Here is a 144,179-nt window from a genome sequence, read left to right on the forward strand (position 1 = left end):
ATAGCCATTCCTTTTGGCTAATTTATGAGGAAATCCTACTACTGAATAGCTTGAACAATATAGCAGCCAGATGGTTTTTGATAAAACAGTAATGAGACCAGATGGTTTGTAATAAACTATTATGGAAAAAGACTTTTGAGACATGCAAGAAATGTTATCCATTCCTATGTCTTCATTTATCATTATTGTAAAAGAAATAAAGTTCTGTGGCTGCCATCTAATCTACAATTTAAAGTTAGAAGCACTTAGTTCATGCAGCTTCATGCAAACTGTCCTCCATGTTATTGTTAGAGACATTGCTAGATGACTCTTAGGTAACCACAATCTATTAGACATGATCCTAGCCTACCCTTTCTGACAATTTTCTTAAAATCATGGGAAGATCATCAAATAATCACGAAGTTTTCATAGGTAGATCTTTAGAAAGTTACAGCTACCCTAAAACACAGTCACCGCGGGGATAAGAGAGCTTTTACAGCGACAGAGGGGAGCCCTGTGCCACCACACATGTACTACAGAAAGGCAGATACAGCAGCATTTCCCCCCATGCCAACATCAATACTTGAGACACCAAGACCTGACTGAGTTACAGCAAACAGGCTATACCGAGTTATACTGAACACATCTGCCTCCTTCTGCATCGCAGTGTGGCACTCTCCAGTTGTCCTACCAAGGGGCTAAAAGATCCAGAAGTGAATTCTTTTTTCCTCATATTGGTCCCTAAAGGTAGCAGAGATGAACCTGACAATAAAACAGATAGCCTCTAAACAGTGGCCAAACTCATCTCACAGGCAAAATCTTCAGATGGTTGAAGACGCCACCTTCCCACCGCTGCCGTCAAGAGCCGAATGGACAGAAGCTCACGTAAGCAGGTAGGGAAATGCAGCAGAATGGCTTTCTGGCTGCTTTGAACTCATACGGTCCCTCCTGGCTTCCTACACCCCCCCAACTGGCCTCCCCTAAGCAGGACACAGTAAGTTGCTGTTTGCTAAGCCTGTCACTAGCTGCTGGCTCTGTGGCAGGCCTGGTGACAGCCGTACCAGCAGGAGAGCGAGAAAGCTGTTGTTTGCAACAGGAAATGTTTTGCAGGACTGAATGGTATGGGCGAAAACTACAGAGTATCCCACCAAAACAGGAGATGAATTTTAATGTGAAATACAAATAAGGCTGGTTAGTTGATTTGAAAGAAAGAAAGAAACAAAAAACCTGCTCAGATCTTTTATTCTTGCAAAAGGAAATGCGGGAAGAAAGAAGTTCATTCTTTTGCTGGTGATTTGGCTTATGTCGCTGGACACCTTTAAAAAGATTTGCTACCCCAAGTATCCTTCTTTTCTAAGTAGAAGCCCAAAATAGTTTCACACTTTCTTCTCATTTCCTCCACAGAACTGAAGCCAGCAGACCCTCCTCCAGCCAGTGTGAGGGTTTTTTTAAACCCTCCAGCCAGTGTGAGGGTTTAAAAAAAGCCTAGCATGCACCAACAGAGAGCTTTGGACAACCTCCTGACACATCAATATACAGGCTGAATTTCAGTGAGTGCTTTCTAGCCAGGCTGGATGCAGCCTGAAACAACTGGCTACCAGGCATTATATATCATTAGTACTGCTGTTAATACTGACCCCGTGAAAGCATTTAGAAAACTTTTGAGAAAGAGACCAAAAAAAAATAGCCATTTAAGAAATTTCCCTTTGCAGCCAATTTTGGACTTACATCCTAGTGTCAATGGTTGAAAAAAAAAAAGGCCAGATTATGCTGTCATACAAAAAAAAAAAATCTAATGCCAAACACTTATAGGATGTAAAGACCTTTTCTGTACCTGTTAGGAATAATCATTCTGCAATGCTGACATCTTGTGGTGGCCTGCTCAATGATTTCTTATCTTAATATATCATGCCTGAGGAATTTCACGCAGAGGTGTTCAAAGAGAATACAACTATTGTGTTGGGTTTTTTTCCTTTCAGCCTGCTATCTTTTGTGTTACTCACTTATTATGTGTATTACTCATTTTTTAACTTGTGGCTGTGAAGTTCTTGTGTCGATTGTCTCATTTACTTAAATGAGGTAGCCAAATCCTGCCTGTACCAAAAGCAGTTTGTCCCAGAGGCAAAAGTTTCTGGTTTTCTCCTTCTGCTCTTTCTGCAAGAGGATCTTCTCTTGCAGGAGTAATGCAGAAGGATCTTCTAATGCAGAAGTGATGCACTTCATGCTTCAGCTCAGGAGATGGAGTGTGTGACAGACAGATCCCAATGCAGACCACACAATGTGTATTTCTCCGATACGATGTTCTCCTGCTGGCATCCTAGTCAGTCATGAAGTAACCACATGCTGTGAGTTTTGACTGTGCAGTACACTTGAAAAGCATTTCCATGAAGAGTGAAGGCTTAAGGTGGGTGTTCAATCCTAAACGTCTCCTGTTTGCAGCCAGTTTTGGTAACAGTCTTTGAAGCCTCTAAGTTAATTGCCACATAGCCCCAAAACTGTTTGCTAACACACAGACCTATGTTTCTGTCTCTTCTAATTAGTGAGAAGCATCTAAAAACTATCCTACGTTGGCTTGTGTCTTTCAAGGGGATAGAAGATTTCTGCTCAAAGTTTTTTCTTGAAAAGATGGAAATATTCCTGGTGTGGGCACCCTTTATTTGGTGCAACCGCTGGTAATGTCCTTAAAATGACTAGCAAGCTTTACTGTTTTTATTTGTGTCCTCCCTCCCCAGTGAATATTTCCATGGTAATGTGGTTCAGTGCAACTTCCTGGCTTATTTCTCAAAATATGCTTTAGCAGACACTTGCATTTGAAATGAATCACACATTGCCACTCCCTGGAAAAACACATGATAGCTGATGAAATGTGTGCTATTACTGGCCACTGTGGGAGATTATTACTGGAGCTAGCGATTCTGCAGCTCAGTGCTGGTCCTAAAAAGAGATCTCCTGAGGATGTGTGGGTGCTTTTTCTCAGGATGAGGCTCTAAGAATGGAGCTTTATATGTTACTTTTTTTATTACTCCATAAAAAGTAAATTATCACAAATGCAGATACTTACTTACTTAGTTCCATTCAGGCTATTTGTTCAAATTTCTGTAAGCAGGTGCAATCCCAGAAGGGAAATCTATTTATCATTGATTCACTAAGGATGTTGCTGGGGGCAATCAGAAAGGGGTGATGGATTAAAATCTGCTGAAATTAATTGGAAGTTTTGGATAATGTACATAGTTAAACAGAATGGAAGAAATGGATGCTAATTTAGCTATATGCATTAACTGTTACTTCTCACCCAGGACTGTTCATTTAAGGACATACAACTTTCAACTTCCCTTTGTTCCAAAGCCAGGGTGTTACTCCATTAAGATCTGGTGATGTGACACTTGTGACTATATCCCGCAGCCTCAAACGCTCTCTCTTCAAACCACAAGGGAAGTACCTGGCCTGTGGCATGGTTCACTTGAAAAATATTTCTTTGATGTTTATTATCTTGAAAAACTACTCCTTGGGTTTCGGCAGATTCATCTATTTCTCACCGGATCAGTCCTTTGGTATCATAAACAACCAAGCTGTTTTGTTCCGGTGTTGCATTCTTTTCAAAGGGCTGAGATACGGTGACGGAGCTCAGTATTTCATGCTGCGGTTCATGAACCTGCCCCCTGTGCTCCATTGACCACATTTCTCATTTTCGAAGTGCTGCTGTTCAAGGCCCCTGGACTGGCGACCTTGGCCTGGAAGCTCCCATTTGGACCACCGTGACTTTGCAAGGCCAACAGTGCCAACCCTAAAGCTGCAAACCCACAGCCAAAACCATGGCAGGGCTGTCGCTTGCAGCAGATTTTGCACGCAGGCCATTGACCCTCTGCATTTCTGACCATGGGTGATCCAAGCCAGATTTGAGAGGATGTCACAAAAATTTCCTTTTTAATTGTGTCATAAAATATCACTGTCAGGGAAAAGAAGCTCCCTCTGTTATTTGATGGGAAGTAACCATGCACAACCAGCTGTCCCATCCCCCGGCTGAGCTGATGGGAACAGTCAAGCCCTCCCTCCCAGCCCCTCGCAGGGCCACACTACCACGCAAGGCAGCCCCACGCAGAGCCCTCCACCCGGGCATCTGTGCCAGACAGCTGCCCCCAGCATTGCGGCATGCCCACCGTGGCCAGCAGCCCAGGCCACCCACCAGCTGCGCGCAGCCGCCTCATGGCAGGATTTTCAGCTCCCGGGGAAGATGAGGCAGGCCCTGTGCAGGCAGGCGGGAGGGGTGGCGAGGGAGGTAGAAACTGCCCCGGGGTTTCGCAGGCGGACACGGGCACCGCCCCGCTCTCTGCCAGGCGCTGCCCGGCCCAGCTGGCATGTGCTGGGGCGGCGGTCCTGCGCCGCAACATGGCGGCGGCGCCTCCTCCCGCCGCGGCCCGCGCCCCGGGGCGCCGGCACCGCGCCCTCCCCGCACGGCCGGAGCACCCGGGCGGGGCTTGCGCTCCCCCTGCCTCGCCCCTCGCCGCGCCATAATGCCGGCAAGAAACCCCCTGTCCGTTCAGGGCTTCCCCCCGGCTCCTCGCTGAGCTTCGCCCTCGGCACCTCGCCTCGGGGCGCGGCGCGGCGCGGCACACCCCGCGGGCGGAGCTCGCCGCATCCTCGGGGCCCGGCGGCGGGGATCGCCGGGAAAACCGTGAGTACGGGAGCGGGCCCGGGGAGGCGGTGCGGGCTGCCCGCCGCCGCTCTTCCCTTCCCGGCGGGCTGAGCCCCCCGCGTCCCGCCGGCTGGCCGGGGCAGGCGGAGCGGGGCCTCGGCGCGCCCTGTGCCCCCCGCCCGACCCTGTCACACGCTCAGGAGGAGCCGCTGCGGCCGCCTGGCTGCCTACCTGCCGGAGTCCTGCTCTCCTTCCCTGCCTGCGCCCTCCGGCTTCACGAGGGGGAGGACGAGGCTGAGTGGCTGCAGTTCACGTATGGTGGTTCCGAGAGGAGGTTAAGCGTGGCGCGGCGGGGCCGCAGGAGCATTTGAGGGGGATCCCCGTGCTCGGACGCCGGCCTGAGCCGCCTCAGCGCGGGTCTTGGAGGAGGTGGCCTGTGTTGTCCAACAAGGACAAGGGCAGCTTGTCTCCTCACACACCTCGGGCCCGTTCCTGAAGTGTGCGGCTCCTGCCATGGGCCCTTGTGCCTCTGCCTCGCAGGACGGCACCCACCAGCCCCCGGGTAAGGGCACGAGGTCCCTGTTGGGTGCATCGAGCCGCTGTAGTTTTGTGCGGCGTCAAGTCTTTGGAGGCACATTCTGTAAAGCCCTCGAGGCCCAGAAGAGGGCTACATCCAGGGCTAAAATTTATTGGATGTGTTGTTGGGGACCACATCCGTTCAAGGACTGAAATTCATTGTGTGAACATCCCTGCTAGGCTTTGCATATTAGCTTTTATGGCTGTTTTTTAATTTAAATTATCTAGAAAGGAGATGAAAATAACTATAAGGTTTTGTAATAAAGCACATGTCCTGCTTGTCCTCACTTCTACGCTTTAGTTGCCTTTCAGCGTAAACTCTGACTTCATTAGGATTCAAAGGCCATTACCGCTGCTGCACAGCAGAGTTAACACCTGGCAGCTCTTCTGATGCCGTGGCTCCTGCATGGTCATCTTTGGCCCTCAGGGGTTGTATTTCCTTACAACTTGGATTGGCAAGGGATGTGCTGACATTTGGCGATCCAGTTGTCACCCTCTTCCCAAATTCCCTGTTTACTGTGCTGGTGTGCTGGGTAATCTTATGTTAAATGGAAGAAAGTGCTTTTTTGTGTTTTTTGTAAAGGTCAGTGTATGTGTATACAGAATGTAAGAAATACTGGGCAACTGTTGAGAACTTGCTTTTGTGCTGACAAAGGTAAAAGCTGATTATTCATAAAATGTTTCTTTGGATCTAATGTCCCACTATATTGACTTAAGGAGCTGTGGTAAAGGAAAGAAGCAGGGTAAGATTTGTTTGTTTAAGTAAACAATGAAGTCGCTGTAAATAACTTCATTTGATCTCATCCCCTTTGTTCAATAATCCTCCTGTAGCCCAGGTTTAGGCTAATTTTAAATTTCTTGGTAGGCAAGAAGGTACTTCTCCTTCCTTTCCTGCTTTCATGCCTAGCTGTCAATCTGCAAGAGTGAATTCACTGTGATGGGCTTTTCCTACTGGCTTTGACACTGTCCCTTTTAATTCTACCAAACCAAGCACAGCTCTAACAAAATTTCCAGAAGAAGATACTCCAAAGGCAGAGTTTTCTTAATGCTGTGTCTGTAACCGCTCCATGTCCATTCAGTCAGGATGCCGTTGATCCTGGTAGCTATATTAACTCCCTGATGTTGGCTAAGGGCATATTCAATTGCTCTATGTCTTTGTTTTGTGAACTAGTGAAACAAGATATTTGGGTGCATTGTAGAATTTGTGTTAAAGGCACTATATCCAAAGAGGCATAAATAGGAGTTTGGATAGAATATTTTTGCTTTGCAGGTACAGCTGCACCAGCAAATATGCTCCCTGCAAAGACATTCTCAGCACAGCAAAGTGTTGTCACCCTGGGCTGAAGACAGTCCCATCTCTCCTGCCTGGTGAGTCTCAGCAGTCCTCATAAGCACTCTGTGGTCTTTCCTGGATGTCCTTTTTGCTAGTCAAAAGCGTGGTGAGTGGTATTGAAGACAAACCACCATGAATCGGAAGTTTTATAGAATAGTGTTTATGGTTCTTCTCATGAGATTTAGTGAGTGTGTAACAATGCCAAATCATAGGAACTGGTTTCTGCAATTTGTCTTTATCATAAACTCCTCAGAAGTTGGTGGTCCTTTTTCTTTTCAGAATCTATATGCCCATGTGAGTTGGTTATGTAGGAATGGGATCATAATGAGTGAACAGTCATATAAAGCACAGAAATGTTTGAAGAAGGTTATGCTGGGGAAGAGCAGCTAATGCAGGCAATGAGAATTTTCTTGATGGTCCCCTCCATTACAAATCAGTCATCTGGTTGGTTGTGAAATACACTGTCATGCAAAAGAAGTCCCAGGGAAAAAGAAAATTAGTTTTTTGGGCTGTTGGGAGGTTGGTTTTGGTGGGTTGTTTTTTTTTTTTTCTGCATTGGAGCTGCATTGCTTATTTTGTTAAAGTGTTCTCACTGAGATTAAAAGGAGGAGAAATTTAAGAATGCAAAAAATCAGTCTCAGTTCAGAGTTTAGGAAAAGGTCAGAGAACAAGAAAGTCAGTGGAAATATTCCCAGTGCATATAGTTGGGGCTGTGCTGCAGGTTTGTTGCAGTCCCAATTACAATGAAAGTCCCAGAAGACTCTTCAGTAAAATGTTATGCAACTTTCACATTGTTCAAATCCTTTCCATGCAGGTGGTGTTGGGAAACACCCTTTACTTCCTTACATAGAGAACTAAAGAGTAGGCCATAGGGGTTTCGTGAGGAGATAGATACCTCAACATGAATTGGTAAATACTGTGTGAAATATTATATGAAATGGGATTTGGGAAAAGCTAGTGGAAAGGTAAGTTCCCATCTGCAAAAAGGCTTTTTTTTTCTCTGTCCTCCAGCTGATACTAAAACAGGGAGCCTGTGGTCCAACCACTAATATCTTTATTCAGTTTTCCATTTTCTCTCAATAATCCTGAGTGCCCACTGCAGTATCAATTTTTGTTTGAAGTCTGTTCTAACTTATTCTGGCCTGTATTTGTAAATGACAAATCTAACATTCTGCTGAGCAAGACAGGTAATTAGTCGTGAACATGTGGATACCCAGCTGAGACATCTTATGATCTTAGTTGAACTTTCCAGTCAGTGTCAGCTGGAGGATTCAAAGGAGTGCTGCCAACTTTAAGAAACTGATTTAATTCTGGAAATATCATTAGATCAAGTAACACACGGTTGAGAAACTAAAAAAGATTAGATTTTTTTTAAAAGATCAAAAATTAGAATTCTGTGTTTAGTGTTTGTGAATGGTCATTTTTACCATTTCTCCTGTGAGTTTAGCCAGTTACCCTTATTGAAAAAGTTCCTTGTAAATACAGCAAAGTGCATTGACTGGGATAAAGGAAACCTTACACAATAAGAGATGCCAATATTTTTTAACTTAAGACATTTAAAAGCTAGAATAAGATAATGTATGGAGCTGTTTAGCAGATACGAATAACAGTTGCAAATAACATGTTCAGTTTAGCTGTAGTTATGCTAATGGGAAATAGAAAATTTGAAAACATTGGAGGTAAAAAGGTTCAGAAAGAAAAAAATTAATTGGGACTTTTCAGGGGCGTAGTTCAGAAACAAAACTTAGTCACAAAGATGCCAGCACAAATATTTGTTGCTTTTTATAGAATAATTTTTATTATCCCTGTATGTGTTTACTCACTATTAAAAAGATCAAGATAATTTGTGTGAATCATATCCAATTACCTTCTATGGAGTAAGATAATTTTATGTTAGGTAATAAAAGAAGGATTCTGCGGGAAGGCAGAAACCCTCTGCCATTGCACCAGTGCTCTTGTCATCCCAGCTGGTCTCTGCGGGGTGCTTATTAGTAGATGCTTTTTCTTAGAATTTCAGGTAAGCCGTGTAAGTTTTTTCCTCCCTAACAGATTAATTACCTATGAGCATTCCTTGAAGGAACTTTTCAGCTGTAAATTGGAATATTTTTCTCACACATTTATTTTCTTTCTTCATTATCTGCATGATCATAAATTTCATGCATTATTATTGTAATGTTTAAGCCTTGCATATTGTGTTTGCAGTGCATTGTTCTTTGCTTATTCACTGTTGCTTATTTAAAATTTTAACTAAAATTCTTTCGTCTTTTACTGTGAGAACCTTTTTACTTTGGGATAAGTGGTTTAAACTGTCATGATTCCCAGCTCGGAGTGGAGAAGGCAGGGTGAAAACACTACCTGTTCCTGCATTAATACCAATACTGTGAAGAACTTCTTAAAGTAACAATGTAAATATTTATACTTTCTAACTGTAGTTATTGAAAAATGAATGTATTCTTTCAGACTTTAATTGATTCCCCAAGATGTTTGCAAAAGCAACAAAGAATTTTGTGAGAGAAACTGACAGTGGAGGTGACTTGATCCCTGTCTCCCACTTGAACGCCTCCGACAAGCTGCAGCTTCTGAGCTTAGTTACAAAGAGGAAGAAATTCTGGTGTTGGCAGAAGCCCAAGTATCATTTCTTGACAGTCAGCCTGAGTGATGTGCTTACTGAAGACAAACCAATAAAACCAGGTAAAGCCATAGTCGGGCAGCGCTATTATTGCAGATAAAAAGAATGCAAAGCCTAATATTTTTTGTTATTATTCTCAATCGTGTTACTAGAGGGCTCCTTTCAGAGGAATGCTCTGCAGTATCCTCCATCTGTGGAAATTAAGATGACTGGATCTTTTCTTACTTGACTATTCATTTAACTAAAACCAGTAATAATAAATGTTTGTTTAAAAAAACCAATGTTTTGCCTAGATAGACTGCTGAAATTGAGTGCTGAAGGTTGTCAAGCTGTACAGTCCTACTGTTTAATAACAGTGCTGTCTGCAGCCACAGGAGCTCCCCTAGAATATTTTTGGGGGATTCCAGTATGTAATAGTAGCGTGAAACTATACTGTGCTCCAGGTCAAAAAACACTGGATAAAAAGCGTCTTGTTGGTGACAGTAGCCCAGGGAATACTTGCACAGGCAAGGCCAAGCAAGTTTTACCACTGCTTCCTTTCTTCTTGCACAGACTGTTAAAAATGGTTTGACCGTTGTACTTCTTTCTTCATCCAGCTGCAGCAGTCCTAACAAGGTTTTAGGATTAACGATGTGGAATCCCATATTTCTGGGCATGTCACAATTCCATACAGGAAAAGAGTTAAGTCCCTAAGTTTAGATCTTAATTGCAGCTGGCTTGGAAGATTAGCTGATTCTGAGTCAGTTCTTTGGTTTATAGGCGTATAAGATTCAGAATTGGTTTAAGCCAATTAGATCTTCCATTGGTTTTCAGTGAGCTTTGAGACAGCCCTATAATGAGATATGTCAAGATAATGGCAAAATATTAACCTTATTGTACAAGCAGGTCTGCTTTATAGTTTTGCTTTGTAGCTGAAATAAGTTTCTATCATTCTTTATAAATCTTCCATAGCATCTGAGCTCAGTGTTTCAATCACCTTATGTTTTCCTAAAATGGCAAAATATAAAAGATAGCGAAGCGAAGATGATTAAAATATTGAGGAAGCAGAAGTAAGAGTTGCAGAGCTATAAATTTCATTATTTACCTGCTCGATACTGTTCCTTGCTTTCACTAACTTGTCATATTTTCTGTAAGTTTCTGTTTTTCCAATCACTTCAGGACTGCTTCAGCACTTCTCTTCACAGGTACAAATTACTTTTATTGCTTTCCTAGTAATAGTGGAGTCTGACTTTGCAAAATATATGGTGAAGTTTGAAGATTTTGTTCAAGGAAGTATTGAAGCCTCATTTGGAAAGATCAGCCTGGGAGCTGGAGGGAAGGGCTTTGTGGAAAACCAGTCCTCATTTGGAAACCTGAGGAAGCAGGAGATTGACTTGCAGCAGCTTATGAAAGACGTCAAGGACAGGTATGTTTTTAATGTGGGCATTGTAATGGCCAGGTAATATTACTGAGCTGAAAAGACTTGGACCAGCTGCAATCACTGAACAACTGATTCTGTAGTGTTGCCATAGTGTGAGAATTATTTTTATTGTAAGCTCTCATTTTCAGGTGATAAATCATATATACTAAAATGAAAATTTCCAGATTTTGAGAGCGTGGTCAAACCTTTCCTTTTCATTTTAAAAACATCTCTCTGCATTTTCATCTTGCGTATTTGCATGAATTACCACGTGGAACAAGGGTCAAATCCTTCTTTGGGGGACTTTACTGAGGTAAGTCTGGAAAAAAAATGGATAGGTTTCTCCGTGTTGCTGGGGCAAATGCTATGGAAACTGAATTCAGAAGTACCAATATTCTTGTAAGCATGCTTTATAATTTTTGTGTGTGTGTGAGCGACTGGGATAGAAAATTGGATTATTTGCAGCTGAAGGAGTAGTGAAGGTGAGGAAGGATGGTCAATGCATATTCTAGTAGTTGAACAAAATAAAGTTTATAGATCTATTGCTCCTGTTATATACACTGTACTAACTGAGGGGAAAGCCCCAGATTTTCCAAACTATAATCTTAATTTTACAAGATATGCAACACTTCCTGTCCTACTCTGAAATGAGATTGATTTAATCTTGCAATAAGACAGTCATGGACCAAAGCCTACTTGTCAACCAGCTGACAAGTCAGGGGTCTACTCTGTATTGCAGGTCCTGACTTGTGGGAGACGAGGGTGGTTCATTTGTGACAGCATTGTACCCTAGATCTGTAGGAGGTGGTGTAATACATTTTAATAGCCCTGGCTGATGCTCTGAAGATAAAGATGATAGGTTTTTGTTATCAGTGCAAAACTTGTCAGAAGCAGTGTAAATTTTCTTTAGATACGCTGATGTTCCAGAAATAATCAATTCTCCATTTTCACAGGAACAAATGGCTGCTGTTCTTTTTGTCATGAGCATTCACAAGTCAACAAATTTATTCTAATAATGCACCTTGCTATCTTTGTACTAAATGCCTTATTAAAAGCAGAAAATACTGGCCTAAATGTGTGTACCAGGCCTGTAAAATTAGTATGCATCTAGTATCAGAAAAATAGTGTCAGTCAAGATTTAGAATCTTGTTTCTAACACCAGATAGAGTCCTATAGAAAACCAAACTAGAGTAACTTATATTTAGATCAGTAAGCTTTTACTCTAGTTTTCTGCAGTAAGTTATCTACTCGATTCAAATAAATAATGCTCCCATAGCAAATCAAATTTACTTCAGCACAGGTTATAATCCTGAATGTAACTAAATACTTACAAATATATTCTCTTCTTTTGAGTGTGGAAAATCAGTAGCTCTACACTGATCTGAATATAACTGTAAATGAGGTTAATGTGTGTGCCCCTTTATACAAAGAGCTAGTTCTTAGATGCTCATAGCTTATTAAGGCTTATGGTGCAAAGTGTATAATTGATATCCAGTCAGTCTGGCTTCTGGCAGGTCACTGAAAACGATGAGGATAGCATAATTTTTATTTTCTTCTTCAGCATAACACCAAGGCTCACTGGAAATTGTGGCAATGCCTTACAAATGAAATTCCAGTTACTCATTCATAAATATTCTATGATTTATGATGGTTTGCGTCCAAGCGTCTGGCTTTCATCTTGTTCATGGAGCATTGTGTGGAATTCAGGAATTCAGCATTCGGGAGTGGAGGTGCCTAGAAGTTAGTGATTTTTGGATGCAAAGCATTATGGTACTAAGAGAATGTTTACCCATCAGGCCTTGTGAGATGAGAGTCAGCTAAGTGTTCTTGATTTCATCTAATGACATACGTTGCTTGTGCTTGTTAGAGCAATTGTTGTTTCCTTTATTATTTCTCTATATATAGCCTAATTAATTTGCATTTTAAAATGTTTTTGTGTTAGGCTGTTTAAGTCAAAGTTGCAGATAAATAGCAGAAAACTCTAAAAAAATAGTCAAAGCTAATATGGCTTCTAAACTAAGTCTTCAAGGTTCAGCAAGCTGGAAGTGCTGAGTGGCAGCAAATAGGTTTCCTGTCACTTCTTATGTGAACCTTCTGAAGGAGAATCCTACTGATCTTTTAATTAGATTCTAGATGCCACATTGGCTCTCCTTTTCTGAAAAGGGAAGACAGCTGAAGGATGTGGGATGAGATCCTTCCTGATTTGCAGAAGCAATGACATTTTAAATGCAGAACACACTTCTTAACGTAATATGCAATATAAAAATAAAGTTAAATGGTACTTTTAGGTATATAAACTCGGCATATTTTATTTTACATTTTTCTTGCTTTTTGTATTACATTGTGCTTGCTAATTCACAGAGTACTGTAACATACAGATTTTAGGTCAGAGTCCTGTGCCTTTAACTCAGTGAGATTGCTATGGATTTAAGAGTATATTCCATCTTCTATTTTAAGGCTTTCAATACTGTCTGCCATAAGATCCTCATAGAGAAGCTGATGAAGTATGGGCTGGATGAGAAGACAGTGAGGTGGATTGAAAACTGGCTGAATGGCTGGACCCAGAGGGTGGTGATCAGTGGTACAGAGTCTAGTTGGAGGCCAGTGACTAATGATGTACCCCAGGGAACAATACTGGGTCCAGTCCTGTCTAACATCATCATTAGTCATCTGTGTGATGGGGTCGATGAGCGTATCCTCAGCAAGTTTGCTGATGACACAAAACTGGGAGGAGTGGCTGGTACACCCAGAAGGTCGTGCTGCCATCCAGAGGGGCCTCAACAGGCTGGGCTGGTGGGAACCTCATGCAGTTCAGCAAGGGGAGGTGCAAAGTTCTGCACATGGAATAATCCCAGGCACCAGTACATGCTGTGGGTTGGCCAACTGGAAAGCAGCTTTGCAGAAAAGGACCTGGGGACACCAAGTTGAACATGAGCCAACAACGTGCCCTCACTGCAAAGAAGGCCAGTGGTATCCTGGACTGCATGAGGAGTATTGCCAGCAGGCTGGGGGAGGTGATCCTTCCCCTCTCTGCAGCACTGGTGAGGCCACACCTGGAGTACTGTGTCCAGTTCTGGGCTCCCCAGTACAAGGGAGAGGTGGGCATACTGGAGAACGTCCAGTGAAGGGCCACAAAGATGATGAAGGGACTGGAGCACCTCACATTTGAGGAAAGGCTGAGAGATATGGGGCTGTTCAGCCTGGAGAAGGGGAGGCTCAGGGGGGATCTTATTAATGTATTGTCCTGGTTTCGGCTGGGATAGAGTTAATTTTCATCCTAGTAGCTGGTATGGTGCTGTGTTTTGGATTTAGGATGAGAATAATGTTGATAACACACTGATGTTTTAGTTGTTGCTAAGTAGTGCTTATACTAGTCAAGGACTTTTCAGCTTCCCATGCTCTGCCAGGTGCACAAGAAGCTGGGAGGGGGCACAGCCAAGACGGCTGTCCCAAACTGGCCAAAGGGCTACTCCATACCATATGATGTCATGCTCGATGTCATGCTCAGTATAAACTGGGGGGAGTTGGCCGGGGGGCAGCGATCACTGCTCGGGGACTGGCTGGGTGTCGGTCGGCGGGTGGTGAGCAGTTGCATGACTTGCTTTTTTCCGTTTTCCCCTGGGTTTTGTTCCTCTCTCTCTCCCTCTCCCTCTCTTGTTATTTTCCTTTTCATTACTATTATTATTATTATTATTATTATATTTCAATTATTAAACTGTTTTTATCTCAGCCCATGAGTTTTCTTACTTTTTGCTCTTCCGATTCTCTCCCCCATCCCACCAGGGAGGGCGGGGGGAGGGTGAGCGAGTGGGTGCCTGGTGCTTAGTTGCCGACTGAAGCTAAACCACGACGTGTATAAATACCTGAAGGACGGATGCAAAGAGGATGGAGCCAGGCTCTTTTCAGTGGTGCCCAGTGTCAGAACAGGAGGCAGTGTGCACAAGCTGAAACACAGGAGGCTCTGCCTGAACATCAGGAAACCCTTTTTCACTGTGAGGGTGACCGAGGACTGGTACAGGTTGCCCAGAGAGGTTGTGGAGTCTCCCTCTTTGGAGACACGATCCTAGGCAGCCTGCTCTAGGCAGCCCTACTTGAGCAGGGGGGTTGGACCAGATGACCTTCCAACCTCAGCCATTCTGTATTCTCCCCTCCAGTGAAAAGGATTATGAGGAGGTTATAATCTCTGTAGTTCTCATGGATTAACAAATTCACTTGTTTGTTTTTACCATTTCACTAAGTTGTGTTGGGTGATTGAAATAGAAGTTCTGAGAGGACAGTGACAGCAGAGAGAAAGAAACAGGACCATGTGGCAGCAGTCAGTCCACATCGGGTGCAGAAATGTTTGCCTGTCACTTCCATCATTTCATGTGAGTGATTCCTAACTATGGTTAGCATATTAGAAAAACAGGGTAAGTGTTACATAGTAGTATACTCTGGCATGATTGAAACATATTTTTACAGTATTGCATATTGCACTTTAATATGCACTTTCATTGATTCAGTTACTGTCCACACAGACAAAAATAGGCGCCTATTCCTAATCTGAGTACAGAAGAAATTCTGCCCATTTTGTTACTTATTCTTTAAAACTCCTTGAGCATTTATGTGTATGATGAGAAAACCATTCAGTTTTCTACCAAAGGCCCTACATGGGTAATATGAAGTCACAGAATGTTATGAGACAGGATTGAATAAATTAATTGTGCATGTCTATGATTTAAAAGATAAGGAGGGTGCCGAATAGAAAATAGAGGAACTGTCTGTCACTTGCACTCTCAGAAGTCTTTGGCATTCTTGGGGAAGATGTTCTATGAAGTAATTGTCAGGTTATTCTGTAGGGAAAATTGTGAAATGTTATCAATAAGCTGACTATAGCAGATACTGTGTTCCGGTATGACTGTAAGAAGTAGGTCAGAGAGGTTATATTTGAAATGGATTAACAAAAGAAATATGATGTGTCTGTGCTTAGTGGAAGGTGGCAGAGTGAGGTCTGGTGGATTTTACTCTGTGGCACTCATCTAGAGGTCTCTATTAGAGAGGGAACAAAGCTGGGTGAAGGCTCTCACTGTGCAGCAAGCAGCATTTGCATGGAAGACATCAGACTATTGTGCATTATAAATGGAGAAGAATGAACAAGCTGAGGAATTCTGACCGAGCAGTGAGAGAGGTTTTTACGGGGACCAGAATGGAGCCCCCATAATCCAGGGGGAAATGGTTAGTGACCTGCTGCACCACTTAGACACACACGAGTCTATGGGGCCTGATGAGATCCACTTGAGAGTACTGAAGGAACTGGCAGATGTGCTCACCAAGCCCCTTTCCATCATTTACCAGCAGTCCTGGCTAACTGGGGAGGTCCCAATTGACTGGAGATTAGCATATGTGACTCCCATCTACAAGAAGGGCCGGAAGGAGGATCCAGGGAACTACAGGCCTGTCAGCCTGACCTCAGTACCGGGAAAGCTGATGGAGCAGATCATCCTGAGTGCCATCACATGGCATGTAGAGAATAATCAAGGGATCAAGCCCAGCCAGCATGGGTTTAGGAAAGGCAGGTCCTGCTTGACCAACCTGATCTCCTTATACGACCAGGTGACCCACCTAGTGGATGAGGGAAAGGCTGTGGATGTTGTCTACCTAGACTTTAGTAAAGCCTTTGACGCTGTTTCCCACAGCATTCTCCTGGAGAAACTGGCTGCTCATGGCTTGGACGGGTGTGTTCTTTGCTGGGTAAAAAACTGGCTGGGTGGCCGGGCCCAAAGAGTGGTGGTGAATGGAGTTTACTCCAGTTGGCAGCCGGTCACAAGCGGTGTTCCCCAGGGCTCTGTGTTGGGGCCAGTTCTGTTTAATATCTTTATCAGTGACCTGGATGAGGGGATCGAGTGCACCCTCAGTAAGTTTACAGACGACACCAAGTTGGGTGGGAGTGTTGATCTGCTTGAGGGTACGAAGGCTCTACAGAGGGACCTGGACAGGCTGGATCGATGGGCTGAGGTCAATTGTATGAGGTTCAACAAGGACAAGTGCAAGGTCCTGTACGTGGGCCACAGCAACCCCATGCAATGCTACAGGCTTGGGGAAGAGTGGCTGGAAAGCTGCCTGGTGGAAAAGGACCTGGGGGTGTTGGTTGACAGCCAGCTGAGTATGAGCCAGCAGTGTGCCCAGGTGGCCAAGAAAGCCAATGGCATCCTGGCTTGTATCAGAAATAGCGTGGCCAGCAGGACTAGGGAAGTGATTGTCCCCCTGTACTCAGCACTGGTGAGGCCGCACCTTGAATCCTGTGTTCAGTTTTGGGCCCCTCACTACAAGAGAGACATTGAGGTGCTGGAGCGTGTCCAGAGAAGGGCAACGAAGCTGGTGAAGGGTCTGGAGCACAAGTCTGATGAGGAGCGGCTGAGGGACCTGGGGTTGTTTAGCCTGGAGAAAAGGAGGCTGAGGGGAGACCTTACCGCTCTCTACAACTGCCTGAAAGGAGGTTGTAGTGAGGTGGGGGTCGGTCTCTTCTCCCAGGTAACAAGTGATAGGACAAGAGGAAATGGCCTCAAGTTGTGCCAGGGGAGGTTTAGACTGGATATTAGGAAATTTTACTTCACTGAAAGGGTTATCAAGTATTGGAAGAGGCTGCCCAGGGAAGTGGTTGAGTCACCATCCCTGGAGGTATTTAAAAGACGTTTGGATGAGGTGCTTAGGGACATGGTTTAGTGGTGGTCGTGGTAGTGTTAGGCTTACGGTTGGACTCGATCTTAAAGGTCTTTTCCAACCTATACAATTCTGTGATTCTGTGAAGTTAGTCATGCGGATGTTATGGAAGAAGTTGCATTTGGACAAGGCTGTGAGAGTGGGCCACCCATGTCTCCGCAGCTGGGTGAGGAGGTGTGTTGAGCTGACATCGCCCAGTGCAGGTCTGAAAAGGTTTTTCACTCATGTGGGTAGTTTGGACTAGTGAAAATTTGTGCAGGCGGGCAACACTGCTGACTTCAATGTGAGGATGGAGAGTACTCAAAGCAGTAACCATTCTTTTTGGTATTCGTAGTAAATTGGCAAGGACCTTGCTTTGAGGATTTGTGGGGTGGGTCACTGAGAAGACTAGACAGGATTTGATGGAAAAATTGTCCTAGCCCCCCTCCTTTGTGGACGATCTGGTCAGAGAATCTGTGCCTGAAGGAAAGACCCTCAGTCTCAGCTGTGGGGTTTAGAGCAGGCTCCTGCTCTCTCCTTGAACTGTGAGAGCCTGCTCTGTGGCCAGGTGTTGTCTGTTTTCTCTTGCCTTCCATTAGTTTCTGCCTTTCTCCCTTCTTTTCTGCTTCCAGTCTGCAGCAAATTGCCTTTGTGCCTCTCTATTCTCCACTGCTTTCCTCATGCAAGAAGAAGGTTGAATAAAAGTGAAGGAAGCCATTGCATTATAGGAGAGTGGAAGTGTTTAATCCAATTAGATGTGGAGAGAGTGAGACCAAAACTTAAAGAAATTCTTTTCTGTTCATGTTTGACCTATAGAGCTTCCAGCTTAGTAAATCATTGACCTCAGGAAGGTTATTTAAGCAGAACAATCAATCAAACAGAAAGCCATAATCCTTATCTTTTAAATGATCTGTATTTATACAGGCTTATACCCTGTATGTTGATAACGGGACTTAGCAAACCAACATCTCATTGTATTTTATATGGTGTTACTTTTGAGTACTTCGGCTCAGACTTTTAAGGTGGGAAGGAGTACAGTTGGTGTAGTACAGGTCACACAAGATCAGTGAGGGCTCCTGTACAATAGATGGTGAAAGAGATGGTAAGAGTGATGATTGTAGAACAGAAATAATAGCTCTGAAATGTGACCTGTAAAATAAAAAAATGCAATGCAATTCGTGTGCCTGCCTGCATTCTCAGGGGTTTAACTCACCCATCTCTTGTTACTCAGATATCTTCTTGATATTCAGTGTTATGCTCACAAATTAGTTCAGCTCTTGCAAAAATAGACTCATAGATTCAGCAGCCATTGCCCTGTAATACTTTAAGCCCTGCTCTGATTGTGAAACTTTAACCTTGTTGCATTTTGCTCTTGATAGCTATTTTCAATGATAACTTAGATAAGCTGGGTATTTGCTTACCACATGTTGTCTCCCGTCTGAGTCACTGAGAAGAGCAGAATGTTTTGCCTTCCACAGGCTGTGCCTCAGTGATAACCTGTGATGTGCCCACACACAATCCTAGAGTCTAAGGGGTTTTATGATAGAAAGTTCAGTGCCAGAAGTCTAGAGGAGAGCATTGAACTGTGCCGTCCTAAAAAGAAAAGGTATTTGTAGCTGTTGGTAAGGGTTATGTGTTTTAAAGCTCTAAATCTGGTACTCACTAAACTTAGTGGGAAGAGGAAAGCATTTCCGCTGGCTTTACAGTTGAACACATCCCACTGAAGTCACCTGAATCTTGGGGCTGAGGCGGTGGCCGTGTCTCTGCCACACAGTGCAGCTCTGTGCAGAGGACCCCAAGTTACCTGTGAGACACAGCGCCTGCAGCAGTGCTGCATCAGGGACTGAAGCAGGTAGCTCTGTGCCCCTGTGGTGTTAGGGTCGCTGCGTAGCCTCCCGTGCTGTGGCAGCTCATCCAGTGCCGCTTCAGAAATGTCTTCACTGTGCCTCGTTGCAAGTTGACCTATGTCTTCTGACTCTTTCGCTCTGCCACTCTGCTGTTAGTTCTGCATCTGAATCTCAAAGCCAGGAGCATGAGGGGATCTGAGCTAGTCCCACCTCAGGCAGAATACTGTAGAGGTAGATGGAAGAAAAAGTCTCTTGAATTATTTTGGTCATTCATTTGTATAGAGTTAAATCATATTCTATATGCTTCTTATGTTAACATTCCGAAACAGCAAATCTCTATTCAATCTGTGTTTTTCTACCTTTGATTGTTTTGTTTCCTTTGCTTTAACTTTTGGGGATATCTGGTGAGTTTGTCATCCTCTAAAGGCAAAAAATATATCATACGAAAGCAAACGACAAATTGCTTTTGTGCTTCTTCATTGTATTTCTTCCCTTGTGGCTTCGTAGGTCGAATGTTAAAATTGCAAGTTCTTAGTGCCTTAATTTGTCATTTCAAGATGCTTAGGACACCTCTTCAGAATCATAAATAATTATTGTGAAGTATATGATAGGCTTGATGGTCTGTTATTGTGATAAGTAATAGCTCTGGTTTGGCAGACACTTCTAAAAGCAGCGGTGTTTGTGATTGCTTGACATTTCTTCAATTTTTGCTTAATCCAAAGATTCATTACATTCCAAGCATAAAGCATGGCTTTGCACTAAAAGAAAAAAAGTTATTATTAATAATCTCAGGAATGTTTGGGGGTGCTTTTCTACTGGCTGCCGCATTGCTTCAGAGGTATTTTCTTTCCCTTGTTTAAACAATCAACCTTAAGGTTTTCAGACAGTTCATTCCAACTGATGGAGCTTTCATATAAGCATGTAACTCTCCAAAGATCAAAAATTGCCTCAGGATATTTTTAATTTAATAAAGAACCAAGCTGACTCCAGACTTACACAGACTGCATAAATCCAAAACTCCAGAATCTAATAAATCTAAAACTTTTTAATTAAAAGTGGAAATATCTCGATTTAAATAAAGTGGAGTCAGACATGTCTTTCTGTCATATTTTTTGGGAATTGCCATTTAGCCCCACGAATAGCCATTTACAGTAAAAGGAAGGAGAAAAGACTGTATAAGTTGAGCCAGGGATAGTAATCTTTTAATCTTCCAACTGTCTTGCTAGAGTTATCTGTTCATAGAAAATACGATGTCTCATTTGAGGACCTCCAATGGGTATTTTGCAAAAGTGTAATATAATTGACACATTTTAATCAATCAAATACAGTTAAGAAGTTGCTTTAACTGTTACCAGAAAGACTGTTAACACCCCAGAAGACAGGGTAGTGAATTTTGTCATCTTTTCTTAGGAAATAATCCTCTCTTGTTGTTTCTGGGCATTCACTTTCTTACTTCTGCTCATTCTAAGAAGTACCTAACTATAGATATAACTCCCATAGCATTTAAACACACACTGAATTATGTGGTGGAGTAGGGGTGAGTTGTTAAGTTGGAGGCATGGGCTAGAGATTTGAGGTCCGTCCCACAGCTAATTATTCTTTCGACTGTAACAGTCCTGGTCATTAATTGTAAATTGTGAGGTTATACAGATGAGTAATATAGGAGATTTAGTAATCTTTTCCAATCCCCAAATCCATGATACCTTTTCTGTCTTTTCTCATCCAGCCCTTTAAAGTACTTGGTTGGTGCTGATCCCACTCAGCCAGTTCAGGGTTTAAGTGAACACTGAAACAGACCCATAGCAAGCTATGAGGGTTGACAGTGAGGTGTCGCTCTCTTTGCGTGCCGTTCATCTCTCGAGAAATTCTGGTGACTCAGAATTTGGAGTAAGAACTTAAAAATTTGGCAGCAGCACGTCAGGACACTAGTTTGCCTGCACGTGGGCCTTCAGAGGCCAAGCCAGCATTCGTAGTGATGGTTGCCTCAAGCTGTCCTAGTCCAGGGTGAGTCTGGACATCAGCACTTGGGTGCAAAGGAGCCCATGTCACCTCCCCTGTTGAGAAGCAACTGATGGCACTTCTGCAGCAGGTAGAAGGACATACAAAGACAGGGGTGACAGGACTGAATGATGACAAGGAGATAAACGAGACTGAGTTTGGCCAGACAGGACTGGAAAGCAGTAACAATGAACTGTGAGAAGGAGGGGAGACTAAGGCTGGGAGCCATGGGCAGCTGGCATCATCTGAGGGCAGAAGATAGCAGAGAAATGAAATGGGATGGGTGAGCTGTCTGGCTGTGGGACAAAGCTGAGAAGAAGGAGAAGCGGGGGGGAGAAATGGGACTTGATCTGGTCAGGTAAGAGAGGGAAAAACCAAGAACTATTCTAAGGAAAAGTGGGGCTTGATTACAAAGGGAGAAACTAACCAGACTGGAAGATTGCTTGCTTTGTATTTCCTAACTTCCACTAACTTTACGGCAACTTCACTTCACTCTTTCTAAGCAGAGCTTTATGATGTGTGGATAATACTATTATATTACATGCTTATTATGTATTATGCTATTATATATATTTTTATTGTGTGTGTGCATGCATAATGTATGCAGTAGTGTGCTAGGCTGCAGGGAGTTCATCATATGGACCATGAGCACGGGTCTTTTGTTTGTGCTCCCTGGCAACTTTTTTGGTTGAAATAATTCTTTTGAGTAAAGACTGCAGGATGTGACCCATTGACTTACTGAGACTGTTTGTGCTAACATGAGACTCTGAAGAGAATGGGTAGTCGGCATCCCCTGCCATGGCCAAGTTCATGTCAGTGTGAATTCACAGTAACAGAGGATTCAGTCCAGTGTCCACAAGCCTGGATGGTTGTTTTCATATTACTCTGGAAGCGTAAAGTTGTCTTTAGTTCTCCCTTGCTTTTTTCCTTAGAAAGTAGCCAGACAACTGCCATTTTTGCTCAGAGTAAGGATCCAAGAATTCAATATCTGTGTTGGGACTTACTGTGCAATACAGGTATTTACTGCTACCAAATAACAAAAGAGGACATAATAATTTTGAGGAGACTGCTCATACAGAAACCATTGTTGTTTTTACAATAAAAGCTTCTTCAAGCAATTAAGAAAATGTTTTTTCTCGGTTCTAGTATTTATGTTGTTAATGGCGTCTTTTCTTTTTCAGAACAATAAATCTAAACAGTAATTTACTGCAACAAGTAATAGAAAGAAAACGTGAAGTGCTATGCATCTTGAGAGAAAAGATAATAACAACTCAGAAGTGTACGATATCTGAACATATTCAGACAGAAGAAAAAGTCAGTGGTGTGATGGGATGCAGTACAAAAATAGTAAAGGTAAAAGTTATTAAGAATCTGCAAAGAATAGAACATTTGCAGATTGTCTGAGAAGAAATTATGATTTCTCCAAATGGACTTCAGAGTATTTTTCATGCTTCCTTAAGATGTTGAACTCACTGCACTACTTAGTTGTGAAACTTCAGACAGGTAAAATGCTTTTTCCATTGCCTTGCTGGCAAAAGATGCCATCTTTTAGTGTGAGCCTGGAACATGGTTTCCATCAATACTGTCAAATTGTGATTCAGTTTCTATGTAGATTCCTGCCTACAGCAGAACATAAAACAAACATACAACAATTCAGTGAAAGCTGAAGAGCAAAAAGCATTGCTGAAGCAAATTTATTTGAAAAGCCAAGTAATCATTCATCAAAAATATTTGTAGTGTCTACTGATTTTTAATATTTATTGAGAAGCTATTAGTTTTCTATCATGGGAGTAGAGATTAACTGCATTATGAGGATATCTGAAAAATTGCCTATGAACTGAGAAGGAATTACCAAAGTCAAAACATATGCTCATTCATTGTAAGTTTGTTTTTTTTTTTAAAGCTGCAGATGAATCACTTCCGTGCACAGGGTGTCTCCAGTAGCAGAAATCTGGGAGTTGCAGTTCAACAATGCTCTGTGCAAGTGCTGCCTTCCTGGTACTGGTCTCCAGCTGGGCAAAAAGGGGTGTCAGGATAGAAGAGGGCAGGGCAGGATACTGAAGTGGTTGCCCATTTCTTAGTGACACAGTGTTTCACATGTGGCAAAAGGTGCACCTGGAGCTCAACTTTGCAGGAGGACAGGGTAGCTAAGAGTTTGAGAGCCACTCTTGGCATTGTGCTTCTACCTCATTGCTCATCTTCTTCCTTTCATGGATGTCAAATGTAACATATGCTTTAGTTAGACATCGTGGCACATTCTTTCTCTGTATTTTTTCCCCTTAATTGATTCTATGTTTAAGCTACACAATAGCTGAATCAGATAAACAGTGAATAAATCTGTCCTCTAGGTTTCAGTGAGTGAAAATGGAAGTATGATGAAGGATTCTAGTGTGATCCTTGAAATTCCTCCTGCAACCACTATTGCCTACGGTGTAATTGAACTGTTTATAAAGCAAAGTGGCCGGTTTGGTAAGTATAAAGCTCGTTTTCTGTGGCATGCAGTTCAGCTGCGGACAGAGCTGCCTGTTGGGCAATGATTTTTGCATTTCCCTGTGTATGAAGGTGGTCTCCTTCATACAATATTGTATGGTCTCCATTGCCTTGATAGTTATTTGTGCTGTGAAATGCTGCTCTTCTGATTTAGTAATGCTTTTTCACTTGTTTGCATAAATCATAAACTCAGAATGATTTAGGTTTCAGGGGACTGCAGGAGGTCATCTAGCTCAAGCCCCAGCTCAAGGCAGGGCCAACATTTGAAGTTTGATCTAAATTCGAAGTCAGATCAGATTGCTCATATCCTTGTCTGTTCAAATTTTTAATATCTCCAGAGATGGAGATTCCATCACCCCTCTGGGCAGCCTGTTCTCATGTTTGACCACCATCATGGTGAACTTTTCTTTCTGTCTTAATATCTAATGAGAATTTCCCTTTCTTTAACTTCTGTCTCTTGCCTTTTGTCCTGTTGTCATACAGATGAATCTGGCTGTCTCCTCTCCATGCTTCCTTTGGGTGGCTGTAAATAGCAGTAAGGTTCTCCCTTAGCAATATTTTCTCCAAGCTGGACAAACCCAGTCTCTCAGCCTCTTCTCATACATGATGTTCTCCAGCCCTCAGCAATCTTGGTGGCTGTTTGCTAGATTGCTCCAGTATGTGAGTGTCTGTCTTGTACTGGGGAGTCCAAAACTGGACACAGCACTCTGAATGCAGTGTTGCAAATTGAAAAATCACTTTCATCGATCTGCTAGCTACACTCTTGCCAGTACAGGCCAGTATGCAGCAAACTTCAATAGCTGCAAGGGCACACTGCTGATCCTCTCAAATTTGTTGTCCAGGTCTTTTTCTGCAATTTTGCTTCTGGCTAGCTGGCCCTCAGCCTGTGCTGTTGCTTTCACCTATTGGCAGGGAGAGTGAACTGAATATAAATCGATGGTCAACGAACAATGTTTAGACAACAGTCATGCTAAGAAAATAATTATTCATAAGTATAGGACTGGAATTTAAACTTTTCTGTCTATTTTACACTTTAATATATAGATTGTTCTCAGAATGGTTGCAGAAATGGCCTTGTCATGTTTTCTGGTCATGCTTTACGTATTTCAGGTCGAATACTTCCAGGTGTCAAGATTTAAAAAATGTTGAAATTGGCTTTGGGGGGAGTAGTAACTCTGCTCTGCAGAATTACCTGGGTTTTTCTTTCTTGTCTATCCTCAAACTTCCTGATCTAAAGGAGGTTTCAGGGGATGATATGCAAGAAAGAAGGAATTCAGATGGACTGTGTAGGCTGGAAGCTGGAAAGGACTGATGTGGCGAGAAACAGGAGATCCATTGAAGAAATAATGGAAGTGTAGTTGAGATTTGAATCCAGGATACGCTTTCTTTGGATAAGAAATGGAGAAGATACTCTCCATCATTCTTTTTCAACTGGCTTCTGATATTAAGGAATTCTGTAGGTTGAGGAATATAAGTAAATATCATGTAACCTGTAAAAAAATTTCTGAAATGTGGAATTGCTCTGCCATAGAGTGAACACAGAGATATACCAGAGGGCATTGACTTCAGGGTCATAATATAACTGTAATTCAGAGTAATCAGGTGCAATTAAGGCTATCTGACTACATAGGTGTATAGCTGATAGAGTGCTTATGTGATTCCTAGATGGAAATTCCTGTGTCCTGTTAGCTGAAAATACATGGGTCTTGTTAATGAGCTGTATTTCTCTGCTCTTTTTCTATTTCTGCTTCTTTTTCCACTTTTTTTTCATATTTAATGTTATGTCTTTTAAGCTTCAAAACCAGCACAGCTTGTTTCATGTTTGATCTCAAACAACCTATGTCTTACCTCTTTTTTTTAATTTGTGCTGTCTTCCCTTGCGTGACTGTCATTGAGAAGGTAAAGTGGAGGAATTAAACAAAATTAGGGAATTAGGGGTTTGCCAGCAAGAATAAGTATGGTGGAGCCTAACCTTCAGCTTCTTAATGTCTGAGCAGTGATCGGTGTCTGTTTATGGAAATAAAAATAGCCTTTGAAGTTAAATCCAGAGACTAATGTAGTCCTTCACATGAGACTGAAAGTGACCAGTAGCAGGTGTAACATAATGGGATTGTCTTCACAGATAATTACGGAATAAGGTGCATGTAAGGGTTTTGTTGTTGTTTCTTTTTCTGTGCCACTGATAGTGCTTGAGTTATTCTATAAGGAAGAATGGTATATAAACTTCCTTTAAAATTATCTGGCTAATGTGACTGGACATGCTTGGACATTTTTTATAAATAAATAAAAAAAGAAAGGAGAAAAGGTCTAATCCTTTTCTGATCCCTTTATCCTAATGTTTTCATGTAATCATTCTGTTTGATTTCTACAGACTAATTTTCCACTACACGTAAAAGCTATTCCTGTTAAAGGCTTTGTAGTTTTGTGTCCCTAAAGTTTCACTGCAAGTCCTCTTGTTCTTGCTTTACAAAACAGGAGGTATAGTAGCACCCAGCTGATTTGCTTTGTTCTGTTCATTGCTATATTTGTGTGACTTGCTTCCTCTTAAACGTCTGTAAATTAAACAGTCCTAATCTTTTCAGCTTCTCCCTGCAAAGGAGTCTCTGTGCCTTTGATTGTTTTCATTGATGATCTCTGGTTTTCTTCCATTGTTGTTAATGTTTCTGAATAACTAACAAGATCTAACTACACTAGTGGAGGTTTGTCATTGATGGGTGTAATAGAATTCAATAGAGAAAATATCATAGTATTATGTATATTCTTTCATTCACTTATTTTCCCTTCTCTGTTTTTTTTAAAGAGTATGACAAAATTAATAAGATATAAAATTAATTGACGGTCCTATTAATACTAAATTTTCAGAGTCCTGTATTTTCCTCTGAATCGAGTCCTGTTACAAGATTTAACAGCAGGATCTGTATCTCTTAAAACTTTTCACACGACGCTCTGTATTGATTTCCCTTATTAGCATCATTCTGCCTGGGAAGGGCAGGTAGTTTATTAGCACTGTCTTCCTCTTTCGGGGTTTGTGTGAAAGCCTCTCTATTATCAATGAATGTAACACGAGCACATTGGCCTTGTGGTGCCTTTGCTGTCCGGAGTCTTGTTGCTTTGGGAAGTTCTTTAATTTGTGTTAATCGCTTTCTGCTCCTCTGTAGCTTGCTCTTCTCTGTGAAGGGTTATGCAGGCATAAAGGTCTCTTGTCGTCTTTCTTTCTCTGTGGCAGAGATTTCTTTGTCTGCTCTCCCTTTTGAAAAAGCTCTTTGCCGATGGAGTGCTCTCTGTGCTTTCTCATCTGCTTTGAATGTCCTTAATTTGGTGAGACAGACTCTTACAACTGGAGGAAGGTTATATTTAGGTTTTGGCCTGGTACATGTGAGCACTGTGCTTGATTAGTTACATTTTTTTTTTTCCCTTTGCTGTCAGGTATTGCTTTAAAATTGAGTTCCTCTTGCTAGGCTGCCTGCATTCTCTTCAGACCTGCTGCAGAGTGCCAGGGGTACAGTTTCAAATCTTGCATTTGAGCAAATAAAAGATGATCAAAATAATACATAGGGCTTTGATTATATTCTCCATCTTTGGGGCACAATATTGGACACGTGAGCACAGAACTTGATTTTCCAGATTTCTCAGCATAACTCTTACAAAGGCTCCCTGTGCTTCCCAGGAGTCCCTTAGCTTCATCAAGTTGGGGGCATTAGGGTGGCAGGAAGTCTGCAGTCCTCTTTGGGTGAGGTAGGCCAGTGCTCATCATGAAGACGAGATGGTAAGGGTAATCCAGCCAGGGTGTGTTATTTTCTTCGTGAAGTTATTTCAAAGAGACTGTATGTTGCAGAGTGATTCTGTTAGTGAACATGCCTGGGTGAAGTCCTTTAGAGGCTCTGAGAAGCCCCCTGTTTTTCACTCACTTGGAGAACTTGAGGATGGACCTGTGGCTTGGCTCAGAAAGAGGAGTCTATCAGTGCCGTGACCAGAAGAAGTTCTGTGAGTGACTCTCAGAGTTCTTATGAATCTCAGAAAGTGCTTTCATGCGTCTCCATCATGAGTGGATCCTGTAGCCTGCATTACAGCACATCTCTTGATTGGTAGAAAATGTGAAGTTCATACCTGCATCTTTTGTGTGCAGCATTTGGGTTTATGGTGTTGGTGAGACGTTTTCATGTTATTTGCTGTCTGCGTTACTTTAATTCACAGGAGCTGTTGTGACATTTTGTAGTTGGTAGCTGCATCATAGGAGCTTTGTGCACGCTGTACCAAACATCAGGGCTGCAGTAATGCTCAAGAATTCACATACATAGCAACCATTGGCATTCTTTCCGTCTAGAAGAGATGAGACATGGAGAAATCACATGCAAGAATGCTAGATAATTGTCCTGGTTTTGGCTGGGATAGAGTTAATTTTCTTCCTAGTAGCTGGTATAGTGCTGTGTTTTGGATTTAGGATGAGAATAATGTTGATAACACACTGATGTTTTAGTTGTTGCTAAGTAGTGCTTACACTGGTCAAGGACTTTTCAGCTTCCCATGCTCTGCCAGGTGCACAAGAAGCTGGGAGGGGGCACAGCCAAACTGGCCAAAGGGCTATTCCATACCATACGACGTCATGCTCAGTATAAACTGGGGGGAGTTGGCTGGGGGGCAGCGATCGCTGTTCAGGGACTGGCTGGGCATCGGTCGGTGGGTGGTGAGCGGTTGCATCACTTGGGGGTTTTTTTTTGTTTTTCCCTGGGTTTTGTTCCTCTCTATCTTGTTATTTTCCTTTTCATTACAATTTATTGATTATTATTATTATTGTTGTTGTTGTTATTATTATTATAATATTTCAATTATTAAGCTGTTTTTATCTCAGCCCATGAGTTTTCTTACTTGTGCTCTTCAGATTTGTCTCCCCCATCCCCCTGGGAGGGGGGACGGGGAATGAGCAGCTGTGTGGTGCTTAGTTGCTGACTGGGGCTAAACCACAACAATAATATAAGCTAGCGTCTCTTTCGGTAATTGCTTGTGTATTTTATTAATTATTTTTTAAAATTTAATTTCTAATTACAGAATTCTGCCTGCTAGATGAACAGCAAGGAGGTTTTGAAAAAGAAAGCACAGAAGGCTCAACTTATCCCCATTCAGCACTATTCAGAGATGCTTTGTTTCTCTATCAGCCAGATGCTGTTGATAATGAGATGTACTCTGGGGCTAAAAACTTCATTCCCAGTGATGCTTCTTTAAGTGTATTGAGACAAGGTATTACCAGAAATGCTTTACATGATTACATTACAGTGAGTTAAGCAACATGATAGGAGGAAATAATCTGGTACAACAGTACATAAGAAATTATGTTAGTTCATTCTAATAGCCCTTATCAGGAACTCTTGGGGGAATGCACTGAAAGAAGAGAAGAATTTACTTCTGCCATAGGTATATGCAGTGGACTGTTCCCTAGGAACATCCTGAATCCCTTTGTCATAAATATGATCTTAAAAAATCAGGTTTTTATGCCAGTTCTGTTACATTCCAGATAAGCTCTATGATATTAATGATGATTTATGCTTTCATTCAGAAAGGGTCACTGAAAATATTTTTTCATTATTTGGAAAATACTCTCAGTAAAGCTTCTCAGTTAAAGGTTATTTTAAGTCTCAAAAATTACAAAGACATCTCCCCCGCCTTCACTTAGACTCATTATTTTCTGAGAAGCTTTATAGAAATCTTCGGTATCAACTAAGGCTGATGAAATTAAAATGTGATTTAAATGGAAGTTTGCAAATTGGTATAATGAGCCAGGCACAACCTGCTTATTGTAGGGATGTGGAAGGAAGGGGCAGGTTTGTCACCAGAGGAATGAAAAAGGGGAAAACAAGCAAGGCCTCAGAACACACTTTACTTTTCATCAGTTCTTGGTAGAGTTCCTACAGCTGGTTCTGATGATGAACATCAGTTTTGTTATCTCTAAATTTCACCCTTTGTTCATGGCTGTTCAGTAGACTGTGACCAAAATAGTTATTTGTTGTCCTGAAATAAATTCTGTCATTCTCCAGTGTAGGCTTGTTTGAAGGAATAACTGTGTCTCCATGTGTATATAAAAAGCACTTATTTGTGAAAGAATGATATGCCACTGTTTTGTTTTTTGTTTTAGTTTGACATACCTTTGTGCCTTTCTTGCTTTAAAGGCCTGGAGGTTTCTTTTCATTAATTAACCTGAACTGTCTCTTGGAAAAAAACTAAAACAATTCTTTCTACTAAAGCAATTTAAAGTAGGTTTCCTCTTCTGTTATTTGTATAGAGAGTCATACGATTGCATCAGGTACAAAAAATATCTGCCTGTGGCTGGGCTTTTTTTTTTCCCTATGAAGTAATTTTTAGATATAAAAGGCATCTTTAAAGACAGCGTGTTTCTTGACCGGAGTGACATGAAGGGAAATTTGTTTTAAACAAGGTTAAGAACGCTTGCATGCCCATATTTTTTGGAATGTGGAAAAACACATTCCAACCTTGCAGTTGGCATTATTGACTTGAAAATTTACTTTCTTTTAGCAAAGTGGTAATCTGATGTCATAAAACATTTTGTTTAAGTGTCATAGTTCAATTGTGGGGAAAGAAGTGCAGTGAACTCTCTTGTGCTTCTGTTGTATGTGTTGTAATGGATTAAATAGTTCAATCAAGAAGAGATTGTTGTCCTGATTTTTGTAATAATAATTAGGTCAGGGGTGAAGGGTTGTAATTCTTTGATGCACCTGATGAAATATGAGGACAATAACAATTTAGGATCGCAATAGGAACTTTCAATTCTGTATGTGGACTCATATCATTGACTTTGTAATTCACATTAACCCACAGATTAAGAAGTAAAGTTATGAGCAGAACTCTTCATTCTGCCTTATAAATGAACATTCTCTGGAGATGAACTTTCAAGTGAGAAATTTAATATATGGTTAGTTCAGTTAACATTAAAAAACTGACTTCTAAAATATTAAAAATACCAAACACGGAATGTTGATCCTTGGTAGCTGTTCTTCTTTCTTAGAATTTTCATTGATGCTTCATTGGCTCATTAGGGAAATATAATCAGATGTGTTTCAGCCTTGCATTATAACTTGTGCTAATGGAAATCAGGATGTCAAGATGTGGTGATAAATGAGCTTATGAAACACGTAGCAAAAATATTAACTGTTTTTACTGGCATTTGTGTAGAAATACTTAGTTTTACTTTTTACTGCTTTCTTGGGAAAGATCTGTCACGATTGAAGACTCAGTTCCAGCCCTTTCTGAAGCTGCCGGAAGACAAGCAAAGAGCTATATATAAAACCCTTTGTGAGTTCTTGCTCCATGAAGAAATGGTAACTGCCCTGGAGGACATGGTAAGATGAAACTTTTGCTTGATTCCTAAAAGTAATTTCAGAATAGAGCTAGCATTCTCTTTTGCTTGAACTTTTCTCTTTTCAAGAAGTTTTACTTATTCTTTTGCTTCCAGTTAGATGATATCTGCACAGGAGACAAGCCAGATTTGAAGGAGTTAAAACCTGCACAAGAACGAGACCTTGTTGACTTCTTGCAGCTCTTAGGATGCAGTTTACAGAGTGAGCTGTTGTTGCAGAAATATCAGCCTCAGGATGAAGAACTCTTCTCAGCTGCTCACCTCCTCATCAGTGCTATCTCTGGTATGTTGTGAATGAAAAGAAGAGCCCTTTTTTTTTTTTAATTTTCATTTTAGAAGCTCCCTCTGTGTTAAAGTGTTTATGGCTCTTTTTGAGCAGTTGGTGAGCTGAGTGAACATAATTTGTTCTGTTCCTTTTTATGAGTTTAGTATACCATGCTTAGCATTCCTGGCTGTGGATTAAATTCAGCCCTCAGTCACTGACAAGTTTTGCTTGTAAAATACACATTCACCCAGATTGCTGAACTCTACTTTCTGCTGAGTGTGGGCATTTCCAGTTTGGCAAGCTAATATCTGTTCTTATTGCATACCAGAGTTCTTGCCGCCTAAATGCTGAGACTTACAAATTAGGTGTTGTCTTCTGTGTAACAGCGTATATTGTTGAGGTTGCAAACTATATTTAGCAAAAGTGAATTTAACATAGAGACACTGCAATTAGAGGGTTGTTTTGCAGCTGCTGAAAAAGGAGATTAAACATAAATGTCAAACAAATGCCATCATCACAATCTAGTTGGCACGACTGTGTTAATTTAAAGCTACCTGCAAAGTCCAAGACAGACTTTCCTGGCTTTTTCTCCTCTCTCGTATATAAAGAATTTCCTGACATTAAGATAATGAAGGGAAGTTCAGTGTGGTATTAGTTAGATGCGGCACTGTGCAGCAAAATGTCAGTGTGCATCCATATATGCACAGTACCCAGGTAGGAAAGCTTAACTCATTTGTGGAGACAGAAAAGAAATAGAAAACAGAAACGTGCTGATGTGGTAACACTTGTCAGATGCTATTAACAGCAGGGTGCAGTTAATCAGTTAATGTTGCATTATCACCTGGCTTTGGACATAATGTCTGCTGCTAATGTCCAGGCGTTACTGTAGCTGGATCAAGAATCAAAAGCTGTTTTATGCCTGTTGCTTCTATTAGGAATTGCAGCCTTTGAGTTAGAGTTGAAGGGCACCACAGGGATCATTTAGTCCGTCTCTGTGCCCCAAGGCAGTCTCAGCTATGTCTTTCCTCTAAAATTGTGTTTTTGCTGAAGTCAGCATCTCATATAGATTTTGAGAGCGGGGGTTCTTGTTTTATTCAAGGCCTAAATCATTCATCCAGCCTGCAGACTCGAGTGAAACACTAGGGAGATACTTAGGGAGGAGACAAGAATGATGGGGAGGAAATCCCCTTTCCTACAAGCTGCCTTTTCTCAAGGGCAGGGATAGTCAGTGTGGGGCTTGTACCCATCGCCCATCCCGTTTTATTCTGCACTCTGGGAAGCAGGCAGGAAAGGGCTGGATCAGCCTCTTCCAAACATCCAACAGAGCACTTGTGACAACTGTCCTCAGCATTTAATCGCTTTGGTCTCCAGCATCCATTTCACGAGGATGGATGTAGGTGGGCCTCAAAAATGCAGTCTTTGCTCAGCAGGAGAACCCCATAACAGAGCTCACGGTTAAGAAAGTCCCCTTTCCAGCAGCCAGCCTTGTGCAGTGTACCCTGGAAACAATCTTTCCCTTTTGATGTTTCCTTTGCAGAGCTGTCTGATTACACTCTTGTCCTGCTGCATGCCTGCTGTGATCTTCAGGTTGTTCCGGCATTGTGTTGTTTGGTGAGTAATCAAAATGTGACTGTGTAGCATGTGGGCCCCAGCAGCAGTAATGACACTGTTCTCTGCTTTAGTATGTTTCTCACCCAATAAAGAAGATGTCAAGCTCCAGTGCGAATTTCAGCTGTAGGTATCGCTTAGGCAAGGTCAGAGTCTGACAGTGGCAAACGATGCAGGTAATTTACTGCAGGTGGATACCTAACTTCTAAAATGTTTCTGTATTTGGGAGATTCCATGGACTGTGAGCAAAAGAAAATTGTAACTTAAGCTTGGATTTTAATTTACTAATAGTCTCACTAGCCCATTTTAAAGTCTCAGTAACAGAAATCACCTGCCCTTGGGAAACAGAAGTTTCACTTTGATAGCAGCAGTGCTTGGGCCTTGGCAAATTCTGAAGTTCCAAAGCTCTGCGGCCGTTCATTAAAACTGCTGAAGGAATGGGGCAGGGCTGCCCTTCCCTATGAACTTCTTTGAAGCTCACTGACAAAAATAATAGTAAAAACCTTTAAATATGTAGGGGCAAGGGGAATGCTACTGTTTGCTCAGAGTAAGAGTGAGAGTTAAGTGTGATCTGCAGTGAGAGAAGTTGGACTAGGCAAAAGGATGCGGTAGGAGAGATGTTTCTTCTTAAAGGGTGCTGTAGAGCTTTGGTTCTGGATGAGCACGTCGTGCTTGTCAAGGCTGATAGTAAAGGGAATCTTGCCCTTTTGCCGCTGCCTTGTAAGCTCTCTGGTGGTTTTGTAAGAAGGAACTGAGCTATGCGATGGCAGGAACAGCACTGCTTGGAAAACCTGTTTAATGTCTCTGTCTTCTGCTGTCTCTCATAAATACAGCCTAACATCGCTTCGGCTGATGGCACCTTGGCGCTGAGCAGTCCTTTGGTGGTTACTCTCACTGACAGAGGAAGATTTGACGTCGTGCAAAGGCTGTTTGCTTCATCAAACATTAATTTGGAAATGACAGAGTCTTCTGTAAAAGCTGTAACCATGAAAGAACCTAGATTCTTCCCACTTGTTCTTTATGTTGCATTGTATGGATTTTATGCTTTAGGTGGGAATATGTAGGAGCTTTGCTGAGTATCCAGTTATTGCTCTAGCCTGTTCTTTCTTCTGTAGCTCTGCAGTGTGGTGTTGCTGTGTTTGAGCTAGCAGTAGAGCCACTCAGTTGAGTACTTACTGCAGTCCAGCCAGGGGTGAGGGAGGTCAGGGTGGACTTGGCATGCCTGGGGTGAGCACTCTGCACTGCCATCAGGTGTGCTACTGCTCTGCAGTTTCACTTAGGTGTGCTTGCAGTGGAACATACATAAATAAGGGATGAAGGGGAGGAAGGAAAAAAGGCAAGCCTGGAACAGAAATTAACATAGCTGTTCTGGTAGCTGTCAGATCTGTAGGGCAGTAAGAAGCCTGATTGCTTGCATTAATATGCGTGGGAGAAAACTGCAAAGTACAAACTGCTTTTTGTAAACAAGCAGGCTGTGGAAATCCAGGGTTCTGCAACGCAGTAAATGTTTTGCTCATTTAAGACTTGATGTGCAGAATGCTTTCACTCTGGAGCAATTGGAATAGAGGGCTTTCAAAGAGGTACTTGATAGGTTTTCATTTATTAAGTGTAGCTGGGCTTTATGGATGTGAACTGCACACTGCAGGAAATAAAAACTCTTTTTCAAAAACTAAGACCACCTGAAGGATTTATGCCTCTGTACAGCGTTTCTGTTTTCTAATAAGTTTTTACTCACCTTCGCAAGTTTCAGCTGTTTAAATGGCATTCTGAACTTTCTCTTCGAGGTATGGTGATGCCTTTTGGTGTGTGCACATGAAGTGTTCCTGCTGCACTCCGCAAAAATGATTATTTTACCCATATGATGTTTTGAGTGCCGATGTTTTTGCTTGTTTCCTTGACTAACGGCAAAGTGTTAGTAAAGCACTTTGTGCTTTGAACTGCTTTGCCTTTTTTTATTGTAATTTTTTGTAATCATGTGGATGGGACAGAAATGCAGCAGAGATCACTGTAAATATGGGCTTGGGAAGATGATGTTCCAGGTAAGTGGAATATCAGTGCTTTCAGCTAAGATTGTGAGATGGCTGACAGACAAACAAGCAGGCACCTGTGTATGAGGGGGGTGATCAGTAACCAGGCTCTGCAGCTTAGCTAGTGGGTAGGAGTCCTAGGTTCAGTTTTCTGCTCTGTTCCCGCATGGTCTAAGAGGTCTCTAAAAACTCTTGTCAGTTAAGCACTCCCTGAGGAGGTGGACTTTGCAGAAAAGCACCGTGGTACCTTTCCATACCCTGAGCGTGCAGGATAGCCTTGCACACTGAGCTCTTGGCGTTTCTGTGTCTCATCTGTTAGTTGAAGCTGATGGTGTTGCCTGAACCTTGCACTGGTGTGTATGGAAATGTCCTTAAGGAGGATGGAAGCATGTTACTCTGCTTCTGGGTGTGATGTGTGTGTGTGTAAATGGGAAAGTCTTCTTTTGCCAATCACTACTCAAAAGTTGCCTCTGTAACCACCTGATTTATCAAAACTTGCTATGAAATGTTATGCTAAAACAATAGAATAACTTATAACCTCATGCATGTAATTTCCGTTGTTCTTTTTTTGGGGGATTCCAGTCATTCCCTTGGCCTTGAAAGATGCTGCACACAGATGGCAAGGGGATATGTGGGCATCCACGTAGTGCCGCTGTCCATGTGCTCTGATCTTCCTTACAGAGTTTTGGTGTAAGCCTTATGTGCACTGCATTGTGTAACTGCTTTCAGGGTGTGCATGCTGTGTCATATATATATAGGAGAGGGGATTTGTTTAAAGAGGGGGGAAAAAAACCCCAACAAACCCTAGGTGTTCTACAGAAACATCATTAAAAAAGGAAGAGGTTTTGTTTGTTTCCTGCTATTTTGCTTTCAGCTGTAGATCCGTCTTTTGCTTCAGTTAAATCCCCTGAACAGGTTCAGGCTGAGGAGTGTAAAGGTTGCTGACAAAGCCAAGGTGAGGGCACCTGAGGGGCTGGCAGTGTTTATGGTACTGGGGAGCCCGAGCAGCTTCACAACTTGACTGCCAGTAACTACAGCCAAGGGGGATGAAGGCACTGTACTCTCTTACAGAGTCCTGCTGCTTGTAACCCTTAGACCGGTGGGAACTCAGGGAAATGGTACATGAGGCACCACCGTTGTGGGCTGTGTTTATGTGCGATACCGCACCTCCTGTGCAGGCCTAGCACCCGTGCTCTGCGCCCGAGGTGGGAGCAGGGGAGGGGGCAGACGCCCAGAAAGGAGGGGTCACGGGGGCAGCAGCACCGGGGCCTCTGCTCAGGGGGACAGAGGCAGGAGTCAGGGCAGCCTCGGACTCACACAACGTGAGAAACACTTGGGCAAACAGTGGTGTGCCCCAGGGACCCCAGACTTACTGCCGCTTCCTGCTAGTCATGAAGATTGCTTGAGTCTCTTGGCTCCTCGCGGCCATACTTGGCTCATCTGCGGCCATACTTTTAGGATTGATGAGTGTGTCTGCAGCAGCCATTGGGTGCACTTCAGTCTTGGCTTTGTCCTTTTATGTGCTCTTTGTGGACGGGTGTCCCAGCTTTCCTCCACTTGGCAGCACGTCTAAACCAGCAGGTAGCCTAGGATGGCCTTTTTAGAACTGAGCGAGCAGCGCTGCTGCAGAAAAAAAGAAACACTGAGGCAGTTTATATGTTCATCGTTTTCCCTCCAGTTCCTTCTTCCGTGCTCTTGAAAGCAGGATCCTTATGCGCATTAAGCAGGATTTTATGCGCATAAAAATAGTTCAGACTGGGGATATGAAGATCCAAGGGAACAGCAGAAGCAATATGTCTCTCTCCAAGTAACTCCTGTCCAGCCCATCCCTAAGCTAAATGAGGATAGCCTCTCCAGGGACCCAGCCTAAGCTGCACTGATCCAAATTAATTCAGAATCCACTTTAGAAGAGCTGGATGTGTATCCACTACGTCTTAGATAAAGCAGTGATTTCTTGTGACAGGCTGGCCTCATACAGAAAATGCTTTTTCAAGGTTAGATGGGGTCTTCCCTAGAAAACAGGGGTAGTAAAAGGGCTGTAGGGTCCTTCAGAGAAGGTTGGAGCTTGTCTCATCAAAGGTTTGATTTCACACCCTGACTTCCCTCCCCAGAATGTTGCTTCCCTTTGCTATACTTCCACATTCCCCAGGAGGAAGCGGGAAGAAACCACACCTTTGCAATCCAGAATCAGGTCAGGACCAGGGAAGATGAGGTGAGCAGCCTCTTCTCACAGAGCATGCGCTATCTCCAGAGGCCAGCAGGCTCAGCCTTGCTGTCAGTAACCAGCACTCACCTCATACAAGCTGCAGTCCTGAGTCCCTGGGGCTTTTGTACACTGGCTCGTTACAGCGTGGGCCCAGAATGACTCCCTTAATGCTGCAGTGCTCAGAAAATAAGGAGCCCCAATTCAGCAGTGACATACACAGGATGGTTGAAGAGGCCCCAAGAGCTCTATACACTGAACGGGGATTCAGCGCATTCAAGAACATCACACTGAACAAGACCAACTGAAACGTTCCTTTTCTGAACTCTGAGCGCTAAACGAGGCCCAAACATGCTACACCAGCAGTGCACGTGTACCTGCAAAGCCTGCTACGCTTAACAAACCAAAGCAGCACCCAGAGCGCAAAGCCCAACGTGTGCAGACAAGTTGGTCCCTGTCCTATTTGGTACTAGCACACTAACACATTGGTGTACCAACAGGAAATCCTTAGTGTGTTAACGTGGAGCCCATTTTCAGCAGTAAAGGATTAGGTAAAGGTAGAAGGCAGATGTGCACAGATTGCTTCTTGATAGCTTCCTTATTTGGCTAAAATGCAGAGTAAGACCCAAAAAAATCAGAAAAAAGCTAATTACATTTTTTCAATATTAAATCTTTATTATATACAAAAATATTTTGTTGGGAATTAACAGAATTTCACAATTTGTACATTAACATTTTTATGTTTGGCTGTTTATTGTGAAAATATTAGCTGTGAAAAAGACAATGGGCGTTTTAGAAAACAAGTCACAATTTTAAAATGTCCTATGTATTATCTGACTTTATCAGGATGAAGTCAGAATGCTAACAAGTCCCATCTCCTAGGCCTGCTCTACAGCATTGTATTCAAACAACAACTGGGTACTAAATCATCTTCAGGTTTACATTAGAAAGTTTAGCTAGTAGTTAAGATTTTTTTTTGTAGGATGTTTTCAGCTAAAGAAAGATTATTTTTTTACAGGAGAGCAGTTTTAAAAGTTTTACAAATATCAAATCCAGTTTAATTTAATATGCTGTAGAAGAAAAAAAAAAGCCACAAGAGCTTCCAACGGGCAAAAACAGTTGTGAGAACACGCAAGGTAAGGAAACACACGGTGACAGACTTCTAATGCACATTTAAATCCAAACACTTCACCAAGATTTTACAGTTCTTAGCCCGGTTTGGGGTGGGAGAGCAGCAAACTTTCTTGTATTTTAAAACCTAAGGAAGTGGCCCCCCTTCTTACACCACAGTACACAAATGTTGCACACAGGCAAATATAAGATGAGCGAGTGGAGGAAGGGAAGGAATGCTCAACATGCATTTTTTTAAAGGGGGAAAATACATTTCAACAGTTATCTCCATATATAATTGTGTACAAGACCTAAACCAACAAAAATCAGTCCAAAAAACTGTTTTTTGCAGCGAACAGTTTTGCTGCCACCCCAGAACTGTACAACGCAGTGCCATTCATTTTGCTCTACACTACGATTCTATGTGAGAGGTCAATAACAGAGAAGCTACTTGGGTTTTTGGAAGAGGTTTTATTGTGTTCTAGGTAAATGTTGGCTACTTATGGAATAATACTTGGATCAGCTGCGAGGACAGCCAAACGTGCGTGGATGAGCATTAGCGTGGAGCTAATGGCATTAAAAGGAAAAGGATAAATGGGAGAAAGTGTTTCCAGGACTACTTTAACTATGTTAGCCTGGCAGGTTGGTCAGTAAGTATTCCACATCCAACCACTGCCTTGGCAGCAAAAGGAACTCCATACCCAACCAGCATGAGAAAGGGTTAAAAATATTGAGACAAAATTCACATTTACTTTAAGTGTAGTTTATTCTATAAAACACAAATATTGCTGAGACCCTGCTTAAAAAAAAAATTCTATTTGGAGGTGAAACTGCTTAACAGCCTTCACCAAGCTGCAGTTTGTTTTTAAGCCTGTACAGGTAAATTCCAGCTGCAGTACCAGCAACTGAATGGAGAATTCAGCAGCTGACAGTTTGTGGAAGAGTATCCCACCATGGAGAGTTCAGGTAAATTAGCAGATACTGTCTGAATTACTTGTGGTACTTAGGGGTAAGTTTTATTTATATATTTATATGTGTGTGTGTGTGTGCGCGCAGATGAGCGCACTTTGAATATGTTTAGAAGCCAAAGCTGGCTCTGAAAATTGGTTATTTTACAAGTGTTTTCACTCTTTTTTTTTCTTTTTTTTAGTACTTGTCTTTGGGACTGAAAACACTAAGTTATACCAGTCTTAAAGACTGATTCTTATATTGACCACTAGTTCCTCAACAAGACACAAGTTGAGAATCCCAGACAATTCCTACCAGTTGTTTGTTAAAAATACACGAAAACCAAGAAGGGTAGGCCAAAGAAAGAAACACAGGGGAAAAAAAAAAAAAATTGGGCTAGGACTTCACCGCCTTCAGTAATGACAGTCCACCAGAGAAAGCAACTGAAAGTACCTTTAGCTACAGCAGTCCTTTTAATGGCCCAGGAGGGGTTTTGTGTAGGGACTGACAGCTGGAGGGGTATTTAAGGCAAGAGGCCTAGCAGACCACAAGTCTTTGTATCCAATAACCACTAGCTAGACATTGATAAATTGATTTCTCACCACTTCTGCAAAAATAGTATCATGAAGTTTGGCAATAACAATATGGTACTTTCACTCTTCAAAATTTGGGTGAGGCAGGAAACCCTACATGAAGCAAACAGTCCATATACATTTGTGTGACAGATGCAACAGACCTCCACCTGTAGTTTGTCTTAAAGCTGTACTTACAGGCACAATAAGTGAAGGGGAATCAATCTACTGCAGTAGGCACTATAGATTTATTGAGAAACAGCATCTGCCTCAAAGTTCAGTCTGAATGAAGAAGGAAGATCGATGAAAACTGGATGAGAAACCAAGGAATAGGTAAAGGAAGCTTGAAGTTGTTTGCGTTCACAATAATAGCTCGTGTAAAGACAGGTAATAACCCACACCTCCCGATTTCTGGAGTGGTGCTCTACTTGATCATTCTCCACTGGTCCTTAAGCATTACAGAGAGGCAAGCTTGGCTCCAAAGGGCACCTAGCCAGGAATTTTCTGTGTTTAAAAGAGAAAAAAGTTTCCTATTTCTTGTCTGAATCACCCTCTTCAAAACAAACAAAAAGCAGATGACTTCCTGAACACTGAGCTGCAGGCAGTTTGTACTGCAAGTCATTTAGGTAGATTTTAGAAGATGCAGTGAGTTACAATTGTGCAGAGGACTGGGAAGAAAGTGTCACATTTTGAGCCTATCCAAGATGTGACAGTTTATATAAACACAAATTCAAAAGTGATGAACTGATCTGCCATCCTGCTCCACAAAGCTCTGTACGGCTAAGTCTGCAGAGCCGCACTGATGTGAGAACACAGCACAAGTTAAGGATACTGCATTGGTTATAAATCCCATTTCCTTTGCCTATGTCAGTCTGTGATTCTGCTCCAATTTTACCTTCATCTTATATTTGCAGAACATTTTGAAAGACCTTTATAAATCTACGCAAGATGGCACATCCCATTATAATTATCCCACTAAACTTTAATTGACTGCATCTTGTCACATGATGTAGAACCTAAAGGAGAGCTGCTAGTGTAACATTTAGAGACAGCAAGGTAATCACTTGGGTACACATGCACCAAAGTATTTACATTAAAGTTGAGACTGGTGCACACTTAAGGGAATTTTTGGTGCTTTTAAGGAAATAACTTAATGGTCTTGGCATACTGACTGTACTTTTATGTATAACTTTGCATTCACAGGGCAACTACAGTCTTTCTTCTATAAGTCTCCATATGTACAGAATTTTACAGCACCTCATGCACTGTCCAAAACAGATAGAAATTACAGATAAATATAGAATTTTTAGATTGAAATATCTGTATATTTAGAAAAATATACATTAGTAAACACAATAAACCAGGTAGAGAAGTGTACCAGTTCTAAAGTCTCACATGCAGGTACATTTCTGGATTAAGTCATGGTAGCTTAGTAATGTGATAGCAGACGTGAGCATTTTTTGTTTTACCATCCACATACATACATATACACAGACAACTATTTGATAATTTACTTTTCTAAACTACTTAAATATTTATCTTGTGATACATACCACATATCTTAAACATTTAGCAGCATCTTCACCTCGCTCAGACACACCTATTGTTATCGTTAATGGTCAACATAAAAAGTTTTCCTGTTAGTATCTGGAAAATGAGCGTTTAGTACAGAATGAGATACATGAAATCCTAGTTGTTTTAACTCCTTCAAAATACTTCAAACAGCTGTCGTATGAAATACTTTCACTTGCTCAAAACTAGCCTTTCATAATGCCTTTCTCCCCTAATTGCACAATGTCATGTCTCTAATCTAACATCGGATCTAGCGTACCCTGACAGGTAGAGACTATCACCACTGCGTATATGACTGAAATGGCACCATCATTCTAAGAACCTCCAAGAATGCTCTTTTTAAGAAAACGTAACTGTCATTCTCATTCTAGTCATCCTACCAGGTAGTGACAAACTAAGCAGAGTATCTGATGAAAACCTGATTTTGCTAAAAAACAAAACAAACCCCACCACCACAAAAAGAAACCAACCCCTCTCCCCCCCTCAACATTTTTTACCTGCCAATCTGAACTCCCAATGTTCAAGATTTAATGAATTGATGCAAGGAGCATGGTGTTTGGGTTTGGGTTTTTTTTTCCCCTTACAGCTTGCATGTAGACATCCAATTAAAACCTGCAGACACTTTGATACGATCTTTGCATGCAACCTCAGCAAGCCATTTTCTCTTATTGCTTCAGAATTGTACTTCTCACTAGCATCTATGTTAACGCCACCAAATGGTCACCCACTAGGCTTCACTGTGCTAACTGTTTGCTTTAAAAACACTATGTGAACCTGTAGCGAAAGCTAAAGCTTTAGGCTTTAGCAAATACGTGGCTCTTTGGAGATTGCTAACTAGGGAGGCTCTTTTGACAGTATTCTCTCTGGGATGGAAATAGAAGGAGCAGAGAGGTTTTCCTGACTAAACCTTGGAGCCCATGTTTCACGTGTTTGATTTGGTTAAGTAAATTTATGGGAAAAAAAGATGAAAATAAGTGATATTTGCAATATAAAGTACTGTGGTGGGGAAACTGAAGAATCTTCTCATTCCATTCATTAGGGAAGAGTGAGCTCAGCCCACTTTTGGCATCACAGATAGAGTATTTTCTAACTCATAATGAAAAGGCATCATATCTGTCCAGACAGCACATCTTATTTACAGCATATGTATGTCTCCTATTACACAGTATACAAACACAGTTTAGTCACGTTCAGCATATAGTGCCAATAGCAAATCATTAAAATAGTCAAGCAATGGCTCTGCTATCATTGCTGCTACATACAACGCTCGATCCATTTCTCAAAGCAGCCTGTGAGTGATAGGACCACAGAACATGTCTCCTGGGAAAGGAAAATAAAAGTCTCATGCTGGTGCCACGTTTAAAAGCTCTGCCAAACTTAAAACCAGAGAAAACACATCCTGAAAAGTATAACAATAAAACAAAGTAGTGGTACAAATCTTCCTTAGCGAATTTCAGATTCCCTCTAAAAGACTGAAATCTCAAAGAGCCGCAAAGATCACCTGTGCTATACACAGTTTCGACTAACATTTTCCACATACACTGGGATCTCAAGCCCCCCCCGCCCCTTTTCCCCCCACAACGACCAACTGTATAGGCTTTGTAAAACTCATCTGTAGTACACAGGTGTTTTGAGGGGTTTTTTGAGACTTACACTTTTCCTATACTGCATCAACTCCATTTTTCTTTTCCTTGTGCACATAAGAGTGTTTAAGAGCCCCAGGAAGCAATACTGTTTTACAGCCTCTTTTCCTTCAGAAATAGTTCTGAGGAAGTTGCCTTTTGATAGCATTCCATGTCACACTTTGGCGTTGAAAAGGAATTCAGAAGCCAGGTGCCTGTCACCAGATGGAAGAGAAATTAAACAAATAGATGACTTCAGTTTAGACACCTAACCTGGTAAGTGATGGTGAATGTTACTATATACAACAGCTGACACTGTAATATAAAATACAGTCACAAAAAGAGCGAGTCTTAGTGACAAGCTGTATTTTCATTTTGTTCTTGTTAAGCAGAAATTTACATCAGCATAAGTTTTGATCGATGAACTTGAACCTAATACGAGTTATATCAATGGGCCTACTAAGGGGAGAACTGTCACTAAACAAAAGGAAATATGTTGTAAAACAAAAAGGTATAAACAACATTGCTTTTTAGCAGTAAGCTTCCAATTCACAAGCTATCTTATGAAAAATGCAATTAAAAACAATGTAACAAAAAGCACAAAAATTCCATTACATCACACTCATAAAAATACAGCAGTTGATCACACACAAATATTAAAAAAGATAATATAGAACCCAGCTAGATATCACAGGAAATTAAGCCACAGATCACTATACAAATACCAAACGATGTCCTAAGAAAAGAAAATGCCTTTTTTTTTTTTTTTTTTTTTAAAGCAGTGTGTTTTCACAAGTGTGAATAAATAGTCCTAAACATTAAGCGTCACTCTGCAAGGCTCCACATTATCAGGTTCTCTCTCTGGCTACTTCACCATTATTCAAATTGCACTGAATTACTTTAAATACAAGCTTTCTAACATCAGTACTTCAACCATAATGGGCTAGCAGGCTGGCTCCCAAGAACAGCCTAATAAGCAGCTTGCAAGGTATTGCTTTACATTATTTCAAGAGACACGTATAAGGAAACCTACACAACAGTTGTCTAAATCAAGAGACATCAAGAATTTGTGAAACATCAAGAATGCACCAACATTAAGCTGAAAGAAGCTGGAGCAATGGAGCTGTGTGTTGGCTGTTGCTTTTAATATTTAAAATTCTGCTCCCATGAAATTATTATTTTTTTAAGGAAGAAAAAAAAAAACCCAAAGACATTGGTGTTCTTTCCTAGTGAGAGCTATAGACTTTTGACCAGTTAAACACTGACGTTAAGAAGTTTTACAAAAATTGTTTCAAGTATCCTTTTTTTAATCACAGTGAAAATGTAAGACCAAGATGTAAATGTTGAAGTGAATGACTGAAAGTTTCTTAGATGAAAAAGGCAAAGGTACTAAATCAAAACATATAAAAATGCTTAAACGCATTTCCTTCATGTGATATGAATAGAAAGGTTATCTGTAAAAAGTTAGAAAAATTAAAATAAATTACATATTTAAGTACACTTTCCCTTCAACATTTTTATAAAAATTCAGAATAGTGTACTTTTGAATATACACAGAGTAAAAATGCACAGGTGCCATAGGTTATCGTTGGTATCTACACAACGTCACATTAGCATATTTGCTGCAGTTGATTTTGTTACTTAAGCTCCTCTTGAGAAATCTCAATATACCCAGCTAATTGGGACCCACTGTGGTTCCAGCCTCAGTCTCTCGATAGCAGTCTGGAGCTTCTCAAAGGCTTTGTCTAGGTTGTCATTTACAATGGTCAGATCAAAATAGTGGTTGTATGCTCTCTGGATCCGTGCACTTTCATCCACTGTTTTTTTCAAATCGGTGTCCTGTTGAAGAGATTGTAAAGATTACTAAGTACATAAGACTTGGCAAATCCTTATAAATACAGAAGAAGTATCCCTTCTTTACATACTGCAACTGACTATTTAAAGCTATATACTGAATATATTTTAAAAATAACAAAAGTTTTCATTTATAGTAAATCCACACAGAACTTAAGCTAAAATGCATTGAAAGGGCTGAAAATGTTATGAGCTGTGCCAATAATGTTAAATATGGCAAACAAATGTTTGCAAATCTTGCAATTTTTAAGAAAGTCAGTAGAAGCACATGAACTTGGGCTAGTATGCACAACGGGCAATTAATCATTTTGTATGTGCAACTCACAATCCAATCAGAATAAAATTAATGCTTTAGGAACGACTGAGTCAATCAGTTATGTAAATATATTTGTGCCCTTTTTTATTTCCACAGAAAGCACCAAAAAATACAAGAATTTAAATTAGTATGAAATGAAAGACAATGACAGATACACTTCTAGTAGAATAAAGCTCTAGAATATCTTATTGCTTTTAGAAGCTACATTTCAGCCTTGCTTACCTGACATCAGTTCCTAATTTGTAAACTACTGCTGCATTATTTTAGTTCTGACATGAGCAGCAAAATATGCAGGAAATTTATATTCCTACATTATGAAGCCTTCATGAAGTGCTGCCACTGAGCATTTTTTAATGATCCATTAGTCCCACATTCTTGGAAAATTCCTCTCCACTTTTGCACAAAAGCAATTTTTTTGTATATGCAGTTATGAGATTTGTCCCCTTGACAATATTTATTTTAATATTTTCAAGTCCTGATACAGTTGTAAGTACAAAAGACAAAATGAGAAAGTAAGTTTGTGAATAGCCTTTCCTTCACAGTCAGTGAAGGAGACAAGCAAATGTAGCACCACAAGAGCCATAATTTTTGCAATGGAATGGCTTAGGATGCTAGAAATAATGTAGACAGACACACTAGCAAGCAGAACATAATACTTTAAATGATATTTGTTTTTCATTTGTTCAGGAAGTACGAGAATATGAAATGGGAAATCATACTCTTTAAATAATATCTGTGCACAGGTATATAGAATCTGTAAAGATATATAAATGTATATTTTAAATGTAACTATCCTCTTTATTATTCATAACGACAAGTAAAACAAAGGCAAGGATGTCCCTTAGGGAATCAATTATTAGCAAGTGCAGGGAATTATTTTTATACTTGTCTGGACAGTTTTAACCTTGCCTTCTTGTATATGCATCACAAAATTCAGGGTTCATTTGGGGCAGGGAGGAGGAAAGGCAGAGCACCCACAGAGATACTAGAATTTATAATAACCAGAATCCATGACTAGGACTGGACAGTCTCTCATGTGGTTAAGAGAATGGGACCTCACAGGTTGGAAAAGAAAAAAAAAAAAAAAAAAGGACTAAAAGTCCTATATTCATTTAATGGAAATTAACCCATCTCCCATTTTATTGCTTTGAATGCCCTGTCAGCATTATACAAGATATTGCTACTATCTAAGCTGCAGCACTGTCGTTGTGAGTTGTCAGCAAATTGTAGCTTTTCTCAGATGGGGAAGTTGTACTGCTGAACACAGAGGACAGTTTTCTTAACTGCTCAATCTGGCTTTTTACTTTGGTCCTGCAGCTGGGAAAGTTCGCGCCCATATAGACTATTTATAATTTGCTGCGCTGAAGGAAGCATGTCTCGTTTCCCTCTGCTACACACTGCGTCTCAGAAAAGGAGAGAAGATCTAATGAATAAAATGTGCCACTTTGCTTTACATGACAAATCCAAGGAACTTAAGGGGAAGAGAAGCTATTTGACACTTCCTATTCTGGCAGCTCCCAGCCATTCTCGGTGCAGCATGTGCTGCTGTAGCACTGGAAACGAGGCCCAGTTGCATTCTGTTGTTGGTTTGGGTTTTTTACGCAGGCTGCAGTATCTTGCCTAAGGATTACAGATTCCATTTTAAAGGCACACCTATATTATCAGACAAACCTGAACAAAACTTTTTTGGGGAGAGAGAAGGTGGAAGTGAAGGAAAGACATTTACATAAAAGAACAATTCCCACCATCAGGTATCTACCATTTGCTGCCAATAATCAAAGGTGACACTTCCCAAAGAACACATTACAAGTAATTTTTGTAATCAACACTTCTCTGTAAGAGGTCTATTTTTAAGAAAGAAGCAATCTGCCTTACACATAGTATTTGATTAACTTCTGCTAAGTAATCAGCAAAAGTCTTGCCTAACTTTTCTTGGAGACATTACTTTCAGAACAAATTCCATCTAAAATGAAAGGTAAAAAAAAAAAAAAAAAAAAGAAAATCGAAGAACATCCTGTTCAAAGTAAATGAAATATGAAATAATCTGCTTACCGTGAGAAGTTTGGTTGTAATTCCAGCATCTACCACAGCCTTGTGCATAGCACGCAAAGTCTCCAACTCCGGAGCAGCAATAAACACTACATAGGGCATGAATTCTGAAGTCCTCAGTATTTTCAGGGCCTAGAAGCAAAGAAAAAGGAAAAAAACACCCTAAGTTTGAGAATGACTCACCACATGTCCCCATTACTTAAGGGGCGCTGCAAAACTAGTCTGTTACAATGGGCAGAAACACATAAGTGAAGATTCTTATTTCTATTTTAGAAACTCCTACACTGCCTTTTGAAACGCTCAACATCATTCTTTCCTTGGCTAAGAAGATTATTTACTACTCTGCAAGACTCCTCTTCCATGCAGAATCTAAGTTGCTTTTTTTCCATCTTTCTAACTCATTCCAACTACGTGCCACAAATGCAGGAATCCAGTTGATATTATAATCGTTGAACCAGATAAGAAGCCTTCAAATTTAAAGGCATATCTCTTCAACATTATACTCCTACACTTGTGGTTTAACATTATAAATTATATACCTGTGGATTCACGTCCAAGATGCAAGTCCTTCCTGTCTGAACAACTTCCAGGATGGAATCAATTTTGGTGCCATAAAGATTTCCTTCATATTCTCCATGCTCTAAATATCTGCCAGCTTTAATATCCATCTCCATCTCAGCTCGTGACACAAATCTGTATGCCTGCCCATCCTTTTCATCATCCCTTGGCTTTCGTGAAGTAACTAAACAAAAAATATAAAATATAAATTGAATGTTTTCTTTTTATGTTTGAAATACAAATATAAGACTGGACTGCCTATTAAGTTAGGGAGAGTATAATACACGTTAATATACAATTATAATTGTTCCATATACAGATTAGTTACTTATTCTAGTGTAAGTTTCAAAACTGAGCACAGCCCCTCCTGTTCCCTTTATTTCTAGTCTTTGCTGTATGTTGCTTACCCATCCATTTGCTTATTTCCTTTGTATTACTCCTTCACACCATATACAATACTCATTCATGTCATCTTTTTAATTATTCACTTAGTAAAATAATTATTTAAGTGACTTGGAAATCAAAGGGAAATTTAACTCTCAAATGCCAAATGTACTTCTGAAAATAACTGAGCACAAATCAAGATCCGCCCTGCCCCCCAAACCTGAGCACATACTTTGCTCACTGTATTTGCCCTGTTATTCAGGGTAGAACTACCTGAGCTAGCTATAAAGAAAATTAGCTTAAGTATCAGAAGAAGCCCAGCCACCATAGCAGAATGTTAGTGGAGGCCAGCTAATGCTGCTTTCCAGGACAACTTACCCTTTAAAGCAAAGTAAATTCACTGCAGAGAGATTAAAGCCAATATTTAAGTAAAACATGAGCAGCCATCTTGGATATTGGCTACACTGTGCAGTACAGACATTATTTAAGCAAGAAAGGGAAAACAAAATAAAACAAAATAAAACAAAACAAAATAACAGATTATTACTGACTTTGCTGTCCTATCACCATATTACCTGCCCACTACTTGCATTTAATTAGGTTTGAACTCTAGAATATATTAAACATAACAGTGAATGGATCCCTTTGGTAATACTTGTATCACCACTTGGTGCCATATCACCACTTGGTGAGGAGAATAATAATGTAGCTAGGGTGGACTTCTCTGGTCAGCAGTCAAACAGGAGGGCACAGTTAAAAAAAAAAAAAAAAAGACCTTGTGAATGAGCAAAGTAACCATCTTGAAGGAAGGCACGAAAACAGTACTTCAGTAAGGGAGGGTTTTTTCTGAAGTTGATAGGGAGAAAAAAGGAAAGATCATGGGCTTGAGGCTAGATGTAGTGAAACATCAGACTATCATACAAATCTTGGAGATCACAAACACTTCCGTTTTATTGGAAGTTTGTTGCTTTTCCCTATATTTCTAATACTAAAGTAACAATTTATGATGCCTACGGTGCTTCTACAGATGGAAAAATAAACGGCAGACCTGAGAAACTCCACTAGCTATTCATTACAAAAGACTACTAGGAACTTCTACAATCCCCTCAGTAACTGATGGTGATTGACACTGAAGAAACCTAACAGCCTGAAATACTGCACATACAAAAATTGTTTTTCTGCAGCATCAGTAACATTTAACTGTTAGTTACAAATATTTTCACTGTCATCGTATGTTAGTCTAGTTGTCTGGGAAGATGAAGAACCTTTTGTTTTCCCACTCTATACAATTTTTATACTCTGACAAAATTACTCCTACCCTGAATCACTGGGATAAACATCAGGTATTTGCCAGGTAATCAGAGACTCAAAGTATGATATTACAATAGGAATGCTGACAACTTACATGGCACCGTAGTTCCAAACCTAGTAGGATTCAGTACTATAAACCTGTTCTTCAAACTTCTTCGCCCCACTCCTTGGGCCCCAATTAAGACCAGTGTTTTCCTCTGAAAAGGAGGCATTTTGGCTACTTCCTCATAGATCTGGATTTCATGACGATCAAATTCTACATTGAGAAGTGTACAAAAAATAGTTAATGCACAGTCAGTACTGTAAGAAAAAAAATTAAGCAGTCCTGCTATATATCAACAGACCACATATGAATATAAATAGTACTCAAAGGGCATTGAAGTCTGATACAAGCTTTCTTGCTTTAAATTGGTATGGGAATAAAACAGTTACCCCTTCATGGACAGCATAAGGTCAGATTATTACCTTTACTTCCAAGGAGAAAATTCGAGATTGATCAGAATGGGAAAACTGTGATTAACAATTAGTGAGTTTTCACAGAATCCCAGAATGGTTGAGGTTGGAAGGTACCTCTGGAGGTCATCTGATCCAACCCCCCTGCTCAACCAGGGTCACCTGGAGATGATTGCTCAGGACCATGTCCAGATGGCTGTTGAATATCTTCAAGGAGAGATACTCCACAACCTCTCTGGGCAAACTGCACCAGTGCTCAGTCACGCTCACAGTGGAAAAAGTGTTTCCTGATGTTCAGAGGGAACCTCCTCTGTTGTTGCTTGTTGCCTCTGCTCCTGTCACTGGGGTCCTCTGAAAAGAGCCTGGCTCCATCCTCTTTGCACCCTCCCTTCAAGTATTTATACACATTGATGAGATCCCCCCTGAGTCTTCTCTTCTCGGGGGTGAACTGTCCCAGCTCTCTCAGCCTTTCCTCACAGGAGAGATGCTCCAGTCCCTTCATCATCTTCATATGTTCGTATCTCTCTTGCACTGGGGAGGAGCCCAGGACACCTCAGGTTTGGCCCCACCAGTGCTGAGTAGAGGGGAAGAATCACATTCCTCAACCTGCTGGCCACAAAGCTTTCACTTTTTTTTCCTCTTTTAACACAAAGTTCTTCTCTGACTTCCACCTACCAAAAGACGTACTCAGCACAACCATATCTTCACTGGTCACTATTGCTTTTAAACCACAAAAACTATCTGATCTATCAAATTTATAATCCAATATTTTACTGCAAATCTTTCACCTTTGGATACACTAGACTCTCCAAGTTTAGAAGCCTAGAGAACTTTGATTCATATGTAATTTTAAGAGATACCTGCATTTCTTGTAGTGAGATACATCATCTTTTTCTTTTTTTTGCTGCTTATTGTTCCGCAGAAAGGCCCTAGAAATAAAAATTGAAACAAACTCATCATTTTTGTTAAAAGTGTTTTTCCAAAGCTTATTTACATGAACATATGCAAGTTTAGATTAATTACATTTACAAGGACTATTTTAGAACTTTATATATTCTAGGGCAGGAAATGACATCTATTTTCATACACATCAAATGGTATAGTAAGAACCGAACATAGAGAAAAAATTAATTTTTCTAGACAGCTTTGTATAAAGCAGCAGAAAAATCCATCAAACATGTTTAATTTATTAACTTTCAGTGCATACTATAAAAACATAATTAAAAAAAAAAGAGCTAATTCTTATGCCTTTCCCACCTCATTTAGCTTTTCCTGAGCAGGTAGCAAAACTAATTCCTGTGTCTATGAAGACTAAAGATAGACTTTTGGCTTTGTCCTTCAGTCAAAGCCAAAATATAATAATTAGCATTCACAATTTTCTGTGTATTCTCACACAGCGGTCTTCTAGTATCTATGAAGGCAGGAAAAGCAAAACAAATGGAGTCAGAGCAAAATCTATTCCTGAAATTCATTAAATCTCACCTGAGTTGTCCCAGTCCCTCCTAACAAAGGCCTTTCTCTTCTCTTCCAGGAACTGGCTAGGAATAAGCCCTGCACTTCCTCCTTCTTTGACATGACTAGCCTGGAAAAATAAAAAATAAAAATCATAGGTAACTTGTGAGAAGCATTTTTCTCATCGACATGGTATTGACTGACTTTCACACTGCCAGAGTTCCTCAATGGTGAGTATTGACACATTTACTACTGAGACTTGGAAATTCAAACTCAGATGTGGATATTAAAACTCTGTCTTACAATAACAGTGTCTTGCCATTGAGTATTAAAATCAGGAAACTTAAATAAAAGATACAAGTTTCATTACTGGTTCCCATGAAGTTAGTAAGCTCCTATAGCTATAAACTTTTGGCATCAAAATCCTAAATGGAATTCTGTGGCTCCATACATTGAACTCTCAAGTGACAAAACTCAAGACTTTCTAGTACACAAGTACCCTTATTTTGTATGCTTGAGCTGCTCCAAACAGGTTCCAGTGCAGCTTATTAACTCCCATTTCACAAACAGTGAATACCTAATCATTCCTTCAAGCTTTTTGCACTAAGTAACTACAGATTTAAAATCTCAGTAACTTAAGTATTTCTGGTAATGAACGTTTGGCTAAGATTCTCCATAAAATAATTTCATGGCAAGCTCAAATCTCAGCAAGCTTAACACATACAAACACATAGTTAGAAAATGTTACACTTTTCTTCTCCATAACTGGTTGGCCTGTCTCTTGCTAACAGGAACTGTTTGTTTTTCAACTTGTATGCTTTTACCTATGACTAACTGATTTTTTACAGTTAGCAAGTTTTCAGTAGCAGTCTAGCATTTCTAGAAAGCACACGGAAAAACTAACTTTATTTCCCAGTGCCGTGATCTGCATAGCAATACTTGCAACACACTATGCTGGTTTAATGCATTTCATTTTTGCCACTGATCGAGTGTATAAGATTTAAGATTTATTAATCCTGGACTCCCACAAGTTACAAGCTGGAGAATTTGAAAAGCAATACAGAAGACAGCATGTAAGCTAAATGTCAAACTACTCCAGGGTTTTGGAGTGTCTAACTTCTGAAACTAATTAACTTGGCAGTAATAAATTTTCTGCCTTCCCTCACACTTTTTATTCACCTTCTTTCTGTTATTACTGTCACTGACAAGCAACAGAATTCAGCAACAGATGTTGATGTATATTCAAATATTTTTGTTGCTTTTAAAGAAGTCATACATATATTGCTCTTAAGTAACGTTTGGCTCACTATTGCTTGTTACTTAGCAAAGGGTTAGCAATTTAGGGGTGGAAAGGGAAATTAATAATGCTAAACTCTTTGCCTAGATTGCCACTGCCACTTGCAATTTTGAGTATCTCCGTTGAGAAAAGTGTCTTAAAGGTTCATTCGTCCCATTTTCAAAGGCACTGATGATGTTTAATTGTGTGTATAGTGTCTTGAAAAAATAAAAATAGTATAAACACTGGATTACGTTTCTACTGAAGGACTGAATGTAGAAATACAACCTTAAAGCAGGATGAACTGTTAATATTTGAAATAGCGCCAAACACTTTGATTATGAACATGCATGTAACAGCTCACAAGACACTGACCACCACTGTGGAAATAAAAGATACAGCTTCTCCAAATAGCTATTCTCACCCCTCTTCAAATCCACAGGGTTAATTTCCCTCTCTCTCCTCAACTCTGAGCACTCAGGAAGGGGTCCACTTCTTCCACAGTCGCTGTCAGGGAAGGCTTACCACAGTTAACATAGTCAACCTAAGACTTTCTGCTAGAAATTATCCGCTTAAACTTATTTTGGAATGTCTAGGCTTACGATACAAGAACAAAGACAAATAAATAGTAGTAATAGCAAAATGAGTGTTACATATACAATTTATACCATTGAATTTTTTCTAGTTCAATTTCAATTACTAATATCTTGATATTAGCTTGAAATTGGATTGCAGTATAAATATTTTTTCTTTTATCTACTGTTAAATGGAAGTAGATCATAATTTAAAGAGTTTGTTATTAAGGCAACTAGTGAAGCTTTTCAGTTTTTATTTTATTTTTTAAATCTTTTTACCAACCTGCCACCAATTTGGATCTTCCCGGTTTACAATCTGAAGAATTTCTCCTTTAGAAAATTTCAAACCTGCTTCTTTGCATGGGATGAGGTTGTCATTATATGGATTATAATCAAAATGACACTTCACAAAAACCTGAAATGTATAAAAATTTACAAAGCTTAAACATTATGAAATACATTCTTACTAATTTATCTGTCAAACTGAAGTAATGTCTTTACTTACAGCATAAAAAGTTTGACATGAAAAGTTTGACAAGTTGCATTTGGCAAGTGAAATACGATCTATGGAAAAAACTTACATATACCAGTTGAGAGAGTACAAATAATCAGCAGTGCAAACCTTGGCTGAAGGAGCTTCATGATAAAAATAAAAAAACAGCTGTTCTTTTGGACAATGTATTACAAAACACTCATTTTTGCATTTCAGTATATACAACTCAATTAGTATTCTGACTTTAAATTACTTAAAAATATAAAAAATTCTCAGAATGTGAGCACTGTATTCAAGGCTGGTGGAATCTTAAGAATTAATTTTGCCATGAACTCGATGTTTTAAAACAAACAAGATATGCAACTGCTTAAGATTCAGATATGCGACTGCTTAAGATTCAAATTTGATGCAGGGGAAGAAACAGTAAGTTGCATCAGTAGACTGGAAACATCTTTGACTTTTTCTACCAGGTTGGGGAGCAAAGGAAGCAGTGCGCCTGCCTCAAAATCAGCACATTCCCTCAGCATCTATTCAATGTAAGCACAGTCTATTACAGTCACAAGCATTAAGATCCACTGCCTGAAGGAGTGTTTTACAAGATGTTTCAAATGCACTGATTTAGAGCAACAAGTTACTTCTGGAGTGGGGAAATCGACAGCCGACAGCAACCACAAAAGGATAAGGAATAGCCACCATCCAAGTTCCTACTTAAATCAACAAGTTCAAGCTCATCTGTTGAATTAAATATGTTTCTGAATCCTATGAAACAGATTATTCAGACACTGATCATGTTATAAACACATGCGGTTCACTGCAGTTTGGTGTGATTGTGGCTACGTCATCAGAGGTCACTGGATGTCAAAGAAACGTGCTTTATATGTGGTATACAAATGCTTATCAATCTTAGATACTACTTAGAATTTTTCAGGCAGGCATATTAGGTGTGGTATTAATCTACTGAATAAACCCATTTCCAAAATGTACTTAAAGGTGAATACAGGTATCAACATTTTAGCCTTCCTGCTAGCATTAAATACAGAAAATAATCAAAATATGTCTAATCCAAAATCTTAGAATAATCTTATGCAATACAGTACCAAGCAGAAGTCTTTTTGACAGAATTGTCGAAATGTACTACTGACCTGTTGAGGAATAACAGTGTCTCTGTAGCTGGGGAGAATCTTCAGAGTCACACTGCCACTAATATTTTTCAGCAGTTCCTGCAATTCTTTTGGATTGTTTCCAACCTCATGGCCATTCACCTCTTTAATAATGTCACCTACATGCAGAAGACCTTGTCGATCTATCATTCCACCATGAAGAATTCGTGCTATTACCAGATCATTGTTCTCAACTCTAAACGTAACACCCTGAAAGAGGTATGCGACACCATTGTTTGAATTTCAATTTCATTTTACCATTATCTCAAGCAAAAATATACAGCTATGGGATATTCTTTCTACCCCAATGAAGAGAGACACTAATAGTTACAGTATAAGAGTTCCTAATACACAGATAAGTGTCAGGTGACACAAAAGTGCTTTCAGACAAGGTTTTCATACAACTGAACAATGACTGTATTGTTCTTGATTGCATGAAATCCTGTCATTTTGTATCAGGACCAAACATGTTGTGTTAGTCAGTTATGCTAGCAAGTCATTCAGCCTAGTGACTGCCTATTCACTATCCCATAATTTCTTAAACAGAACAGGATGGAGAACACACAAATATATTCTTGTTTCAATCTCTCAATACTGATCCTATCACCCATTAAATTACACAACATAATAATGGAAAGAATTAAAACTTAATGCAAGAAATGGGGCACACGCAAACACTCTCACTCACACTTTAAAATAAAGACATACTCATCTTCAATTACTTACCAGTGGTTCTCCTGCTCTTTTGTGAATTCCAAGAATACGAATAGCATCTACTGGAACAATCTGGTTGTTCACCGAAGCATTATTGACTTCTGGGCTAGAAGGAGGGGAATCGTAACATTTTGAAGCCACAATATCATGGGCTTCCAAGAGTGACTGTAAAGAAACAGAAAAAGCCTTTTTTAAATCATGAAATAATCATTTGCAAAAGGATTTAGTGCTGAATAACCACTGAAACTGCCCTTTTGGGACCAGATCTTAAAACTATTACTTCACATGGAATGGAGCAAAAATTCACTTCTGTGTTTGTATGAAATACAAGTACTCACATGGCCTGAAAAGCCTACTGTCTTAGCAAATATGCCCTCTTTTGTAAATACAAATGCTTCTTCTGAAGGAAGTATAGCGGAAATGTAATGAATTTGGGAGGAATATGTGAACTTGCAGGGAAGAAGATGGAAAAAGGAGTACCTAAAATAGTCTTTCACCTAATGAGACAGTATCTGAGCAAATGTTTAAAGTAAACGAACAACCCTCTGCAAAAAAAAAAATGAAGATAACTCATCATTAGATACTTGTGTCTAATGTAATAAAATTTTCCTCCACAGTAATTTGGAAGTAACTGTAAATTAAAGATAATTACAGGTATGCAAGGATTTCTAGCAATTTGCAGAACGAGTGCTTTCTGCTTGCATGAAGTCAAGGCAGAATTCTAGCACCAAATTAATCCAAGTTGACAGAATTCACTTTTTGGAAGGCAAGAGCTCAGACCTTACACTTAATGGTGTTTTCACCAGCCCACATACGCAAGTACAAATGAAAAGGAAGAGATCCAAATAAATATAATCATCTTTGGAAGACAATGCAATTTAGACTTGATTTTCTCATAAAAGATACTTCAGGATTTAAAGAAAGTATTTATAAGACAACACATAGAGGTAAAACAAGATCAAACTTGTGAAATTAAGACAGTGAAGACTTTCTGTCTTAAAGAGGAAAAGGGACACCATATAACCACCATATATGGTAGTTCAAGATAAAGCATCCTGCAGTACAGAGTCTTACTGACATGTACAGGAAGAGGAAAAGAAGCAAGTAGAGGAGATGCCTACTAGGCCTCAAACAACATAGCTTTGTTTCAAACAGTGACCTGATGAGCAATGCTCTTAAGTTAGATCTCCAACTGGTGTCAAATAAGTACCTAAAGAGAAGACATTGAGGACAGAACATCATAGGGACTATCACTGCTAGTGACATGCACATGCCAGAGGAAGAGAGCAAACTACTAGAAAGTAGAGTTGATGAGCAGGTGACATTTAAGCAAATTTTACAATTTTGCTATGCAGTCTGCTCCATCCTTCTCTAAGTCACCTCCAACCTAAAAGTTGTGCAACCATATTAGTTTAGTGCTAAGCTCAACATGCAAGCCCTCAAAGTGTCACAAACCTGAACAGTCATTTTAATCTGCCCATTACATGATGACCCTGTTAATATTTCAACTTGAGGTTAGAAGGAGGTACTAATTCACTGATTCTGTCCCTGCCATTAAGACTGTAAAGACAGCTGCTTATTGTGGCTGCTCTGATACTGTGGACAGAAACCAAATCAAATTAAATAGTAAAAACAATCATTTATTTAAATCAAGCAGCTGTCTGATGGTAGCAATTTCCAATTCTTCATTATCCAAGGCACATCCAATCCAGAAATCAGGAGAACAGATCTCTGTTTCCCAATGTTTGCAAACAACATTTTTGGATCTTTCTACATTTCCAAAATGAAATCAACTAGTATCAACAACACATTTTAACACATGACCATTGACAAAACCAGGTAGATGCACCAGCAGGATACTTCCAGTTTTCTCTTCTGGTCACATGCTAGAACAAATTGTTCCCAAACTTTCTGGCCACAAACCACTAGATTTCTCATGGAGCCTTACACATAACCATGCTTGTACAGCACCCTGCCCTTAATGATCATATAATTTATGGATTAAAAGCTGATCCACAGTCAAAAAAGACTACTAAGCAAACAGCATGTGCCATCCTTTGCAAATTAACATGCTCTGTAACATTCTTCAGTTCTTAAATCTGATCCCATCATCCACGTTCTGATCCTATTTATTCACTCAGTTTCATGGATAAGCATGAATTCTTTTAACTCCTACTTAACCATCTCTCATTCACAAAATCTTTTTCCTGCTATTTACATGATGGCTGAGGCACAGAAGGACTATCAGGGACTGTACATTGCTGCCCACAATTATAAAATGGTTTCCTTAAGAAAAGTAGTTTATTGGTTTCCTTAAAACAAGCCACAGTTAATTTGTTACTTTCCCATACCTAACTCTCAGTTCTGAAACTCAAGAATCTATACCAGTTTTACGAGACTGTTTCCAGCCAGCCAGGTGACTGCATACAGTCCTGAAGAACGCTTAAACAAAGCCACCTGGCAACAGGGGCCATGTGTCTGTATCCACTGTTGGACTACTCTCCAACATTTTATGTCGCTCACAGTTACTTTCTTATTTCAGTAATATGGTTGAATGATCTGAGAAATACAGTTGCATGAACTTCACTTGTTTCTTTCTTACGGTATCGAAAAAGTGACATCCTGTGCTCCCGCAATTCCAGAGCTCCCCTGGAATCTGACCTTTCCCATACTGGTGCTAGAATACTTATAAAACCACTGCCAAAGTCTGCAAAACAACATGGACTGAATAATCGACAACCATAAAACGGTTAGAAGTGTTCTACATACCACATACGTAAACAGGATCAGCTGACTATCCAAGACTGGATAACCATAGAAAGGTTCTCATGGAAAAAATGGCAAAGTTGCTAGAATAAGGTATGTAGAAGAACTCTGTGTATCACAAGAGATACCACACAACGGACATACAGTCCTGTGGCAGACAGTATGACCCCTTTGTGCAAGAAACTGTCATAAAGTAATCCATAAACTTAGAACATACTGACTTCTTTACAGTAGTTTTCCGTGGCTGTACTTATTTGACAGGTTAAAAAAAATAATAATAATAAAAAAGTAATTCAAAATTCAGTAAACAAAGAAACATGAAACATCCAAGGCTCTCTACAGTGCTGAAGCCAAGTTAAAATTCAAAATTTGTTTTTTCTAAAAAAAAATCTCAGCACAATCTATACAAGTTATGAAGCATTGCCTGCCCTATATGATAACTATTTCCCCAACTCTGATCCAATCAAACAATTAAATTACAAATTTGGGGCTGGGTGTGGGGGGTATACACAAGAGTAGAACAGCTCTATGGTCTTGAATTTAGGACTCCTTTCCTCACACTTCAGGCCTCAGAAGTACTTAAAATATTTCCATTCCTCTTCTATGCACCAAATATGTGCTAGTCTACTCTGATAACACAGTTTAAAAATTATAACTTAATAAATGGACTACAGGCCCCTAAAGTACATGTGAAAAGAAGAGATTTTTAAAGGCTGTTCTGGAAAAGTGAGGAAATAATTTAAGACCTTAGGGAAATCAGGGGGGCTGGTAAGGAGGCATGAATATGTGGGAAAAATAACCCTATAAATTAGATCTGTCTAGGAGGCAGCTTAAGATCACTTTTCTAAATGAAACATTTTAAACGTATGATTAGCCATTATAAAGCTAACCATTAGGAGAAAATATTGGCTGCTTTTCAGATTAAGTATTTTATTGCCAGCAGAATCTACTATTTAGGATGAATGGCTTGCATAATTCTTGGAAAGGTGAAAATAACTGAACAAGTTCTTCCATAAGCAGCAGAAGTGATTCTTCTGCATGTTTAACCACTCCAATGGTGCAATACTTTCAACTCCTCCCTCTTCCCTCAAGGCAACCTCTCTTACCACTCCTCTGCTCTCCAGCTACTGTCTGGCAAGACTTGCTATAGCCTTTTCTATGCACTGCATGTGCCAGCTGGCTCTTCAATACTGTAAAACTCATAAGAACTTAGTATCTTCCACACTTTGAACCCTGAAAAGTTTAGGTAAAACTAAAAGGGGTAAAAACTGGAAGGAAAGAAAAAGAAAGGCATGAAAGGAGAAGAGAGAAAAGGGAGGGTACAGTCAAACATAATAGTATAAACATACATGCACCTGTACTCCGTAAGTCAGTCCCTCCCCAATGTATCTTTTGTAAAAATGTGTAAAAGAAACGAAGTTCTGTAATTTGGTATTTTCAGCACTAAATGATACATTCAAATAAGCTATTGCACTGATGACTTGTATACCACATTTGATACTTCTGTGCCAAGGTAGGTTACAACTGTAAGATGACGTTGTGATAAGGTGGCACCACTCATTTGTAAAAAACAGAATCGGCCTCTAAAACAGTTACACAATAGTGTCCATGAAACTTTAAAAGAGTCAAGTCAAGGTGGCTTATTTACACATTTACTGAACTGCACAAAGGATGCAAATTACATTTTCTATAATTACAAATGACATTGTATTTTTCCTTTCTTCCTTACAGGTCCCTTCTTGCAGAATTTAGAATATCCCTCCTTGCACCAAATGAGGCAAAAAGGATGGCACTTACTTCCTGAGTATTTAGTTAATTTTCTGTTTTCTTTTCACAGAGAGAGATATATAGCCTCCCCAAGCCTTAGAAAAGATATTGTATCCACATTTTGGTCTCCAAATTTTCCTAGAAGCTCTTCTAGAGTGGTCATAACTATGGTATCAGTTAAATAAAAACACTTCATCAAAATAATACTACTTTGGCCTCAGTTGTCTTTGTTGCCTGCCTCCAGATGGGGAACGGAAGCACAAAATTAAGGGCCGAAAAGTATACCCTAATTTTAGGCTTCCAAACTGAATCACATCAGATCTACTTTAAAAAGTAAGTAGGTAGCTGCTTTTTGCCTGTACGCCGCAGCCAAAACTGGTCATTGTTTCTGCAAATTAGACTGAAGGCCTCAGAACAGGCACTTAGAAACAAAAAAAACCCACAACTTAAAGCTCCTTCATTTCTTTTTTCTTTTTTTAGATGAACTCTAATTCTGACAGAGTGAAGGATAGGTTAGTTCTCCAGGGCAGCATTTAACTATCTTAACCATTGAATAGTCTTTTCTCTTCCTTTCTTACCTAATTCTTTCTGTACCATCCAGGTTTTGCAGCAAATGAAGTGGGGAGCTCTAGAAATAGCTTATTTCTCTTACATACCCATGACTCACTCAACGGTATAGTGAAAGAAGCAGCATGCAATCTTGTTCATAGCATGCAATAATCATTACATGAATTTTTAAACTGGGTTCCAAGGAAGAATCAACAAACTGCAATCCAGTAAGTCTGATGTTGATACTGAACAAATTAGAAGAAGTTTCCATAAAAAACAGAATGACTGGACAAAATAGATCATGGGAAAGCATCATGGGAAGTCATGCTTCTCAAATCTAGTTAAGTTCCTTGAAAGAGTCACCAAGCATGGCAGCGAGGCAGTTACAGTTGATAATATAGATCAATTTCCAAAAGGCCTTTGATAGACTCCTTTATCAAAGCCTTTTGAAGAAACAAAGCTACTATAGGATAAGCAGTAAGGCTCTCAAGTGGATGAAAATATTGCTTAAAAGACAGGGAAACTGGGGCCAGGAATATAGTATTCGTTTTCACAATTCATGTCACCAGGGGATTTCCCACAGGCATCTGGGCTCAGTTCTACACCTGCCAATACACTGACATGTCAGCTAAGTGATCTAGGAAATGGGGGTGAGAAGTGAAATGACAGGGTTTGCTGATGCTGCTAAACTATTTGAGGAGTAAAACAACTGATTGTAACCTGCAGGAGCACCTCATGAGCATCAAGGCAAATGAAATTCAACAGAGACTGCAAGGGAAAATACAATCCTAATTTAACATATTAACTGACAGACTCAGAAGTGGTATCTCAGAGGTTTAAACAGTACAAAACCAAACCAAACAAAAAAACCAACCCACTTCCATGTTTACCAAGCCTAGACGTACCTCTTCTTTACTGAGAGGGTGGTCAAACACTGGAACAGGCTTCCTAGAGAGGTGGTCGATGCCCCAAGCCTGTCAGTGTTTAACAGGCATTTGGACAATGCCCTTAAGAACATGCTTTAATTTTTGGTCAGCCCTGAGGTGGTCAGGTAGTTGGACTAGATGAGCATTGTAGGTCCCTTCCAACTGAACTATTCTGTTCTATTTACCAGCTTTTAAAAAGGCAAAACAAATACTAGGAATTTTTAAGCAATGAGTAGGAGATGCAATGGAAATTATTACACCACTTCATAAATCCATGCTGCTGTGAATGACTGTGAAGCTGTACACAGCTTTGCTTCCCTTCTTTTTATTTATTTGAGACAGACAGACATACATATACAATGAGGTCTCCCAAATCATGAGTAACGTGGAAAAGCTGATTAAGAAAAACTGTTCACACTGTTCCTACACAAAAGCAAGGGGATATTAAGTGAAATTGACAGGAGGCAGTCTCAAAAACAAAACAGCATCATCTCCACTCCACTAAGCAATGTTGTGAATGCCAGATTTTTACATGGGTTCACAAACAACTGAACAAGCTGATGGAAGAGAACACCACCACAGGTGGATGATACTACTTCTCATTCAGAAGTCTGAGCAACAAATCTCTAAATCCTCACAAAACATTTTGGAGGGTATCACTGTTGGCTTGTCGTAGCCTTACAGTCTTCACTAGATGCCTACTGCTGGGGACAGGGAAGGAAAACAGAAGATATATTTGTTAAATGGACCTTTAATATACAATTAGGAAGCACTAACAGAAGATCAGAACAAAACTGTAAAGTTAACGTAGCATATATGCAATTTCAAGTCTGCTCTTTACAAATCAAACAACAAAAAATGTATAAGAAATAGGGCAACTATTGGCATTTTTGTTCACCAGCTACTTTGGAATTTTTAAGTTAAATGTGTAAGTTGCTTAAGCCTGAACTAATGGTGTAACTGACACCAACACGATGTTGTGCCTCTCTGTAAATATGACCACTGAGCAGGAATGAATGCTGGCTTTGCCTTACTATTTGGTTATTCACTCCAATTAAAATTCTTATTTGATCTCAGTCTCCTACAGGCCATTTCCAGTCTCCACCACAAAGATTCTTTGCCCTGCTGGTCTCTGGTCTTTGCCATCTCTCTTCAGAGATCATCGCTACAGTGCCTTTCAGAGTCAGTCTACTCCAGCAAGTTCTTCACTTAAGTCCTTTTCATCTTTTGATTCATGCTCTTCAACTTCTCAGCTTTAGTTTCTCTATCTAACACAATGGATGTTTGTCAGGTCTGTCACTGCACCAGTTGGTCCCCAATTCCAACCTTTTTGCATTGTAACTACCAATTCCTCCAAACTCATCCTCTCCTTTTCCAGTACCAATTTCTGCAAAGGGATCAAAGACTGATTTGAAGGTTTATTCACCAGCAAGTCTCCAAATTATAGTCTTTGATCCCTTAGTTATGATGCCCTTCTGGACAAGTAATAGCACAAGGGAGGACAACATACTGCTCTTCAGAAGAGGCAGAGGAACTGTCAGCACTCGGAATAGCTACTACCTCAAAAGCTGAGCTCTTAAAGTGTTCCTTCTTCCAACAGGCCACAGCTTGACAGCATTTCCAGTGTTTATCTATTTTGAATGGTAATGCACCTCACTGCTATGTTTGTATAATGTATAACTGAAAATTTAGGAAAAAAAAGTGTGTTTAAACTCACATACCCCAAAAACATCTATGACTCTATACCTGTCTGCCAAAAGAAGCACATTTATACTGTGGCAAAAGGTTGGTTATGTTATTCTACAGGATACCTGCAGCTAAGTACTAAAGTCAGCTGAAGCCTGCCTAGAAAATCCAGAATCTGCCAAGGATTTACAAACCCTAATCTTCAAGGGTCAGTACAGAAGCTGGTAATAGAAGGGCAGCTATGGAAAAACATCTGCTTTTGACAAGCATATATCAAAACTTCATTTATGTTAAGTAGAGCAACAGTGAGAGGGATGCAGAGTCTCAACTTAAGGTGCAGTGCAGATCACATCACAGAGGAATCACGTTCCTTCACTCTGAAAACTGTACATCTTACATATGAGTATGAATGCCAACAGCTGAACCGAAGTGCAGAATGGTCAGTGTCAGGAACTGAGACCACCTGGAAATGCTAACGACGAAGCCTTCAGGGAATTGTTATGGAAACTCCAGTCATATACAAAGTAAATGTTTGGCCAAGATTTATAACAGAAAATCAAGTGGATTTTAATACAATGAGTGAAGATATTCTTGAGGCGATATCAAAGAATAAAATCGTGCTCATTCTTAACCCCACATGGCTTCTGCTTTACCTTTCATTCGGAGTAAAATCCTACATATTAAAGTTTGCTACAGTTGAGGTTTTGTTTCATTATTATTCCTAGATCCATATGTGGACACTGATACAGTAAGTTGCTAATATACAGTAAAAAGGTGGCACCTGAAAATGAGGTTCCTTGAGTATTCCAACCAATTCTGCAATATTTTCATCTTTATTTATTAAGGGACTGATGTCTTCAAGAATTTCATTCACCAGCTCCAGGTTGTTGTCACTGACAGCCTCAAGTTTAGAATCTTCCAGTCGCTCATGAGCCTGTAAGATTAAATATATGAGACTATACTGTAAATAAGTTTCAAGTAGTTCCAATTTATAAACCTTTTAATTAATTTCTTGGTGCAACTTTTAGCAGGAAAGCCAGAAAAATTATATATAGTATAATCTGTATAGATTATCTTTATAACTGCTGAAGGATTTTGCATGCTTAACTACATGACCCAACAAACTTTATAAGCAGCACCTGTCAGACATGCTTGTATGTCCCTCTTTCCCATAACCTCTATGCTATATACACCAAACAGTCCTCTCTGAACAGTATAGCGCCTCAGATGTTTTCTGCTTCAGAATCCAGTACAAGTACACCTTCTAGAAAAAGGACAAAAAAGGAACTATGGGATCTGCTCAGAAAAAAATAAAGTCTGCAAGAGAAGCATTTACCTCGGGCTCCTCTCATTCAAACACCTTCAGAACAGAAAATTCTAAAGAAAAGTCTGCATAAAAAAAGGAAATTCTAAAGAAAAATCTGTGGCAGAGGCTGCTAACAGTATGCTGGGCTGCATTAAGAAGAGTGTTGCCAGAAGGTCAAGCTCTATTCAGCACTAGTGAGGCCACACCTGGAATACTGTGTACAGTTCTGGACATACTGGAGAGAGTCCAGCAAAGGGCCACAAAGACGATGAAGGGACTGGAGCACCTCACATTTGAGGAAAGGCTGAGAGAGATGGGACTGTTCAGCCTGGAGAAGGCTCGGGGCGATCTCATCAATGTGTATAAATACCTGAAGGGAGGGTGCAAAGAGGACGGAGCCAGGCTCTTTTCAGTGGTGCCCAGTGACAGGAGCAGAAGCAATGGGCACAAACTGAAACACAGGAGGCTCTGTCTAAACATAAGGAAACACTTTTTTATTGTGAGGCTGACTGAGCACTGGCACATTTTGCCCAGAGAGGCTGGAATCTCCCTCCTTGGAGATATTCAAAAGCCATCTGGACATGGTCCTGGGCAACCATCTCCAGGTAACCCTGCTTGAGCAGGGGCTTGGACCAGATGCCCTCCAGAGGTACCTTCCAACCTCAACCATTCTGTGATAACTTTTCATCTCTTTCTAGAACTATTGCTGCAGACGTAACCCTTTCCTAAACACTGCACACACGTAAACGCACTGAAAGGTAGGAGCTTTGAGCTGCAAGAGAAACATCTCATAAATCCAAATGCTTCACTTATTTATTACAGGCAGTGCTGTATTATAAAATGAGGGAATAAGAGGAGGCCAAAAATAACTAAGATTCTCACCACACTCAATTAAGAGTTATTTACAACACTGTAGCAACAAGAAGGTCAAAAAAGAACAATCGCTTTGGCATGTAAAAACACAAAAAATAACAGATATATTTGTGAGTCATCTATATATACTTCCCATATATATAATTTGAAGGTATGCACAACACATCTACTTTCTTATTAGTGCTTTAAAACAGATGTTAAAATAAAATTTTGCTAAAACCAGAAAACTTTGTTTTCTGAAATCATCTGCGTATTAAATTCTACTTCATATCTATAAAATGGTATTTCTGCAGGACTGATGATCAAACACTGGAAAGGCTAACTTAACATAGAGAAAGACATTTCAAACATTCCCCAACACCAACACGCACAAACCAAATGACCATGATTACAAAGTCATAGGAAGCTTGGCACCTACACACATTCTCCTTAATGAGGGAGTGCTATTTTGTCCGTAATACGTATAGTAAACAATATCCTTCTTTTAAATTTTACTTCTTTTACAGCAAGTAAAAATACAAATCTATTGACTTTTAAATATACTCCAACTGCAAAACCTTTATAGGATTAGAGAATATGGGTTACCTTCCTTCTCACTCTTTTTCTTTAAAATACTACCACTAACACAGAATATAATCTAAATACAAATATCCTCACCCTTCACTCCAAAATCAAGGCCATGTATATACCAGGAAACAGAAAGTTTATCAGTCAACAACCTCTGATCCTGTAATATGTTGGGGAGTAGCAGGATATGGAGTGGTATGAATAATTAGAAAAAAAAAAGGGGGGGGAGGAGAAAACAAAAGGAATAGCTAACTTAAAATATTACAATTTTTTTTTCAGTTCATCATTTCAGAAATAGCGATACTGAAATGAGTCTTTTGATTCAGTCGATATTTAATATAATTGCCAAATGTTGAAATAGTAAGGCTTTTGCCTCCAACAATCTGACATCCTAAATACTGAACTCAACGTTTATAGATTACTCCTAAAATGTTTCCTTGGTCTGGGTTAGGCATTCACCTGGTATGCTGTAGGCTATGCTACAATACTAAAGGCAACAGCTGGATTGCAGAAAAGAAGATATGGTTTTGAGGTTCAAAAGAATAGTTAACAATCCGGGAGAAGAGAATTTTGATAAGACAGTTCAGTAGCAAAAGTGAGTAAAATTCATACATGTTCCAAATTCAACAACTGTTTTCAAAAAAGCATAACAATTATAAAGGCTAGTTAGGATTGAGCATAAACATCAGTAAATGACAGGAAAATGCATTTTACAGTGATTACAGCTACTTCCCCTTTCCCCTACCACCCACTGAAGAATGGAAAGGTAGAGTAAAAGAACCCTATCTGAAAAAAGATCTGTAATTTCTACCTTGATGCCTTTATTCTAGACAGAGAAAGTGTGAAATGAACTTAACGCAATTTTAAAAGATTAGCCAAACTTTGCATTGCAAAATACTATAAACTAACTACTATGCTTATTGCTTGCCTTCTATTTTTTAAGGACTGAAAAGAAAAAATAAGCTTGTATGGCTCATGGCACATTTCCCTAAGTTTCTTTTTGTCCTTTTTGGGATACTTTACATAATGATTAGTCTTAATAACTCACTAATAAAGGAAAATGAAAAAATTTTTACATTTCTGGCCTGGTCTGAAATGAATCTGCTTAAATAATCTGACCATCTAAGGGTCCTGAGAATTGCCGATGCTGTTAAAACTAGCTCTTCTAATAGAAAAACAAGTTTCATATATTTTTAGAGACAAATGGATATACATGAACTACATATACTTCATGAAATGTGTTGTCATTTTGATCTTGTCCTTATTTAGCTCTGCTGGTTAGGACTGAGTTTTTGGGTTTAATTCCGAAATAATTACAAAAGAAAATATGAGTGAGGTCATGCCATATGAACACAATTAAAACCTTTCAGCATTCTAGATAAAGCAAGTTTATAGTTAAGAGTCTGTTTCCATTACAAGCACTTTTTTTACATCTGCTACTCATTAAATTCCACATAACTGTAATTGGCCATTAAAACACAAATTCTTGATAAGAAAAAAATGCTTTGCAATGAACATTTTCTTCATTATAAATATTAAATTAAAGATGACGTATGCAGCAGATATTGAAGTTGGAAACAACTCTAAGTGAGAAAATGCTTTTACTTACTCTAGTAAATTTAGTACACAAATCTCTCCCTCTGCAGTCATCTCACTAGCAGATGAGACGCCTCCATTATTTCTAAGTTTATTACTATGCAATGTCTTCTACTTACAACCAATTTTTTTGAACAGCTAAACAGAAGTAAATTCTTATATGAATTCTTATGAGAAGCTTTCCTTTCCAGATTTTTATACTGAGCAAAATCCCTGCACAACAATCCTTTAGCTTTACAGAGTATTTCATGCCTGCCCAGAGGGCATTGCTTTCAGATGTCTATTCATATTAGAGACAGCTACATTTAAGTTCACTTTTTTCCTCATGAAAGGAGCTTATTTTTATGAAGTAAGATTAAGAAAGAATATAAGTGCTGTGCAATATTGACTGCATCTCCTACTACATTTTAACTGCAGAATCCAAAGATTCTTTTTGTAAATATCACCTTACATATTTACAAATACATACCATCTATAAATAAAATATTTCCATAATGCAAGACCAAAACTAAGGATAGCCCATGTCTCAGAGAGCTGACAATCAAAGGTCCCAGTATTGCTCTTGAGATCCAGGAAAGGGCATGAAGACAATATTTCACTGGACTGATCAGAAAGTTGTTTTGAGCCAAAGACAAAAACAAAACTTGTTTATGCCATGGGGGAAAGAAGTTTATTGCTCTCACTTTTCATCTTTGGCAAAAATGCTAAACGTCAGAAGGCATATGGGTTTTGCACACAACAGTGGTCACGAGACTATATGAAAACCAACTGCTTCTAATTTCAAGTATTTTGACATTTTCTTCATAAATAATTTTACCACATTATTTCTGGAGTCTCTGAATTTTTCTTCTTCCTCTAGATTCGTCCATATAACAATAAATCAGCGTGCACAGAAATTACATTATACCAAACCTTCACCTTCAAGAACTCCTTCAAGTCTTTTAATAAGACATATTGCACATAAAAGCCATTGTTAATACCTCAATCCATACTCAATGTTCACACAATAATTTAAGAGTTAAAATATTCCCAGATTCTACTCAGAGCAGCAAGTTTAAATACCTTAGCAAGTGATCTTACAATAGGGTTTTCCATAATGCCTTTAAGAAAAATCAGGTCTATTTCTTCAGCGCCTGTCGATGTCGGCAGATCAGTAAGGTTATCCAGGACCTGCTGCATGGCTGCTGACAAAACAAAAACAAAAAGTAAGTACTGACCAAAACAGGCTTGCATAAATAGCAAATGCTCTGGGAAACACCACAATATGGCCTTTAGAGATGTTAAGCAGCCAACTACATCTACTGAGAGCAAGCAGACGGAATGGAAAAAGGACTTTTTTTTTTTTCGTTGTTTGAAAGGTGGAAATAAAGGATCTATCCAAATCCTAATCATCACAATCAACTTAAATCCACACCCAGCACATTCCTTTCAAGATTCACTACTACTTAAAGACTGAAAAAAACAAACAAATATAAACTATGTATAAGGCATGCATAATCTTCCAAATACAATAAAAGTAACTCATTCATGACTCTTCATTTAATCTTCCTTTCAGAGGAAGTTTTCAGCCCTCACACATACACCAACCAAATACAAGTTTTACAATGCTTGTATACGCAGATATCACTGTTGTTAAAATGAACACATAGTTCCAAACCAATTTTTTTTAACAAAAAATTTGCTTCCAAGGCAGCTCTTACCTTGGGAACACTTGTGTCCATCCCCAGCAGTACTTTACAACCAGTTCTGACTTTATAACCAGTTCCAACTTTTGCACTCCAGCACTAAGTGTAGATGGTGAAGATGCCAATGCCTACCCGGCACCACAACACACTACAATGGGAAGTATATCCTACAATGTGAAACGTATCGTGCCTGCCCAGCACCCTTAGTGGAGATTCTCCTGGCTATCTACAGACTCACAGAGAGAACTGCAGCAACTTGGGTGAAAGTGAACAATGGTGCCCAAGAAAAAGTCAGAAAATCCCACCATCCCAGATGTCCTGTCCCGTGAAGTCATTAAGGTGAGTGATGAGAATTTATTTTGTAACTGTGTGCTTCAACCCTGTCATTTAAGATAAAATTGAACAAACCAGATCTTTTATGTTAGACAACAGGTTCAGTATGTTCACATATTACAGAGTTCTTGCACATCGGGGTGCATGTGCAGCAGCCCTTAGCGGGGATTACAGCAACTAGCCCCGAGCTTGCAGAGATGAACATGTGCCAGTTCAGGCTGAGCAAAAAAGGGGGCACTCCTGGAGACAGTTATGATGTCCTTCGCAAGGTAAATGGTCATTCTTTTCCTGTTTTCCAACATATGACTAAATATTCTTATCTTGTAGTATTATCTTAGTAGTGAATAACCTATACTGTTCTTGTTTTTAACTGCATTCTTTTAAACTCCTGCCGAGTTGTATGTGCATGCTCAAACAGACACATCCAGGTATACTAAAAAAAAAATCTTCTGTTAAGATCCCCAACAAGCTAAAAAGCATTAGAACAACCACTGTGTACTGCAATGCTCTGCATGTTGCATAGCAGCATATATCAAGAGACTTAGAAAGCCCTTTCTCCCACACAGGAATTTACCCTTAACTTTCCTCATTGCTTTATAATGAACACTATTATGAAACACTACACAGTAACAGAACAAACAGCATTTCTCAACACCTACTTTCTAATTTCAATTCTTCCTAGAAAATTCCATCCCAAGAAAAAATTCTCCGGCCATTCTTTCTGTCAAGTGGAACTGACTTTTCAACAATCAAATCATCGTGTGCCACATTTTAACTTCAGCAGTGTATGTCAAAAGACTGCATTTTTTAAAAATATGTTTTAACCATACTTCTCGCTTTCAAAAAGTGACTCTTCCATGAAACCATGAGTAGGAGGGAGAATGACACTTACTTTATGCTTTCAGATTTTGAAGCAATATTATTTCTACTTTATAACAGACAAAGTGCTGCTAGCAATCACACATTACGTAAAGTCACCAAATCAACCTGTAAATAGTCCACATTTTCCTCAGACTAGGTATGTCCTATATCTTGACTAGTTCAGCTGCAGATACAACTGCCTTGTTTCACATTTTTTCAATTCCCAGTTATAGATTCATGACTTTTAATGAAGTTATGCAAGCTATAGTATTTGCAGAAGTAGACAGATGTTTCTAGCCAATTTATGCAGTGTACTATTAGGTGCTGCATAAATACTGCAGGTGCTATAATAATAAGCTTCCTTTACATTCTTAACAGTTATGTAAACTGTTTTTAAGGGACTTCAGGTTAGCGCTTTTGTTCTTATAAATAATCTGAGTAAAAATGTAAAGCTTCCTTCAGGTCAAAGCATGTATCTCAACTACCAGTTGCAATTCCAGCACTTGGTGCTGACAGAGGCATGCATAATAAAGACATTCCTTATATATCTCCATGTTAATAAGCTGTTTCTTATATAACTCTTTCAGAAATCTGCCTATCTTAGAATGATCAAATTAAAAAATAAAATCCCTACATAAAAACTTTATCATCAAGGAGAAACTGTTGAAAGCAACATTAAATTTCACCAGAATGACTTTCAAGCTTTGTGCAGCTAGACAGGATATTTTCAAATGAATATTTTATTTATTAAAAGTTTCACAAATTCTAGCATCAAAACTGCTTAAGTATATTTTAGCATTCTTGGAAAGCAGCAGACACCTTTACCAACATGCAGAGTTCAAAAAATTCACAAAGGCAGACTTGCATCCCAGGTGATCAAAACCAAAACCAGCTGTTTTCAGAAATAGCTTCCTATTGCTGTGCATCTGACGGTTGCCTTCTCTCATGGCACAGCCATCATAGCAAGAGTCTTCTTAGGTATAAATAGTGTTGCTTCAATATCAGAAAGAAAAACAAAAAGGCAGGCATAAGTAAGCTGGGATAAGGCACCTTTATTCACCCTAGATTGTTTATGTTTGAACACAATGTGGGTCTCTATATTGCCTCAGTGTAGCTAGTTCCCCATCTTAAAGGGAAGATCTAAGTAGTTGAATTAAAAAACATAATACTATTAAGTACCCCTTTATTTGAACCAGCTACAAGGTTAAGTAAAAAATTTTTAGCATGAGAAAGATCACAAAAGCTTTAAGAAGCTTCAACAAAGTCTTTGCACCTGTTACCTAGTACATGTTAACTAGAAACTAGAGCAATGTTTATATGCTTCACAATGTTTCACTGCTTTACATTCACCTGGCAAAAAAAATCAGAACATGACCAAATGTTATTTTTCAAAAAGTCATCAAGAGCATCTTCCTGTTTATTTAAAGAACATTTAAATAAACAGGAATTATGTCAGCTGGTTTATTTAAAAAGAATAGACAACAATACATGGGTACTTTTTGTGACAAACTAGACTGAGCACTTTAATTTCACTGGTTTAAATTTATTATGTAAGTCATGGGCCAGCTTCAAATGAAGCTCTTGTTTAAGGTGAAATGCTAATATTTGCTCACATGTGAAAATAGCTTTGAAAGTCAAAGCAACATATTGACCTACATACGCCTTAGATATTCATACGTGTACTTTCAAACAATTTGACTTATCCAAAGACAATTTAAGGGGGGGGGGGGGAGGGGAAGACACTTTGGTAAATGTATTATAGACCCTCTTTTTATGTATCTATTCAACAGGCTTTTGTTTATTCATTTCTGGGGAAAAAAATCTGATTAAAATACAAGCAGCAGGAGATATGTTGTTTCCAGACTTAATTATAATGATCTTTCAGAATAATGTAGATACACATGGAATTTCAAGTAGCAGTCTTTAAAACAATTTCACTTTTTTCTTTCCCGGGGCAAAGCCACCTTAGCTCTTTTAGAAAAGTATCTTATATTTGAGCAGCAGAAATGGAAGCTGAAGATGTAAGTTCTCACGTAGGAAAGTTTTACTTAAAAGATTAGGTTGTATCAAGCAAGAAACAGATGGAACTAAGGCGTTTAGAAACTATCAAATCTAAATACCCTATCAAAAATCACCTTTTGAGCCTCCCATCTCTCCTCTGGCAAATCTGCCCTTGAAATGTTGCTAGAGGTTACTCGTGGCGGGGGAGGAGGGGGGAAGACCTGTAGAACTTAAATGTAAGTCAGGCATACAAGAACTAAGGACTACAGTGAACTGGTAAGCAGTCAAACTGCATAAACCAGGTTGTCTGGAGTGCTCCTTATTGTTGAATATTTCGCTGTCCAATAAAAAGCAAATGTGTGCTTTTTCTTCAGTGGAAAATTAATTGGGTTTCTCTTGCCTCTCCCATCCCATCTTTTAGAGGAAACTGCTAATAACATACTAACTTTGAGAGCTCTACCACGTACCTCCTTCTCTCTCTGAAGACAAGCCTTTTTCCATATTCAAAGACCCATCTGGGTAAAATTTTAAATTCTGATCACAACAGAAAAGGATTTGCTTTTGTGAGGACAGCATCAGACAGGCATGGTTGACTACAATGGTTAACAAAACTGCCTAGGAACACACACATTACAAGAAACATACACTGACAACAGCCTCCAGACAGAACAGGAGGAACTGAGCAGCAGAAACAGGCTCTCAGTTGAGGCAAGGTGTTGAAATAGAGGGATTCTTAGGAAAAAGTGACAACAGAACTGAGTTTGAGCTGGGACTCCTACGAGAAAATGAGATTACAATGGGACACCCTCCACTCCAGCCCCTGGCTTTGGTGACAGGGAACATACACACATGTAGAATTAATTTCCACAGTCAATTTTCAAAGAACATCTTCATAACCACAGAAAGTTTAAAGCCTCAAGCAAGACTCAGCAGGAGCGTACTGGTCTGCTGTGCACATGCATTGAACAATTTAATCCTACTATGCATATGACCCCATACTCAGAGAAACTAGTTTGTCATTTGAACCCCGTATCAAAAAGGGAAGGGGGGCAGGGAGGGAGGACATGTTAATTGATCTCTGTGGCAAACAGCATGCATCCTGAGGCATAAAAATACAGAAATCCTACTTATGAATGCAAAATTTACTAACCAGAATTAACTCCTCCTAATTCACATACAGCTCTTCAGACAACCAAAGGATGCTTCAAAGGTTTAATCTACATACTGTACCTTACAATAGTATATTCAGATCAAATAGAAGTAAAAGATACTATGATAACTCTTCTCTTCTTGTATTTGTAAGAAAAAGACAGGTTTGCACCAAGCTCTCAACTGTGACTCTTCTATCAAATTTGATTTTACTCTTTCTTTCAGTGCCTAAGTCTTGTCTACATTAATTCTATGTAAAGGAAAGAGGAAGCATACATTTAAATAAATTTTCCAGATTTGCAGACAGATGACAAATGTGTCACTCACTGGGGAAAATTAAAGCTTTCCAGAGTGAATACCTGGCACAGATTTTTTTAGCTCAATTTCATTTTATTAGTCTCCAAGCTTACAAACTAACAGGAATTAAAAGAAAATTATGTATGAAATATTTAAATAAATGTATGCATATTTATTTCCACATGACCTACTCATCTGGATAGGAAGGTACAATAAATACCTCAAGGACTATTGGTGAGAGTGGTGCTTCACACAAAGTCGAGAAAGTTAGATTAAAATCTCATCACATACATAAACTTTGGAAACAATTGCTTGTGTGATTTAAAACCTTTTCAAGAGGGACATATCCAAAAAGAAGAGTTTCACAAGACACCCAATATGCATAGACAAAAGGAGATTCATTTGTAACTCATACAGCCCTTAACCAATGACAGCTGTTTAAATTTTTTCCATTTGTATTCATGTTTTTTAAAAAAATGGATTTATGCTTTAACACACTGCAGGCAAAACAAAAAAAAAGTTATTTTGCATTGGCCACTTCTCTTCCCAGTTATAACATTTTTGGCAGCCTAGGTGTGAGAAAAGGACAAGTTATGAACTTGTTAGTTATGAACAAGTTAACATTTTGAGCTAGTACAAACAAGTTCATCCATTAACAGACTATTGACCAAGAATATATGAAACACCGACAAAGCCCTCTGTTAGTACTGTTAGAGTAAGTTTCAGAAACCAGGTTTTAAGATAAAAGTCTCTGGGAAAGCATTATGCAGTGAGCACACAGAATGTTACGTTTGCCTTGCCACAGCCGGCAACTGTATCGCTGAGCAGAGATCACATTTAGAAATACCTCCAGAGAAGTGCTATAAAAGTGATGTACAATTGCAGCTTAGCCCCTCTGCTCCTCTACGCTAGGCTACAAATCAGTTACATAATCCCATGCAAGGTATGCCTGCGTTGCTTATTGTGGCAGGGTACAACAATACCTGGGCTCTCAAGCATCCACAGACTTTGCATCTACATCAGTGTGAGGTTTTATCCAGGCTATTTGAGAAATAATTGCCAAGCAGGGAGTGTTGGGCCAATGCAGCTACAGCCCTATTGATAGCCACCTTAACTCAAGTATTTCTGGGCAGCAGTCCACTGTAACATCATGTAGGCACATTTTCTAAACAGGACCCCTTCCTCATTCAGTAAATACAGTGGACCTCCTCTAGAAAGACAGTAAGACTGCTTAATGAAGGAAGCTGTTGTCTGCAGCATGCATACTTTACTGACTGCAGAAATGAACAGCATATATGGCAGTGAATTAGGGAAGGAAGGAGGAAAAGTCTAATTGAGAATGAATGCTCCCCTGGATATTCAAATTCTACCTACTGAACTTCTGCATGTTGAAAAGAAATAACATAAATGCTTAGAAATGTTTACTAATTTTTTTACTTCATTTTCTCTAAGTCTCCTGGCAAGCCAAGATTGACCTATTTTAGCATAACTATAAATAGAAGCTCGAGCAGTCCCTGCCCTTATCAAACCTAGCTCAACTATATCTTGCATGCCCATTTTTCTTCATGACTCTGAAGGTGACAAAAGCTATGGGGAAGAACGAACAACCCTTCCCCATCCCAAACACTGTAGCCATACTTCTTTCAGGCTGTGAAGTTTGTCTAAAAAAAGATGAAGCACAAATTTTCTGATGAACAGATGGACCTCACAGCTGCATCTTTTGGAAAGAAAAGCACTATTTTAAAATTATTTCAGCAAAGATAAAACGGGAACAAAGCATCACATCTCCAAAACCAGCTGAATTAAAAGGTTAAGTCTTATTTGGATATATAGATCATGACCAACAATAAGATATTCATAAGAGATACACTAAAATCCAGTACTGAGGAAATTGTGTTAGACTTCTATTTCTTAAAGGATTGTAGAGAAAAAGATCTCAATTGTAAAGTACAAAGGCAATTAACTTAACTTGATGCTCACTAACTAAGCTTGATGCTTTGAAGATAAGCCTATACAGGTGTTAAATATTCCCAAGTTTTCTTTTTTTAATTAGAGAAAGACTGATGCAAGCTTCAGGCACAGATGATTAACTGAGGAGGCATACACATGCACACACACAAATATGCTGAATAAGTCTTTTCTGACAGAGAGAAGGTTCTCATATAATGGTTTAAATTGTACAGGTCTAACCCCACAGTTGAAAGTTCTCTGCAGCAAACAAATGGTAGGACAGCAGAAACCTGCATGGTGATTCCTCTGTTGTAGTTTGAGCCACCTAATGAATTTGCTTCTTCATTATGGTATTTGTGCCACACTGGATGGAAGGGGCAGGAGGGCTTAAGATGCCTTCTGAAAGGTTCAGGAGATGCAATTATTTAAAAAGAGAATTCACTTTCCCATTTTTCTGCTTAAATAGTCTTCATGCTCCACTAAAAAAGTAGCATTTCTTACTGAATTACAGCGTATACAACTGTTTAAGAGTAATCAGTTAAATGATTACTAAAAAGTAAACATTTTCCTCCTAGGGGTACATTCAGGAAAATAATTGGATGAGGTTATGAAAGCTTAACTTAAGTGGGAAGGGTCCCCACAAGGGTCCTCTAATCCAACCTCATGCTCCTGGACAACCTGCTCCAATTGATCCTGTTTGAGCAGGAGGGTTGGGCCAGATGATCTGAAGAAGTCCCTTTCAATTCTGTGATTCTGTAATTATTTCCTGGCATCCTGCATTCAGATCGAAAGCTTCACTCACTACTATTACTCTTCTTGAACTTTGCTATATACTCTTTCACACCATGTAAATGTTACCTTTAAATAAATACTGAAAGTTCATATTGATACTGAAAGACAGAAATCTCCACTCTTGTTGTAATATAAAAGGCCCCAGTTTAAACCCATAAACACCATCAGCTCAGTTACAGATGCCTGCGCTTCTCCAGGGCAACTCAAGCAACACTGAAAAAGCTATGCTGTCAGCGGTCATTTTGAGCTAAATGTAAGAATTTTCACACCATTAAAAAAAAGAAGAAAAAGCAGACCTATGTCTCCACATAATTACTTTATGAATTGATACTAAATTGCTAATATGCTGGTTTACAGCTTCTAAATACCGTTCATCAGAAACTTAATAACTACAGTAAATCTTTGCTGAACATCTGAACATCACCACTGCAAGTTGCCAACAAATAAATAAATTTACTTCCACAGTTTCTGAAAACTTTACACATTGCCCTAAATAATGAAGCTTTTGCTTTAGCTGCCTATTTGCATTAGTCTTCCTAAAAGGTAGTACTACGGAGCCAAATTTTGAAACCAGTTCCATTTCCCCTCTAAACTGTATATTATACAGGTATGATAAAGTACAGCTTAAAGGAAACCACTACTTTCCCTCTTGCTATTACAAATGTTCATATGTTGCTATTTAAAAGAAATAACATTTGAGGAGATCTTTGAAAAAACTTCAAAACATAAGCATTTCTCTGCACCTGCCAAGCTGCACAAAAACGAAGACCAAATATTCCAGACATTGAACAAGTAGGGCTGTATATGTAAAAGCTCCCATTGTAGGAAGAAAATCTAAGTGTTCCAAGAGGAGAGAAATTAAAAACAGTATTGTGCCTCAAATTACAAGCAGCAGTTGCATTTGAAATGAAATACAGAAGGAACTTAATGCAAAAGCTTCAACCACCATACAGCACAAACTGGAGCATGTAAAAGCAAGTCACCCAAAAGCTTTTTAAAAGGCCGAATTATTTCCTTTTTATTGTAGTGTTCTTACTTTTCAGCTACAGATGTTAGGAAAGCATGTACTGATGTCACACAAAGACTACTGTACTTTAAATGAATGCTAGCATATGCCCCAGGAGAAATTTCAATTTTGGTGAATAAAGACTGTATTCCCTTAGCTCTTCAACTACTTTAGTACTTCAGGTACTAAAGGATATTTTAAAACTGATTTTTAAATTAAGGCAAAACGCATTCAGTGGATATGCAGTCTAAGATACTACTTTGTACCCAAACTTTCAGTACAAACTCAACAAGTTTCATGACGTATCCTGCACTACACTCAACTTATACAACAGGCTGAACTTACTGGATCACATCAATCATCGTTCCTCATATTTTGCAAGAAACAGCTGGATGAAGAAACACATATTCTCTGCAGTCACATACACAGGCAATTAATGCCAGTATTTATGAAGTCCAAAATACCAGCATAACAGATGCAACAGAGCGAGTACAGCTTTTGAAGTATGCCTTTCTCTGTATCTCAGTTTTTCAGGTCTAACGTGCACCCTTCCAAATTAATCAAGGCTTTGTATCTCTGTATTTCTGTCACAGGACTCAAAATTATTTATCTGTTGCAGGGTGACAGAGCCTGGAGACAGCATAACTGACTGACAAAATACTAACAACATAAGTAAAGACCACAGTTATATACCCAGGAGCAAGTTATGTGTAACACAAAAATAATTCCGTTTACTGTACCACTTTTCTTGGTGGGAAAGTTGAGGTGAACTCATGCAGAACCATCTAGACAATTTTATCCCATTGATAACTTTATCCTAAGGCCAACTGGAAATCAATGAGGAGATCTTCCTAAATCAGATCCCTTCTTCACACAAGTGCTAAATTTAGACCTGAAGAAAAAATAGTGAACACCCTTCCAAAGGGAGAGGAGAATTCCACTTTAAGTCCTATGTGGTTTCATCTTGTTACTGGTCTCCAACCAACATTGTCAGAGTGGATAAAGGCGAGCTGTGAAACTTCCAGGTTTTATGTTCTGCCCCACTTCTAAGAACAGGCACCCCAGCAGCAACAAAACGGGAGGTTCAAGAGTTCCGTTATGAACATGTTTCTTCAACCATTCGCACTTTCATCTAGGCACACTATGCAGGCATATTTTCACAGAAGACAGTTAAAATTCACAAGCATTGTAAGATACTCTACTTACAGCGTAAATGTCATGGCTCAGAACAATACTCACAGAGCTATTTTGTAATGTGGTTTGGGTACGTCTGCAAACAAGACAAGGTACTTCTAATGCACAAAACTGGATACTCTACTGCAGAGCAAAGTAACAACACTGCACCTCCAGAGATGCATGCTGAATCTGATCAATAGAGATCTTGTTGGTTCCGCTGGAGTTTGCATCTCAGGCGTGCTTGCATCCTTCCATCTGAAAGCACCTGATCGCTTAACAGAACACCAGTAGGAAATCATCAAAAAAATTCGCACTTCAGATACCGGGGTGTTTCCTTAATCTTGGTTAATATGAAATTTAGCTTAAACAATTCTTTCTGCCCCCTGTTCTTAATCCAAATCACTTATAGCTAGAAAACAATGCCTCAGTTTTCATTCTTGTAACCTAAAGAGGGTAATTTTCTGCCCTAAAGAGGGCAATTTCTCCTCTCCTATGTTGACTGGGAAAGAAGTAAGCCTGGCATAATTCCTCTGTACCTCTTCCAGTCTGCACCTTTTTTCAATATGGACAGTTAGAATTGTGCAAATTATATCAGACAAGAGTCTCATGAGTGCCGGCACAACAGCATTAATACTTCCCTTTCTACTGATACAGATAGATCATGAGATCTATTTTGACCTTCTCACAGTTACATCATACTGTCAGCTCAATCTACTGGTCTGTCACAAAAGAATATAAAAGATCATTTTGAACCTGTCTCCTCCAAACCTTAAATTTGTAGCTGAACAAACTGTCCTCTTCCTTAAGTGCAAAACACTACATGTATATTTTGTCCCACTGCTATTATTCTAGGCTTCAAATCAGTTTTTGGCACTTTCGTTTTGATCCTCTCTTGCTTCAGTGAAAATGCTTAGGCAATGAATTTCACCAGAAAGCACCTTTCATCCAGATACTACCTCTGCTTTTAACACTACCTCCTTCTACAGCTTTAAGGGTAGGAGACACTGAGAAATTCTAACAATTAAGAATGTTATGATGAAGGGTTTTGATATCGAGTGAAGTAAAGCTGTATTAACACATTCTCAGACTTATTTCATAACAACAGCAGAATGCTTTTTTAAGTGAAAGCATCCAAACACATCACTTTCAAAATCTGATTGCCCCATTATGATGCAGCCACTCCAAAAACTACACCTATGCCCTTTTAATACATCACACCCATATATTTACATTTCATGCATGCCCTGTTTCAGATCTCTGTTATTGTGAAGTATTTGTTTAATTATCACTTCCACCTAAAACACTGGAGTATTTAAATTAGATCTGCATCAATGCAGACACAAAAATATTTTTATTTGAGGTTCTATTACAGATGCTGCAAAAGCTTTTGAAAATTGCTCAATAAATTAATGTCGTGGCTTAACCCCAGTCAGTAACTAAGCACCATGCAGCCGCTCACTCACCTGAGCAAGGCTTACTGATCACTCCCTGGCTCTCCAGTCAATGAATCAGCTTATGGATGGGAATCAGGGAGTCTCGGTTGGTGTGATATTACCGCCAGTGCACCGTGTGGTAGCAATTGGCACCTGTTGTTCTTTGACCCTCAGCAGCCCCACAACAGAAGGGTCCTCTGAGAGACCAGGCAAGGTGGACAGCTGTTTAATTTCCTCCATCTCCAAGGCAGCTATACCAAAAGCCCACCAGTACCCTTTTGGGTCCTTGAAATACCCTCTCCTGAGGGAGTCTATGCCAAGGATGCACGGAGCCACTGGGCCAGTCACAATGGGGTGCTTTTGCCATTCATTCCCAGTTAGGCTCACTTCAGCCTCCAATACAGTTAGCTGTTGGGATCCCCCAGTCACTCCAGAAATACAGATGGGTTCTGCCCCTTTATAGTTTGATGGCATTAGGGTACACTGTGCACTGGTGTCTACTACAGCCTTATACTCCTGTGGGTCTGATGTGCTAGGCCATCGAATCCACACAGTCCAGTAAACCCAGTTGTCCCTTTCCTCCACCTGGCTGGAGGCAGGGCCTCTCTAGTCCTGGTCATAGTATTCATTACCCGCTTCTTGTAAATACAAGTCAGTAGTTCCTTCATTAAAATCAGCCCTTCTACTCTGTCTGGGGAACTGCCTACTGGAAACCGGAGCAGCAATTTTCCTGGAAGAACCCCCTTGTATGATTGTTTTTCCTTGCAACTCATGTACCCGTGCCTCTAGGGTCAAGGTAGGTTTTCCATCCCATTTCCTCATGTCCTCTCCATGGTCACACAGGTAAAACCGTAGGGTGCCCTGTGATGCGTACCCTCTATATCCTCTCTCTTGAGCAGAAGAATGCTGACTCCTAATAGCTGAGATACTGGTCCATACAGGTGGAGAGTAGGACATATCCTCTTTGAGTTGCTGGACCTCCCGGGACAGTTTCTCCACAGCTGAGACAAGGGAGGAAGAGACACTTTCTTCATATTCCCGGAGCTGACCAGCCAATTCATCCACCGTTGGTGCCTCTTCATCTTTCCCAGTGAGTATTGCCAACAAGTTCGCATACAACGCTGGTGCGCTCCATACAAACTTCCGCCACATGGGTCCTGTGCACCAGACTTCATCTGGATCTTTGCATAACTGCTTGTTGTTCAGGTCATCATAAACCACCTCCAGCACGGCTAATTCCCTCAGGTACTGGATACCTCTCTCCAGGTGCCTGGGCGATATATAACGTCTTCCTTGATATCTTTCCTTCATACCTGACAGCATACACCTCCAGAGGCTGAAGACTTGTGCTCCTTTTCCAATTGCTTTGTCAATGGCCCCTTCCCTAGAAAGGCATCCCAGCTGTTTGGCTTCCTTACCCTCTAATTCCAGGCTACTGGCCCCATTATCCCAGCATTGGAGCAGCCAGGTGACGATGTGCTTGCCTGGACAACAGCTGAAATCTTTTCACATATCTCCCAGCTCACTCAGGGATAGGGATCAGGTGGTTTCCATCTCGTTTTACGAGTTCTTCCTCTTCCTCCTCCTCTCCTCATGATGGCCCTGCTTTTTCATCATCCCTTACTAAAGGAGCTGACTTTCGCTTCCAACATTTCTTCTTGTGTACAGGGGCAACTGATACCGGCACAGGCTGGTCCTCTGGTTCAGCTGCAGTACCGGTTGCCGGGGTTGGAGTAGCCACAGTGCCTGTTGTTTTGTCATCATATCCAGATCTTCTTTTAGTTCTGAATAGTGCTAAACAGGGCCCAGTAGGCATGGGCCAGGCCCTAGCACATTGCAGTGATCTGTGTGTCCCTAGAATTGCCAGGGTGACCGCATACTTTTTCCAAATATTCTACTAATTTTTCAGGATTCTGCACTCATTCAGGGGTGAAGTTCCAAAACACTGGAGGTGCCCACTGTCCTAGGCATTTGCCCACCCTATTCCACACACCCTGCCACTCATAACTATCCAGCCTTGGGGCAGATCTCTGGATGATATTCTTAAATTGCTTATTAACCTTAGACAAATCTGAAACAATATTCCCAAGAAATACCAATATAAATCTCTTAACTACCCAAGGATGTTCAGCATACTGAAAAGTTATTGTAATGAAGGAGGAAACGTCATAGAAGAAGGTAGCGAAGGTGCCATTCTGTATTTCCTCCATAAAAAACCTCTCGGAGGAAGAAGAGGTGCTAATTGTCTCCATGAGGTGGTAACCGAAATACAGTAATGGCTTCAGTACAAAGCTCAAATACCAGATTAAGCTCAAGGACAGTGTTTTAATAACAAATCTCCCAGACAAAACATCACTAATCACTGCAGAACATAGCAAACTGCAAAAACCAACACCAATCTTTAACATCTACAGGAAAAAAAAGAGCATGGTGCAGAGCAGATAAACTAATATCGAGAACAGATTAATCAATATCATGACCCGCAACTGTTAACACATATAAACTCCTTAATAAGCTCTGGTTAGCCTGTTGTTATTATCTCAAACCCTTCAAGGTCCATGTTGAGCACCAAAAAGGACTGTTGTGGTTTAATCCCATCCAGCAACCAAGCACCACACAGCCGCTTGCTCACCCTCCCCCCCCGGTGGGATGCGGGAGAGAATCTGAAGAGCAAAAGTAAGAAAACCCATGGGTTGTGAAAAGAACAGTTTAATAACGGAAGTAAAATAAAATAAAATAATAACGACGATAAATTGTAATGAAAAGGAAAACAACGAGAGAGAGAGAGAGAGAGAGGAACAAAACACAGGAAAAACAGGTGATGCAACCGATCACTACCCACTGAACAACGCCTAGTCAGTCCCCAAGCAGCAATCCCTGCCCCTGGCCAACTCCCCCCAGTTTATATACTGAGCATGACATCATATGGTATGGAATAGCCCTTTGGCCAGTTTGGCTGTGCCCCCTCCCAGCTTCTTGTGCACCTGGCAAGAGCATGGGAAGCTGAAAAGCCCTTGACTAGTGTAAACATTACTTAGCAACAAATAAAACATCAGTGTGTTATCAACATTATTCTCATATTAAATCCGAAACACAGCACTATACCACCTACCAGGAAGAAAATTAACTCTGTCCCAGCCAAAACCAGGACAATTAATATGCAGAAAGCAGAAACGCAAGACTGCTTTTTAGAGCACAAAATAAAGCACTTTAGAAAAGATTTAGACTATCTCAACACATTATTTAATAAAAATGGAAGTGATTCTGTTTTAAAATAGAGAATATATTTGACTATTAAATGACTATATTATCTACCCCATTTTTCTAAAAGGTAAAAGACCCACCATGCAAAACTTCCATAGGGAAGTTTTCAGTTAATTCTGAGTCTACTTAATTTCACTGAAAGTTTTCCCTCTGCATCGCAACTTGCAAGTGAAAAATTTAAGACAGGATTTAAACTGCAAAAATTATAAATTAAATCATCTCTGGCCTAGGACCTCAGTTTTCAATTTTACATGATCACCTAGTACATTTTCCAGAAGATTCATTTGAAGTTCATTCCTAAACTCTAATGTTTCCACTTCCACTAAAATAATCCCTCTTATGCAAGCACTCCCCACCTCTGCCCAAACAAACTTATTAGGAAGCTGTAAAAGCAAGTTGCTAAATTAACAATGTTATAGTTCAGGGTGACTTGCAACAGAAAAAAAAAAAATTCTTTACTACCCTTGTCATATGATGCTGTTCTTGTTTACTCTAAGGACACAAGGTAAAGCCTTACCTACAAAGAAAATTTACCAAAACACACTTGGAATGTTAGTAGTGATGTAGCGGACAGAAAATGGCTTTTCCAAATTTGTTTGCAGAACAACATTGCTGATGTTTTTAAATGGTGAAAAATACCACATAAAACCTTTGTACTCTAATATAGAGATGGCAAAACATGATGGCATGTTAAACGCCTACTTGACCTTCATGAACGCCCAAAACGCATCTCAGTCACTTCCCTAGTAAGAGACTATTCTATACTTTTCTTTTAATTTAACGCAGTCAAGATTTACACAATTACCTATTCATTATCCTCAACAGTTACCTTCCTTTAGTCCTTTGATGAGTATGTTCAAGAACCCCAGAAAAGGAATAAAAAGATCACCTTGACACTCAGATTGTGAAGGGAACTAAGAAACTCCATGGAGTATGTAACACTGCACTTAGTCACGTTTCACCTCCCAGACTACATCCCCACAATATGCTGCAAGGATTTATTTAGGATCACAAATGCTTAATTAAAAGTGGGAATTTTAATTTCAATTTAAGAATATCTGGGCACAATAACAGGGGAAAAGGTGACTTCTAGTGGTCTTGGGACAGCTTGCATTAAGAACTACACGTTTTTAAGAAAATTACCACTTCAAATGTTCACTTTGAACGTTCACCACCTTCACTTTCAAGTCAGTTTCCAACTTACTGCTGTGAACACTGAATGACAATGTTCTGTGTTTTATAGGGTGGACACAGACACAGAAACTGCAAAGGGTATCTTCAAAATGGTATTTTGCACTTGTACCTGTGATGCATACTGACAAGTTTGAAATTTTCTACTCTATTTCCTTAGAATACCAAGTTTGGTTTCATTAAGTTTTGCCTAAGAACTTCAGAATTTTCAGTCATGTACTCTGTCACCCCAACTGAAGCAAAACCAGAGAACTTTTAAGTAAAGGCTTACAGTGAATAACTTGCCATCAAATAGTTACAAGTTTTCTCATGAAACAATGAGTTTTAAACATCTTTCCATTCAACTCTTTCTTTGGAAAGTGGGATACTGGATGACAGAAGCTCAAAGACATAACTGAAACTTCAGAGTAGTGGAAGGGCTGCAGTAAAAGATGGGAATATAGTTCATCTCAGAAATATAATGATCAGCTTCATATATAAACAAAAATCTTGCTTCCAACAACTGTTGATGGCTTCATTCCCAATGTCCAAAGAATGTGCTTAAATTAAGTACAACTTACTACCAGAACTAAAGATTAAGTGGGAAGTTAGAAGCATGTTATATGCCCAGATATAATCTGCTGCTATTGTACCAAGCCTGTACCAGATGACATGAAAGCACACAGAGCCTAATAACTGCTGCAGTGGAAGGCAGTAATGTCAGTTTATTTCTCTTCTTTGATAGCAGTAACTATCCAAGTACATACTTCCAGTCACCCACACTACACAAATCACTCCCTCAATTACTGTTGCACAAGCCAAGTTCAGCACATCTTCAGTTCAATTATTTTCTTTTTTTCAAAAGAAATTCTGGCAAATGCAAAGACAGCTGAACTCTTCTTCTTGGACAGTTCACACCACTGCAAAAGTTAATCAAAGAATACAGTCTATCAAGGCTTTTTATCGTTTTCTGAGACAGGTAAATTGCTGTAATAGCTGAACGTAGAAATTTTTAAAACTACAACTTTTACTTATATTTCATTATCTCTTTTATGACATGTTTTCTTGGAAAAATGAGGCCATGATGGAACTTGGCTTTTTGAGTGCATCTGAAACATGAGAAAGTCTACAGAGGGGAAAAAATTAAACAAATTTTAAGATTGTTTCTTTCTAGACTCCAAACTGCAACTGCTGTTTCTTAAAAGCAGTTCATACTTATCCTCATATGCTAACTCTCTTCAATACTATTTATGGTGAAACAATAAAAGCCACAGACTCTCTTGGTTTTGACCCAAGCCCTTTGTTCTATTCCTTCCCCCACTGCTTAGGGGTCTCAGAGAAAGGGATGGGAGGAGAGAAGAGAGGAAGATGTTAGCACAAGCAGCACCTGACTGAGCCAAGAACCTCATTGGTTTTTGACAATGGAACCTCTCAGATTCGCACAAGTTTCTAGGCCCAGTTACTTGGGTATCAGTAGTCAGAATTACTTAGAATAGAATGCCATCAGCAGAGAAGAAGTGGAGAGGACTCTCAAAATAGCCTATTACAGTCCTCCCATGTACAATCAGAAATGGCAGGTTAGGGACCATGATTCTTCTCCATGCCCAGCCTTGGAATTCCACTGCAATAGATAAATAATTCCATGCTTCAGCTTTTCCACAAGAAGGTTTTATGAAGTCTGGGTCCTGACCTGGAAAAGAGTAATTGCTTTGCCAACCATCTTCAGCATGGAAGTTGAGAGGACTGTCTCATCACACTAAATGAGTTCTCAGAGCAGGCAGTCCCATCCATAGTAGTTTCTGCTTATTATACTTCCCATTAAAGTCCTCTTTACCAGGAGAGTATTGGGGTGAGAGATACATAAAAAGGGAGCAATGTACCCTCTTATGGATAAATTGGTTCTTTGGACACAACTAGCTTTACGACTGCAGAATAATTTAACATGAAGTTACCCTCAAGTTCCCAAGTGAACTTAAAAGGGCAGCGATGTCTTTTTCCGTAATGCTACGATACCCAACATTTTCTGGGTGTTACAAGGTAAAAAAAATATTCATGACATTCATAACTACTGGCAACAGAGGAAACAAGCACTATCTCAGCAGACCGGTCACACAGCACACACAAGGCAATAAGAATCAAATAGACGGAGTAGTATTGGCTCATGCAAACTCAGCACTGAAGTTAAATGGCCACATTCTTCCTCAAAATTTTGAAAAGTCTGAAACAAAACATAGTCTAAGAATGGATTTTCAGAAAATGTAAATTCCTCTTGATAAAAAGGCAATCAACCTGTTTAGTTGTTTTTTCAAATAATCAGCTATATTTCTTTCATTTTCCACTACATTGTTCCTGGAGACATGCCCAAAACCCAAGTGAAATCTTGATTCTGCTTCAACTTTTTGGATACTGTTTGCTAACATGGCCCTCAGCACACCTGCACACATTCCACTTGTCATGTGGTGCAAGAACAAGTCTTATACTCAGGACAGAATCTGGTTGGCTGTCTCTCCTCAAAGAGCAGCTGAGATTTTTAAGCAGCCCAAGCTTGCACTTCCCTAAATCAACAGATCCTGATAGCCCAGCTACAAGCATCCTACGTCAGCTACATGCCTGTGCAAAGCTGCAAGGTAGCATGCTGGACTTTAGCTTGCTTTTTGGTCCAGTTGGGAGGGGAAAATAGCTTGAGGAAACAGATATAAAGCAAACCACATGCAGGTAGACTGCCAGAACACCTGTCCCTGGACAGATCCAATGGCACACTAACAAAGCCACAAGCCCAGCAGCCTGTTCATAGCCAGGCAAGCACTCACTGGATTGCTGGTCCACCTACTAGCATTAGTCTGCATATAGAGATCCATTAGAAGCATCAGATCTTCATGTTGAAACTTCCTTTGGAATACTCAGTTTGGAAGAGACCTTAGCAATAATAATAGCACTCTGCTTGGAAAGGTATCTTTTATTCTCATTAATATAATATGCTTTCCATAAATCGAGCTTACTGATGGCACCGAGTATTTCTCTACAGAAACCTGCCAAGGTAGCAAATAGCAATGACACTTGATCCCGTAAGAAGGAATTTGTGTTCAATGACTGAAGCAGTTGAAACATGAAAGAAGCTTTCTCAGTTGCAGAAACTCTGGCACAGTTTCTGTTTTTCTAAACACAGTGTCAGGATTTAAATACCACATCACTTCTCAGCATAAGTTTTCAGACCCAGACAAGCCAACTTTCACACAGAAGGAATCAACACTTTCTTTTTAATACCAGAGAGACTGGTTTGAATGAGGTCCTGCCAGTAGTTCAAAAAAGAAGCCAAGTCTCTGTATTTAAAAATCCTTTTCTCAAATTCATTACCATCCTCCTGTACAGAACAATGGACATCAAGGGCTACGAAGAAAAAAAGATACAATCAAGCATGCATCACACTGGCCTAACATAGGATTAAATTATGGCTGAAAGAGTAGAGAATTAAATAGTCTGGTAATAATTTTTTTATATAGATTTGAAGTACTTGAAATTCACAGTGCAATTACGTAAATTTCACATATGCTCAAAACTGTGATTTTCCTCTGCATAATAAATGAATTGTTAACATATTGAACAAGTTTAAGCAGAGTACACCAAGGAATGTTGTAATTTCCTGGTCTCATGTGTCTGTTATACTTTTCTTGCTCTGACAATACCTGTAAACCCACACTCTGGCTCCATGTAACTCCTCTTCTATTATACATACATACTTGACTACAGGAAGGGAAAGAAGTGCAGGAAGAAAGGGGACATGTAGATATCCAAACTTAAGATTGTAGATATCCAAAATAAAAGATTGGGCACATGAACTATGATTCAGAAACAGCAATTCACATTTTCACTATCTGCAATAAATTGAGTTTTGTACCAATGGATTTTACACCTCTTTAGACTCATGAGGTGTCAGTCTTCTCTGTTCCTACAGGTAGTGAGTCCAAATAAAATTAAGCATTATGAAATCCACTGACTGCCTCAAGACAAACCACAGAGTTCAATTACCCACATGCTATTGCTGTGTATGACAAATGCCAAATGGGAGTTCCAAGACAGTTATTTAATATTAAAGCCAAAAGTAGTCAAAGGCCCATATTCAGTAGTATAACACATGGCAAAAGAAAGAGCCTAACTTAAGTACAAAATGAAAAATATTTTCATCCATTCTGAAGACAATACTGACTAACAGCAGGAAACTGTAGAACCCTTCCCCTAAACGATTTTCACCAAAGACTTACAGATAAAGCACTGTCTGTCAGTTTTCCTAATTCTTCTTTAACCAAGTCCATCACTCAGCAGACAGTTCTTGTTCTAGACAGATACCTGGACGTAAACAGATATCTTTTTGTGAGAAAGGAACATTCATGCAATGTTGTATGAGCACATATGTCAGATCTCTCTTGATTTAAAGTATCAGGAAGACTATCTTAAGTTCAAGACTTAATAAAATTAATAAATCAGTAAAGTAATTATACCAGTCTTGCTATTCAGTTATGGGGCTTTCTAAGAACAGGTAGATACAGGTTTTTCTGTATGATAGATAGGGAAAAACAATGCAAAGACTGACAAGAAGACAAGTGCATAGTGCAGCACAAATTTGCTAGTTCAGCAGAGCTGCAAGACTCTACCATAAATTTGAAGCATGGAAATATCACTGCAACTGCATCTGAGACATTCTTGCTTTCCCTAAAAATTTTTACTTGAATCTACAGTGCTAACAGCAAAGCCAATGCAACATACAGTGTCCTATGATTTTTGAGGAAGGGAAATAGGTTCCATAAAAGACACACACTACAATAAGAGCAGCCCAAACAAACTTACAGACGCAGCACTTCCGCCACCTTGTACAACGATGCCTCTAATGAAAGAACTAGCTGATTTTAATCCTTGAAGGTTTTTGTTGGATTATATTTTTGGGAGGGGTGGAAAAATATATTTTAATGAGTTTAATCACCACTGAGATGCAGAAATTCAAGATCATCTTAGTGTCAGGTTATCTCTCATGGTTTTTTTGCAGTCATCTGTTTTGTACATTTCCAAATTATATCAGCCATCATAACACACACACATGCACACACACCCCAGCATCAGCGTTTACAACATTTAGCCAAAATTTAAACCCTACCGTACACAGAAAAGCTGGTCATCTCTCGAACACAGAAACAAGAGTAAAATTTTGTTTGAGGCCCAAAAGTCCTGAACACCTATTTCATAGTGAATTATTTGGAAAGGTATTGAATAAAAGGCAAAAAATGGCTGGAAAGTAGGCAACACATTATGATGAAGTTAGAAAAACTAGATACAGCAAAAGGAGTGTCTCAGAAGGAAAAAGGAAAAAATGTAAGATGGCTTACAGCATGTTCCAGCTGACAGCCCAGGAACCACACCTGGCCTGTCATTTTTGCACACAGTCTAGTACTAAAAGATAGTGCCTTCATCATGCTGGAAGGGGTAGTGTTTAAATGGGACTGCCACCTGCTCCACCTGTCTTCATGTATACAGTCTGGCACTTCTATCTGGAAGATGACATTATGCTTCCTACTCCTTCCTTGATGGGAAAGAGAGGGAGGTTCCCAAAGCTGAGTAGGTTCAGCTTGCCACTCATTGTGCTCCTTTTTCAGCCTACTGCCTTAAAAAAAGTTCATTAGACAATATTACGGAGAAGTGGGATTCGCTAAAATATTACTGAAATTATTTAAGTGTATGTTCAGCTGCAAGCAGGTAGGTAGTCCCAGTGACTTCAAAGTTAAGGCATCTGTTAAAGTTGTTTTTGGGAATTAGGCCAGAGAAAAAGAGCAAAAAGGAAGGAAGTGACCTACATGAATGAAAGACTCACTTTGAGGTTTACATGTTCAGACACCCTCAAAAGAAGCTGATAAGAGGTATTTGCATATATTTCCTTAAGTACAAACTGTGAAACATCACATAGTATAACTCTTGATTAACCCATTTGGTTCACAAAGGTTATTCTTACTCATATTTTCCACTTTTATTTTCCACTCATATTTTCCACAAGATTTTTTCCACTATTCTTCCATTCACTGCCTATTTCTGTTCACCCAAGAAAGTACTCCTCCTGTTTCCTAAGTATACCCAAATGCTTAAAAAATAGAGCAGAGACTAAAACCAAAATGGCAGCTTAGCTGTATTAAAAGGATCGGTAGCTTGATTAAAAATAATCTGTGCTACAGACATTTAGAGATCTTTCTAACATGTTTAAATTCCATTTTAAAAGATTGCCAGGATCTAGAGTCCTGATGACTCTTCACTTCTTTTGCCTTTCTTCATCTTAACTCAGTCAGAAGCTGACAATGAACTCTAAAAACTACGTAATACAAGCTTTAGCAGGATTCTAATTTTGGTCATAGATAACCAAGTATAGTAATTCTAGATAATATTAGCTGAGATTTATGATGCATTCAACATCTTCAGATGCACAACAGTATTTTTGGGCATCACTTCAACAGACAATATTCAATGTACAGCTGGTAAATTTTACTCATCTTTTTTCTCCTATTTCTGTACAAGAAGTATATGCATGCTGCACTTTACCTCAATTTTCTTCCAAAGGATCTATTTCTTCAGCAAGAGAAAAGACAAGTCTAGTCAAGCCTCACTTTCAAGACATCAAAAGATTAAACTATAGCTATTTTTGAGAGTGGAAGTTAGATATACCATTGTCACTTCTCTGAGCAAGACGTACCAGTAAGTTAGAGGAAGACCTGCCCTCCTGGTGCAACTTGGGATAAGAAAAGTTGGTCAATTTTTTCTGAACTTGCAATTTTGAAAAATGCAATTTTTTCTGCATTATTTCTAAACTACAAAAAACAGCTCAATTATTTGTTTTACCTATTGCTATCAAAATCTCTTATCCCAGGAAGAAACAGCACCTCAAAAAGCCTAGATCAAGTTCTTGGTAATGGAATTGCTCTTACTTTTATACACTTCCCAACTTAGGTCAAGCCTGAGAACTTCTAAATTCCACTTATTCCAAACTAAGGGTTTGCCAGTGGCTACACTTCTTGTTCAAAGGCAGTAAGAAAGTCACCCTGAAAAAATATTTTTTTAAACATTTTTAGAAAACTATATTGGGACACTGCTTCTTTATCACCTCTTCAACTGACTGACGAAAGGATCAAACACAAGAACCTTGACTTTTACCAACAAGTGTGAAAAGATGAAATACTGAAAAGCAAAGAGGAAAGAGCTCTTTACATCTCTCTGGGTCCTTGTCATCACATTTCTGACAAGTAACAGAAACTATTTCTATAGCACTACGCCTCTATTCTGTATGGCAATCACTGCTTGGATTCTAAGATCTCATATCAAGCTGATTGCACTGAACAAAATACATCTCCTGTTCACTGTTAACACAAGATGGTCTAGAAGTCCTGACTCCATCTTTCTTACTTGCATCAGAGGACTGAACCAAGAAGCTTAAAAGTCACTGGGTGTTACCATAAACTTGGAAGTGTTTTCCAAGTGATACTGAATATAACAAACTGCTAGCTACTTGTAGAATGACTGAAGTGAGTGGAAGATGAGCCAGTTGCTACAGTTTGTTCCCGAGTATAGATATAGGACAATGTGAAGAGGGACTTTAGGAAGAATGTTTTTTAATCACAGCAATCTAAAACAGATCACTGTTTCCTTATTACCTATGCATTTCCACAGATCAGTTGAAGATCTGTTTCCAAGAACAGGATACCATACTGTCAGTCTGACTTGAAGGAGTATTTCTATTGCTAATCTGGAAGTCTTTCCTTTAGCTTCAGATGACCACCTGTTATCAGCACAGACATGTAAGTTCAAAGGATTCTTATGACCAACCAACCCAAAATTCAAACTATGAAAATGTTCTTCATTTAGCCCAATCACACTGTATCTTTCTGTGTTTATTAAAACCCCACACTGAGGGAAGAACCACATTTAAAGCCACACCAAGATCTTGGCCAAGGCTAGGACCACCTTACGCAGGGTGCCTGTGTGGAAGATGGGATCAGAAGGAACACGTCACACAGCAACGGTCAGATTTCTGGACAGCAGGTAAATATGTAAACAGGCATATAGGCACCAGCTTGGAGGCTAAACATCTATTTCTGCTGTTCCATCTGGACACGTCATTAGGCAGAATGGAGCAATGGCCAACCAAAGAACAATCTGTGGGTATCCTGGTCAGTCTGACATGCTTCCTAAACTATATATATGGGTAATCATTAATCTGTTGCAAACTTACCACCAGTTCTGTTACCAAAACAAGAACTAGTACTGGCTCAATCTTCACAGCAGGCTACAATGATACACATATCACATCTCAAGAGAATAACAAGTTATTCAAGTTATCAAGCACTCCAGAGAAAATCCATGTCAATTATTTAAAGAAACTAAAGAGTAATCCAGTCCAAGGATAACAGTTTCTCATGTTTAATCAAACAGACCTCCAGTGCACAGTAGCAATTTATATATGAATACCAGTCCATGAAGAAGTTGAGACTAGTTTTGAAATGGAAGCATCTTGAATAGTAAAAGTACACAATATGAATTACTTAACCCACAAATCTCATCTGGTCTAAAAAGTCTTCAAATTAAACATTAGTTGGATTCTGGGAGATCACCTGGGGAAAATATAATGTATGCTTACTTTGGTTTTATACTTTCCTAGACACCTTATGGATGCTGGGCTTTTTGTTTACAGACAAGACAAAAATGCCCTCTTTTTATGTATGTATACATATATGTATGTATGTATACAGTCACACACACACATACAAACAAATTTTTTTTTTTTTTTTAAAGAGCATTTAATGTATTGCCAGCTCCAACCCGTTACTGACAACAACCCCGTTCAGTTCAAATTAGTAGTATCTCAACATAGAACAAGATCACATCAAACAGGAGAAAGGTCCTGATGCAGGGTCTTTCTTGAGTGCAATATTAATGAGTAGAAATCTTTTTCTTACAGGCAGCCATATTCACAGCTGCCTACCTGTGCCTGGTATTTTAGATAGATCCTCTTGCACTTATACTGGCTCCCTAATGACTTGTAGAAAAGCAGAGAAAGAGAAAGGGTGGCAAATGTGTTATCTTTGTTGTCTACAAGGGGACGGACTTTCTGGAGACCTTCAGTCTTATACCTTTAGCATTATCAGTTATTCTGCTGTCTTAGTTTTCAATTCCCTCCACAAAACAATCAGATCTTTTTGGAAGCTGTTAATGTGCAGGCCCAGGGCAATTACATAAGATGTTATTTTAGTCATGAACAACACATTAAATTTTGGATTCTGTCACTGTTGCAGATTAGCACAATGAAATTATTCACCAGTTTTTGGCTAATGATGTCTAGGCATTTGGGGACCATGATACGCTTCTTTATCCCTTTCTGGAAGGTCTATACTCAGAAGGCTATCCAGACACTAAATTTTCTGGCCCCAGCTCCTTCTCATCAAGAGACACCCATGTCTTCTGTCTTCTTGAAAATCTGCTCAGAGATAATGTTAATAGGAGCTCCTGATAGATGCTGAATGGTTTCAGAAGTTGCACTGTAAGTTGGAAAATGGATATGGAGTTAGATGGACCTTCGGTCTGGCCCAATGACAATGCTTGTTATTTGAAAACTTACCGTATTAAAGAGCACTGAAATACTTTTAGGTTTGTAATGGACTCAAGTGTTATGTAGCTAGGTGTAGGACTTCACTGACAATGCAAGTAACAAGTTTTAACCATTAACATTGCATTTAAGAAACAAATCTTGCATTAGTATATAACACTCCTACAGTGTGATACCAGATGCCAACTACAGAATTAAAATGAACTGCCTCTACAGATATCCTAGCTAGTCTTGTATTCAACACAAACAGGAAGTCATGTCCTGAGACCTCAAAACACCAAAGATTTCCTTCTGCCTATTTCAAAACAGCACTATATTCTCAAACAATGAGGTTCACTTTCAAATTCATCTTTGTAGATTTCTCTGATCTAATGCTTAAGTGCATAGCTGCTTCTTAAAGTAAGTAAAATCCAAATAGAAAGAGACCATTTATATAAAAATCATTTGCATTTTGGAATTAAGTGTCCCACCATGGTTCACAATGATCTACCCAGAGAATTGCCCTTCCTGCTGAAGTTCATGAAGAAAAATGGGAAAAACATTTTCTTGACTGTAGTACCTCCCAAGACTAACTCTAGTCCTCTGTTTATTTCATACTGACTGGCTTTCTGCCCCAAGGTTTTGTAATAGAGGTAAAATGTAGTAACTTGTTTTATTCACACAGCTTACTGCCAAACTACTTGAAAGGTTTGCAAACCCAGAACTCTGGAAATACAGATTGAACAAAAACATTGCTCTAGCTAGACTTACTTAAATGTCACAACTGAAAGATTTAGTGTGCTTACTCTCTGCTTATTAACCAAATATTTCCGGTATTTCCAAATTAAGAAACTCTACAACTGAGACTAAGTGAATACAACATAAGCTCCAGGAGTAGAGCAGGTATCTATCTGGAGAAAATAAAGTTACAGGTAAAAAAAAGTTAATGTTAACCTTTAAAATGCAAGTATTCTTAGCTATCCCAGTCTAGTAATAAAGAAGAATAGTAAGCATTAAAAGTGATCTGAATTTTGAAGTAATTACAGAAAAATAAAACTCAATGTATTAACTCACCCTGGAGGAAAAAACAGAGTAATCTAACTCAAACTAGTCTATGGCTGTCCAGAGAGATTACCTTCTGGAAGTACAGTAATTATATTTGTAAAGTAAAATCACTTATGCCTGGGGTAGGGAGGCCCAAGGGATTTTTTTTTTTTTTTAAATGTGTAAAAGCTTCATAATGGCATGAATACTGAGAAAAGAATTTTGTGTACAAAAGTACACATTCTGTGTAATGGTCTTTTTTGGTGGTGGTAAACAGATATGTGTAACCTGTAAGACTGTAGAACACCAGATTTCAAGCACGAATGGCCATATAGTTCCAGTTTTCCATACAGCACCCATCCATTCTATGCTAAGTAGCAGAGTGTTTTGGAACTTCTTGCAAAAGCACTTCTTGCCAAATTTGTAATTAGACTAATCTTTATAACTCTAAAGAATAAATTCTTCCTGGTTGCACAGAAAGTTTCTCTATATAGGTTTTTGCCAGTACCTTACAAATGAGATTACCTGAAAAAAAAGAAACACTATATTCTTATGAACTTTAACTTACTTAATAGTTCACCTAAAGTGTTTTAATTCAACATCTCCCGTTAACAGCAAGACCTAACAGCACCATTCTGCTAGCCTCACTGTGATACAAAACTGTCTCAAAATAGTTTTGGTGGCTTTATGGAGAAATAAGATGTGTGGTCAAACAAGGCCTACCTTTATGTCTTGTCTACAAAAAAGAACTTTACTAGGAGCCAGAAGCTCAAGTTTTGAACAGTTAAAAAGAAACAAAGTGAAACAATACCAGAAGCTTGGAATCAGGTATGAAGCATTCACTTCTCAAATTTCAAATGACTTAGGACAATACATCTTGAGACCTTCCACTTCATTAGGAGTCCAGCTGCTGAACAGTCCGCCCTTCTCTTTTCCATTTCCTATTCATTAGTACCAATGAAGTACTTCCTGCTGGAGACCCCTGTTCAACAGTTTTACTGTTGCTGCTTACAGCTTCCCTGAACTGTAATAGCATGGAATCTGACCTAAGAATGAGAACCGTGTGGTAAACTTGGTAAGAACTACGCATTTCCTTCTGCTGCTGTTTAGTTAGTCTGTGCTGTTTGCAGAGCGATTTGTCAAGATTTGGCAGTTAAATGAGTACGCTTCAATTCATAGCTAATAAATTCTGTTCAACAGTAAACTTGGATGCTTCCAGGCGACAGCACAAAGAGTCCCAGCAAATAGACTGCAGCGACTTCCCCAAGCAATAGACTACCGGATGGGAGATTCACTTTTTGATCCAATTACTAGACCAAGATTTCTAAGTGTATCAAGTTTTGGCTACAGTGGATTTTTTTTTTTTTAATGTATTTAGCTACTTCCTTGTTAAGTAGCACCGGCTTATTTATCACTCTACACAGCCACGCAAGCAGGCACCCATACAAAACTAGTGGGCTCCTGTCACTCACCCGCAGCCGCAAGCGCGGCTTCCCCGGGCACTTCCCCAGCTCAGGCGTCACAGCGCAACCGCTAGAGGGCGCGTCCGAGCCACGTTTCTGCCGAGACACAGGAGGGGCTCGGCTGCACGCTGTCGGGACTCGGAAATCATACAATAAACACACCTCTCCACACCTCTTCACAACACCCAAAGCCTCTTACCCTTTCACCAGTCTACACGTCCAGTTACCCTCCCATCCCAATAGCAAGATTTCTAACAACGTCTTGATCCCTAAGACCTACATCTTGGTGGGGGGAGACACAGACAGACGGATGGATGGATGTTTTCCTACGTAGTTATGTGTCAAACTTAAGAGACAACTCAACTGCCAACTCTTCCGTGCTCTCCTACCCCTTTCCTAACGTTTCTTTTACTGTATTTATTGCCTGTCCTCAAAACTGCCCGAACATTTCTCCCTTCTAGCAATGGGAACATGAAATGGACATGATCCCTGCAGGCAGCGGAAGCAGGATGAGGGTTCTCAACCATCAGTCAGAGCAACTCAAGCACAGTCATTACCTCTATGAGACCAGCTAATGTTACAGAAGTGCTGTTTAAAACCCAGTAACACTGGTTACCAGTTTGTCTTGCTTCCCAAAGAACAGTGACTCAAATATAGTGTGTCCATTTTATCACTCTTGAGCCAAGACATCTATGAGATTACCACAGAGCTAATGACGGACAACTCCTCTCACACAACAGGTTCATGCCAAGGTTAAATTTTATCTCTGCAGCAAGTGGGCCACCCCGGAGAAAGCTATGAAAGAATGAAACAAAAATCACAGAGCCAGCCCAAATACCACTTAGTGTTTCACTTCATAAATAAGTTTCACTTGAACACTGCTTTAAATATCACACATAGCAATGTACACAAAATAAAGAGTTTGTCCTCAGAGGGAGGATCACATACAACAAATGCAAATTACATCAAGCAACATGCTTCTGGAAGTTGCTCAAATACTACATAGATTAAATCTGTATAAGAGAGCTTCACTGATCAGAACTGACCAAATCAAGCACTGCTCATCCCATTTTGCTATTGCTTACCAAATCTAGTGTAAGCAGCAAAACTGTACCAGTAGATCTAGGAAGAGTGACTGAACATCTGCATGATTTGCATTCAGATGACTGCCTTACAGTCATACACTCTATAAACATTAAGTTTCACTTAACAATTTCTCCCTGCCCCCATGTTCTTTACCAATGAATGCATAAACTGAACTTTCAATTGTTAATTACACCTCCTCCTCCTGCACTTCTAGTGACCCGAAAAATGCAAGTGAAGCTGTAAGAAGCAGTATGCCTATGGTAAACTTAATATCATTCAAGCAATTTCTGTCCAGCAACACTGTGCTTTGCTACAGCACAATAGTTCACAATACACTAATCCAGAATTGCTTGGAAAGGTGAAATAAACTTTTCGCTCATTTCATTCACTGCACTGCAGTTTGCCTTCCCAGTTTCAGAACTTAGGCTGTATAAGCAGTTTCATCTCGCCAGAAAGACTTCTGTAAACTTCAACAGTGGATCAGGAAAGGCATGGGGTGGAATTTTAATAAGAAGATATGTAAAGGCTGACTTACCAATTGGCCCACTGACTTGTTAAAAAAAATAAATCAATGTCACATAAAAAGTTGTTGAGATGTTTTACATACAAAACATCTCACATGATAGCTGCATGCATATCTCCGAACATAACATTAGTAACTAGTGAATGAACATGGAATCAAGTATTTTTTTTTTAATGTATCAAGGAATGTAATAACACAGTCAGAATGGCTGATACATTTTTCTTTCATTCCCCTACAGGTTTACTTGTTGAGTGCTCCCCTACATCATGTTATTAGTCTTAAGAAAAAGCTTTACCCTATCTTTTTACCCTCAGTCTATTTACCCTGTGTATTTACCCTCAATCTCCCTTTTTCCACCCTGTGTTTAGATATTTTTAAAATGGTATCACTTCAACTTCTCATTAATGCACGTTTGACCACTGGGTGGAGATAAGGCTTTAACTAGAAAATTAAAACCAAACTATTTGAGTAGCCACTCTTACTACAGAAATAATATTTGAATGCCAACACTGTCATAGCAAAAAAGGCTTAAATGAACTACCTTAAAATAAAAATTTAAACCATTTTTCTTACCTCCTAATTTTCATTATTTCATCAGTATCTTGACAAAATGTTTGGAATCAAAAAGTAAAGGCTTAAGCTTATTTGAAATCAACAGTTGTGCCTCCACCTACTGGAAAAGTGAATTTAACTGAAACAGTAACTTGATCCTTTGAGATCTGGGTAAGTAAAAGCTATAGGAAGCAACGTTTTTGTGTAAGATGCAAAGAATTGGTTTCCTCCCCCCCCCAAAAAAAGTCTGCAGAAACCACTGACATTCCTTGCAGTCAGCATGGATTTCACGAGGTTCCTACTCTCAAAGAGTTGCTTGTCAGAATGCAAAACTAGTCAATACTCTTAAAATAAGTAATTTCTTATTACTTAATTTCTTAAATAACAAGTAATTTCTTAAATAACATTTGTTGCCAGTGAATCTGAAATGTCATCTAATTTAAATATCTTGCTCATTTCCACCATGCTTTCATGAGCCCTGGACACTAATATTAGAACAAGTTATTTAAAAACTGATACGTAAAACCCACAGAATGCTTGCTAAAATGAAGCATTCTTAATATGTAATACTTTTCTTTTAAGCCAAAGAGACCTTGAAAATAATCAAACATGAGGTAAAAGCAGAGAAGCTCCCATTTTCAAATTTTTATTTTTATTGTTTAATACAGGTTATGAAATTACTTACCATCATATTAAAGACTCTAATTAACCCAAAACAGGAACGTAAATGTTTTGATATGGAAAAACACCTCTCCTAACCTCTCTTCTTCTCTTTTTTGTCTCCATTATTCTTGTAAGAATGACATCAGCCATAACTAAATAATTCAGGCTTGCTTTATTCTGAAAAAAGCAATTTTTAAGCCACAGGATAGCACATTAACATCACGATGCTTTGTTTATCCCACTGCAAAAGACAACAGTTTTGCTGTAGTATAACCTGAGATCCAACTGCAGATGGTTATAATGACCATGGAATCAGATAATCCTTAACTTAAAAATTATCTTAACCCCTCCCCCCAAAACCTGAACCATTATTCTGACATTTTGTTGAACTCAGATTAGAAAGACTTTAGTCACAACTGTACTGAGCTAGCCAATAACACCTACTGGTCCAGCTATTTGGCACTGCCTTCTAGCTAGCACACTTAAATAAAATCTTAGATCAGTTTTAAGCTCTGAAACAATCATCATCTATTATTTATCCTGTGATAAAAAAAGTCACATTGACACCTTCCTGTCAATGAAAACAAACCACTACATTCCTCTAATAGTATTTGTGACCGGCACATCTGTATTTCAGCCTGCCTTTCACATGTCAGCCTGACTAAACTCACTTTTCCCCAGGACCCTTTATGAGCTGCTTCTATTGTGGAGGACAGTAAAACCACTTTCCCTCTCACAGACTTGCTCTTAACTCTGCCATCATATTCTACTTCCTATTTCCACACAAATAACTCCAATAGTGTCTGTGCTGCTCCAGTTGCAGGATGTTTCTAAAAAGTCATCTTTTTACCATATGTGCAAGGCCTCAGCACTGAATTTACTGTGCACTCCCTCCTGGTACAGTAACTTGTTTGGCGTGTTAAGAAGAGTTAAGAAGAGATTCTCCCTACACCTCAACTCCTCTATTGGCTCTCTTTGCCCCAAAAGAACAAACATGAACATCTCATTCAAGGCCAACTCAAAAAAAAAAAAAAAAAAAGAGGGAGAGAGAAAGAATAAGCAGCAAAAAGCAAGTTCAGGTATACGCAGTGTTGAGAACCCATCTGTCCATCCTGTGGTACTCCTCCTGCAGCAAATACTTTCCTCATCTAGTAGCGTGATCACTACCTCAGCCAATTCCCTCAAATCAGGATGAGTCAATTTTTATCCTTTTTTACTTTAAACACAGAACACAACAGGGCATTTTATTGAAACTTGCGTGAGTTTTTTTATCCTTTCGAATCTTAGGACAGTATAATTCATTCCACATCTGGATGGAGACTGCAACACATAAAGTACAACCACAAACATTATCACAATCTCAAGTACCTACCTGTCTCTTAAGTAAAAAGAAATTCTTCCCCCTTTTCTATAGCATAAGAAAAGATTCACTGATGTACGGATCAGTGTCCTGCACAGAGGATCAAAGGGCACTCACAAGAGCCTGGGACAGTCACATAAAGTCAGAACTTTAAATCACTTATAACTATAGCAGAAAGCATGGTTTTAAAGCAGGACACTAAACTTTTATAAAACTGCATTCAAACTGTAAGTAATTTCTACAAATAAATGCATTTAGAAAAACAGAATGATTCAGGGACTGAGTCACTGTACGAAGAGACTCATGCTAAAGACTCTTTTGCCTGTCATTATGGTACTATAAAGTTTTCCCCAGATCATTGACCTTTGTTTCTGCACATAGAAATACCCAACACACGGACCTAATATCAAGCTGCAGCTTGATTCTGACTGAAGAAGCTGAGTGTTTGAGGACAGTTCTCAGATCACATCCTTAACAGCTCAAAATAAAGCCTGCCAAATTATTTGGTAGATTATTTGGTTTTCCTGTTTTTACTGTGGTTAAACATCAACTAAAAATGCCAAAATTAGTAAGTTATATTGCCTAGATTTCTGTTCCTTTCTACCTCCCTGAGATTTGCATAGACAGTAATTCAGAAAAAAATCAGATTAAAATTTTATGCTTTAAATAAGAAACATCCTAAAACTCAGGGTTTTTGCAGACATTTATCCTCTCTATTAGCCTTCATTAAGACTCCTTCATATTAGCCAGGCATGTTTTCACTACTTCCTTTCTTGTTTTTATTTTATTTTTAAAAGCCTAAAACATGTGTGATTAAGCCATGATTTAAGTTAATAGCTGCCATTATTTGTTTAAAGAAAAAAAAGCAACAAGAGGCAGTTCAAGAAAGGTCCAATTGCACATATGTTGCAACAGCTTTTCAATCATTTTAGAGACTTTTAGTATGCACAGTTAGCCCACTAATATAGCAGCAGAACAGACACCATTCCACATAGCTGGTACAGTATACTTGTCAATAATTTCCATATTAAGTAGTTCTTGACAAGACAGGCTGAAACAGCAGTGATCCGTAGGATCTGAAACAAATGCACGCACCCAGAATTCAAAGAAGCTGAATATACGCACTTTTGGTTAGATGCTGAAGGTTCCATAAAAAAACACCAAAAAACCCCACCAAAAAAAAACCCAAAACCCAACAATGAAGAGAGTAGTAAAGTGTCTCATCTAGAAAAGATTAAATAAAAAACTAACAATGGCACCAGCATTATGACACCATTCCTCAGTACTGCAGATTTTTCACAGCAACATGGATGTCAGGTAATCTATACAGTGCAATACTTCGAGAACAAAATAAGGAGAGCAAGATCATCAACCCCAAATATTTCAAGGGAGGGAAGAGGAAATTAAAGATTTCTCTGAAGAGTCCTTTAAAAATCACATTAAAACAAGCTCAAACTAGACTCCAATTATCAGCACTTCATTTAAATGAGAATTTTCTCTATGGCATTTTCAAGAAGAATTTTGTGACAGATGTTGCATGGTCCAGTCACTTGTCAAAGTGTTAAAAGCCAACCACCTCAGCAGAAATGAAGGGAAACATTATGATGCTAGTGTCAACTCAACCAGTTTAACAGATACTATCTGTTCAGAAGCAGCATGCTAAGATTTGTTCAAAGCTTCCTCTAGTCCGACATCTATTTATAGCTGCCCAGCCTCTCTACAATTTCTCACAGCCCCTCCTCCTCTCAAAGCCAAGTCAGGGAAGTTTAATGGATATAATCCTGGGCCTTGTGTCGCAAGATGGTGAGAAGATCTGCAACTCTCCTCCAGCAATCCCATGTGCAATAAGACCAGGAGTAACGAGAACAGTCTAACCTACACAGGAGCCAAATACATGGGATAAACCTTATCTCTCCTCTTTAGGAACAAACTCATTTTTCCTCTGCCAGCACTTTGATGGTAATGAACCACATAAGCATCAGAGCCTGAGCAAAAGATACATGCCTCCCTCCTCCTCACCACAGAGCAATAGCCTAAGCCAACTGCCTTCAGAGCCAAGACAGAAGCTATCCAAGTCAGCTTTGACCCCTGGACAGCAGCAATGTCATCCATGCACCTTCCCACTTATATTATAATGCTACTACTGTATGTTGCACCTTCCTCAAAGAAACTAGGAGGCTGTTGGCTTTTTTTCAGTGCAGTTTCTGGTTAACGTGCGATATCCACCACCCAGCCACACATGTGCATGTCTCTATAAAGCATTGATCCAGATAGGCTCCCTTTCACCAGCATCTCCACCAACAGCTGTAACATCGCAGAAAAGGTGCAGATATTTTCCTGCATACAGAGCACAACACCACAGGCTGAACTCTGCCACAAGCTTTGTACATCCTTGGTGCCTCTCCTACCACCTACATCCACTTGCCTGTAGTACTAGTACAGAGACCAAGGAGATGACAGCACTACTGGAAACTCCTGCCCACACGATTACAACCACATTTTCTCCCCTTTCCCCAGTCAGAGGCAGACGGAAGGGGAGGGATGACTTCCTCGGGAGGAAAATAAGCAGGGAAAGGCTGGGGCAGAGATCAAGAGAGGAGGAATCACCCCAAAGGGAGAGCAGATAATCCCTGAGAGGCGAGGCTGCGGAGGGGCATAACAGGGGAGGGAGGGACGGGGACAGCGAACCGGGGGGATAATCCGGCACAGAAGGGGGGAGATAATCCCCTCGGAGGAGGGGGGAGGCGGAGGATCCCGGAGAGGGAGGGGCGGGAAATCTGATAATCTCCAGGAGGAGAGAAAATACCGGGAAGGGGGTGGGGGAAGGAGGGTGGGCGGGTAGATAATCCGGAGCGGCAGATGAAGAGCGAGTCTCCCGGGGACGCATCCGGAGGCGGGAGGAGGAGGGTTAATCCTCGCTCTGGGGGCAAAAATCCCTCTTCCCCGACTCCGGCGCTGCCATGTTCGCTTCCCTGCAGGCCCGCCCGGCACCGGTACCTGCGGGCGGGCGGCTCTTCCCCCCTCACGCCACACGCACACGGGGCGCCTCAGCTCCAGCCGCCGGGGCAGCGCGCCCCGCTCCGGCCGCCCGGCCCCGGGGCAAGGGACTCGGCCGGGATCGCTGCGGGACCCCGCCTCCCACCACCATTTCCCCGCCGGCTCGAAAGGAGGGAGAAGCGGGCGGACGAACCCTCCCCCCCGCACACGCGACCTCCTCGCCGGTACCGCAACTCACCGGCTGGCACCGGCTCCGGCTCCGCGTCCCCTCCTCAGCGGGCGCCGCTCAGCCCCATCTACGAACTCGGGCGCGCGAGCTGGCGGTTGGCGGAGGGAGAGCGCGAGCCAGAGGTGCCGCCGCTTCCCCCGCCGGCTCCGCCGCCGCCGTCCCTGCCGCTCGGCGCGCGCCGCCGGCGTGGCTGTAGCACGCGCTCGCGCTCCTCCTCCTCGGCGCGCGCGCGCGGCCTCCGCGGCGGTGGCGCGCGAGCACCTCCCCCGCCTCCCGGAGCACACGGCTGGGCGCCTGAGGGGGCGCGCGCGTCTCTGCCTCGCCCCCCGCCCGCCGGCCGGCCGGCCTGCCCGCCTGCCGCCCCCCCCGCGAGTGCGTGCGTGAGGGGGGCTGGGAGTGTGGGGGAGCCTGTGTACGCGTACGTGAGAGAGCGCGAGTGTGTGAGAGCGTATGTGAGAGAACGGGGCGCGTGCCTGCGGGAGTGCGTGTGAGAGAGCGTACGTGTGTGGCACTGCGTGTCAGAGTGCGTGTGAGAGAGGGGGCGCCCGTGCGTGTGGCTGCGCGTGTGAAGCAGAGCGTATGGGTGTGTCAGGGAGGGAGTTGGTGTGAGAGGGCATGAGCCTGTCCGCGTAAAAGCAAGGGTGTGCGAGGGCGAGCGTGCTTGTGACGGAGAACGCTGGTGTGTGCGAGTGTGAGCGTGTCCCCATGCTGTGGAGCAGGGAGCACACGCACTCCCCGGCTGGGTTTGGAGTCGGTGTTTGCCAGGGCAGGTTTGGACTCTCCCCGGTCCGTGTCAGGAGGGGACACACCAGCGTTGCTCTTGGTGTTGCCTGTTCAGTCACCAAGTGTGAGAAACACTGGCAAAGCGTAAGTCAAGTATTTCAAGGGGGGGTGGGAATTTCCCCTGATACTAATAACATCCAAGACCACTGAGATGGAAACAGCACTGAGAAACCGATTTGCTGCACTTCTGATCAGTGTTTACTTTAAACATGTCGTTTGTTTTGAACAGTGATAATAGACCAGCTTTCGCTTTTTGCTTCTGGTTGTTTTTGCAGAGACTCTCACCTTTGGATACTTTTGGACTTTCTGAAATTTGAGTTGCAAACATTAGGTCAGTCTTGCATGCACAATTCTCACTAAAGCTGGATCTATATCTAAGGGTCAAATTTGCCCCAGAAAATAAAATGTTCACATCCAAATCAATACTTCATTCCTCAGCTTGTTTTCATTCACTGTTTTCCTTCTGTTACCAACTTTTCCAAAAATTTTTGAATCCAAGTGTACAGTTCGACTGTAATCTACTTAATTATGCTGTTTTAAGAATACACGATAGCCTGGTGTGGCATACGGTAACCCTTAATAATAAGCTGTCTGCAATTCGCACTGGCTTTTGCTTTGGGAGCCATTGGGGAGAAGGGAAAGCCAGAACTATGTGGGAGTAGAGTTTGAACAGAAAATCCACTAGGTATCGATTTTCATTTTAACAGGTTCAGATTGTGCTTTCCTACCAGATAACAAACTGATTTTTATGCAACCAAAGATATCAAAAGAAGCGGCATATCTATGATGGGCTTAATTAAAGAAGTTGTGGAACAGCAGCCAGCAGGTGGAAAACCTTTCTCAGATTGACCAATAAAGATACATCAAATAAATAAGATCTTGCTGCCCTCATCTTAGGAAACCAGCATGTAAAATTTCTTTAGGAATTATTTTTACTTACTCTTCAAGTTACAGTAGCTACCCTGTGCTGAGAGCTTCACAAGCATGTGGAATTATGCATCCCCAGGTCGAAAGAGCTTACAGCCCTCCTGCGATTTCTCAATAAGAAAGTCCAAATTGAACACATTTTTGGTAATTTGCTTCATAAGCGGTTATCTTTTCCTTATTAAACTGGAAGGAAACATAACGCATCATGAGGGATTCTAAGCTAAGTAATGACCTACGACCCTTTTGGTGTTTGAACCCCTGCAGCTACAATGGAAAAACTGATAGGCATAGAAAATCTTCACACCCCGAAAAATAACTCCAGATCTTTCACTATCCTTTGCCCCTCATTTATTTTTTGTGATGTTCTAATGGAAAACCTTTTGAACCAGAGCCACAACATGCATAACTGTCATCTCGTCCTGTATTTCACAACTCAACATCTTGTTGACTTTTCTTACAGTCCCTGCATTTGAGGAGGCTGAACACTATTCTATTAAGGAGAAAGGGTTGTAGCAATTTATGCTGGCACCTTTCATGATATCCTGACTTTACCTTCATGGCCAATGAAAGAAAATCGCTTCGCTGCAAAACTTAGAGATTCCTTATTACGGTTCAGCTCAAAGCTTGAATCCAAACCTGTGAAACATGAGAGCCTGTTTTTGGCTGTAACAGAAATATCTAAACACAAAGTACTTTGACTGCTCCACAGCCTTTTGAACGTCTTCCATGCTGGCCTCTGCAGCTGCTATTTGGCTATTAAAGCCCTTTAGGGAATGTGTCCCAAATGCTCGCACAGCATTTCTTGTCCACTACTTAATCCATTTGACCCGTTAGGGTCAAGAAATAAACAGAGATGTATTGTTTTAGAGAAGAATTTAGAAATTTATGTTTACCCTCTGGCAGGAATTATCATATCCTTTTGGCTTTTTATTACTTACATTCACATGCCGCTCGTAACAGAAATCCCCTGTCCAAGGATGGTCATTAGGACCCTGATGGTGCAGTTCAATCTGGTAGCTTTGCATCATTCCTGCAGTGCAAAATGATTGTAAATCTCTCTTACCCATTTAACGGGCAATTACTGCACTTCAGCCAAGCCTCACCCTGTTCCCAGTTTATGGCAGAGAAGACGGGGACCTGGCCAGGGCTGACTTATACCCCAGCAATTTCTGGCTAGTGATCATGGTCAGCCAGGCATAAGTTAGAATAGTGCCAAAGCTGAGTTGCTTTATGCCAGGGATTATCTCAGTCTCTGCCTAGCCACAGGATTCAGGGAGCAGAAAGACTGTATGGTAGGTCAGCCCCAGCCCTCATACTTTTGGGCTGATTGATTAGTATTCACTTGAACTGGAGTTTATGACCCTACAGAGCTTTGAACTCTGCCTTTGATGATACAGATCTCACTCAAGCAAAAGGTTTCTTTTACTATGAAGTCTGATGCTCCTCTCTGTAAAACTGCAGAGAATAGGATTGCTAATGTTGTGATAGTTCTCTGCTGGTGCTACAAGTAACATGGTAGAGGTCTTTCTCCAGTGTCTTTTGGTTTTACTAGGGCTCCTATCCTGATGTAGAGGTGTTACAGAAGCAGACACTCCAGTGTACAAAATCTGGGAAGAAAGATGATGTGATTTTCAGTCCCCTTACAGTTCGGGGTGTACAAATGGGAAACAAAACCTATAATCACCACTAGCACCACCACATTTGCTTATTACTGGAGGAATGATCTACTGGCTGATGTCAACTATGCCAAATTTTTCTTTGTCTTATGCTCTGCAGAATTCTGGGTCTGAATTCTGAATTCTCTGTCACTGTTCTGATGACTATTTTAAGGACAAAATGAACAGATGTGCCCACAGAAGAGCTGCTTCTTTGAGTTAGTTCCCCTTTTTATATTTAATTGTTGTGGGGAACTGATGTGGAACACTTAGAGTGAAGGACTTTGAGACACTACATTTTTTAAATGAAGTTTTAAGGTGATTGCTGCCATACTCTGCAAGTCCAGTGTTCTGTGTACTTTAGTTTACCAGTGTCTAACTTGGATAATCAGTTGTTATGATCGGTCTTCAGACAGCTGGAACTCTAGACTACTTCTTTATTTGATAACCTCTAAAATACGCTGTCTTCATCACCTGATAAATTACAGACAATAAAGCATCAGTTTCTTTGCCATGTTTATCACCGTTTGGGAATCTTATGACAATAACTTGTTTATGTATCCACTGGCATGCCATCCAAGATCATCGTCATCAAAACAGTGAGGGTTTTTTTATGAAGTTCTTTGTGCCAAAGAAATGAGTTAGCGGTTTTTTTGGTGTACAGTATGATTTCATGTCTGTACACAAAACATCATTCAAGATTTTCAAAAAGATCCAGCAAAGACAGCAAAATCTATAAACTACTTTTCTTAAGAAATTGCATGATTTTCCAAACTACCCTGGAGGAACTCATCAAAAGATCACATGGATGATTACAAATATTGAAGATAAAATAAAAAGTTTCTTGTGGGGGGAGGAGGATGATCAAAACCACAATAATTAGGAGAATTTTGATTTACATGGAAAGGCAATATGAAAGAATAAAAGGAGGCAGTACCTACAGAGTTAAAGGCTATACATCTAATTCCTATGCTATTTTCATCACTGAGGTCTGTTTGCATGTGGAATTCAACTCCACAGGAGGAGATAATCAAGACAAATAGTATGGCTTTATTTTTAAAAGGTGTGGATAATTTCATGGCAGCTTACAACATTGGTAACTGGGCAAGCTAAGATAATAAGGCTAATCAAATCTCATGCTTCACAGCACTAGTTCCCTGCGGGGTCAGAAAAATCTTTCCACTATATACAACACTATATAATTAGCAAGGTTATTATTGGGGAGCAGAGGTACAGCCTTCTAAAGCAACAAGCTTTTACCATTATCAGAGAACAGAGGCTGTACTTAGCCAGATAGAGAAAAGAACATTATTTTCTTATGCCACTTCTGCTCCTCTTCCCTGTCAGAGTTTTAGAATTACAATACGTGGGTTTGTTAAAAAAAAAAAGTATTTCCCCGGAACATGATTACCTAAGTGCATTACTGTCTGAAATCTGTCAAAAACTCTTACACCTGTGACTGGTAGCCCAGTTCAAAAATAGCTGTCACTGGCTGGACACAGGAATGGTATTGATTAAGCTGTTGCAGGTTGCAAGTGCACATTGCCCTCTGGCTAGGTCAGTAATGTTACAGAATTTGCTTCTCAGTAGTGGTTTAGGCAGAAAGACATAGTCCCAAATGATGATCAGCTCTTAGCTAGGAGCTGAAATGACATGCGTTTGGAATATTTAATTTTGGAAGTACTGTTCATTTTCTTTAATTGCCTGAACATATTGTTGTAGGTGTTCTGTGTGTATACTTGAATTTTATTTTCCATCAGTGTGTGCATCAGAGAAATTATATTAGCTGCAAGTGAAAATATTTATCTATTTTTTCTGCAAAATTTATGTTCTGTATATGAGTGTGATACTCTTTACGAGTTGTTTTTTTTTTTCTTATGAGGTGGAGGAAGCAGAATAGCAGAACAACATCCTTCAAAAACTTATATTACAAAAAGAACTCTCTTTCTATGAGCTATACCTCAGACACGATGTGTAGGCCCCTATCTCAAAGATATTTATTCTAAATGTACTAATTATTTTCAGGAGACCTATTCTTTTCCCCTGTGTACAACCTATGTGCATGCTCAACTTTTAGCCCACGTACTGTTCAGAGCAGGAAAAAAAAACAAAACACAACCTCACCTCCATCTTGAAATTTGGGTTAAATGACAAGAAAATCTAAAAACATGAGAAGAGCTTATATAAAGATAATTTCAAGCTTTCTTCACAGGTGCAAGAGTGCTAATTTTTCTTATATAAAGAATATTCAAGCCCTTTCTTTCACTAGACTGCATGGCCATGCACTGTAGAAGGTTCAATGAAGTTGAATTAAAAATAAAATTTTTGTTTACTCCTCGGGTCTCAGTAACAAGTTCAGTAAAGGATCTACTGTCTACAGTATGCTCCTGAATACAGAGTTAGGCACAAAAGATCCATAGAGCTGAACAATGAAAATGTGGATCTGTTGCTGAATAGGGTAGGTGATTTAGTGATGACGACACATCTATGTTTTAGGTGCTCAATGCCTTCTTTCCCCTGTTCTTCACCAACAAGGTCTCCCAGGCCTCTGTGCAAGGAGGAGGAGAAGTACCAGCAGCAGATGAAAATAATGACAGGGATTGCTTGCAAGAACTCAGCTCATACAAGTCCATGGGACCAGATAGACTGCATCTGAGAGAGCTGAGAGGGCTGGCTGATGTCCTTACAAGGCTGCTCTCTACCAGCTTTGAAAAGTCATAGAGATTAAAGGAGGTCCCTGACAACTGAAGAAAGGCAAATATTGCACCTATCTTCAGAAAAGGCCACAGGATGATTTGGGAAACTACAGGAGGGACAGCCTCACTTAGGTTCCTGGGAAAATCCTGGAGCAAGTCCTCTTGGAACAGATTTCTAGGCACACAAAGAAAGTGACTGGAAAAAGTAATCATGTATTTACAAAGAATAAATCATGCCTTACCAACCTGAATGCATTTCTATGGTAAAATGACTGGATCTGTGGATGAGGGGAGAGCCGTGGATGTCAAGATTTTAGCAAGGCTTAAAAAGCTTAATAGACTACAGCAAGATTTTTGACACTGACTCTCACAATGTCCTTTTACCCAGGTTCACACGTTTCAGTCTGGATGAGCGGACAACTGGATGGATTGGATGGTCGGGCCCAGAGGGCAGTGGTTAATGGACCATGGTCTACCCAGAGGCCAGCAGCAAGAGTACAAGTGGAGTACCACAGGGGTCTGTCCTGGAACCTGTCCTGTTTAACATCCATAACAATGACCTGGAGGAGGTGACAGAGTGATGGTTACTCAACAGGTGTGCAGATGACACCATGTTGGGGGTACAGTTAACATGCTGGTGGTGAGGGCTGCCATCCAGAAGAACCTCGACATGCTGGAGGAATGGGCTGACGGAAACGTCATGAAATTCAGCAAGGACAAATGCCAAGTCCTGCACCAGAGATGGACTAAGCCCTGCACTGATCCAGGCTGGGGGGAAATGTGTCTGCCTGGTTGGGCAGCAGCTGTTCTGAAAAGGCCCAGGAGGTGTTGGTAGACAGTGAGTTGAACATGAGCCAGGGGTGTCCTCTAGCAGCAAAGAAGATCACCAGCAACCCAGGCTCTATTAATATAGGAGGAAAGTCAGTATATTATTGCCCCCGTTACTTGGCACTTGTTAGACCACATTGAAATACTGTCTCCAGTTTTGGGATCCCCAGTACAAGAAAGACATTGAATAAACTGAAGCAAGTTCAGCAGAGGGCCACCAAGATAGCTGGGAGCTGGAGAACTTGGCTAGTGAGGAGAGGCTGAGGGAACTGGGCTTGTTCAGTCTGGAGCAGAGATGGCATTGAGGGGGGACATAACAGCAGCCTGGCAGTGCCTATGAGGAGGTTGTCGGGAAGATGGAGCCAGGCTCCTCAGTGGCACATGACTGAAGGATGAGAAACAAAAGACATAAACGGAATCAAGAGAAATTCAGGCTGTAGAAAACCTTTTTTATAATTAGGAAGCAGTGGAAGAGTTTGCCAAGAGAAGTTGTATGGTCTCCATCCTGGGAGGTTTTCAAGACTCAGCTGGGTAAAGCCCTGAGCAACGTGGTTTGCTCTCATAGCTGTCCTTTTTTGGACAATGAGGTTGGACTAGAGACCTCCTGGGGTCCCTTCCTATCTGAATTACTCAATGATTCGATGACTCAATGAGTTCACAACTTGGATACAAAACATGAGGAAAAGGAACTATGTCTACATGGAGATAAGACAGTTCTGGCATATATGGTTTACCTGGTGAAAAGATAAATCTTAAATTATACTGGGAGCACAGACCAGAATCCAGGCTACAACTACCGAGCTGTGCTGTAACAAGTTGGCTGTAGTTCCATACTCCCCCTTGTTTGCTCTCCTTTTGGCCTCAGCAACCTTGCACTCTTGGCTGCACAGCTTTAGGAGGAAGGCTTGCATGATTTACAGTCTTTTTTGGCCACTAGCAAGTTTCTTAGTTTTTTCCCTTTCCATAGCCTCCGTCCCAGAGAAGGAAGTCCCCAGAGTGAAAAAGAAACCATGGCAAAATTTTGAAAATAATGCTTGCCAGATCTCTTGACAAGGTACTCATCTCTGAAAATAATTTATTGAAAGAAAATGCAGAAATTCCCGTATTTCACCATCCTGTCTTCAGTCCAGGCACACAAAGATGAAATTCCAGAAAAATAAAATACAAACATTCTCATTTTCCCTAAGGTTTCCTTTACATTGTTAAAATGATGTCATTTACGCCCACTTCAAAATTCTTTTACACTACATGATGGCTGTAAAGGGACGCTAGTTTAAACAAAAATCAAGTCCCAAGAAATCTTTGTCACATTCAATAAAATCAGAGTACCAATGCAGAGAATTTTAATTAAAAACTTCAAATAAACTCAAGGGAATCAAATCATTTGTGAACCTAAGCATATCAGAAAAGCCATGGCTCAGCGGCCTACATGAGTAGACTCAGCTCATTTCCTAACAGTGTTCTCCACCTTACAAAAAGTGTTGCCAGAGAGACTCTGCATCCTCTTGCTTCAAGGCAAAATTAATAGTTAGTTAAGGTCAGGAAGAACCATCCCTTACAACAGAAAAATGAGCAGTATTAGCAGCTTCGGACTGCAAGGCCCTCTTCCCCAAGCTGCTGTTGTAGCTGTGGCTACAAAAGACAGATCTTTTCCTGAACTCTTCGGCTGCAAATCTTTCCAAGACAAAATACAGTGCTGTTCATGTCTCCAGCTCAATGGGATGCCAGCAAAAAATTGTGTCTCCAGTGAAAATCTAGTAGAAGATAATCATTGTCAGTAGCAAGCATTGCTGCCTGTTCCCTGCTATCTGCCATGGCAAATTCATTTAAAGAAACCCACAAGTCAGTCTGGCAAAGATGACAGCAGCATCAGAGGACACTCTTCTGCTTGAATGAGGAAATAAAGAAGAAATAGTGAAGACAAAATATGAGGCGATTTTAAAAGGTACATGGATTGGAAAGAGGAACAAAGGGAAAAATAAATACTGATTAGGTATTTTACTTTTTAGAAAGGACTCATTTTACTTACAACCACATTTAGGGATCAAATTCTTATTTTAGACAGATGTAATATAATGGGAAGAGTAGTTAAGGAATTATTCCACCAATATTGATCTTACATAACTTCTGGTTCCTTTTCCTCTTTAATTTTCAAATGCTTTTATGACTGTAATATGTAATTTTAAGATTTGAGCCTGTTTGTCCTAAAAGTATTCAAAAGAAATCCAATTATGGCCACCACAGCAGACCAGGCTTTAAAAAAAAAAAATTGACTGTAGGCACATGTAACACAATGTCTCCTTTTAAAGTCTAATTACTTGTACTGCATGGTCTAAACAGACACAAAAACTGTACTTTTTGTTCCTGCAGTTAATTTCTTTCACAAAATTGCTTATCATTTGAGAAAGTTGGCTTGTAGGACTAATGGTATCCTTTTGTTCTGAGTTTTATATCCAGTCAAAACACCACTTTTGCTCTGGAGTGCATTTTGGAAAGCCAGGGAAAACTGGGCCTCCTGAACCTATTTGTGCAATTTCTTCTGAGGCAAGGGAATGGTTACAAAACAGATGTATGGAGCTTTACAATACAAATCTGTCTGTGGGAGCTACAGACAAAGCTCTTATTTCCTTTGCCTCAGACAAATTTCTGGCAGAGGAGGCAACTGAGAACAAAGCTGACTAAATGTGGGGCAGCACCTGCCAAAGGGGAGGTACGGACTCGTTACTTTATGTTTCTCACAGGACAAAGGCTGTTGGCAGGGCTGAATTTCTGGTTATTGGTTAAACTCTCTCATACAAGATACTATTTTTGCACATTACCTAGGAAATGTGGCAGAATTTCCGTCATTATCAGTCTTTGCGAACCTTCAGAGTATCACAGGTATGGTTCATCCTGCCTTGAGACAGGAACAGGGACTGTTTGACTTTTGAGGCCCTTTGCATTCCTAGTTTTCTGTCATTTATAGAGAATAATTTATAAGCCAAATGGAAATTATATTTATTCAGTGTTTTACATTGCACTGGATTATTAAAACATCACCTATGATCTTTTACACAAAAGAAGCTGTAATATATAAAGAAACTACCCTTTTTTACAGTATTTATCAACTATATACCCTTTTCTTTATTGTTTTTCAGACTTGTTTATTTACATTTAAGCTCCATAAGGCAAGGATTATCTTCCGTCTGCATCTGAGCAGTGCCTAATCTGTTAAAACTCCACTTCTTGTTGGTCCCTAGGCGCTGCTATGAATAAAACTACTAAAAATAGTAAATTATGTTTCTTAGTTTTCAGCAACATTACATACAGGGTCTGCTTTTTTGTTGCGACTTCAGATTTTAGCAGAACTTCTCCTAGGTGTTCTAGTGCATTTTTATGCCTTTCAAAAGCTGTATACCCACCACAGGGCTTCCTTTCAACATCTTAAAGATTTTACTAAAAATCAAATGGTGTGAAGCTTAGGACATTTTTTAAAGCAAAATTTAGAAACAGCAATGTCTGAAATTCACAGCTGAGTTAGTGCTATCAGAAAAGGGTAAAAATCCTTTTTCTTTTTTTTTAAAAGACTTCCAGTGACTTTTAATAGGATTTCCTTCCTACCTGGCTTTTCATTTCTCATTGAAGAAAAAAAAAAACAAACAAAAAATGAAATATGTCAATTAAAATTGAAAATTGGCAGCAGTAGTTTCCCAGGCATAAGACTACTCAAAGCAAAGCTAGATAATAGTGGTAACTACCTACAACCTTGTAGTGCATTGGACTTCAGCCTAAGAGAGACCAAATTACTTTATAAACTCACACACATGTTATGTGGAGATACTATTTAGTGTACCAGTCAAATACTGGAATTTGGAAGGAGGAGGGGAGAAGGAAAGAGGACATGCCATTGATATTTAACAGTGCACAGATGTTTCAGAAAAAAAAAAAAAATTAAGGAGTAAAGAAAGTATTCAGCTGTAGGTTGGATTTATGAAAGTGGTGCACAAAATTTGGCCAGGTCACAATCATGTGATTTCTTCTAATCACAACCAGGGATCAGGTTTCTGAATTTATATCTTATCTAGATTCCTATCTGTGACTGAAGAATGCAAGACAGGGCTCAAAGGCAGGGCAAAAATGACTTATAGCAAGGCCAGGTGCAACCACTCTATAGATGCATAGCCATGTGCTGCTTCCATATCATGCGATCTCAAAAGCACACTGTACCCACTGGTACTATCGCAGAGGCTACAGTTGCGCCGTTTCTGGTTATCTACACTGACTTTGTGGCTGTTTGAGCTGAGCACAACTGCTCTTGTCCCAGTACAGGACAGAATACAATCCACTAAGCACTGGGTGCAGGCTCCAGGACTAGACTTTCAGTTCATTGCTGCTTCTGGGGGAGATGCATCCACTCTCAAATCACCAGTCCTGTCACTCACAAGAGCTTATGTTTCCAGGTGTACCCCATGCCACTGCTGGTAAGGCCAGCAGTTGAGGTTGTGTAACAGCTGCTAGGCTTATTCCTCAAGCTGGAAATGAATTGGGATCCTCCAAATGCAAAGCAGACAAAATCAAAATCAGGCTTAAAAGGCCAAACACCGAATGCAGGTATCAGCTGTTAAAAAACTTGAAATAAATGGTTAGAAGTTAGGATCCGAGGTTCCCATTCTTTCCCCAATGGTGAAGGCTCACCTCTGCTGCTTACAGCAAATGCAGCCCTTCACACGGGGCCGTGTCCTTCACAGCCACAGTCTCAGGAGTAAGACCTACCTTAGAAAGAAAGGGATATCAAATCATCATAGGGGATATGGCATAAATTAGTCCTTCCAGGGTTAGAGAAGTGTTTCTGCATTGCACTGAAAGCCAACATAGAGTTGGCAATCCCTACTGGGGACCCATCCTGTTGCTGGGATGTGCAGCTGTCTGCCCTCTCCCACTCACAGAAACAGAAGGGAACATATGGTTTCATACATCTATCTTCTGTGGCATGACCTTTTTTCCTCTGCATAAGGGAAATGGAGCGTTGAAAAATCCTACCTTTTTAGCAGTGTATTAATCACCAAGTGCAAATTCGCAATCATCTAAACTAAACACTTGAGTTTGCTTTTTATTTAAAAGAAATCTTAGCCCAACAGATATGATTTGTGATTATCACTTATATTTCCAGTGTAGTAGATTAAAATGACAGCTTTAAAAAATCATTCTAGAGTGCACTAGAAGCCCTCTCCTTTTACTACAAACTATTTTTCCCTAAATAGGAATATGAATTCATTGAAATATATTTCATTAAAATTGATGTTTTTTTCATAAATACTAGAGAACCATGTTATTATACAAATAGCACACAATAAGGCATGTATTAATTGACCATTAGTACAGTTCTTGGGTAGCTGAAGTTACGCAACCTTGAGCTTCTTGAAGCACACGAGGTGCATTTTAATAGACCATTAAAACATGGCATGTTGTATCTTATTGCAATACATTATGGACTGAAACAAGCTGCATTTCACTGGGAACATATTGACTGCTTTTAGCCTGAAAAATGGATGAGAACACTGTGTTCCATACATGTTGGGAGAACCAGAAAATTGTGGCGTTTCTCCCCAGTGACACAGAACTTTATGGAAAGATGTGAGTCATACCGGGTAGGAATCTGTTGCCTAAACTAAGACATTTTTGACACTGCAGGCAGCCCGCATGGTGTCCAGCTGTCTCTCCAGAAGGTGCCAGCCTCTTCTAGATTTCTCTTCATCTTCACTGTCATTTCTATGCAGATGTCTTACATACTTTATGTCATCTGAAGGACTTCAAATGCCTACTTGTTGGCACCTGAATGACTACCACTGGAACCTCTACCTCCTATAATAAACCTGCTAGACCAGTACATAAATACTTCAGCCGTGAGCTATGGATGGACAGATGGATAGGTAAGCTCTCTGCAGTGCAATTTTCCAGAATTTCCATGGAGTTTTGTTGTTGAGGTTCTGGTTCTTCTAAGATGATAGGAAATAGATAACAGAGCTGGTCTCAGTGCAGTTGTCTCAGCTGAGACAGCTGATGCATTTCTCACCAAGAGTGTCAAAGATTAGTTCCTGCAAGGCCTTCTCCATGAGCTTTTTGGCTTTTCCTCAGAAGGCGACAGGCTAAGGAAAACTGCCAACTAACACCTCATGAAGCTTCTCAAGCATCTGTGTCCTCTCTATGGATATCTAACAAGGACAGGAGTTTCCACCCAATGTGTTGAGATTGCCTCTCCTTGTCACAATTCAGGCAGTGTTATCAGAGCTCAGAATGAGTTGCCACTACTGCTGCAGACACTGGAAATGAGGGGGGAAAAAGCTTTTAAACCAGAACAGATTAATTTAGAAATGTTCTAAATTTACCTGCTACTCTAGTGGCCTGAGTATATTTTTTTTTCTTTTAGCGTATAAACTTTTACAGCATAGAGTTGTCTTTACATTTGTGCCTAGTACTTTATCAGATCTTAATAAACACATAATAATAAATGATCCCAAACTGGTATGCTGTGATAACTTACAAATATGGAAATGCTTTTGTTTTCTAGTGCATTAAAAAAAGACTGCATTAGTGCTACAAAAATAGAGTGAAGTAAATAAGCTATGACAGTATAAAGAAATGTTGAAGAGAATGGAATCAAGTTAGTAAAAGAGCTTCTCTGTTTACTCAGAACAGAGTTTGATGTGCTAACTATTAAACATTAACGTATTATCTTGATGGATTTTGTACTTACTCACTTCAACATCACAGATGAAAAAGCTTTAAAAACAGTGCATTGTAATATGTGCTTCATTTATTAAAAATGTATGGGCAAAATAGATTGTATTTTTCATCCTCTTCACATTCTTATCATTGTTCTCACAGTGAAAATCACAAATTCTGTTTTGAAGCTGAAAATGAATTGCAGTTGTCATTAAATGTGGGTGTTTACAGATGTTATTAATTGAGAAAATAGTACACTGTTCTCAAGAAGAGAATGCTTCATTTATACTCTGGAGAGCTGAAAGCTACCCTAGAAGGAGAGAAGAGCACTTAGCAGCTTTTGAGGCATGAAGAACATGGCACATGAAGAACATTATCTCCCTCTTACCTTTTTTTATTCATAATCTGAAATAGTTTTTACTGTGTTTCAAATTTATTTTATCAAATTTCACCAATAACTTTGGCAGCCAAAACAAGGATCTAATCCTTCTGAATTTTTAATAACTCTTACAAAGTGTTGAAAACAGGCAATGTCCAAGGTAGATTATGGAATGGACAGCACCCAAAAGCTTCTACATCTTGTGTCCCCCTTCTAGTTCTGCTGGTGGCCTAACCACACCAGCTTTCATCAATTTCAGTAGGAGATTCAAACTCCATTTGTCTCTTGGGATCAGGAAATTCATTTCCAGAAGAAATGTTTTATGCAAAATACATCTGCTCCTGTAAAAAAAAAGAATCGTTCCTATTTAAAACGTATTTTACTCCAGATTTTTTTGTTTGAACTGCTTTGTATCAATGGAAATCAGAACCAGCAGTTTTAAGTTGTGATAGGAAACTGAAGGCAGGATTGGCCTGTAATTATCTTGCTCATTCCAAAATAATCTGAATTTTAATAAAATACAATTGACTATTCTCTTTCAGGAATCAAAATACAGGCTATTAAGACACATGTTCCATTAAAGCAAGTATGCATGTAGATTTTGGCAGGTAATAGAGAATGGGCAAAGTACAGAATGAACGATGTCTATACTTAATTTTCAAATTAGCCTGTTAAAATATCTCAAAAGGTTTTTGTTGGTTTAATAGGAAAATATAGAATGCCTCTTGTGGTCAAAACATTATCTTTTAATTCCCTAGTGTGGTATCCTAACCTAGCACATTTGAGTAGTAACAATATTTATCCTCTGTACATTTCAGTAGCACCAAATAGTGTTGCTATGACTAACACATATACCAAGATGTCCCTTACATTTTTTCTAATATTTTTCTAATATTTTTACTGTATCTTACTACTTGAAAGACAAATATAAAGGCAAAAAGTGGCCTTCGTAAAAATAACCAAATGAATAACAAAACAATACTGCATGCCAAGATGTATAGCCCGCATCTGCACTGCTTCACGCTGTGCAAAACCACTTTTCAGCATCATGGTGTCTCATAAATATGTGTTTGACTGCTCAGTAGCAAAGTATATTCCCACTTTGGATGGAACATTGCAATTCTGTAGGATGTTGATTCATTATGAGTTTGTTCAGTTGGCAAGTTAATTAATGTCAATCAATGAGAAGAGTTATAAATATCCTCATACACCATACTCTTCCTTTTGCTTCTTCAGCCCTACTACATATTGACCTGGTTTTGACCTGGGCATGATCATTAGGTTAGTTTGAATTGTGTCTTGCTTAAGTTGATAATTTAAACAGTTAACCCTTGCTTAACATGGCAGCTCGTTACTGAAGGGCATCTTGAAGCACAATCCTTTGTGGCTCAGCAGGGGCTTGCAGGCAGATGGTGACTGCTTTTGTGCTGGAAAATGCTTGAAAAATCACACAACAAAATGCTTAAACTAAGATTCCACCTTAGTCACATCATATTTCTTACACGATTCTTCACCAATGGTTCCCAAACTGGGGTCTTATGAACCTTGTCAGGAAATGGCTCTACTGGGTTTGCAAAATACTGGAAAAAATGTGATTGCACCAAATCAGGGTTTTCTTCTCAGATGAGATGGCAGCAGCTCAGTGCCCATACGGCTGGACAAGGAGCAGCACTGCGGTCTTGTCTGTGCAGCAGGACTGCAAACATCTTTTATTTGCATTCAACAGTTCGCAGATCCCTGGTCCATACAAACACCTGCAGACGGTGTGTATAGCAGCTCTCATTCTGTGCCCCCAAGGGACTAGGTACCAGCTGACAGCTCTAGGACTGTGCCTCTGAGCTCAGCCAAGCTTGGGCTTAAATTCTGCTTGGCTGAAAGTGGCCATATAAGTCTTCCTACAACCTGTCTGAGAACTCAGACAGGCAGCAGTTTTTGGTGAGCTTTCTTAGCTGAGAAAGAGCTTAGCTCTTTCAGCTGAGACTTTCCTCCCAAGAAGCCGGTTTCTTCCTCGTCTCTCTCTCTTATTTTAATGGAAAATACTGAGCACTGGTCATGTCCCTGTAAAGCAGCTAGAGACACTGGGCAACGGATGTAAGCATGTGGCATGAAAGACTTGTGCATGGCCAGAGCATTTCCTATCAGCCAGCCCCAGGTGCCGGTGTGCTCTCTGTTCACTGCTGCAAACCCTTTCCGAGCAAGCCCTCTGCCCCCGCACTGAGCTTAGGAGCTCAGGTACTTACCACAGAGTATGGCCTCCCACTCTCTGGGCCAAGTTTGGGAAAGAGGCATTTCAATGCTTCAATTTAATTACCCACGCTATTTATTGGCTCCCACATCTTTCCATTGATTGTATGTCAGAACCTAATTTAACAGTAGTGGAATGACAGGGAACAGAGGACACCCAGGGGCTTAAGGCACTTACGTTGCTTTCCTAAAATATCCTGAATCATGCTGCTATTTTTTTTTCTCTCTAAGGAATGGGAGAATATACATTAAAATCAGAACTAAACATTTTGACACATGAAGTCAAGGAGAGTTTTGCCATCAGCTTCGGTGGAGCATGATTAAACTGTAGCTGACCAGCTGCTAACGAGGGAGAAGCATGTCCATGTGTTAATACATTTTCATGACATCCAGATGCGTACATTTACAAGCCCAGAAAAGGGCAGCCTTGCTAATCTGAATTACAATGTGTCTTTTCTATGTTGACGAAAGTGCTACTCTTGCTGCTATTCTTTAATATGGGGCAGATCTGGTCACCTGCCAGGAGGACATCTATTCCCTATATTCCACTGCTTATTTGAAATATTTATGTAGCATAATAAGTAGGGAAGAGCTTTGTCAGTAGAAAAACATAATAAACAGAAACATACAAGTCTAAAGATGCACATGCTAGGGAAAAGCCTAGCTTTCCTATGAAGAGCATTTCACAGAGGAGCTGAAGTTGAATTATTAGAAATTTGAATGAATGAAGAGTTTCTCTCACTAAACTAGAGACTGCTCTGGTCCTGCAAGCCAGCCAGCATCTGATGGGGCATCCAATGCATAACCCTCCCACTGGAAAAAAATTGTATTCTTTCATGTCCTGAAGTTAAGATTCTTTCATTTGTATATAGACTGTTGTATCACTTTTTTGGTGCCTTACAGGAAGATGAGTCATTAGGAGAAACTTGAACGTGGAGAAGGCTTGACACTCTGGGATGGGGAGGATAGGAATAATAAAAATAATGAACATGGGTGAGGAGATGGGAGGAGAAGGCAGAAGAGATGACTAGAGTATTGATATTGCCTGCAACTGACAGCCTCAGGAAAACTAATTAGGGCTGAGGAAGCTGATGAATTCCATATGAGAAAATGGAGTTTGAATATTAATAGGTTCTGCCCCATTATTGTCCAATTTTAAATCCATTAAATTTGAAGGGGCTTAAAGTTTGGGAAAACACATTTTCTCATTCTTGTGACATGATGAATAATGCAAGGAATGGGAGATAGTACTTTTTGCAAGGGTTCAAACCCATGTGTATACTGGGGGTTAGAACATAGCTAATGCACAGCTGAAGTCCCACTTAACTAATTTCTTTTTTGAGGGTTTCCATGAAACTTAAACAGTTAGCTGGGCTCTGTTTCTACATAAGCTTGGCAATGTCACTCAGTATTTGCTGTCAGACAAGGAAAAAGCGTTACACAGTGTATTTTTCATTTGTTTTGCTATTATGCTGTTTTAAGAATAACGATTTGCCATTGCTTGGCTCTGTGATTCATTTGATTGTTTTCCCTCATTTCAAGATGAATCGTAGTTTTTAATCTGTTTGCTGTCATCTCTCATTTCACTGAAGCACACATATTGCTCTTATTGCCATGCAAATAGGTGCTATATAAATAAAATGTATTATTATGATCATTAAAGTAAAAGAACTCAGAGTCGTCTGTTACACAGTGTGCTCTTTGCCAGACTCGGTGCTCGCACTCACAGACCATCTCTCCACTTCTGCTGGCAGTGCTCTGGGGAGACAGCGCTCCTGAGCCATACCGGCTGAGAAGCACCAGGGCAAAAGAGTAAATGGAAGTAATGGGGCAGATTTATCACCGATACTTCCAGAGAATTACAACTTACTTTCCTCAGGCAGAAACCAGCAATAAGAATACAGCTGTGAGTTTTGAGCTCATCATTCCGCAGAGGAACGGAGACGGCAGATTAGTACTTGGGTGGGAAGCCTCTCAGGAGCACCTGTAGCCAGAGTCTGACAACCGTATTCCCATGTCTCTCTCCTGCACTTACCTGCTGGATGCTCTCCTGCCTCAGCTGCCTCCCAGAGGAGTAAAAGCAGCCAGTGCAGAGGCACAAAAGCATCCCCCCATCTGCCTTTGCCCAGCTTTCCTTTGGTCAGGCTGTGCGTGGAGAAGCACGCATGGAGATATGGGAAGTAATTCTGGGGTGGGTACAGCTTGAAAGGGCTATAGGTCCTTCCCAGCTTTACTAACGATACTGCCGTAATGTAGTGAGGGTTTTTGTTTGGGTGTTTGAACGGTGAACGGAACTCCTGGAGATATAAATGTGACAGCCAGCCATCTCTTGCTTTGCTTAGAAGGATGAGGACGCCTGACATGTTCACGCCAGAATGACATCTGCTTGAAGATAAGAAACCTCAAGGAATATATTCTGGAGTGCTGTCTGCATGGGTGTGTTGGGGGGAGGAGGAAGAGATTTTACTTAGATTCCGTTAATTAAGTTGTCCTGCTATAAACCAGAATATATATTGTGCTAAATCAGGCCAAAAAAATTAAATGTGTTTCCTGGATGCCTGGGTAAAAGGGGTTGATCTATATCAGTTCCAAACACACAGTGATGGATTATATTCTCTGGACTCTGAGAGAGGCTAGTTAGCCTCCATTGGTCACATCTTGCTGCTGCCACTTTCTGTGCTGGCATGTAATGTAGCTACAGGCTCTAGATTTCCTAATTACTTGTGTTCTTACTGCAAGCCAAGACTAGCCATATTTTACAATGTTCCTGAGGGAATAAATATATTCAGCCTGTTGTAGCTGAATGTTCTCTCGCTTCTTGAAGGTTTTCTTATCATTTATTCCAGCCACCAGCTGGGGTATAGTGTGATCGGCTTCCATTGGACTTCTGCTGAGCATCCTGAGGACATCTGGACGCAGGGTCTACACCAGGGAGGTTGCACACGTATTACGGGGGTATCTCAGAGTGGGAAGAAAAGCCTGGCTGGGTGTGGGGCACAGGGAGAAGGAAACTGCCAGACTGCAGTAGCTCTTCATCACAGGTAAATGTTATTTTAAGGTTTAGGACAGGATATGTGGAGGCTTTTACAGCCCAGTATATATTGTACTGGGCAGGGGAGCGTGGAAGGGAGGACAACTGCGTAAGAAGACTTCATGGGATACAGTGGCAGGGGAATGGTTGACTCTGAAAGAGGAATTAGGAGCAGCAGGGGCAAGAGATGGTTGAGAAATCTGGAAAAAAGCAATGCTTGAGAGCATAGAGACTACAAGGTATGCGTGCAGTGCCCTTTAACACCGACCTATACAGACACACACCATACCACAGTCTCCCCTTTCCTTGCAGGACTCTAACGGCTGCTGGTAGCACTATCAGGCAGGGAGAAAACTGAGTCCTGAAAAGGCAGTCAGAAAACTGTGGTATCACACATCATGTCAGCAGCAGTGGCAACCAGCAGCATGCAACGTGTTTGCAGAGTGAATGCAATGTGGAGGACTGCTCACTTGAGTGTATTGGAGGCTGACAAGAGGTGTATGGTGCAGATAAATCAGGTGATAAATGCCCTTGTATACCTTTGTGGTAGGGCAAAGAGTAAGGGAAGCTGCAGAGCTTGAGCTACCATGTGGACATGCCTGATGTGGGGCAGAAGCAAGTTCCGCACACAGGGCACTGCGGTGTGGACACGATGGGGTGAAGCCAGCTGGCACAGTGAATTTGAGCCCTAATGCTCACTGCTCCAAGCAGCATGGCTGAGTCACTCCCCACTGAGCTGCTCTCCCCACTAAGGCTGGAGGACACTGACACTGGGGGTTGGGTAAGAAACAACCCAGCTTCTTCAGGGCTTCCTAACCCTATCAGTATTGCCTCAGTCCCCTGTCCTAACACCACTGCAGCTCAAGAATGGCAAATTACCAACACTGAGATACACCTCAGAGATAAACCTCTGCTATTCTGGTGCATTTCTGTTCTGGCATCTGCTCCACCCCTGAAGGCACATTGTATGATAAGCTACAGCAGAAAGAATAGTGTATTTTTAATAGTGACACCTTGTTTTACCTGGCTGGCAAGCCATCCAAAATCACCTCTGGATTTGTGCAGGAGGGTCAGAAGTGAAAGCTGCCAACTGACTTCCTTGACAGCCCTGTTCTTAGTTAACAAGTCTCAGTGTCCCCCAACGTCAGCCTTGTCCCAGTTTTTACCAGTGATCCTCTTTTTAGTCCAGTTTTTTGTGGCCACCCTCAGAGGCTGTTGTAACTCCACCAGTTAACAGATATCAGCTCCACAGCACCTGCTGCACCTTCCGCGTTCCCCATCTCCATGCTCTGCCTCCCAGCAATCAGGGGGCAACAACTTTTTGCTGGCAATCTCTGCTCAGTAAAGAAGGGACATCCCCAGGGCTGCCATTTTAAGCACAGGAACCCAAGACGCCTATCTTGCTGGTGTAGTGCTTGATTCATGCCAGAAGCATTCTGCAAATTTACTGAATTTCATTGATCTGTTGAAGGAAAACAGCATAAAAAGTTGTGGCTTCCCTCATCCTAACAAGAAACTTTTCCCTCATAAGTAAAATACCACGTCTTTTCCGTGAGCAATATCGCTACTAGTTTTGGTGGGACCTTTAAATACAACCAGACAACATTTGATGCAAGGTAAAAACTATCAGAGAACAAAAAAAAATGGCTCTGGATGTATTGCTGATCTAGACAACTCTCTGCTGACTCATTGCCAGCTCATGTGGAATACAATCATAAAAATTTACAATTTTAGCTGTTTCCTGGCTAAGTACGAAAACTGGAGGAGTTCTGCACATCCACTGAGGTGTGGTGTACAATGTCGAGGGACAGATCAGTGCAGCTCCCAGCTGCTGAGCACATGCAAGGCATTTTATGCTGGCCTGAAGTAACACTTCAAGTCTCAGGAAAACCGTCTTACATGCCGTGGGAATTGTCTGGGGACTCACTTTCTGAGGTTGGACTGTGTTTTTTTATAAAAAATGGTACTTTTCATTTTGGTTATCAAGGAATTGAAACAAACATCAACAAGAAATATTGAGGTAGTCTCAGAAACAGCCCGCAAGAAGAAAAGCTGAGCAAGGAGGATTTGTGGTAAAAGGGAAGAAGTTAGCTGATACAGACAACCTAAGTACCCCTGCAAATGGCTCTGCTGCTTCAGAGCTGAGTTTTCAGAGCTGAGTGGCTTGAGCTTGATGGATGTGTGCGGACTGTGAGGGCAAAGCTCGGGCTTGCCTCTAGACTTGGATTTTCCTGCCAGGAAACCAGGATGCTTCCTCCAAGCTGGAGGCAGAGCATGAGACAAAAGTGCAGACAGCTGTAGACAAGCAGGGAATGTGGGGGGGGAAGTGCAGGCACAGCCCCAAATGAACATGACAGTGTGGGCGCACCTTCTGACTGCCACAACCACTGTGAAACATGAGACTTGCTGAAAAGATAAGGAGGTTTAGGCAAGGGAAACAGCTAGTTAGCTCTGGACTGAACAACGAGGAAGGAGGGCCTTCCTTTGTCACTTCACAGGTAATCCTGCCTCTTGATGAAAGTGGTTATTTGACAGTGTGAAGTCCCTTCCAAAATTTCCATTCATAACAAGTTATCATCAGTATGGCTGTAGATCCTTTCTTACCAACAAATGTGGAAGAAAAAGGGGAAAATTTATCTGAAGTTGTTGAACTTCGACTTACCGCTGAATCTTAAAGACAACTTCAAAACGGCTGTGTTCTGACTTCCATGACAACTTGCTCAAGAACAAGGATATCTGTCATGAAATAGATGCTCTAAAAAAATCCCTCTGCAGAACTTCAGCTACTTCAGCTGAGCAATTCAGACTATCTATATCTCAGTAACATCTGGTATATGTGTTTGTTGCTCAGCTTTGGTTTGTAAATATGTTTGCTCTTAGCGCCATGTGTTAATATAATTTTCCTTGTACGGGTGGATTATTTTCCACTGTGTGGCACAGTTAAGAATTTCCCATTTGTAACAAGATATCTTAGCAGTTTTGTCAAAATATATACAATCGTTAAAACCTAATAGGTAACTGGTATTAAATTGCATCGAATGTTGGTATGTTCTAGATTTAAGTAATTCTGAGTAGAGGCTATTGATTTTACTGGGCTATGAATGTTCAGCACTTCTGAGACCTGGGTCCATAAAGTGTTGTTGTTTTTATAACTGTCCAAACTAATAGCCTTAATGCCTGAGAATTGTCCTTTCCTCTCTTGAAAGTAGCAATCACGTTCTTATTGTGACTCTTACACTCCCTGCAGATTTTTTTGCCAAAAGACCAGGGCAAATGACTACAATCTCTAGCGTACCAACATTTAAAACTAGCATGGCAACACTAGTCTGTACATACTCTGTCTTCATCACGTCAGAGACTGAAACTTCCTGGCAATTGGAAAAAAAGTCATTAATACTCATAGCCTTTTATTAGCCAAGCCAGATTTGTTTTAATTTTCCTTTGGCAATAGCAGTAGCTCCTTCAGACTGCGCAAGCAGCTATGCCTGAGCAGAATCCAAAAAGGACACCTTGCTTCCACCGCAGAAATGTTAACTCTTGTGCAGTGGCTGTGAAAGAGCTCCTGGTACTTCAGTGCCAGGGGAGTCCTCCTGACAGTCAGACAGCTAAAGCTGACTGTAACTCGCAGTACAACCATTATTTTAGCTAACGTACCTGTAAGTGTGAAGATTCACCTAACCTGCACCCCACGCCACTGCTGAAAATCTTCTAGTGCTTTTCAGAGGCAGACACTCCTGGTTTATTCTACTCAGGAGAGAAGACGCAACGCAATCTCCAAAAGCAAAATTTATTGGTGGTATGAAATCAGGTGTTTGTAGAGAAACCGATAATATAATGAGGTAATAATCTGGTTCTGATTAAGCCCATTTCTAGGCGATTGATTTTTTCAGTCTGAAGTGTCTCCCCCAAAACATGGTTTTCATGCTGCTTGTCAAAGCTGTGAGTTTGCAAAATTGTTCGGGCCCTCCCTCTTGGAGTCAGTTCACCTGAACTGTTGGGTGACGGTGACTCCCCTGACATTTCCCTTCTGAAGGTGATGGCAGAGCTACCTTTAACCAGTCGTTCCCCCCACCAACACCACCTATTTTTGTATTCTGTTCTCATCTCAATCCTAGTGAGAGTCGTGCTTTGCAAACTAAATAGGGGGGAAAATGCAGTACTATCTGCATTCAGTTTTATTTTGTTCATAGTCCAACCACACATCTTAAAAACTTGGGGCTTTTCATTTTGTTTGAAGCCAGCAAATTAAGGTTCATTTATACCTACAAAAATATATAAGTTGAAGTTGTTGTCTTTGAGAGCATCTGATTGTTATTCTTTGACAGAGCTGTCACTAGAGGGTCCATTTTGAGCTCATTCATTGAAAGCTGTGGCAGCAACAGCAGCCAGCCTTAGCTCAGTTCTGCCTCCAGAGATTTGCAGAGAAGCTATTTGGAGTTTATCACACAGTTTTGCAAAACACTACAGCCTCAGCAAGCTGTCATAAAGAGCCTCTCATTCCAACTGGGCTCGTTTACAAGTAGTATTTTATTACTCTCTGCTCTGTTTTACCCTGCACCTTGCAAAATCTTTCTTCACTTCTTTTACTCTGTTGATAGATTAAAAAATTCTGAAACAGGACTCTGAAAAATGCTTGGTATTTTTAATGCATTTATAATTCAAGAGCTATCCAGCCCCACTCAGGCCGGAGCTCTTTGATGCTAAGCTGTTCCACGTCCCGAGCCCCCCCGGACAGCCGAAAGCCTTATCCTGAGCAGAGCCACTTCCCAAAGCCACTCTGCCAGCCTGCGACCAGTTCCCACCCAAGACTGTGCCATTTGCTGACAATCAGCCACTTTCATCTGCCCTTTTTGTAAGAGAATTTTTAACTTGAGCACCAAAAGCCACTGGTGTCTGAAAAGCAATGTGCTTTTCAGAGCAAATAAAAAAGTCCACGAGGCCAATTTCACCCCTGTACCTTGCCCTGTGTATGTTGGCTCTGCCACAAATCTGTCTCCCAGGGGAACTCCGCTGGGAGCCGGCACAGCAGCTCCATGCCACCCTTTCCTCGGCATAGCGTGACAAGGGGTTTGAGGTTGTTCCGGGTAAGAAGCTTGAATTTGGGGTTCTATCAGACTTGTAATCTTAAGTACACTAATTTGCATCAATAGAAACCTAGGTGTGCTCTCCGCACCAGCTCCTGGCACTCCAAGCAGCAGTGCTGCCAAATCTCACAATTTTATCTCAGGGCATATAAACATTTGGTGCTTTTCCCAAAGTTTCAGCTCCTCGAGTCAAGTGATTATGTGCGCACACCAGCTTGTAAAGGTGAAGAGCCAAGTTCTTGCCACCACCCTGCCCTTTCCAGCAGAGCTAAAATGCCATGGGAAGAGAAGCAAAATGCCCCGTTTGACAGGTAAAATGTAGTGGATGATACAGTCTTGCAAGCCAGGTGCAAGCACATCGCTAAGGCTCTGAGCCGCATCCAGCAGGAGCAAGGATATAAATGAAGGAGCTGGGTTTGTGCAGCTGCCCGGCCCCCCGGGGATGCTCTGATTTTAGTTCCATGTTTGATGCAAACCCATCCCACAATGCTGCATTTTCCGACTGGGAGAGAAAAGCAGCTGCCACCTTAAAGTTGCTATTTTGCACATGACTGCCTGCTAGCTAAGCCCCCCTCCCTTCCAGCGCTTACAGTTAACTCCTGCTCTGTTTTCCTGTGTCTCTTAATCCTCAGAGGCAGTGTGTCCTCACATACGTTTCTGGTCGAGAAGGAACTGTCTTCTCCCTACACATCAGTTCCATCAGTCATATGAATTCCATATGAGACTTAAAAATCATTGGCCTGCATCGGATTCTTGTACCTATTTAGTGGCAGTAATTCAGGTGATTTTTCTCTTCAGCTTCTAGTTCATCCACATTAGTGGGTGACAGCCTGTAACAAATGCATTCGTACCTGGCAGATAGTATTTATTAGCATAAATTCCAGCTCCTTCATGACATAATTAATACCAAACATTTCTATCATTTCAGAAGATCATAATTCTGAGAACCATTTTTTTAACCCATGTAAACAATGATGATTTGCAGTTTTGCAGATATGTGACTGAAACCAGCTCTTCTTTTTTATGCAGAAGGCTCTGTTTGTTGTAAAATGAAGTTTTCTCAAAATCTGGTCTATAAAGCAGAGGCAACCCGCATTCGTTTATTTTTCCTCAAAGACTTTCTCACACTTAAAATAGTAGCTCCTTTTAAAACCATGTATTTGTGTCTCTGATGTCTGTTGATATAGCAGCAATTTCACGGTTTCCAGCAATAAGTTTTCTGGGTGACCACACCAAGAGTTTCACCCCTCTCTTGATCAGAGGAACCCGGTTTCTTTCTCCAGCCCAGGCTGGTCCTTCCCACTTTTGCATTCTCCTTCCCAAGATAAGCTTTGTTTCCACATAGCTTGAAGAACCTAGCAGGTAGGTCTGCTCTTTCAAATTGCTTTTATGACACAAGAAAAAAAAAGTTAAGAGTATCCTGTCTGTCTCCGGAGTTGGGAGCAATGCAGCATGGTGGTACGCACTCTCTTCTGACACCCCCCGTTGCCGTGAACCCCGTGGGTGCAGCTCTCTTTTGCAGGGATGCACAAATCCTTAGTGGAGAGGTGTTGGGGACAGGCACCCCAAGCCCCCCCTAGGGACCCTGAGCCTGTGTCGCAAGCGAAGGCTGACGGGGGTCTCAGCCGAGGGCTGCGGGTGCAGGTAGGCAGGCGCGAGATCCTCCGCCTGTTTCATGCGGAGTATTGAAGGGCTCATCATATGGCAGCTTTTGATCACTACCCGCTTTGGACAACAGCCAGAAGCAATGACGTAGAGATGAAAGCTTCTGTATCCCAAAAGCAATCCTCTAAGCCATCCAAGTCCCTCTAAAGCTCTGGTTGTTTGCTAGCTGAAGACTTTTAGGTTGGTTATGTAGCAAGGATAAGAGTGGAAACGCTCCTGTAAAGAACACCAGCACTCTCCTTATTTTGGATGCTGAGTCTGTTTCCTTTCCAAGTATTTATTTATTTGTTTGGTTTTTTGTTTTTGCTGTACCACTGCCCTTTGAGAGATTCATGCCCACTCTATAGTAAGGGGGATGTGGCTGGCTTAACTTCTGAAAGCGTGCTACCTTGCATACCTCTTTTGTTAGTTCAAACAAAGGAGTCTTATTAATACAGACTGTTCTATTTAAATTACATGTTTATGCTGCTTGAGTTTATGGACTTACATTAGCTTTAATTCTTACACTGAAATAAGCAGTAAAATAAAGCTGAAAAACATCCAGTGCTGCCAGGGTCATATTTTTCAGCTGCACTGCTAAGCATGCTTTGGCTTTTTTCGATAAATTGTGATTTCTCCTTCTCCCAAAGTCAACAGAGGAGAAGTATTACGTGTTTGTTTCTTCCACCTCTTCATAAAATTCAGTGTGTTTTACAGTTTTAGTACAGGGGGCCTAAGTCTGCAACGTACAAAACAATCCTCAGAGCAGCTCCTGAAAGCAGATGATTAAAGTCAGACTGATTTAAAAGGCAGAGAATATTCCGATCTGCCTGATTTTAATCAGCCTATTTCAGGAGATGGCCCTGATGCTCCCTGTTATTTTCAAACGCTTGATCCCTGTGCTACATGAATTTGCTATTACAGCAGGGTCAGTAAAGTGCTATCTCTGCTGAGATCAATGGGAGTTTTGCTACTGACTTCAGTTGAGTCATGATTCACCAGTGATATAGCTGGAATTTATCTACTTTTGATTTGACCACTGCAACATTCCCCCATTTCTCACACATACCGAACATGCAAATTTTACACGTATTTGCCCTCTGTGGACATCAGTGGCTTTCACCAGATAACCCCAATGCAAACACTAAGTTTAACCATTTAACCATTACAAACACTACATTTAAAATTATTCTACTAGTGAGGGCATAACACGCAAATATCTTTAATGCCATTTAATTCTTGAGCAGATGAGTCTTTGTGAAGAGATTTGATGATCTATACGAAGGCCGTTAAAATCACTGTGCAGGATTTGAGCGAAACAGAACAGCTCGCAGATCTGGACTCTTAGGCAATGATTTAAGTTTGCAGAGCAGAAGGTACCCAGGAGCTCTCTATCAAAATTTCAGATGCACTTTTTTCCTAATCACAGAAATATTTAAATAAAATCATACTCCTTAGCACTCTCGCCACCAGATTACAGTGTTTAAAAGATACCTCTTTCAATATACATGTAGAAACATGCCGATTCACGGCTCGCTGGAGAAAGCATGCAGCCTGCTGCTAAACATCCTTCTCTGATCTGGGCTGCTTCTCAGTTGAATCAGGCTGGTGTTGCATGCTGTGTAGCTGGTAGAACTGGTCTAATTCCCTGGTGTGATAGTTCAGGGAGTTTAAAGAAATAATCCTATACTGGAAAGTGTACAAAGATATAAATAATTTAATTTACATTTTATAGGTACAAGAATCATAAATAGAACTAAATTCATTAATAGATTCATTTGGCTACATTCACAGCAATGTGCAAACCCATTAAAAGCTCCAAGTCAAATTCTAAATAGAAAGTTGAGGGTGGCTCTTCATTTCATTTAAAAGCTTTTTTTTTAAACTAAGAGACTAGCTGTATTGTGGGCGGTGTGCTTCTACTGCTGAGTAATTTCTGAACATCAGAGCCCTCAGCACTTCAGAAAAGGTGATCAGCACCTCAAAGAGCATGGACCTAACTCTAGCAAGCAAGAGAATTTTGATCACTTAATGTTAATGAAAAACAAATTTCCAGTAAACATGAAGCATGCTAATGAAATTCATTCTAGTGGCAGTGGATTTATGCTCTATTTATTATTTTTTATTCAAGGAATTGCAATTACCTAAAGAGAAATGGAGATTCATACACAAGTTATTAGTTTGAGTTGTTAAAAAAAACCCTTTAAGAACCCTATAAATCTCTTTGAAATTTCCTTTAACTTTAGATTCCTGTCGAGGAAAATATTTTAATGAGGAAATGAAAGTGTAAGTATGTCATATCTGAAGTTTTAATTGAGTTTGTTGACGATACTCTCATAGCAGCAGAGTGCAAGCAAGGACTTTCAAACAAAGGCAATGAGCCAGCCAGCTGCTGAATGGCAGCTTGTACGCAATTGAATACATAATCATATAGAATATTTTGTCCTAGCTTCCGTTAATAAGAAGGTGTGTGTGTGAGAGTGCATGTGTGCATGCGCATATGTGTATTTTCCGCTTGAGACTGAGACTCTGGAACCTGCATCCACAGCTGAACAAGTGTGGATGCAGTTGTGGTCCCGATTCAGCTCTCGCTAATATTTACTTTTCAAGAGTCACAGTACACAAAGGGATCATTTAATGCAAGCTGCACCTATGGAGGTGGTAGGAAGTTGGTGGGGAGATCGCAGCTGCCTATGCTCCAGTAGCTAAAGAGCAGTTTTTCCAGACAGACACCCACATTACCAAACTTGCACTCATCTGCACCGTACCTCAAGATCAGAGGCTGCTTTTCACAATGTTTGCTTTAACTGTTTGTTCAGGATTTTTTACATTTGCCAAATTAAATGAGTACATTAGGTAGTGCCCCAATCATCAGCTAGTAGAATACTATGTCAATGAAGTAAGGTACACAACTAAAAGTGCTATTCAAAAGAGCACATTCAGCTACGCTCTTCTCATCACCCAGAAGAAAGAAATCTGAAAAACATGGCACGTTATCTCTGAACATCACCAGTGGTACTTCTCATGTACACACAGCCAGGATGAAAATAAATTACTGGAAATATCAAAACATTTACAAATATGAACACTACTAACCAGTTGACTTACAGCTCAGTCAAGGAGGAATCACGGTTTTCTCGCAGTTCCAAGTCTCGTGTAAAATACCAGCTTCTTCTGGCTTCCAAGTAAATATGTACTTTTGTTATCAGGCACCTGGCATTTGCAGGATGAATCCTGTGTGAATTTTAAAATAGAGAATGAAAGTGAAAATCCTTCTCATTTGATGAAAGGTAAACTGAGTAATTCCTGGGAAGATTACAATTTTCCGCTCCTGAAAAGAAGCGCCTGGGTATTGTCAGGGCAACTTAATTGTCCTTTTCCAGCAGATAGCAAGAAATGAACACCGCAAAGCTCTGTTTGTGTCACCAATGCAGATCACAACTCTTTTCCATAGCATTGGGCATTGCTGAGATTACTCAGAAACAGACTGTAGTACAGGAGGAAATAAGATCTCTTTGAAATACCATGTTAAAAACTTCCAGGCCTACACAACAAGATACCTGAGAGGGAATGAAAAATAGCATTTCCCAATTAATTTGGTTTTAAAATCAGAACTGCAATGATGACTTCAATCCTTTTGTATTCCTGTCCTGAGAGATAGAAAATGTTTCTGGGTAAACAGGTAGGATGAGAACTAGATAGCATTTAAATCCGGTTTCAAAGATCTCATGAGTTTTACCTCATGGTCACCATGGCTTTGAAACCATTGCCCATTCTTGGCACAACAGAAGGAACAAGTGATTGAAATTGCATTTCTGTGGGATGGGGAGATAAAGACCTACAGAGGAAAAATGTTAGCAGTTCCCTGATGATGTGACTTCATCAGACTTAAGCCAGCAGAGAATGTGGCCATTTTTCCTCAGAAAAATTATACATTCCTGTAGAAAAATTCCTACCACACACAAGACGCCATGTTTTTAGGAGATATGGACACCCCACTTTACATTAGTAAAATTAGTGTTAGAAACGGTGGTTTTGGTACTGTGGAAGTTCCATACCCAACCAGAAGAATAATAACTACAATTAAACAGAATCAGATTATGTTTTGCTGCTATTTACCAGTAAAATTAGCGATGCATTAATGCAAGACCTGTGCATTGCAAAAACTTAAGCCCTAGTGACCTGAGTTTAATATTCATATATTTAGATTGCTGTCAGCTCCCAGGATTTAAGAAAAGCCTGAGGTTTAACAGGGTGGTTAGAGTAATCATAAGAGGCTGCTGTTAGAAACGCTGGATTGAGCTTGAAATGTCAATCTCTTCTAAAATTAATGTACATATATAAATAAGGTTATCAGGTGACCATGAAATGTCTTTTGTCGTCAGCTAGCGAGAGCTTCAAGGGCTACAGGCTCTTGAAGTGGCAAAACTCTTGGAGGCTGGGTCAGAGGAAGGGCTTGGAAAGCCCTGCAGCTTCCCCAGCACGGGCTGAAGAGAAACGCCTATATTCCTGGCTGCTTCTGCGGCAAACATTGTTTGGGGGTTTTTTTCAGCTGGAATAGTTCTTTAGAAGTGCCTGTGTTAACAGAAGAGAGAGCTGTGGTAGGAAATCCAAGCTGCTTCCTTCATAGGAAAACTTTAATGCAGCCATGCAGCTTCATGGGGAAGGAGGGACATTACTGCTTGTACAGTATCAGATATAAAGCTTCATACAGAGAAAGTTTCTGTTCCTATTGGCTCACATGTCAATATATTAATAATGGCAAAAAACCTAAAGAAATATTAGAAAAAATACGTGGAGGAAAAAAATACTTGGATTTCTTTTGCTGAAGTACTGTACTACAAGCCTCAGTATCAAACTGTTCCCTCTGACTTTGAGTGGGAGGGATGAAAACCTGACATAATCTGGGGCAATGGCAGGGACCATAATTCCTTCATAGCACTGTCCCTCCATCAGCTGGGTACAAAATAAGATGCCCCGAGGTATTTTAGTGGGCCTGGGGTAATCAGTGAGGCGCAAGAGACAGATCAGGAGACCGACTCCTGTCTATAGCAATGTCCTCAGCCGACCCCAGGGATTTCCGACTGGAAATCAGAGCTACGGCTAATGCTGCTTGACACAGAATTAACTCTCCCAGGGCATCCTCTTTGCTTCTGCAGAGCTGCCATGGAAAAAAAAAAATCTGAGTGGGATTGTGTGCTCCCCACAGGGTCATGCTGCGAGGAAGACTAGAAAGACGGAGGAGAAGCGTGAAAGGGGAATCCCTTAAAAGATCCATCTTGCAACCCCATAGGGTACAGTCTGAGGGAGAGTCCATAGTTTAAACTTGTATAAATATCATATATCTCCCATATCTCGCCCACAGGAATAACAATGGTCTGCAGCGAAAAGCAGCAGGAGTTCTGTATCGTCCTTCATGCTGGTGTATTTGGATAGGAACCAGAAAATAAACTTTGAGTTTCATAACCTTTTCAGACTTCAAACATATATATAGCGCTGCTTTCTCTCTCTTATAATTGTAAGGAGAAGAAAGTGTTTTATCTGTTATAACCAATTTAGCACCACTCAGGAGCATAACAATGATTTCCTCAATCATTTTATCATCTTACTTTTTAGGTGCAATTCATTGTTTCTTAGATTTGCTAATTTAACATGCACATATATCTCCAGTGGAGAATGGTAACAGGAACTTTTACATCTAGTATAATGTGAAATTGCTCCAAACTCTGCACCAAGACGCGAGAGAGACCCCCGTGGTGTGGAGCCCCTGGGGTTTCCTCGGATCACCTCCGCAGCATCACCTAACCCCAGGTCCCTCACGGGGAGGCAGGGCTCACGTCACACAAGGCAACCCAACCTCACTGGCTTCCCAGGCACCAGGGCCTCCTCCCAGGCAAGAGCAGCTGGTCCTACAGTGTCTGTCATCAAGGCGAGTGCAGGCGGACAAGCATTTCTCGAGGTCCAAAGGGGAATACAGCGTTTCAGACCAGAAAAAAGAGCCCTTCCCAGAACCCGGGTGGGCCAAGAGGTGTCGAGGAACCACAGGCAGCAGACCCCTTAGCTGGATGTTTTCTCCCCTTTGCAGAGAGACGGATGCTTTCTGTCCTGTGAACAAGCCGACAGCTATTTATCAGGAACTCGGTACAGTGCTGGACCTCCAGTTACCCGGAGCGTGCCAACCCCAGATCAGCCCAGAGCTGCCTCAGCAGTTACAAGGGGTTAACCTTTGCCCATGGAGCCCCGGTTCAAACTTGTTAAAATTTACAATTGGTAGCGTAACAGCACAAATTCTTCCGCTGACGCAGAATGAAGAACTTCCGAGGGATGTTGAGCAAATCATGGGTTAGACATTGCCCTGGAAACACCCCTGGAGCTCCCTTCATGCGCTGCATTTTTTCCCTCCTGAAAAAGAGGTATTTGCAAGCCATGCAAACGAGTGATTTCAGAATGCGATTCCAGAGCAGTATGCAGCTCTTCTTTTGCCACATACACAGACACTGTTTTTAGTGCACATCATCACATAGTGATTAATGGCAACATGGCATTTACTCCAGGGAACACAGCCAGCTTAAACATGAAAACCCACATTGACTCAGATGGACAGACAGGCATATAAACTTTATTTATTTTGTCGGCCAAGTAAGCAAACTGTAAAAATAAGAATACAAAAGTCTGCTCTGATGTTTGCTTTACTCAGGGATAAAGTGATTTAACAGAATTACCAAGCATGATTTTTTCTGAATAGGGTTACACATACTAGCCTGTTACTGCCGCTGTAGCTAAGCTGTGCTCGGCACAGTACCAGACGCTAGAGAGAGAAAAGAGAGAGGGACTTTCCACCGTCTCTTTATTCCTTTCTGTTGGTGTTCTCAAGGGATACCATAAAGATATCGGCCTCAGGAACGACCTCAGTTATGGTCAAACCTAAGGGGCTGTGGCAACAGCAAGGGGTCACTGGCCTGTAGTAGCATTTACGTCGTGCTGCCTCCTCCTCGCCCGCCTGCTCGGTGGCAAGAGCTGCCACTCGGGGTCCTACTGGGATGGAAAGGCTCCTCGGGAGACCAGTTAAGTTGCTTTATGGCTCTTTGTTACGCTGGAGTTGCAGGAGTGCTATAATATATTGTGAGCCTAACGTTCTGGTCTGATATTTGTATTCTGTATATATTTCATCTTTCATAGCCGTCAGAGACTCTATCAGATGACAAACTGGCTCTTCAGATATTAAAGGTTTAGTGCCACTGATAGAAACAAATGAAAAGGACAAAGGTTTGTGCTATAAATATGAAACACAGAGTACAACTGAATTATGTTATTTTTACGTCTTAGCTTAAAATGGTCCTTTCACCTTAATTTTTCTGATTTAAGCGTAAATCTTTCAAGGTCAGCGCTTCTCTGGGGTAGTTTTGTGTTATCTGATATGCCCTTTCCTGATTTTCTCAATGGTGTTCCTCAAAAGGATTTTCTCCTAACCTTTTCATCTTTAATACAGGAAATTTTTTTCCTGAAATTGTTTCAAGAAAAGGAGATAAATCTCTTTTACAAAGTGGTGCTTTTTTAAAGGAAGATTGCTTTCTGTCAGAATCATTCCATGTAGCATGGCATTATAATTCAGTTTTGCTAGCCTGCTACAAGAAGAAGCATTTGTGAATAGGGTTGAAAGGACAGGAGAAGAGAAACCAGAAGTCTAATGCTATTCAAGCTCACTACTCTGTGTAATCTTTTTGTGATAATTTTCCCCTACTCTGTTGGACTAGATGGGAGTCTATAAAAGAGACTATAAAATATATAAATATTTATATATTTGATATATGAATCTTAGTTAAAGTCCTTCTGATGGAACACAAAATCCTCCATTTATTTAGTTTCCATGAGTTTACATGAGCATATAAAAAGGAATAACACATACAACATACTAATTTCATGCTGGAAGGGAGGGGGAAGCCTTCATTTTCATCACTAGAAATATTTTTAAATAGCTGTCTGTCTTAAAATTCTGTCTGAATTTTAAAATATCAGAAATCCAAGGGAGTCAAAGACAAATATAAAACCCCTTACATGATTCAGGTATGTCCTTGCCTTGATCCATACAAGTATTTGTCTATCTTGGATAATTTTGCTGGTTCGATGTTTTAAATCAAGACCATGTAGAGAAGTAAGACTAACCAAATTATCACACTGTGCTACATTTCTTTACACAAGCACTGCCATAATTTTTAGTAATGAACCCAAGAGAATAGGAAACAATAATGAACTCTTTTGAAATATAAACCCCACATTCTGTGTAATATTATCAGGAAGCCGAATTTCTCACTAATACATTATGGACTTCTCAGCTATTTGCATGCAGCAAGGGTATTAGAATGATAGTATTTTAAAAATAGACTCACATAACATTTTTTAGTGTAATCAACCATGGATGAGGCCCATCTGTCATATCTAGTCTGTATGACTAATTGTTAGTGGTCTCTAATTGAAATTTAGATTTATTAAATAAGCAGAGATGCCATTATGAATGCACTAATTCAGTATGTGGAGGAGGGAGGGCAGGATATGAAACTGGGCAGTAGCTTCTGAGCATTTGTTTATGTTTATACATATTCAGATTAATACGTTCCCGTCTACTACTGGGCCAATCCCTCTGCAAGGCACATCAGAGCAGGCTGGCAGATGTCTAGATCATGGCAAACATTCTCCTCCTCATTTTTCCATTTCTCATTTCTTCCTCATTTCTTCAAAGAGAGTTGTGAATGGAAGATGGGCTTAGGCTTTTTGGAGGTTTATACTTTCTAGAAGCTCCTAGAAAAAAAAGTGCTCCTTGTTATCGTTAGAAAATATGGTAAGCTCCAAAAGATGACCCATGGTTTTATATACACCATAACAGTGGCCAAGGCCAGCAGAGTGTCAAAGAATCTGTATGCAGACAGCAGACAGATCTGTTTTATAGACCTAGGATGAAACCTTAGCCAGACTGATGGCAGAACTCCCATTAACTTCAAAAGAGTCAGGATTTCACTCCTTGGAAGTGAAATGCATTTCTGCAATGTGCTAAGCATCCTCAGCTGGCATCAGGTAAGCTCATCGAGGAAGGAGGTTGCTGAACCCCTGCAAAATTGAGTTCTTCATCCCTAGAAAGCAAAGCAACATCTTCATGCTCTATGAGAAAGTGTTTTCAGAATGACTATATGGCTAATTTTTCTTCAGTGGAATAAATAACCACTGAGCATACACAGATGTCATCACCAGATGCAATTTCTCAGTTGGTGTCACCGTAGAACCTAGAAGCAGAAAAATCACCAGTGAGCTCTGCGTTGCTTTATTTTTGCTTTACATTGTCGCTTATTTTAGCAACTCCATATTTTCTCCGCTAATCTGTTTTATTATGGAGGTGTTTTATCTTTCTGTTTGGAAAATAAGGCTAAGCACCAGATTTAATCCCAAGGATACAAGATCATGCCTTCTGTGAGAGCCTGTAATTCTTTAATGACTGCAGCATCAGCATGTCGGGTATGTGCACAGGCAAGAAGTGGGGGATATTTTTTAGCAGCTAGTAGCTTGATCCTGCAGCCTCCTGAACAGCTTTAAATTGCAAGCACTATGCTGAGAACTGAGGGCACTCGGTGCCCTGCAGGGACTGCCAAGGATTTCACAGAACTGCCACTTTCAAAAGAGTGCAGCTCTGTGTGTTTTCAGAGATGAATTTTGGGACATCTGCCACACAGAGGTTTTTTCCTGTTGTTTTGAAAGAGCTGCTTTTTTTTTTACAAGAACTAAACCCAATCCACTCCAAGTAAAAAATGCTCATTTAAATAGATGACCACTTACAGCAGATGTACCAGAGACCAGTGTCAGAAAAATGCTGGAAATGCTAAGGCTATTAACATAAGAGGTCAAATCAGATACTGCTCTTGGATTCAACAGAGCTCCCCAAAACAGTTTATGACCAGAAAGGTCTCCCTTTTGCTTAGGTATGTCACTTTTGCTTCTCAGCTCTGCCCTGACCCTGTTTATATTGGCTGTGGCACAGCTTCTTTCCAGAGCACACTTGCAATTAGAGTAGGAAATTTTGTGGGGCTGTTAGGAGACTGCAAGCAGTTTTCACATGGAAATAAGCAAGACCAAGGGCAATATTTTGGAGAAAAAAATAGTATATGAATATGGATGTCATGGTTGCTCAGTTAAGAGGAATGAGGAGCCACTGTGGGAAGAGAAGTCAGGTCCTATCTTTGTCTAAAACATTAATGCCCTGATTCTGACTGCTAAACATAGAGCAGGATCCACAGTCATTTCATTACCCATAATTATAATGATCATGCCTGTATGGTTGCAGCTTAAAAGGATATTTCTATATTCTACTAAACATTCCTACCGTTGATGAGAGACATTCTTCTTTAAGTGTCAGCAACATTGTCCTTGAAGCTCAGTTATTGTACCAGGTGAAATCATGGATAAATCCTGTGCTCATTCCCACCTAAGCACAGAACTAGAGAAGGAAAGAGTGGCACGGGCGCTTGCTGAAGAGGAAGCACATCAAACAATTTCATTTTCCTGCTCATACCATTCAAGGCTGCAACAACTGCTTGTTTTATGGTCTAGCAGGCATTTCCCCCACTTTGCGACATGCAGCCTTCCTTTCAGTGCAGAGCTGGTATGAGGCATTGCTCTTACCCAGCATTGCTGAACTGTTGCATTTGTTATTCTGGCTGGAAGACAGAAACTCTGCAGTTCCAGGTAATCTGTACATCCTTCTCTGCATCCTTCTCTGCCAACTTCTTGTTGGCTTCTTATTTCATACAGCTGATGATGCTTTTTTGTAAGCCAGCGTCACAAATGTTAGCAGTCTAGGTCTGGTCTTCATTATTCTTTTGTCCCTTTTCCAAAAAACGATTTTCTATCCTTGGCTCTTTATCACTTGTATGGTGACTTGCTCATTAATCCTAGGATCCCTTTGAATCCTAGGATGTTGCTTACTTTATGTTGGCAATCCCTTCTTGTGGCTTGCTGTAAATGACAAATTATCAAAACAACCTAATATTTCAGAAAAGTGTGTGGGATGAACAGAGGGAAGGAAGGATTTTGTGTTTCTTTGTTTTAAAAGCCAGTCTCCTGCCTGCTTTTACTGTCTCACTCTTCCATCAGGCTCTGCCTCCCTAAACCTGAGGCGTACTATTTTAAAAACCTTCCAAGTGACTAGGGAGCAAAACTTAAGGAACTTGAGAAACTTGAGCTGCCAATTTACAACAGCATTTGAAAATGTTACTGTCGGCCTCAAAGAACCCGCTACTTTAGCTGCTGTCCCGGTGTCAGCTCATGCGATCTCCCACAGCGGGTGCGTGCTAATGCCTTTCGTTTCGCTGAGCTGCGTGCCACAAAATCCGTCCTCCTCTGCCTGCTGTCTCTGTAGGATCCATTCCTTCTCACCAATCCCCAAGCGGAGGCCAAATTCATCTTCCAAATTTTGCAGACTAGATGCTCAGCTATGTAAACTGGCATCACACTGCTGACTCAAAATCATAAAAGACAGAAAAAAGCGTAATACTTTAGACCGAACAGTCATGCAATATTGATGCAGCGCTCAGGGTTGGGAAGGATCTTTCGCCTTATGCCTCAATCCCTGAAATGTAACTGAGATCTGTTGCATCAATAAGCCATGAATGAACTCTCTGATACTTTTTTGTAGCTATTTTAAGTCCTTTTTCCCCAAAGCCCAAGCCTGGTTTGCTCTGCCCAGGCCACCTGCTGGGAAGTTGTGTGCCCTGCAGCTTGTCGGCTTTGCAGCCTGTCAATCAGTGTTCGCTGTCATAGGACATCAACATCTTGAGATCTGGTAAATAAAAATGAGGTCAAGCCTATAACGTTTTCCACTGAGTGAAAATACATAAATGTTGCCACTGTGATTAAACTCTCTCTTTTCTCCACTTGTCTTAGGGATTTATTGCTTACACGCAAGCTTATCAGAACCATAACTCGTTCAGTTTTGCACCTATGCCTCCTAGTTTTTATCCAATTATTTCAGCTCTCTGGTTTTGTAAACTTTTATTTCTTAGGCTGTGCCCCTTCCCATCAGGAAATGTCTTCTGGGGTCAGTTTTGAAAGCAATGCACTATGATTTAGCCTCATGCCTGCCATTAATGTCAGTGGGAATCAGGCTGCTAAACCTCTGAACAGTGTCTTTAAAACATACCCCATAGTATTGGAGCTCTCCCTGCATTTATAAGCATTTCTTTATAAGATGTCTCACGTCAGACACATGTATGCTGGCGGACTAGCCAATGGAAATGCACTTTTTTTCTCCTTTCTTAATTGAACTGGCAGAGGAGATGAACGAAAGCCCGGGGAGAGCACAAATAAAAGGGTCAGGGTCAGACAAAGAAGGTTAATGCTTTCTGCAGAATCTCATCACAGGACTTAGGATTGCTACGGCAAAACCGCGGAGGAGATTACGCAGCTTGGTCAGCAGCGTACACAGGACAACAACATCAACGCTGAGCTAATTAAATAAACACAAATTACGACAGCTTTCAGGATCAACAACTTGCCTTGTAGCTTGTGTTTAAAACCGATTTCAGATGTTACCAGAATGAGCAGCTCCATGTCAGATAAAGCACAAGATGTTTACAAAACTGCCTACTACTTCCTTATGTCTCCCCCCCAGTTCTACACAGAGTTTGCATATGAAAACTTACGCAAAGCATTCAGTCGTCCTTAGTAATGTTTCTGTAATGATCAGCGTGCCTAGACATCCCATCCCTCTGCCAGGGAAAACGGAATGAGGGAAAAATACTGAGTCAGAGAAATGTTTTAAAAGATTTACATGGCATTTGCTAGCATCCCATCATCAGCTCTGTAACTGTGCATTTTATTAAAATCCCACATGTTCATTTGAGCTGCTGGAGTTGTTCTGCTTAATTAATGGAAGAGAGGAAGGCAAGGCCCTGCCTTAAATTTACATGTCCAGACCTGAATCCTGTAAATTCCTGTGCAGCCACTTAATTTTATACACCTGAATAGCCCCTCAGGGGCCAGAGCTACCCAGTTGTGTCGTTACGGAGGGGTACTCCACTGACAGAGATTCATACTGAAGGACCTGCAGGCTCTTGAAAGCTCCCCAGGTGCACCTAAGTTTCCGACTTGGGATGCACTTGGCTCCACTCGTATTTCTGCAGCTTCTGCTATGCTGGTGCAAACAGGTGCCCCCCTGCAGCACCCGCAGCCTGCAGTCATGGGAGGTATACACGATGCTTGGACAAAGCCAGGGAAGGAAATTAAGGTCAGTAGGATCATTCAGACAAGAAAGCCTGTTTAGGGAGCCACAGCCTCTGTGTGGAGACAGCATCCAGCAGAAAGGGGGAGGACTTTGTGAGGAGCCTTGATCAGCTCCTAGGAAGCGCCGGGGAGGACCAGATGGTGGTGGTCCATGTGGATAGCAATACTGTAGGAAAGGCAAGGCGAGGAGAGGGGAGAGTGGGAGAGAGGTGATGCAAGGTGCTAGAGGCGAAGCTGAAGCTCTGAGGTGCTGACAACCAGGATTTCTACAGTAGCTGTCTCTGAAATGCTCCTGGTACCCACGCGCTACCAGGGAAAGAGAGGCAGAAAGGCAGAACATTTAATGCCTGGCTAAGAAATGAGATAAAGGAATAGGCATGTGTAGTCTAAGTGAAGGCATCAACATAACCGACATGAGAAATACACTGGTAAGAGGACAGTAAGTAGGACACTGTAATAACAAATATTCAGCAAGTTTTAGAGTAGGCCATGCTAGAGTCAATAAAATTAACAAATTAACCACATCAGTATGAAACATAAAATCTGTGTGGATTGAAATTCCAGACCTAAATAGGAAGAATATAGTGTTATCACTAGAGCATGGGAAGAACATTGTGTATGATACTGCCTCTGAGGCCAGGATGTCAACACTGGCTACAGTATATGGGGGAATTCTGAGACACCAGAGAGGCAGGAAAGGCAATATCAAACATCACACTTCAATTATTTCCATGCAAATTGGCGAGATATTGCACAAGGATGTAACATGAAACAATCGATAACTATTGCATGGAGGAACTGGTTAGGCATATTGAT

General features: G+C 40.4%; 2 protein-coding genes across 7 annotated transcripts; one reads left to right on the forward strand and one right to left on the reverse strand.

The window, feature by feature from the left end:
• Positions 1–2,347: 2,347 nt before the first annotated feature.
• Positions 2,348–35,321, forward strand: GSDME (gasdermin E). 2 transcript variants are annotated; one of them, XM_072851458.1, is made up of 11 exons: positions 2,348–2,383; positions 6,459–6,556; positions 8,982–9,212; positions 10,363–10,555; positions 22,254–22,425; positions 23,421–23,541; positions 28,609–28,797; positions 30,784–30,911; positions 31,025–31,211; positions 32,731–32,804; positions 33,635–35,321. In XM_072851458.1, exons 3-11 carry the CDS (start codon positions 9,002–9,004, stop codon positions 33,863–33,865), a joined length of 1,506 nt encoding a protein of 501 aa, XP_072707559.1. In that variant the 5' UTR covers positions 2,348–2,383; positions 6,459–6,556; positions 8,982–9,001; the 3' UTR covers positions 33,866–35,321. The 2 variants fall into 2 exon arrangements, with proteins under 2 accessions (XP_072707559.1, XP_072707558.1); XM_072851457.1 differs by lacking the exon at positions 2,348–2,383 and adding an exon at positions 4,371–4,651.
• Positions 35,322–42,817: 7,496 nt separating this feature from the next.
• Positions 42,818–104,347, reverse strand: PALS2 (protein associated with LIN7 2, MAGUK p55 family member). Of its 5 annotated transcripts, none has more exons than XM_072854126.1 (12): positions 104,137–104,347; positions 68,567–68,670; positions 63,926–64,078; positions 55,463–55,615; positions 54,719–54,946; positions 53,367–53,498; positions 51,263–51,362; positions 50,641–50,709; positions 49,422–49,583; positions 47,614–47,816; positions 47,078–47,206; positions 42,818–44,694 (listed from the first exon to the last, which is right to left on the reverse strand). In XM_072854126.1, the coding sequence occupies exons 2-12, from the start codon at positions 68,663–68,665 to the stop codon at positions 44,518–44,520; spliced, it is 1,605 nt and encodes a 534-aa protein (XP_072710227.1). In that variant the 5' UTR covers positions 68,666–68,670; positions 104,137–104,347; the 3' UTR covers positions 42,818–44,517. The 5 variants fall into 5 exon arrangements, with proteins under 5 accessions (XP_072710227.1, XP_072710224.1, XP_072710223.1 ...); XM_072854123.1 differs by having other exon boundaries at positions 68,549–68,667; positions 104,137–104,345; XM_072854122.1 differs by having other exon boundaries at positions 68,549–68,670; positions 104,137–104,345.
• Positions 104,348–144,179: the final 39,832 nt, after the last annotated feature.

This window comes from Ciconia boyciana, chromosome 2 (genome assembly GCF_034638445.1).
Source record: "Ciconia boyciana chromosome 2, ASM3463844v1, whole genome shotgun sequence".
NCBI lineage: Eukaryota > Metazoa > Chordata > Aves > Ciconiiformes > Ciconiidae > Ciconia > Ciconia boyciana.

Excerpts from the sequence above, each read along its gene's own strand:
- GSDME (XM_072851458.1), top strand. The coding sequence starts at position 9,002 with ATGTTTGCAAAAGCAACAAAGAATTTTGTGAGAGAAACTGACAGTGGA. Across the intron at positions 10,556-22,253 it reads ATGAAAGACGTCAAGGACAG|AACAATAAATCTAAACAGTA; the intron begins GTATGTTTTTAA and ends TTTCTTTTTCAG. Across the intron at positions 22,426-23,420 it reads GCAGTACAAAAATAGTAAAG|GTTTCAGTGAGTGAAAATGG; the intron begins GTAAAAGTTATT and ends TCTGTCCTCTAG.
- PALS2 (XM_072854123.1), bottom strand. The coding sequence starts at position 68,665 with ATGCAGCAGGTCCTGGATAACCTTACTGATCTGCCGACATCGACAGGC. Across the intron at positions 55,616-63,925 it reads TCAAGGAACCTCATTTTCAG|TCACTCTTGGAAGCCCATGA; the intron begins GTGCCACCTTTT and ends GTTTCTTTACAG. Across the intron at positions 53,499-54,718 it reads ACACTGTTATTCCTCAACAG|GTTTTTGTGAAGTGTCATTT; the intron begins GTCAGTAGTACA and ends TATACATTTCAG.